The sequence below is a fragment of the Catharus ustulatus genome, chromosome 16 (assembly GCF_009819885.2).
Source record: "Catharus ustulatus isolate bCatUst1 chromosome 16, bCatUst1.pri.v2, whole genome shotgun sequence".
In the NCBI taxonomy this organism is placed as follows: Eukaryota; Metazoa; Chordata; class Aves; order Passeriformes; family Turdidae; genus Catharus; species Catharus ustulatus.
The window spans coordinates 15,017,801-15,153,052 of record NC_046236.1 but is presented as its reverse complement, the minus strand read 5'-3'; the positions used below and the strand labels follow the sequence as shown (position 1 = coordinate 15,153,052).

Genomic DNA, 135,252 nt, shown 5'->3' with positions numbered 1-135,252 from the left:
TTCTTTCTAGAAAGATCAAAGTTAGTGCTTGCTTTAATTTCCAGCAACATGAAATTGGTATAAATATTTGGTGTTTTCTCCTTGTGTAGCTGTACCTCTGTCCTGTACTTAACAAAGTCCAGTTCAATCTCAAAGGAGAATTTATTTAATAAATAGAAATAAAGCAATAATGTTCTTTGCTACTAAACAGAGCAAATTTCATTCTTGGAGTAAAACCTACAAGAACTTTTTGTACTTCTAGAAAAAACCATAACAGATTCAAGTTGCTTTTTCACATGAATGAACATTTGACAGTGCTGATCCATGGGATGTGTTCTGTTCCAGTGGCTACAAATTATTGCTCAGTGAAAATCACTCTGTGGTCAAAACCTCCTCGTGCTACGACACAGACACCAGGCTGCTGTCCCTGCTGCACCTGCCTGTCAAGGACCCTCAGGATTATTATTCCTTGGGGGACATCGTGGCAAATGGACAGAGCCTGCACGGGAGAGTCCTCAACGTGCTGGCAGCTGTGATGGCAGTGAGTAACTTCTGTGCAAATGTGTTTAAATCTGTGTAAATGTGTGTAAATGTGGATTTGTGGTTGTGATGGCAGTGAGTAACTTCTGTGCAAATGTGTGTACAAGTGTGTAAATGTGTGTACATATGTGTAAATGTGTGTAAATGTGTGTACATATGTGTAAATGTGTGTAAATGTGGATTTGGGGCTGTGATGGCAGTGAGTAACTTCTGTGCAAATGTGTGTACAAGTGTGTAAATGTGTGTACATATGTGTAAATGTGTGTAAATGTGGATTTAGGGCTTTGATGGCAGTGAGTAACTTCTGTGCAAATGTGTGTCCATGTGTGTAAATGTGGATTTGGGGCTGTGATGGCAGTGAGTGAGGAGATTTCTCTGTTCTACCACGAGTAACTTCAGTGTAAATGTGTGTAAAAGTGGATTTTGGAGCTGTGATGGCAGTGAGTAACTTCTGTGTAAATGTGTTTAAATCTGTGTAAATGTGGATTTAGGGCTTTGATGGCAGTGAGTAACTTCTGTGCAAATGTGTGTCCATGTGTGTAAATGTGGATTTGGGGCAGTGATGGCAGTGAGTAACTTCTGTGCAAATGTGTGTCCATGTGTGTAAATGTGGATTTTGGGCTGTGATGGCAGTGAGTGAGAAGATTTCTCTGTTCTACCATGAGTAACTTCATTGTAAATGTGTGTCAATATGGATTTGGGGCTGTGATGTCATTAAGTGAGGAGATTTCTCCTTTCTACCACGAGTAACTTCATTGTAAATGTGTGTAAACATGGATTTGGGGCTGTGATGTCATAAAGTGAGGAGATTTCTCCTTTCTACCACGAGTAACTTCATTGTAAATCTGTGCCAATGTGGATTTGGGGCTGTGATGGCAGTGAGTAACTTCTGTGTAAATGTGTGTACATGTGTGTAAATCTGTGTCAATGTGGATTTTGGGGCTGTGATGACAGTGAGTGAGGAGATTTCTCCTTTCTACCACGAGTAACTTCATTGTAAATCTGTGCCAATGTGGATTTTGGGCCTCACTGAGGCCAGCACTCTGTTTGTTCAGCCTGGCAGCAGAGTGGCAATAACCACCTTTTTGATGAGATTTTTATCAACAAAATGAAGGGAAAAATTAAGTGATCCCATTTTTATTAGTCTACAGTCTTTCTTCCTTTTTTAACCCTTTTATTTTCAGGTTATGACTTTTATTCTCTAAACCCTGAATAGAGGACAGGTGACTTCTCTTTCTTCTCACAGGTTGGGGAGCCAAAGTATTTTATGACTTCAGACAAAAGGAAAGGCCAGAGGTGTGAAGTGAAGCTGTATGATGAGACAGAGAGGTCTTTCCCAATAGTATGGTAAATGTCCTTTAATTCACTAAAAATACAAATTAATGCAAACACGGGTAGAACAATTAGCTGTAACACATACTAATTAACTGTGAGCCTGTCTTTTAATTTAAATATGTTGTTATTTAGCAGGCAGCTGAGATGAGGCAGCAATGTACACTGAAAAGAGACTTAAAAAAAGAGATTCATTAGAGTGGCCTTATATATCTTGTGTAGTTTTATGGCTTGCTGACAGCCTGCTGGCTCATGGATGGCAAAATGAAGCTCAGACCCAAATAATTCCTTTTTTTAATGTGACATTTGAGCTAATTCAGGAAATGGCATTTAAAACCAGCTGCAAAGGCTGTTGTGTCTCTTCCACAAACAGGAGGGCAGGAAAATGAGGAGCATGATCCAATTTTGAAGCCAAGCAGAATTGCAAGGGGAGTGGAAATAGGTTGAAATCGTTGGGAAATAGTTTTTAATGATTTAAAATAAAGCAGAAACATTTTGCTGTGACTTTGGCTGTATTTTCAAGCTCTGTCCTGTGACAAACACGACTCCACCCAGCCATCCCTGCTGTGTTCCCAGAGCAACCTTTGCATTTTGCCCAGAGTTTGTTCAATAAACTTGTGGCTTTTCCACCTGCAGGGCCGTGTGGGGGTGTGGCCATTCCCTTCCCCTGGGATTGTTGTTGGGTGGTTAAAAAATGACTTCAGTGCCCTTTGTTCCCTCAGGGGATGTGGGCTGAGCTGTGCTGTCACCAGGGGTGTTTATCAGGGGATGTTTAACACAATTCACACCAAAATCAGCATCCCTGGGGTTCCCTTCCAGCCCAGGGCTCACCTGGAGCAGGGCTGGGCATTGTCAGGACATTTCAGAGCAACAGCAGATGAAAAGGAAATACCCTCAACCCCTTCCCAAGGATTAAGGCAAAAACCCACCAGAACAAATCTGTGCTTTGGCCACAAGAACAAATCTGTGCTTTGGCTGTGCTCCTGCCAGCCCAATTTAGGAGGAGCTGGATGAGATTTTATCAGGAGACCATGGAATTACCATTTTTGAGGGATATTTCTGACCTCACTCCAGTCCCATCATCCCCAGCCACAAGGACCCCAGTGTTGTGAGTGAACATCTGTGCTGGGATCTGAGCAATCACAGCCCAGCACAAACTGCTCCTCTCTGGCATTTCCTTTAGAAAGAAAAGCTGAAAAACAGCATTTCCCCAGGTACATTCTGCATTTAAACCACCTTTATTTTATCCTGGTTGGGATCAGACAGGCACATGGAATTTCAGGGTGTCACAAAGGAGTTGTGTCCCCTTTGTAATTTCATCACAGCTCCATTATTTAATAGTTTAGTATAAACAGAGTGCTGTTTCAAAAATGTTTTGATACATCCACTTTTGTTTCATTTAGCTGGGATAATGAATCCATCCAGCTGGCCCAGAGTTGGATCCCCCAAGAAACAGGTAAAACAGTCTGGTGTGTGGTTTTACTGCAGTTCCTCATGTGACATTTATTCTCATTTATCCATTTACGTGTTTTTCTGCACAGTTATATTTGCATCAGATGTCAGAATCAATTTTGACAAATTTAGGAACTGCATGACTGCAACTGTGATATCCAAAACCATCATTACAACCAACCCAGGTAAAAGCTGCTCAAGTATTTCTTTTTTTTTAGTAATTATTCTAGGGTAGAATGCATTAATTAATCTATTGGAACTGTGATTTCTTCTGCCTGCTTCTCACAAAGCTCCCTGATTTTTGTCAATGTGATCACTGCTATGTGATGAGCAGTGCCTTTGGCTTCTACATTTTATTTTATTTTATTTTATTTTATTTTATTTTATTTTATTTTATTTTATTTTATTTTATTTTATCTACCTTATCATCTTCCTTCATATGTTTATTCCATGCAGGACTAACAGTTAAAATAAAAAAAGAGAAAAGCAAATCTTGGCTAATTCCAACGTGTTTGTCCTACCAGAATAAAAACCTGTAAAATATAAAACTGCTGTGATTTTTACATGCAATACATACTGATAACTTTTAAAAATACATCTTCAGAAACAGCAGAAGCAAATGTTCTCTTCAGCTTCATCAAGGAGAGTGCCCAGGCAGGAGCTCTGCCCGGCCCAGAGAAGGAGCTGGCAAATGAAACCATTAACTGTGAGCATTTGATTTTCTTTACCTGCCCAGTGTCATTTCACAGTGCACAGAAATTCCTGCTCTGTGTGCTCAGAGGAGCCAAACTCAGCTCCAGCCTAGCTGAATATGGAAAGCTTGGATGGTTTCTTGGGGTTGCTCCTTATTTTACCTTTTTGTATCTTCAGTGCCTGTCCAGTGTGTTCTGTGTGTAGGGAAGCAGTGTGGGAAAGCTTTTGTCAAAATCTCCTTTAGGAGGATACAAAGATTAAATATTAGATATATCCCTGATCTCAGTTCCCTTTTGTTTTACTTTTTGGGGGAGTGGGGCTTTCCTGCTGCTTTAAATCTCATTTTTATTGCCTTAAGATCCATTTTTGCTGTTGCTCTTTGAATAATTTCTGGCTCAGACACACTTAACTTGTCTTTTAAACTTGTAGTGGAGGCTGTAGTGAATGTCTACACAGTGGAACAGCTGAAAGAAAAAGCTCTGCAGAGTGATGGGAAGCTGGAGCCCCTCCATGGAATTATTTATGGCTACATTTCCACCCTGGACATCGACGAGAACGTGTCCAGAGTCCTGCGCAACAGATGGTGAGCAACTGGGGATGATACAATTCCTCCAAAGCCACAAGCAGCTGCTGCTTGGAATGGCTGCTACAACTGCCTGTCCCTCCTCCCAGAGCCAGAGGGGATGAGCAAGATTTCAGTCCCATCCCAGGGAAGAAATAAAACTCCTCTGGAGGATGCCACGTGGGGTTTTGTTGTGGGCTCTCTTTGTGAAGCTAGAGTGAAAAATAGAGGTCACTTTGTTTCAGAAAGAGCTTAGGAGATGAATTTTTTTTAAAAGACAAAGTCTCTTGGGAAATCTCAGTCTAGAAAAACGTTTCAGGAAGCAGAAATTGCACATCTGCACGAATCCTCTCCTTGTGTTTCAGCTCAGTCTGCAGGTTCATCGTGAGTGAAGAGTCCAACACCTGCACCTTCTGCACTGATGTCTCCCCAGAGGCCAAGTCCACCTTTGCCAGCTTTGACATCCTGGTGGATGTGACAGATCACACAGGCACCCTGCACTCCTGCTACCTGTCTGACTGTGTTGCTGAGGAAACCCTGGGCTGCACAGTGAGGAGGGAATTGGGCTGTTCTTACTGAGCTCAGCTCTGGAGCCTGATGAGAATCACAAATATCTGTAAATGTTCTGTGTGTGCGTGTGCAAGAGTGACAAAAATGGCATGGAAGGATGGATGATGGATGGATGATGGATGGATGGATGGATGGATGGATGATGGATGGATGGATGGATGGATGATGGATGGATGGATGGATGGATGATGGATGGATGGATGATGGATGATGGATGGATGGATGGATGATGGATGGATGGATGGATGGATGGATGGATGATGGATGGATGGATGGATGATGGATGGATGGATGGATGATGGATGGATGATGGATGGATGGATGGATGATGGATGGATGGATGGATGATGGATGGATGATGGATGGATGGATGATGGATGGATGATGGATGATGGATGGATGGATGGATGATGGATGGATGGATGGATGGATGATGGATGGATGGATGATGGATGATGGATGGATGGATGGATGATGGATGGATGATGGATGGATGGATGGATGATGGATGGATGATGGATGGATGGATGGATGATGGATGGATGGATGGATGATGGATGGATGGATGGATGATGGATGGATGATGGATGGATGGATGATGGATGGATGATGGATGGATGATGGATGGATGATGGATGGATGGATGGATGATGGATGGATGATGGATGGATGATGGATGGATGGATGATGGATGGATGATGGATGGATGATGGATGGATGATGGATGGATGATGGATGGATGGATGATGGATGGATGGATGATGGATGGATGATGGATGGATGATGGATGGATGATGGATGATGGATGGATGGATGATGGATGGATGATGGATGGATGATGGATGGATGGATGATGGATGGATGATGGATGGATGGATGATGGATGGATGGATGATGGATGGATGGATGATGGATGGATGGATGATGGATGGATGGACACACAGAGCTCTTTAACAAAACAGAAGTTGGAAGTCAGCAGATGCCAGCAGGAATTGTGTTCAGTGTAGGAGTGACCCCAATTCAGAACATTGCTTTCCTGAGAACATGGCTGGAAATCCCTAACTCTGATTTTCAAACACCCTGCAATTCATCTGGTTCGTGTGACTTGGTACACATACCACACCAAGCTCTATGTTAAAATAGAAAAATACAGCTTAGAAATGTACAAACATATGTAAGGTGTTCTTGTCAGCATCATTCTGTTGTGGAGATGTTTTAATTACGTGCTGAAGTGTTCTGTGTGTCCTGATAACAGGTGCAGGAATTCCTCATGCTGGAAGAAGAGCAGAAGACGGCACTGAAATGGCAACTCCTCTTGGAACGAAGCAAGATTTACTTCAAAGTTAGTATTTCATGTTTAATTGAAAACACTTCACTTTTAAACTTGTCCTTTTGGACAAAACTCTTCCTAATCTCCCATCTCCCCTTTCTCTGTCCCTGTTTCCAGGACAAAATGGAAATGTTTGACTCCAGCAGTGACACAAATGTGTACTCACCCAGGAAATAATGCAAATAAATCTGTCAAACATGCTGGGTGACATCTGATAATATTCTCTGCCAAGATGCTGTGATAACAAAAATCCTTAATTATTTTTCCAGCTCACTTCATCACCCAACTGGAGAACTGGATTAAAAGTGAATCTTCTTTCCTGCAAACTGGCAGATCCTGTAGAGGCGAGTCAGAGCTTGCTGGGAAGAGACTGGAATTATTAATAAATGCTGGGAAAGGCTTCCTTCACTCTGCTGTTGGAGATGGAATTCTGCTGGTTTGGATTTTGCCAGGTCTGCTCTGATGGTAAAGAAGGGAGTGCTCATTAATTTTTAAGTGGGATTCTGAGTTCATATTTGGGGGGATTGTACTTTAAAAATGTACTTGAGCCTCAGCTTGAAAGTTAATTCTACCAATTCTTTCAAGTTAATTCTTTCAAGGGGGCTGGAAGGTTTCCTCACTCAGAAGAAATAACAAATAGGTCACAAGAGATCTGTTGAACTGCTGTGGTTTTAAGTGCTTTGCTGCTTTTGTGTTAAAGAAATAAAAACTCCCCTTGAAACACTGCCTGGGTTTGTGGCCAAACATGGAGCTGTGGGCAGCAGCAGGGCTGGTTCTCTTTGGGCACACTGAGTCTAATTAGAGCAGAGTAATCAATTAGCAGTGACTTCTGACCAGCAAAAATCAAGCTGAGGCAGTAAGCAGGACTCTGCTCACCAAAACTGGAATTACAGAACTCAGGTGTGTATATTGTGCCTTTCTCCATGTGTTTTTATTCATATTTTTAATAGATTCCTGTCCACAGCTTCCCCTCCTGCTGGGGTATTTGTCACATTCTCACTTTCTGAGCACTCTGGGACTGTTCAAACAGAGGGAGATCCCCCAGTAATAATAATAATAATAATAATAATAATAATAATAATAATAATAATAATAATAATAACAACTTAATCCCAACTCTGCCAATACCCAGGGCTGGGGAGCAAACTGCAAATGCTGCCCTGCTGCTGTTGCCAGAGAGTGTTTGACAGGCAGGAGGAAATGCAAACAGCACAGACACTTCAGTTCCATCCTTCCTCTTGCAGAACTGTTCACCCTAATGTATTTTAATTCTGAAGAAATTCTAAAGAAATCCTTTCATTTCTTCCCCCAGTGTGGTGTTCAGCACCCTGGACCATGCTGCTCTCACAGAGCTGCTTCTCTTAGGGAGGATTTTTCTGTTTTTAAAACCAAAGCTTTTCCCAGCAGTTACTAAAAACTGGCTCTGATAAATGGAAGTGTTTAACTTTGGTGCTTTGCATTTATGTAATAAATAAATAAATAAATAAATCCATCTGGTTTTGTTAGCAATGAGTCAGTTCTGTGCAACCTCTGAAAATCCAAGTTTTGATGTTTGCATGGGGAGGATTTTTTAAATTATATTTTACAGCTTGCTCTGTTGGAAGAGAACTCACTGTCATGCAAACTGGATCAGCTGGAGTTGGGAACTGGGGAAAGTTACCCAGCATGGCTTTTAGCAGCTGGAAATACTTAAAACTCCAACTGCTGCAGTGACAGTTTTACTAAAAATACACTGAAATCACTCAAAAGACAACTTTGGTGGTGATCTTTATACATATGCTTCTTTATTCTTGATCTTTTTGTATTATTTCACTTTTTGAACACATCTAAAGCTCAGTTTAGGAAAAAACCAATCTGCCAAACATCTGGCACACTTCCTACTGCCTTCATCACCTGGAGTGGGAGGAAAAGCCACCTTCCTTTGTGTTTGAAAAAATCAGAGAGGAATCACAAAACTGGTCAAAAAATCCAACATCTTTCTCTTGTGAACTCGTTGTGAAGCTGCAGTTCTTGATTTAGGGTTGCACATCTACACATACACCTTGGATTTCCCACAGCATGGCTGAGCCTCAGCTCCTACATCATCCTTTGGATTGCTCTGCTCAGAAATTTTTATTTTAAGGCAACACATGGGTAAAACTCAAAGCATCAACAGAAGAGAAGCACATACAGGACAGCCAGCCCCATTCCCCTTCCCAACATTCTCCAGGGATGGTTTTGGAATTAAATCTTGGAATCTGCATCTTCTGCTGGGCTGGGCTGGACTCTGGGTTTGCTGAAGCCTTTATGGAGATGGAGGAAATCGAAATCAAACCCTCTTAGGGCTCTTGGGCTCTGCACCCTGTGCCACCTTGAACTTCATGGTCACCACATCCCTGATCCCTGCCTCGATCTCATCGTTGGCCTCCACGGACCCGACTCCTTCGGGTGACCCCGTGAGGATCAAGTCCCCTTCCTCCAAGGTGAAAATGTGGCTGATGTAGCTGATCAGGTACGGGATGGAGAAGATCATGTTGGACGTGTCCCCCTCCTGCCTCAGCTTCCCGTTCACCTTCAACCAGATCCGCAGCTTGTGCGGGTCCGGGATCTTCTCCTTGGGCACGAACTCACTGACGGGGCAGGACGAGCCGAACCCTTTGGCCAAAGTCCAGGGCAGCCCTTTGTCCTTGCAGTGTTTCTGCGTGTCGCGGGCCGTCATGTCCAGGCACAGGGCATAGCCCGCCACGTGCTCCATGGCTGTGTCCTGCGGCACGGCGCGGGCCCTGCGGCCGATCAGCACGCCCAGCTCCACCTCGTGGTGCAGCTCCCGGCAGTAGTAGGGCCGCTCGATGGGCGAGCCCTCCCGCACGTAGGCCGAGGAAGGCTTGAGGAAGAAGAGCGGCTCGGCGGGCAGCGCGCTGCCCATCTCCTTAGCGTGCTCCGCGTAGTTGCGCCCCACGCACACGATATTCCTGCCCCACTCCCAAAATCGCGACAGCGGCTTGGAGCTGGCCATGACCGCCCTTGCCGTGTCCTTGCTGCCGCCTTGCAGCTCCTCCCCCGCGGGCTGAGGGCCGGGCCCGGGCGGGCTCAGCGCCGCCCCCGCGCACGCCGGGCCGGGCCGGGCCGGGCCGGGCCCCTCCCGGGGCGGGCAGCCAAGGTAACCGAACCGGGCCGGGCGATGCTCCGCGGGGGCTGGCGGGGGCTCGGCACCGCCCTGGCAGCCGGGGCTGTCCTCGGGGCCGTTCTCCGAGCCGGTACGTGCGGCGGGTGCGCCCCGGCAGGGCCTGGGGCCCGTGCGGAGCCGCGCTGGGGCTCGGCGCTGTGCCCGGCTTTGGGCTCACGGCCCCGGCGGGGCAGGACGGGCCCGGAGCGGAGCTGAGCCCGGAGCGGAGCTGAGCCCAGCGCGGAGCCCCGGTCAGTGCTCAGGGAGGAGGATGCGGGGCCGGGCTGGGTTGGGCGGTGACAGCTGCTCCTGTCCGCCCCAGCTCGGCGTTTGCGTTTCGGGCCTAAATCCTCCGAGCCTGTCCCGGCTCTCTCCAGCCTGGTTTTGCACCACTCGGGTTTTAAGACGCGGCCGCAATGAGGGAGAATCGCCGGGGCTGTGTGGCAGAGCCGGGCACGCTGCTGGGCTGCGGGGTGGCGATGTCAGAGCGAGCTCCGGGAGCGCTCGGTGGGAGCTGCCCTGGTTCCCAGCGCATTTCTGGGATCATGAACCCGCTCGGTGGGAGCTGCCCCGGCTCCCAGAGCCTTCCTGGGGCTGTGAACCCGCTCGGTGGGAGCTGCCCCGGCTCCCAGAGCCTTCCTGGGGCTGTGAACCCGCTCGGTGGGAGCTGCCCCGGCTCCCAGCGCCTTCCTGGGATCATGAACCCGCTCGGTGGGAGCTGCCCTGGCTCCCAGCGCCTCTCTGGGATCATGAACCCGCTCGGTGGGAGCTGCCCCGGCTCCCAGCGCCTCTCTGGGATCATGAACCCGCTCGGTGGGAGCTGCCCCGGCTCCCAGCGCATTTCTGGGATCATGAACCTGCTCGGTGGGAGCTGCCCCGGCTCCCAGCGCCTTCCTGGGGCCGTGAACCCGCTGGGTATCCAAAAAATCCCTTCGTGAGAGTGTAGCGTGAGCGCGGTGCTTGTCACTTATTTCAGAGTGACAGCCCTGCTCGAAACGGGAATTTTCCACTATTTTATGTAATAAAAGAGTAACCGCAGAGGTTGTGGAGGAGATGCAGGAGCTGCAGGTTCTGCTGTCATGCTGTGCTGCCATTGCCCCTTCCAGCTGCAGAACCTTTCCCTTGCCCGCTCCAGCTGTGCTCTGAACCATTCCAGAACCCAAATGAGCGATTCACAACCTGCTGGTTCTGCTCTCCCACCCCTCTGCTCCACTCAGCGTGGCTCAAAACTGAGCGAGAATGAATTACTGGGCATTAATTCAGTGTGTGGCAGCGATCTGGGCTGGGGCTGAGCATCCAGGGAGCTCCTTTGGGGCTGAGCAGGGCGTGAGGAGCTCCCTGAGCTGCAGCTGAGCTGCAGATGGCAGCTCCCAGCACGTGAGTTTCGTTCTTGGTGGATGTTGTCTCATTCCTTTGTTGAAATTACATGTTTGAAAACATTTCCTTATGTGGTGCGGCTTGTTTGTTTGTTTGGTGAGAATTGTGAATTACACACGCAGAGAGACTGTGGGACCTGGGCCAGGGTTAGAGATGGTTCATAGGAAAGAAGCGTTTGAAGCACGTGGATAATTCCTTTAAGTTGAAGTTAAGGTTGGGTTGTATTTTTTTTTCAACACCTGGTACAGATAACTCTTGTGACTGACAAGTTCTCCCTGTCGGTGAGCAGTTGTTTTTTGGGCATTTTTTTCCCCATCAAAGAATAGTAAGGGCTTTTTTTGTGTTCTTTTTTTTTTTTGAAAGGAGTCTTCTCCAGAGGAACACTCTGCAGGTAGGGATGCTTCTCCCAATTCTGTAAATACCCAGTGCATGCCTGTTCTGTTGTGCCTTGGGGTTTTTTGTTTGGTTGGTTTTTTTTTATTACTGTATTTAATTTCACTGGTTTCCCTTCCCTTGTAGCAGGGATGGTGGAGGTAGAAGGAGAAGAAGCTCTGGGCAGGATGGTTGTGCCAGAGGGCTCTGCCAACTCAGCAGGAGCAGATGTGCTGGATGTGGGGACTGCTCTTATCAGAGCTGGCCAGGCTGGTGTGGCTGGGGACAGTGGCTCAGGGTGATCACCAGCACAAGAGGCAGGGAAGTGGCTGAGCAGGAAAGTCAGGAGCCTTTGGGAGAGTCAGTGGTGCAGAATAAAATGGGTCTGAGCCAGCACAGGCACCTCTGGGGTGTGCACACTTCAATTCCTGACCTGCAGGGACTGGCACCTCTGTCCCTGCCAGTGTCTGAGCTCAGCAGGGCAGGAGCTCTCCCTCTGTCCTTCCCTTCCTTTAGTTTGTGTGCTAAAACCTCTTAGGGTTGGTTATTGAAGAGCACCGAGCAGTGGAGCCCAGGTTGTTTGCATGTGGAATTTGCTTCTTGGATCTGATTAAACATTGAACCAAAAGCAAACGTGGCAGGGCTGGTGTTGCATCAGGGCAGGCACGAGCAAGAGCCCTGTGTGTGCCTCTCACCTGGCCAGGCAGGGACCTTCCTGCCTTGGAGAGCCTGGCTTCTCTCCCTGTGCAGTGCAGGATGACATTTCCCCAGTAATGAACTGGGTATTTCTGTCAGAGCAGTATTTCTGTATTTCTCCTTTTTTTTTTTTTTGCCTTTCTTCCCTTTTTTGGTTTTTTTTGCCCTATCATGCCCTTTGTGCCTTTTTTGCAAAGTCACTGTCCCAGGCTGAACTTTGGCCAGCTCCATTTTGCTTTCCTGCCCCTTGAAATCTTTCTGAGTTTTCCCTGCATGGAAAGCAGAGCATCCTGTCCTTGGGGCTGCTGTGGAGCACCTTGAAGGACACAAGGTTTTGTCCTGTGGTGGCCTCACTCCTCCTGTGTGAAGCAGCCAGGTTGGGCTGTCCTGTGAGCTGGGGGACACCTGCCATGCCCTGTCCCACCTGTCCCCTCCCAGAGCTGAGCTTTGGCTGTTTTTGGGTGCCCAGGTCCAGCACAGCTGCGAGCTAAATTCCTGCACACAGAGCACGAGCTGAGAGAGCCCAGGACAGTGAGCCAGGCCGACATGAAGGTGGAAATCCTGCCAGCCCTCACTGACAACTACATGTACCTCCTCATCGACCAGGACACCAGGGAGGCTGCCATCGTTGACCCTGTGCAGCCCCAGAAGGTAACACTCCCCCAGAAGGTAACACTCCCCCAGAAGGTAACACTCCCCCTGGCTCTGGGATGTGCTTCCAGCTCGCTGTGTCCAGGAGGGAAGGAGCTGCCTCGGGTGTGTCCCTCACCCCAGGGGTTGCTGTGTCCCTCCCTCACCCCAGGCATTGCTGACCTGCTTTGGCATTTTGCCCTTAATTTGATATAGGGCAGCAAGGGGGAAATGGGATTTGGGGCTTGGATCTGGCTGGATCAGAGGAAAGGCAGGAAATGCTGGCTGTGCATAGGGACAGCCAGGGCTCACTGCAGGGACTGCTCTGTCCCTTATTCCAGACACTGCTGTGTCCCTCTCCCACCCCAGACATTGCTGTGTCCCTCCTTCACCCCAGACATTGCTGTGTCCCTCCTTCACCCCAGACATTGCTGTGTCCCTCCTTCCAGAGATTGTTGTGTCCCTTATTCCAGGGATTGCTGTGTCCCTCATTCCCCCCAGACATTGCTGTGTCCCTCTCCCACCCCAGACATTGCTGTGTCCCTTATTCCAGACACTGCTGTGTCCCTCTCCCACCCCAGGGATTGCTGTGTCCCTTCTTCCAGACATTGCTGTGTCTCTTATTCCAGAGATTGTTGTGTCCCTTATTCCAGGCATTGCTGTGTCCCTCTCCCACCCCAGGGATTGCTGACCTGCTTTGGCATTTTGCCCTTAATTTGATATAGGGCAGCAAGGAGGAAATGAGATTTGGGGCTTGGCCTGGTGTGCTGCTCTCTATCCCAGCCTGGATGGGATCAGCTCCCTGCAGAGCTGTGGCTCTCACTCCTCATGCCCAGGTGACACCAGGGGTGCTGGCAGCTCCATCCATGGCAGGTTTAACTCTGCTCCTGTGTCCCTGCAGGTTTTGGATGCGGTTAAAAAGCACGGCGTGAAGCTGACCACGGTCCTGACCACCCACCACCACTGGTAACCACCCTGCCCTGCATCCCTGGCACAAACACAGCCAGCAGCTGCTGCTCTCCTGCATCCAGGGCATCTCTGAGCAGCAGCTGAGGCTGAGGAGAAGGATCAGACCTCATTCCTTTGCCCTTGAGCAGAGCATGAGCTGTGTCAGTGCCTTTCCCCTCTAAAATCCTGATTTTTCCAGGTACCAGTGCAGTAACTGGGTGTGGAGGCAGCTCTGGGGTGTGGGAGGGAGGTGTCAGGACAGGCCCATGAGGCATCCTGCAGTCAGCATTGTGGGAGGATCACCCCAGGTGCAGATCAGTTCTGCCAGGGGTATAAAATGAATGTTTTGCTGCAGTAACCTGTCCGTGGGTCAGAGTGGAGCCACCTCTGTGGCTGGAGAGTGAAACAATCAGCCCTGAACTGGACAAACCAGCAGCACAGGGATGCTGGATTGCACATTTTCCACTCACCCCATTCCCTCCCTGTCCCAGTTACTGGAGAGCTTACTGGGAGCCCCTAAGGCTGCTGTTTGCTAACTGGGGATGGACTTGTCAGGGATTGATTCCTCCCCTCACTGCCCTAATTACTGGAGAGATGATCTCCACTCCTGTTGTCATGGCCTGTCCATGGATATGGGGAATGATAGACCCTGGGAGAGGGGTGGATCAGAAATTATCACCACTGCACTACCAGTGACCATCAACCATTCATTCCTCCCCAAATCCTTTTTTTTGTCCCCCCTTTCAGGGACCATGCTGGAGGCAATGAGAAGCTGGTGAAGATGGAGCCAGGGCTGCACGTGTACGGGGGGGACAGCAGGGTGGGGGCCCTGACACAGAGAGTGTCCCACCTGACAGCTCTCAAGGTAAAGGGGGGCACCTGCAGCACTCTGGGCACCCCCTCTTGGTGTCACAGCTGTGTTCCCACCTGAGCTGGCAGCTCTGGGCACCCCTGGCATGTGGTGAAATGCAGCTTTGCCAGCCCTGGGAACTGTGACCCCTGTGCCTTGTGTGAGGGCAGCACTGAGGCATGTGGGACATGCTGGGTGTCCCTGTGCAGCTGGGGGGACAGGACAGGGGCTGTGTGACAGTGCAGGGATTGTGACAGGGGCTGTGTGACAGGGCAGGAATTGTGACAGGGGCTGTGTGACAGGCCAGGGGCTGTGTGACAGGGCAGGGATTGTGTGACAGGGGCTGTGTGACAGGGCAGGGATTGTGACAGGGGCTGTGTGACAGGACAAGGACTGTGTGACAGGGCAGGGATTATGACAGGGGCTGTGTGACAGGCCAGGGGCTGTGTGACAGGGCAGGGGAAGGACTGTGTGACAGGGCACAAATTGTGTGACAGGACAGGAATTGTGACAGGACAAGGACTATGTGACAGAACAGGGACTGTGACAGGACAAGGACTGTGTGACAGGACAGGGGCTGTGCTCTGCCAGGAGCATGCTGAGCACTGAACACATCCAGGTGCTCCTGTGGAAATGCCAGTTGCAATATGGGGTGAGCAGGGCAGTGCCAGCTGGGATTTGGGGTGAGCAGAGCAGTGCCAGCTGGAATTTGGGGTGAGCAGGGCAGTTCCAGCTGGAATTTGGGGTGAGCAGGGCAGTTCCAGCTGGAATTTGGGGTGAGCAGGGCAGTTCCAGCTGGGATTTGGGGTGAGCAGGGCAGTGCCAGCTGGGATTTGGGGTGAGCAGGGCAGTGCCAGCTGGGATTTGGGGTGAGCAGGGCAGTTCCAGCTGGAATTTGGGGTGAGCAGAGCAGTGCCAGCTGGGATTTGTGGTGAGCAGGGCAGTTCCAGCTGGAATTTGGGGTGAGCAGGACAGTGCCAGCTGCAGTATGGGGTGAGCAGGACAGTGCCAGCTGGAATTTGGGGTGAGCAGAGCAGTTCCAGCTGGGATTTGGGATGAGCAGGGCAGTGCCAGCTGGGATACAGAGCAGTTCCAGCTGGGATTTGGGGTGAGCAGGGCAGTTCTAGCTGGGATTTGGGATGAACAGGGCAGTTCCAGCTGGGATTTGGGGTGAGCAGAGCAGTGCCAGCTGGAATTTGGGGTGAGCAGGGCAGTTCCAGCTGGGATTTGGGGTGAACAGAGCAGTTCCAGCTGGGATTTGGGGTGAGCAGGGCAGTTCCAGCTGCCTGCATGGCTCTGTGCTGCCTGCATGGCTCTGTGCTGCCTGCATGGCTCTGTGCTGCTGGAGCTGCAGGGCTGGCTGGAGCAGCCCTGTTTGTTTGGAGCAGGGCTGGCAGGTGACACAAAGTGCTGGAAAAGCAGGCAGGTGTGACAGCACTGCTGGCCTGGGAGGGACAGTGGGAAGGAGGAAGGGGGGCAGATCAGGCTGTGTTTACTCCTTGCCTTTTCCTCAGTGCCATCCACTTCTCCCCATTTTTGTTTGGAGCTTTTTTTCACGCTCCATTAGCTTTGTTTGGGATTCTCTGTTGCTCTGGATCTGGTGGCTCTTGCTGCCAGCCAGGCTTTGAGTCCTTGTGCCTGGAAATGAAAGGAGCTGGCAGTTCCCTTTGTCAGGACACCTGCTTGGAGGAAACAGCTCCTGCCACTGCCCTCCCTGCCTGGGCTCTCCCAGGAGCTCAGCTGGTATTTCCTGCCCAGACTGGGGCAAGTTTAGAAAAATCAGAGCACAAAGAGCAGCAATTTCTAACCATGCCATTGCCAGCAAGCAGCAGCTTCAGCTTTAGTGTTCTGCCTTCTTCCCAGGTGGGATCTCTAAGTGTGAAATGCCTGAGTACGCCGTGCCACACCTCGGGCCACATCTGTTATTATGTGACTAAGCCAAATAGCCCCGAGGCACCTGCAGTTTTTACAGGTGAGGAGTTGGGAGGTTCCCTTGCAGCAACAGCAACTCCCCCTCTGCCTGGCTGCCTCTGGATGTGCATCCATCCCTTCCTGCCAGGGCAGCTGCTTAAATGCAAGCAGGAATTGGAGGTGGAACTGGGGGAACCCCTGTGGGTTTGTGAACCAGGGCTGCACACCCTGCAGGCCACAGGATGAGTCCTACATCCAGAATTTTTTTTTTCCTGGAAATAAGAGCTGTTGGTTTTCTGTCTGATCCCAAACCCTTTTGTTTTTCCACATCTGACAGCAGAGAGAGGAGAGAACAGGGGAGTCAGAGAGGGCTGGTGCTCCACTGCTGATGGCCAGGGCCTGGATCCTGGTTTGGGGAGAAGAATTCCCCTTCCCTGGGGCTGTGCTTCATCCCTGTGTTCTCCAGAGCTCACAGAAGCTCCTGCATGCAAAGGAAAGAGAGGAAATCTTACACAAGATTTTAGGGAGCACTGAGGAGAAAACAGAGGCAGCTCATGTTTGTTCAATTTCAAAGAACAAATGTTCCTTGTGCCCTGCAGGAGGGACAGCAGGGAGCAGGAGGTGCTGGCAGGGTGAGGCCCTGCAGTTTGCTGTGTTTGTGTGGCACAGGCAGCAGAGGCAGGGCTGAGGCTCAGGCTGGCTGTGGCTCCTGCTGTGCCCTGATGCAGTGTCACCCCTGCAGGTGACACCCTGTTCGTGGCTGGCTGTGGCAAGTTCTTCGAGGGCACCCCCGAGGAGATGTACAAGGCACTGATCGAGATCCTGGGCAGCCTGGACCCCAAAACGGTACAGAGCTCTGATTTTGTGTGAGTGAGGATCCCAAAGCAGCACACAGACCCCAGAATGGTACAGAGCTCTGATTTTGTGTGAGTGAGGATCCCAAAGCAGCACACAGACCCCAAAATGATACAAAACTCTATTTCTGTGTGTGTGAGGATCCCAAAGCACCACACAGACCCCAAAATGGTACAGAACTCTGATTTTGTGTGTGTGAGGATCCCAAAGCACCACACAGACCCCAGAATGGTACAGAGCTCTGATTTTGTGTGTGTGAGGATCCCAAAGCAGTGCACAGACCCCAAAATGGTACAGAGCTCTGATTTTGTGTGAGTGAGGATCCCAAAGCAGCACACAGACCCCAAAATGATACAAAACTCTGTTTCTGTGTGAATGAGGATCCCAAAGCCCCACACAGACCCCAAAATGGTACAGAACTCTGATTTTGTGAGAATCCCAAAGCCCCACACAGACTAGAGGAACTCCCTGGGAGTGCTGCCCTTCAGAGAGACTCTGCTGTGTGCAGGGAAGGAGTGTTTCCCCAAATTCTGTGATAGCTGCAGGGCTCTGGACAGGATTTGCCTGCCCCAGAGGTGTTTGTGCTCTGTGGGAAGGATCAGGGTGTTAAAGGCTGCTGAGCTGGGACAGGGGGCTCTCTCTGTTAAACTGGCAGCTTGTCCTGCTGCTGAGTGCTGCCACTTGTGCCTGTCTGCAGTGGGGGGTGTTGGGCTGAGTGTGCTGTCCCTGCTGTGCCCTGTGGTGCCTTTGGTGTCCCCTCAGTGTCACTGTCCCTTCCTCTTCCCAGAGAGTTTACTGTGGCCACGAGTACACCATCAACAATCTGAAGTTTGCTCGGCACGTGGAGCCCAACAACCCCAGCATCCAGGAGAAGCTGGCCTGGGCCAAGGTGAGCTGCTCCTCCTTCCCTGGGCACACAGGGGCAGTTAAGAGCTGCAGGATGTTCAGTGAGCACATTTGCTGTCTGGGGAGGGGACTTTCCCTGCCTGGAAGCTCTGTGCTCCCCAGAGCTCAGCCCTGTGCCCCTCCCTGCAGGCCCAGTACGACAGTGGAGAGCCCACCATCCCCTCCACCATCGCTGAGGAGTTCACCTACAACCCCTTCATGAGAGTGAGGTAGGGAGGGCCCTGCTGGGAGGGGCTCTGGGGAGGGAATTCCCAGTGGGAATTGCTCTTCTGCCTCCCTCATTCCTGTTTGGATGCCTGCAAGACTCACTGGCACAAAGTTCCAGGATTTGAGGATTGTTCTCAGCAGACAGAACAAGCTTTGCTGTGTCCTGTTCCTTCATCCAGCAGAAGATGCTGAGGCACAAAAGTGCAATTTCCTTCTGCTCCCCTGAGCCTTCAAACCAGGCCTGAGGAGCTGTGCCAAAGCCCAGACTGGTGCTGGAGTGCAGCCTTGGAACCTGATCCTGCTGCTCCACAGCTGGGGTTCCATCCTGGAGCCTGGGATTGCATCCTGACCCTGGAATTCCATCTTGGGATTCCATCCTGGGATTGCATCCTGACCAGGGGGTTCCATCGTGGGGTTCCATCCTGACCCTGGGATTGCATCCTGACCTTGGAATTCCATCCTGAGGTTGCATCCTGGGATTGCATCCTGGGCCCTGGGATTCCATCCTAGGGTTCCTTCTTGACCCTGGGGTTCCATCCTGGGGTTCCATCCTGAGACTGCATCCTGACTATGGGATTCCATCCTGGGATTGCATCCTGGGCCCTGAGATTCCATCCTGGGATTGCATTTTGACCCTGGAATTGCATCCTGGGCCTTGGGGTTCCATCCTGGTGTTCCATCTTAACCCTGGGGTTCCATTCTGACCCTGGGGTTCCATCCTGACCCTGGAATTCCATCCTGGGGTTCCATCCTGGAGCCTGGGGTTCCATCCTGACTCTGGGGTTCCATCCTGGGATTGCATCCTGGACCCTGGGGTTCCATCCTTGGGGTTCCATCCTGACCAGGGGTTTCCATCTGAGGTTCCATCCTGGAGCCTGGGATTGCATCCTGGGCCCTGGGGTTCCATCCTGGGGTTCCATCCTGACCATGGAATTCCATCCTGGAGCCTGGGGTTCCATCTTGACCCTGGGGTTCCACCCTGACCCTGAGATTCCATCCTGGGGTTCCACCCTGACCCTGGGATTCCACCCTGACCCTGGGGTTCCACCCTGACCCTGGAATTAAATCCTGACCCTGGGGTTCCACCCTGACCCTGGGGTTCCACCCTGACCCTGCTCTTCCTCCTGGCAGGGAGAAGTCAGTGCAGGAGCACGCTGGGGAGACGGACCCCGTGCGGACCATGGGGGCCCTGAGGAAGGAGAAGGACAACTTCAGAGTGCCCAGGGACTGAGCACTGCCTGCACCACTCACTGCCACTTCAGTGTCACCTAGACCATTCAGATGTTTTAGGAGTAAAATCTTCTGTTGTGGTTGAGACAGGTTTTATTTAGGTTTTTATTTTGTCTTAATTAAGAGAACAAAAAAGCACTTTGCCCTTGTTGAGATGTTCTACAGCATATTTATATGATGATGAAGAATATTTATCCTCCTCTTGCTGCCTCTCAAGCTGATCATTGTGCAAGTGTTGGTGTGGGCTGGGTCAAACCTGGAGGTGTAGAAGAAGCTCCTGTCCTTGCTGTGGATGCAGGAGTGGGACTGAAATGTCTTTGTTTAAAGCAGAGACCAAATGCAGGAGCTGAAAATCTCGGTGTTTATTCCGTGCTGCTACTTCACCGTTCTGAGTGTCGCTTGTGGCTCCACTGAGCAGTTCAGGGCCAGCTCAGGGTGACATTTGGGCTGCTCTGGCTCTGGCTGTGGCTCTGGGGCCACCCAGCTTCTCTCCTGTCCCTGCCATGGGCGTTGCTGTGCTTGCACCTCTGCGTCCTGCTGCATGCAGCTGCTCTTCCCTGTCCCTGTGTGTGACCTGTGCCAGCCCCAGCCCAGCCAGGGATCTGTGTGGTGCCTCAGAGCCACTCCTGGTGAGTGACTGTCCCCTGAGCAGGGGTGGCACCCCTGGGGGTGACAGCTGGGCAGTTGTTACCTGTCCCCAGGTGAGCAGGGACGTGGGGTTTTGCTTTCAAATGCGGAATTTTCTGGAGTTCAGAAATTAAAAAGTGGTACCTAAAGCTGTGCTGCCACAGCAGGGATTGTACTGAGGGCTGGGCAGAGGGGAAATAAAGAATGGCTGGAAACAGGTTCTGTAACCCAGATTGATTAATTTATTGGTGAATTCAGTTTAATTATTTTATTGGTTTTGGACTGGAGATTGAAGTCAACCAACTGGAAGTGTCTTTCTGCCTAATCTTGGGGTGAGTGGGTGGCATTTTGGGGTTTGGGTGGCAGCTGCATTTTTGTGAAAGAGGAACAGAGAAGGTTCAGGCCTGGTTCTGCTGCCTGTGAGTGCCATTCCCTCCTCACAGGAGGGGCTGGGGGTGGCCAGGGAAAGGGCTGGGGAATTCCTGAGGGAGCTGGGAAGGGGCTGGAGAATTCCTGAGGGAGATGGGAAGGGGATGGAGAATTCCTGAGAAGCTGGGGAGGGGCTCAGCTTGGAGAAAAGGGGGATCAGGGGGGATTTGTGGCTCTGCACAACTCCCTGAGAGGAGGGGACACGGGGGAGATTTGGGATCTGCTCCAGGAGCAGGGACAGGAGCAGAGGGAACGGCTGAGGCTGGCCCAGGATTGATTTTGGGGAATTTCCTCCTGGAAATGCTGCCAGGACAGGGCTGGAGTCCCCAGCCTGGGGGGATTTCACAGCCCTGTGGATGTGGCACTTGGGGACAGTCAGTGGTGGCTCTGGCTTTGGGGAATGGTTGGATTTTATCCCAGAGGACTTTCCCACCCTCAGCAGTTCCATGTGGGGCCCTGGCTCCAGCTCAGCCCTGCTCCTGCCCCGGTGCCTTTGGGTCCTGTCCTGGAGCTCAGACCCTGCCAGAGCCCCCCAGTCCATCCTGACGGAATTCCCAGCAGCAATTCCAGCGTCCAGCACCTGTGTCCCTGCTCCAGCAGTGCCAGCAGGGCCAGCAGTGCCAGCAGGGCCAGCAGTGACAGCAGTGACAGCAGAGCCAGCAGTGCCACCAGTGACAGCAGAGCCAGCAGTGCCACCAGTGACAGCAGTGCCAGCACCCCCTCATCCCTCCCCACGTACCCCGCTGGCACTGGGGACAGGGGCTGGTTTGGGGTGTCAGGGTGACACAGGAACTGTCCCCTGGAGCCACAGTGTCCGGGGCAGGGTGACACAGGGCGGCACAGGGACTGTCCCCGGTTCCTGTCCCCGCAGTGTCTGGGTCAGGGGCTGGCTGTGGGGTGTCAGGGTGACACAGGGTGACACAGGGACTGTCCTCTGTCCCTGTCCCCGCAATGTCCGGGTCAGGGTGACACATGGTGACACAGAAACTCTCCCCTGTCTCCGCCGTGTCCGGGTCAGGGGCTGATTTTGGGTGTCAGGGTGACACAGGGTGACACAGGGCAGCAGAGGGTGACACAGGGACTGTCCCCTGTCCCTATCCCCGCAATGTCCGGGTCAGGGTGACACAGGGTGACACAGGACGGCACAGGGTGACACAGAATCCCCCCTGTCCCCGTCCCCGCCCTGCCCGGATCAGGGGCTGGCTGTAGGGTGTCACGGTGGCACAGGGTGGCACAGTGTGACACAGGGTGACACAGGGTGACACAGGAACCCCCCCTGTCCCCGTCCCCGCCGTGTCCGGGTCAGGGTGACACAAGGTGACACAGGCCGACACAGGGTGGCACAGGAACTGTCCCCGGTCCCTGTCCCCGCCGTGTCCGGGTCAGGGGCTGGTTGTGGGGTGTCAGAGTGACACAAGGTGACACAGGGCGGCACAGGGACTCTCCCCTGTCCCTATTCCGCAGTGTCCGGGTCAGGGTGGCACAGGGTGTCACAAGGACTTGTCCCTTGTCACCCTCCCCGCCGTGTCCGGGTCAGGGGCTGGCTGTAGGGTGTCAGGGTGACACAGTGTGACACAGGAACTGTCCCCTGTCCCCGTCCCCCCCGTGCCGGCCGTGCGGGCTCTCCCCGCCCCCCGTGCGTGTCCCGCCCCGCACCCGGGACCGCCCCGGCCCCGCCCGGGGGTGGCGCTGGGGACACACCGGGGACACGCCGGGGACACGCCGGGGTCCCGCACGCCCTGTCCCCGCCGGGGCCATGAAGGTGAAGGTGATCTCCGTGCTGGAGGACAATTACATGTACCTGGTGATCGAGGAGAGCACCCGCGACGCCGTGGCCGTGGACGCCGCTGTCCCCAAAAGGGTGAGCGGGTCCCCAGGGGGGGTGGCGCTGGGATCCGAGCTCGGTGGGGCATCCCCGGGCAGGACAGAGCCCTGCATGCCATGGGGTGCGGGATTCTGAGCCCTCCGTGCCGTGGGGTGCGGGATTCTGAACCCTCCGTGCCATGGGGTGCGGGATTCATCCCCTCCATCCCCATGATCCGGGATTCATCCTGTCCATCCCCATGGATCCAGGATTCATCCCCTCCATCCCATGAGATCCGAGATCCAGCCCCTCCATCCCCAGGGATCCAGGATTCATCCCCTCCATCCCCAGGGATCCAGGATTCATCCCCTCCATCCCCAGGATCCGGGATTCATCCCCTCCATCCCATGGGATCCGGGATTCATCCCCTCCATCCCCAGGGATCCGGGATTCATCCCCTCCATCCCCAGGGAACCGGGATTCAGCCCCTCCATCCCCAGGGATCCGGGATTCATCCCCTCCATCCCCAGGATCCGGGATTCATCCCCTCCATCCCAGGGATTCATCCCCTCCATCCCCAGGGATCCGGGATTCATCCCCTCTGTCCCCAGGGATCCGGGATTCATCCCCTCCATCCCCAGGGAACCGGGATTCAGCCCCTCCATCCCCAGGGATCCGGGATTCATCCCCTCCATCCCCAGGATCCGGGATTCATCCCCTCCATCCCAGGGATTCATCCCCTCCATCCCATGGGATCCAGGATTCATCCCCTCCATCCCCAGGGATCCGGGATTCATCCCCTCCATCCCCATGGATTCAGCCCCTCCATCCCCATGGATTCATCCCCTCCATCCCAGGATCCGGGATTCAGCCCCTCCATCCCCATGGATTCATCCCCTCCATCCCAGGGGTGCGGGATTCATCCCCTCCATCCCAGGGATGCGGGGTGCAGACTGTCCCCCCTGTCCATCCCCCCGCACCCAGCGGGGCTGACCCCGCACAGTCCCGGGATGTCCCCGTGTCCCCGTGCCCGCTGTCCCCGGTGCCACCCCCTGGGCGCTGTCGCGGGTTTTGGTCGCTCGGTGCCGCCTCGAGCATTTCCTTCCTCTGGGAGCAGCGCAGGGTTTGTTCCTGAATGTTGAATTGGCATCCGGAGCGTCCTGGCAGCCGTGCCAGCCTTGGCAGGGCCGTGTGGCCCTCGCTGTGGCCAGGCTGGGTGGCACAAGGGACGCCGTGTCCCTGCTGTGGCGGTGGCGCCGTGCTGTCCTCTGTGCCTTCCCTGGGAAAGCAGCGGCCAAAAATGTCACCACCCCCATGGCATCGGTGTGGTGTCCACCCCTGTGCCACCACCAGGGTGCCATCCCCCTGCTCCACTTGGGTCACACCTCTGTGTCACCCCCATCCCCATGGTGCCATCCCCTGCTCTATTTGGTGTCACACCTCTGTGCCACCACCAGGGTGACATCCCCTGCTGCATTTGGTGTCACACCTCTGTGCCACCACCATGGTGACATCCCCTGCTCCATTTGGGGTCACACCTTTGTGTCACCACCATGGTGCCATCCCCCTGCTCTATTTGGGGTCACACCTCTGTGCCACCACCATGGTGACATCCCCCTGCTGCATTTGGGGTCACACCTCTGTGCCACCACCATGGTGACATCCCCTGCTCCATTTGGGGTCACACCTCTGTGTCACACTCATCCCCACGGTGCCATCCCCCTGCTCCATTTGGGGTCACACCTTTGTGCCACCACCATGGTGACATCCCCTGCTCCATTTGGGGTCACACCTTTGTGTCACCTCCATCCCCCTGCTCCACTTGGGTCACACCTTTGTGCCACCACCATGGTGACATCCCCTGCTCCATTTGGGGTCACACCTCTGTGCCACCCCCATCCCCATGGTGACATCCCCCTGCTCTATTTGGGGTCACACCTCTGTGCCACCACCATGGTGACATCCCCTGCTCAACTCGGGTCACACCTCTGTGCCACCCTCACCCTGTGGCTCCTCAGCCCCCGGTTTTGGGGTTTTGTCCCCTGCCCGGTGCCACAGGGGACAGTCACTGTGTGTGTGTCACCCCCTGTGTCACCTCCCCGTGCTCTGGTCCCTTCCAGCTGCTGGAGATCGTCAGGAAGGAGGACGTGGTGCTCAGGGCCATCCTCACCACCCACCACCACTGGTGAGTGTGGCCAGCTGGGGAGGGGGTGGTGGCCGTGTCCCCTCGGGGTCAGGGCTGTCCCCAACCCCTGCTGTGCCCCCAGGGACCACGCCAGGGGCAATGAGGAGCTGGCCCAGCTCCTGCCAGGCCTGCAGGTGTTCGGGGCTGACGAGCGCATCGGGGCCCTGACACACAGGGTGACACACGGCCAGGAGCTCTCGGTGCGTGGGGGACACTGGGGACACTGGGGGGACACTGGGGACACTGGGGGGCACTGGGGGGACACTGGGGATACTGGGGATGGACACTGGGGGACACTGGGGGGACACTGGGGGACACTGGGGGGACACTGGGGGGGCACTGGGGGGCACTGGGGGACACTGGGGGGGCACTGGGGGGCACTGGGAAACACTGGGGGACAGACCCTGCCTGCTGTGGTGGGTGGTGCTGGGGAGCCCAGTGGGGTGGCCATGGGGAGCAGGGTGGGGTGGTCACACTGTCCCTGGTGACCCCAGTAGGGGTGGTCACATTGTCCCCACTTGTCCCCAGTGGAGTGGCCAGTGAGGAGCAGAATAGGGTGGTCACACTGTCCCCAGTTGTCTCCAGTAGGGGTGGCCACACTGTCCCCAGTGGGGTGGCCAGTGGGGTTGTCACACTGTCCCCAGTTGTCCCCAGTAGGGGTGGTCAGACTGTCCCCAGTTGTCCTGAGTAGGGGTGGTCACTGTCCCCAGTGTAGTGGTCAGTGGGGAGCAGAGTGGGGTGGTCACACTGTCCCCAGTGGGGTGGCCAGTGGGGTGGTCACACTGTCCCCAGTTGTTCCCAGTGGTCTCCAGTACGGGTTGTCACACTGTCCCCAGTTGTCCTGAGTAGGGGTGGTCACTGTCCCCAGTGTAGTGGTCAGAGGGAAGCAGAATGGGGTGGTCACACTGTCCCCAGTTATCCCCAGTTGTCCCCAGTGGTCCCCAGCAGGGTTGCTGCTGCTGGCCCTGCTCAGCTCTCTCTGTCCTGGGTGGTTCAGATGTGACCCCCCAGACTCAGGGCTGGGGTGGAGGAGAGGCCTCGTCCCTGTCCCCATCCCCATCCATGTCCTGTTTGGGGTCCCCAATGCCCTGGGAGCAGACACAGCCCCACCAGACCTGGGACTGCTGGGCCCCAGGCAGGGCATGGGCAGCTCTGGGGGGTCTGTTTGTCCCCTCAGTGACCCCTGACCCTGTGCTGTGTCCCCAGTTCGGGGCCATCAGGGTGAGGTGTCTCTTCACCCCGTGCCACACCTCGGGCCACATGTGCTACTTCATGTGGGAGGACGATTCCCCGGACGCTCCCGCTCTTTTCTCAGGTATCCCACCCTGCCCCCGTGGCTTTTGGGGACACAGTCCCCGTGTGCTGCCTGTCCCCACTGTGGCTGAGCCCAGCACCCCCTGTCCCACAGGTGACACTCTGTTTGTGGGGGGCTGTGGGCAGTTCTTCGAGGGCACAGCAGAGCAGATGCACTCCAACCTCACCCAAATCCTGGGCACTCTGCCCAAGGACACGGTGAGTGTCCCTCAGCCCCAGCCTGGGGAGGCTCCTGGAGCCAGGAGGGGGCTCAGGGCAGGTGCCAGGGTGGGCTCTGGCACTGGGAGCAGGTTTAACACCGGGTGCCTCCCGCAGAAAATTTTCTGTGGCCACGAATGCACCGTGAGAAACCTCAAATTCGCCTTGAAGGTGGAGCCAGACAATGAGATGGTGAAGGAGAAGCTGGCGTGGGCCAAGGTAAGGGGCTGTGCCCCCTGTGCCAGGGTGGGCTCAGGCTGGGGGTGCCAGCAGGGTTTGGACACCTCTGCTCCCTCGGCAGCAGCGCGACGATGAGGATCTGCCCACGGTGCCGTCCACGCTGCAGGAGGAGTTCCTGTACAACCCCTTCCTGCGGCTCACGTGAGCTCTGCTGCCCCCAAACCCGCCCCTTTCCTTTCCTTTCCTTTCCTTTCCTTTCCTTTCCTTTCCTTTCCTTTCCTTTCCTTTCCTTTCCTTTCCTTTCCTTTCCTTTCCTTTCCTTTCCTTTCCTTTCCTTTCCTTTCCTTTCCTTTCCTTTCCTTTCCTTTCCTTTCCTTTCCCCTTTTCCTTTCCCCTTTTCCTTTCCCCTTTTCCTTTCCCCTTTTCCTTTCCCCTTTTCCTTTCCCCTTTTCCTTTCCCCTTTTCCTTTCCCCTTTTCCTTTCCCCTTTTCCTTTCCCCTTTTCCTTTCCCCTTTTCCTTTCCCCTTTTCCTTTCCCCTTTTCCTTTCCCCTTTCCCTTATCCAGGGGAGCCTCCTGGTCACCCAGCAGGGTCTGGGTGTCCCCTCCTGTCCCCAAGGTCACAGCAGGGCTGTCCCTTGCAGTGTCCCCTCCTGTCCCCAGGGTCACAGCAGGGCTGTCCCTTGCAGGGAGGAGCCTGTGCAGAGGTTCACAGGCAGGACAGAGCCCGTGGAGGTGCTCAGGGCGCTGCGCTCCGAGAGGGACAACTTCAAGAAGCCCAAGGAGAGACCCAACCCCCAGGCCATGCTGGCCTTCGACTGGGGGCTCTTCACGCCCTTCCTGGAGAAGAAGTGACCAAGTGACATCCCCAGGGCTCCCTCCTGGATTTGCTCCCAGCTGGATTTTGTCTTGAAGCTGCTTGTGTGAGGCTGCTGTGCTCTGCTCCCCCTGTGGCTGCTGGGCTTCCCTGGGAGCAGCAGCTGGGTCCCTCTGGGTGCTGGGGGCTGGCAGGGGGTCAGGATGTGACTTGGGACAGTTCTGGGCTCAGTGCAGGAGCTGCCAGCTGCCCATGGATGTCCCTGGGGCTGTGGAAGGGGGACAGGGAGGAGTGGGAGCACTCAGGGATGTGGTGCTGTGCCCCTGGAGCTCCCAGAGCCAGGGCTGGTGTGACAGTGGCACTGGGAGCCCTCCTGGCCCTGCCTGTCCTGCTCCAGCCCCTCTCAGGCTGGGGATGGACACCTGGATCCCCACAGCAAACTGGGGAGTCACTGGTGGCTCCCAGCTCCAGCCCTGTGCTGACAAACCCCTGATCACAGTAGGGCTTGGGTGGGGATTTCCCCATTTTTCCATTTTTTTCCAGCAGGTCCCACAGGGATTTGTGTAAGGATTTGTGTAAGGATTTGTGACCCAGTCACTGCCCTTGGACCATTTGGGGTGTCCAGGGTCTGCCCCAGCAGGGATTTCCCAAGGTGGGACAGATTTCCCAAGGTGCTGCCAGGCATCCCTTGCTTTTTTTTTTTTGCTTTTTCCAAGATAAAAACTGGCAAATCTTGGTGCCAATTCCACAGATATTGCCTTGTCCTCGAGAGCCAGGGAGCAGCTGGGGCTCCCAGGCCTCCCCAGCCTTCACTTTGTGCAAAATCAGGGCTGTGTTTTATTTATTCTTAAATCTGAGAAAGGAGCAGAGTTTTATTTGCAGGTGTGGGGAAGCACTTTACACCACTGAAGTCATTCCTTTTTGTTTGTTTGATTTTTTGGTTTTTCTGTGTGGAGAAAACGAGGATTTGATGTCAGCTCCCAGCACTGGGACAGAGTTGATTTCAGGGATTTTTCCTTTTTTTGTGGACTGTGAACTTCTTTGTTGCCACTGGAGTCTGGTTTGGGGCTTTTTCTTGTGCTACAAACAGGACCAAGATTTTCTTTTTACCTTTTATTAAGTTATAGTTTGGATTTCCTTCCTTGCATGAAGGAGAAGAATTTCTCCAGCTGCAAAATCTCCCTTGGTGCCATGGCCTGAATTCCTGAATTTCCATGAAATGCTGGAGTTGTGTCTGTCCCCTCTGTGTGTCCCTTTGGAATTTTATTTATCCTGGGAGCAGGGTTGGGTTTGAACCTGCTCCACACCTCCAAGCTGGGACAAATTCCAGCTGGGACAAATTGCTGGTGCCACAGCAGGGATCCCAGGGTGGCTTCAGTGACCTCTGTGTCTGGGAACTGGGGCAGGGACCAAGTGCAGAGCCCTGCTCATTTATTTCCAGCTCATTTAGCTTCATTGATTGTGCATTTCTGGGCTGATGTGCCACTGACTCTGCTCTGCACTGGCTGGAGATCTCCCTGGTTTAGCCAAATCCCTGCATGCAGAAGGAATTCACTGGAAGCACCAGTTTGCTCCTCAGGAAGGTGGGGAGGGGGCAGCAGGGGGAGGTCGATGCCTTAGAACACTGTGAGGTCATTAATGATCAGCAGCAGCTGAAAAATGGAAAGCTTTTCATTAAAACCATGAAAATCCCATTTTGCTCTGTGGATTCATTAGGATAAAGTGCAGAGGAGGCTTTGGTTGCTGCCAGCCCCGAGGGCAGGAATTATTTTGTGGTAATTTTGGGGTGTTAGCCATCAGTAAGTGCCTGTTTTGTCTGGATTTAGGGACATTATCCCTCAGGAAGTGGCTGCTGCGAGTGGCTGAGTGTGACAATTCTGTGACTCCCTGCTGTGTGTTTAGGAAGAAAAGAGAGAGAAGGCACCACCCTGGGTATAAATAATTATAATTGAAGGGAAAGGAATCACAAGGGTTTGTCCAGCATCCAGTGCAGCCCCAGGGATGATGCCAGCTTTGGATCCCCCTCTCCAGGGCAGGAGCTGTGAGGACTCCAGGCCCTGTGAGAGCATTCCTGATGAAATGAGGCTGCTCCAGCAGAGGCAGGGACAGCACTGAGTGCTGTGACCATCCAGCAGGGCCTGGGGGAGCAGTCTGGGCTGGGGCACAAAGCTCTGAATCCTTGTTTGCCTCAGCTCTGGCAGGGCTGGGGCTGCTGCAGCAGGGCAGGCTCTGTCCCACCAGCCTGGGATGCATTTCTGCCTCTCTTGCTCTGTGTCCTGCCACACTCTGGGGCTCACTGCCATCACCTCATCCTCCAGCTGAAGGGAGAGCAGTGCCAGGGATGCTCCCAGGAATGGCACAGAGGATCAGAGCTCTGAGTTCAGCTGCAGGGATGAGCAGTGCCAGGGGTGTTCCAGGGATGGCACAGAGGAGGATCAGAGTTCAGCTGAAGGGATGAGCAGTGCCAGGGATGTTCCCACAAGCAGGGATGGCACAGAGTCCTTGGAGGATCAGAGTTCAGCTGAAGGAATGAGCAGTGCCAGGGATGTTCCCAGGGATGGCACAGAGGAGGATCAGAGCTCTGAGTTCAGCTGAAGGGATGAGCAGTGTCAGGCCCATTCCCAGAGGCAGGGATGGCACAGAGGAGGATCAGAGTCCTGCTGAAGGAAAAGCAGTGCCAGGGATGTTCCCAGGAATGGCACATAGTCCTTGGAGGATCAGAACTCTAAGTTCAGCTGAAGGGATGAGCAGTGCTAGGCCTATTCCCAGGGGCAGGAATGGCACAGAGTCCTGGAGGATCAGAGCTCTGAGTCCAGCTGAAGGGATGAGCAGTGCCAGGGATGTTCCCAGGAATGGCACAGAATCCTGGAGGATCAGAGCTCTGAGTCCACCTGAAGGGATGGACAGTGCCAGGGATGTTCCCAGGGGCAGGAAGGACACAATCCTGGAGGATCAGAGCTCTGAGCTCAGAAGGCACTGAGGATCTCCTGGGCTGGCCAGCCCTCACCATTTGATGTTGAGGGCAGAGTTTGCTCTCTCCACAGCGTGGTACTGTGTGTGCAGCACCTGCAGGGCTCTGTCTGAGCCCCAGCCCCCCAGCCAGTGCTGGTAGAGCTCCCTCACTGCCTGGTTCTCCTCTGGAACCTCAGCCCTCAGGGATTCATACAACCTCTCCACCTTCTGCAGTTCCTCCTTGCTGGATTCCCCCTCCAGTTTGATCTGCCCTCCTCCATTCAAACAGCCTGGGGGGGATAAAAAAAAGGGGTGAACTTCAGTGGGGAAAACATCCTAAAAAAATGTCACTTCATGTGTTCTGCTCCTGCCAGCAGCTGCAGCAATGAAAACACCTCAGCTGCACTCCCAGTTATCTGCCAGCAGCAGGGAGGAGCTGGGGACCTGCCAGCTCTTATCTGCTGCCCCCAGCACAGAGCCAGAGCCCAAATCCAGCCTGGGGGGAGGGAGAAGTGCCTGGGATGTGTTCTGGGAGCTGGGCTGAACACTGGGAGGCTCCCAGAGCTGGGGGATCCTTGGGAAGGAGCAGGAGTGGAGTTCAGGCTGGCCCTGCTCCAGGGGAGCCAGCAGGCAGGAGGAGGAAAATGGAATCAAATGTTCAGGATGTGACTTTCTGCACCAGTCACAGCAGCATTTTTGTGCTTCTAATTGTCAGGTTTGGGCAGTTTCAGGGGGAAAATCCTCCTTAAAAGCAATTTTTGTGATGGAATTCAGCTACAATTCCTTAAATGCTGAGGAATTGCTGGCTCAGAGGCAGGGAAATCCCCCCAAAGGTGTGAGAAATTCCCCATTTTTCCTGTCTGGAGCTGCTGCCAGGCTGGATCTGCCTCACCTGAGGGACAGGCCATGACCTCCACGTAGTGATAGGGGCACTTCCCTCGTTTCAGCTTCTGCACCAGGTTCTGGATGTTCCTGAATCCATAGGCCAGAGCAAAGTGGAGCAGCACCTCCCCATCCCTCTCCAGGGTCACCTCCTGGAAGTCCTTGTTCCTGAGGGAGCACAGCAAAGAAATGGGTTCTCCAAATGAGTTTCTATTTTCAACTTCAAAAACCCAAATTCTTTGGGAGTCTCATTGAAGAGCTGCCCTAATTCTGTCTGTGCCAGCCAAAGAAAATTCCTTCCAGAACCTTCCAGGACTGAGCAGTTTGTTAAAGGACATCAGTGCCTGAAAAGCTCATCCTGAGCTCCTTCAGGAATATTAATGGAGCTCCTGAGGGGATTTTTAACTTTTACTGGATTATAAAACATGGCAACAAACCCTGATTGAGAATTCCACATTTCTAAGGTTAGTGGTTCTGATAAAAAAAAAAGTAATTTGATTTTTATCAAGTTTTTGAGACTGTTTTTTCTGCTTCCTAAACCAGGGAACCCTAAACATAAATTAATTCCAAAGAATACATTAAATTAGAACTGGGAGGCCAGAAGGAATCTCTGGATGAGCCTCAATGCCCAAATTTAGGTGATTTATTTTTTATTTCACTGGAGTTAAATAAAGCCCCAAATCCCTCCCACAAGCTGGGATCAATAATTAATGACAAACCTTGATTGGCCTGATCCAAAGTGAGGAATCCCAGCTCTGCCTTCTCAATTACTCTACAATTTTCTAAAAATTATCAGTGGGCAAATCCATCAGGCCAAACTCCAGGCTGTGGGTGAGGAAGGGGCTGGAATTCTCCTTGGGAAATTTTCCCTGGAATTCTCCCTGGCTGCATGGAATTGGATTTATTGCTCAGCAGGGAGGGAGCAGCAAAAAAACAAAAAAAAACCAAACAAATCTTCCTCAGCCAGGAAAGAATTCCTGAAAGATGTGAGGGATTTTTGTGGGAATTTCAGTGGGAGTTCAGTGGGAGTTCAGTGGGATTTCAGTGGGAGTTCACTGGGATTTCAGTGGGGTTTCAATGGGAGTTCAGTGGGAGTTCAGTGGGAGGTCAGTGGGATTTCAGTGGGAGTTCAGTGGGAATATCAGTGGGGTTTCAGTGGGAATTTCAACGGGATTTCAATGAGATTTTAGTGGGAGTTCAGTGGGATTTCAATGGGATTTCACTGGGAATTTCAGTGGGATTTCAGTGGGAGTTCAATGGGAGTTCAGTGGGAGTTCAGTGGGAATTTCAGTGGGATTTCAGTGGGAATTTCAGTGGGAATATCAGTGGGGTTTCAGTGGGAATTTCAACGGGAGTTCACTGGGATTTCAGTGGGGTTTCAGTGGGAGTTCACTGGGATTTCAGTGGGGTTTCAGTGGGAGTTCAATGGGATTTCAATGAGATTTTAGTGGGAGTTCAGTGGGATTTCAGTGGGATTTCAGTGGGAATTTCAGTGGGATTTCAGTGGGAGTTCAGTGGGATTTCAGTGGGATTTCAATGGGAGTTTAGTGGGATTTCAGTGGGATTTCAGTGGATGTTCAGTGGAATTTCAGTGGGATTTCAATGGGAGTTCAGTGGGATTTCAGTGAGTTCAATGGGATTTCAGTGGGATTTCAATGGGAGTTCAATGGGAGTTCAGTGGGGTTTCAGTGAGTTCAGTGGGGTTTCAATGGGATTTCAGTGGGATTTCAGAGGGATTTCAGTGGGGTTTCAGTGGGGTTTCAATGGGATTTCAGTGGGATTTCAGAGGGATTTCAGTGGGGTTTCAGCTCCTTACTTGAGAGGTCTGTAGTGGATGGAGTCCACGTGGATCCCGAAGAGCTGCAGTGCTGAGTGGGTGAAGATGTGCTCCAGGTACCCCCCGGAGCCACCCCCGGCGTGACCGCGCAGCTCCCCCGAGGGGACACCGAGCCTGGGAGGGACAGACAGGGCTGGGGACAGGGACAGGGACAGCCTGGGAGGGACAGACAGGGCTGGGGACAGGGACAGGGACAGCCTGGGAGGGACAGACAGGGCTGGGGACAGGGACAGGGACAGCCTGGGGGACACCGAGCCTGGGAGGGACAGACAGGGCTGGGGACAGGGACAGCCTGGGGGACACCGAGCCTGGGAGGGACAGACAGGGCTGGGGACAGGGACAGCCTGGGGGACACCGAGCCTGGGAGGGACAGACAGGGCTGGGGACAGTGACAGCTCAGGGATTGTCACCTGGGAGTGACAGGGACAGCCTGGGGGACACCGAGCCTGGGAGGGACAGACAGGGCTGGGGACAGGGACAGCCTGGGGATTGTCACCTGGGAGTGACAGGGACAGGGACAGCCTGGGAGAGACAGACAGGGCTGGGGACAGGGACAGCCTGGGGGACACTGAGCCTGGGAGAGACAGACAGGGCTAGGGCTAGGGACAGGGACAGCCTGGGGACTGTCACCTGGGAGTGACAGGGACAGCCTGGGGACTGTCACCTGGGAGTGACAGGGACAGTGACAGCTCAGGGATTGTCACCTGGGTGTGACAGGGACAGTGACAGCCCAGGGATTGTCACCTGGGTGTGACAGGGACAGTGACAGCCCGGGGATTGTCACCTGGGTGTCACAGGGACAGCACAGCCCAGGGATTGTCACATGGGTGTCACAGGGACAGCCTGGGGATTGTCACCTGGGAGTGACAGGGACAGTGACAGCCTGGGGATTGTCACCTGGGTGTCACAGGGACAGCACAGCCCAGGGATTGTCACCTGGGTGTCATAGGGTGTGCCTGTGACAGTGACAGCAACAGGGGATTGTCACCTGGCACAGGTGTGGCTGTCCCTGTGACAGTGACAGCAACAGGGGATTGTCACCTGGCACAGGTGTGCCTGTCCCTGTGACAGTGACAGCTCAGGGAATTGTCACCTGGCACAGGTGTGCCTGTCCCTGTGACAGCTCAGGGAATTGTCACCTGGCACAGCTGTGCCTGTCCCTGTGACAGTGACAGCTCAGGGAATTGTCACCTGGCTCAGGTGTGCCTCTCCCTGTGACAGTGACAGCTCAGGGAATTGTCACCTGGCTCAGGTGTGACTGTCCCTGTGACAGTGACAGCTCAGGGAATTGTCACCTGGCACAGGTGTGCCTGTCCCTGTGACAGTGACAGCCTGGGAATTGTCACCTGGCAATCCCTGATCCCTGGGAGTGTCCCAGGCCAGGCTGGATGGGTTTGGAGCACCCTGGGATGGTGGAAGCCTTTGGGGTTGGATGATTTTCAAGTCATTGCCACCCACACCATTGTAGGACTCTGTGATTCTCTAATTAATCTCTAATTAATCTCTCATTAATCAGCCTGTACAGTGCAGGGAGGTGCTGCTGAAGCTTTCCCTGTGCTCTGGGGATGTTCCCCCTGCCCTGAAGCAAAGGCAGCTCTGGGTGCTCAGTGCAGAACCAGCCCTGCTGTCACCTCTGACCCCAAAATGTGACCCCACCCCACCCCAATGAGGTTCAGAAGTTCCTCAGTTCAACAACCCCAGCCCCATCTGACACAACTTCAATGTCATTTTTCACCAAGTCTTCTGCAGATTAACTGAGTGACCTAAATATTTGTTATTTCTGCTTGAATTCTGGGATGTTCTGATAAGGAGGAGCAAGAGCTCCTAAGGGAATTCTTATCACTGGGACAGATTCTTGTCCTTCCCCAAGCCTGCAGCAGCTTTTTGTGGGATGAAAGGAGCTGGAGTGATTGCCCAGTGGAAATTCTGCACTATGTTCTGCACATTAAATATTTTAACTCCCAATTGTTCTGCTCCAAGTGACACAAAAACCAACCCAAGGGCAAACACACTTGTGTAAAACAGCAGGAAAAGGGGAATTCTGGACTCTGGATCCTGGAACAAAGGGAACAGGGAAAGGGAATTCTGAACTTTGGATCCTGGAGGAAAGGGAACAGGAAAGGGAATTCTGAACTCTCTGAATCCTGGGGGAAACAGAACAGGGAAATTCTGAATTCTAAATCCTGGGGGAAAGAGAACAGGGAAAGGGAATTCTGAAATCTGGATCCTGGGGGAAAGAGAACAGGGAAAGGGAATTCTGGACTTTGGATCCTGGAGGAAAGGAACAGGGAAAGGGAATTCTGGACTTTGGATCCTGGAGGAAAGGAACAGGGAAAGGGAATTCTGAACTCTCTGAATCCTGGGGGAAAGGGAACATGACAGAAATGGGATTTTGTTCTTACAAGGTGTCCAGGGGAGCAGGATCTACATCTGCCAGGGACACTCCTTCTTGCTCCAGCAGCTTTAGCACTTCTCCTAGAGCAGAACCAGGCACAAAGAGTTCTTATTTTTGGGATACAGGAAAACAAACCCCACATAGCAGTCCCCAAACTGCACCTGCATTTTACCAGGGCATGATTTGCACTATTAAATGTGAATATAGATAATATCCAAGCTCTGGCAGAGACAAAGGGTTATTACAGCCAGGGTAAGGTTCCAGGATTGGCTGGAATTGGGGATCCCCTGTGGCTCTGCTCACCTGTGGTGATGACACAATCCACATCCCTGGTCTGGTACTCCTGGTTGAAAAAGTCTGGCCTGGAGGCCTCCAGCTTTCTGTCATAGCAGGGCATGACTGTGACATGGTAGATCCTGTCAGGGGACAGGTGCTGCAAGAGAGACAAGGCTGGGGCAGCCAAAATCCTCCTGAGCTCAGGGAGAGCATCCCAGGAGCAAAGAGAGTGGGGAAAACAATGCCACAGTGCCCCTGGAACAATCCCCACCACTGCTGAGTATTTGCATGGTTATACATTGATGGATAAATTAAAGGTTTCTCTCCTAGAAGCCAATCCCAGCTGCAGTCAGGGGCAGCAGTTATGGTCCAGAAGAGAATAAAGAATCCTTTTCCAGGATTTTTCACAGCAATGCTGGAATGGTTTGGGGTGGGAGGGACCTTAAGGCTTCCAACCCCAACAGCTCCCACTGTCCCAGGCTGCTCCAGCCTGGCCTTGGACACTTCCAGGGATGGAGCAGCCACAAATCCTCTGGGAATTCCATCCCAGCCAGGAATTCCTTCCCATTATCCCATCTACATTCTCCCATCACATTCCCTCTGTCCTTTGGGAATAATCCCTTTCCATCTTTCCTGAGGCTCCTGCAAGTTTCCCTCCCTCTGGGGCAATGATCCAAGGCCAGGCAGAGAAGCCAATCCCTAATTAAGGCATGAGGGAATAAACTTCCTCCCTCTCCCAAAGCTCAGGACATGATCTGGATTCCCACAAAAACCTGGGGATCACCCAAGCAGTAACAAACAGGTCACTGACCCCAGGCCACTGTTTCAGTCTCCTGTGCTAAATATTCCCAAAAGTTGCCAAATTTTGCCCCAAATCTGCAGTTGCCTCATGCAAGTGTCACTCACTGCTCCTCAGTGGCCACTAAACCCCACAGTGAATCCCACTGGGAGCTGCAGCCCCTTCTGGCCCAATCCAGGCCTGGGGACATCCAGCTCCAGCTGGGAACATTGCAGAGCTCACAGCAGCAGAAGATGCAGAGGGGAATGAGGGGTCACTTTTAGAGAAGCCACAATCTGCACGTGAGCACTGACTGCAGCCTTGCCTGGGGTCACTTATTTGGAATTCTTCACCAACTTTAAACAACTGGAACACAAAGACACTGCAAAGAAAGTTCCTCAACTTTCCCAACTAATCCAGAGGCTTTAATTTAATTGCCCATGCTTAGTTCTACCCTAATTCCTACTCACCAGCTAAGACAGAAGTGAGGAAGATCTGCTGCCTTCTGCAAGGCAATATTGACCCTCAAATGTGTTTAAAACAGGAAAATTTTTACAAATCAACCTAAAGGGTTGAATTGGAGGAGTTCTGCAGGAAGAAGAGCATTTTTAGAGCTTTACCTGCTGCTCTGCAAAGTAGCCCTTGACCAAGGAGCCCATGACCTGCTGGGGGGATTTGGTGGTGCTGATGTGGGGAATGATGAAGCTGCCGTGGGTTTTCTCTGCGTAGCAGATCCAGCCTGCAAGGAACATAATGAACAAATTAAATTAAAAATTCAGCAGACTTCACTCTGCCCATTCTCCCCAGACCCCAGCAGTGGGGTTTAGTTAATTTAGTGCTCATTAATAACCATTTTCAGCCTCAATTCAGCACAGGAAGCAAAGCAAGTGGAAGATCAGATTGATTTTGATGTCTCACTGCTGCTTTAACACCAAGATGTGTGCAGTGAGAATAATCCTGCAGGTAAAACACCCATCTCTGAGCAGCTGCTGCATTTCTGATTGCAGCTGGGACTGAAGCCATACCTGGGCAGGCAGAGGCCAGCATGGGCAGAGCCTTTTTGTCATCTGCCCGTCTCTGGAAGCGTCTCACAAACTCCTGCTGGCTCTCCAGGAGGCTGAAATTCCTGGAGAAGGTTGTGTCAAACACGTAGTGCACACCTGGGCAGGACAGCAAAACCCCTCAGGACACAGCAAAAACAACCAAAACCCTTCCACTCCCACCTGAGCAAACTGCAGTGCTGAGCTCTGCTGTTCAACAGGGAATATTTTTCAGCAGGTGACAATTTCAAATGTAAAGTTTTTGTCAGTGGTTCTTTGCAGGTTTGGGTTGGGAAGGACCTCAAAGCTCAGCCAGCTCCATGGCAGGGACATCCCCCACTGTCCCAGGGTGCTCCAACCTGGCCTTGGACACTTCCAGGCACTTCTGATTTTGGGAATCTTTGCCAGGAATTGCTCCCCAGTTTCAATCCCTTCCCTTCTACAAATCCCTCACCCTCCTTGCCCAAGCTGCCCTTCCCTCACTCCCAGATCATCATGCCACTGAATTTTGGGCACTTTGGGATCCCTGTGGGGTTCAATCCCCTCAGCTGACCCCCAGAGGACAGAGCACAGCCCCACACTTGCCTAGGCTCTTGAGGAACATGGTGAGCTTCTGAGCTGTCTCCAGCAGCCCCAGCTTGCACCTGGCAGCCAGGGAGGCTCTGGACTGGGGGGACACAGACACCACCACCAACTTCTGCTCATGGGCAGCAGCAGCCTGGAAAAAAACCCAACAATCCCAAACTGTGACACAGGCAGCACCACAGAGCTCCTCACACTCATCCCAAGGCAGGGATTGATATCAAACCTTCCAAACTGTTGAAAAAATGAGAATAAAAAAAAAAAACACAGGCAGAGCTGGCAGCACCACAGAGCTCCTTACATTTATTGTAAGCAGGGATTGATATCAAACCTTTCCATTGAAAAAATGAGAATAAAAACCAGAGGCAGTGCTGGCAGCACCACAGAGCTCCTCACACTCATTGTAAGGCAGGAATTGATATCAAACCCTTCCATTGAAAAAATGAGAATAAAAAGCACAGGCAGAGCTGGCAGCACCACAGAGCTCCTCAACTCTCTCCAAGGCAGGGATTGATATCAAACCTTCCAAATTCTTGAAAAAATGAGAATGAAAAAAAACCACAGGGAGTGCTGGCAGCACCACAGAGTTCCTCACATTTATTGTAAGGCAGGGATTGACACCAAATCTTCCAAACTCTTGAAAAAATGAGAATATAAAAACACAGGGAGTGCTGGCAGCACCACAGAGCTCCTCACACTCATCCCAAGGCAAGGATTGATATCAAACCTTCCACACTCTTGAAAAAATGAGAATGAAAAAAAAACACAGGCAGTGCTGGCAGCACCACAGAGCTCCTGACACTCATTGTAAGGCAGGAATTGATATCAAACCCTTCCACTGAAAGAATGAGAATAAAAAGCACAGGCAGTGCTGGCAGCACCACAGAGCTCCTCACACTCATCCCAAGGCAGGGATTGACACCAAACCTTCCACACTCTTGAAAAAAATGAGAATAAAATAAACACAGGCAGTGCTGGCAGCACCACAGAGCTCCTGACACTCATTGTAAGGCAGGAATTGACACCAAACCCTTCCATTGAAAGAATGAGAATAAAAAGCACAGGCAGTGCTGGCAGCACCACAGAGCTCCTGACACTCACTCCAAGGCAGGAATTGATATCAAACCTTCCAAACTCTTGAAAAAATGAGAACAAACCAACCCCAGCAGTGCTGAGCTCTGCAGTTCCCCCTTCCCTGTGGATTTTCCCCTCCCTGCAGGCAGCAGTGGCACCCACCTTGTTGAGGGCCAGCAGCTTGCAGAGCTCCTCGTGGCTCTGCTGGCTCACCAGGACACTCTCAGCTGAGGTGATGCAGCCACTGCAGGCCAGGCAATCGTTCAGGGAGATTTTGGCCTTTTCCAGCTTTTGTGCTTCCCCATCCTACAAAAAAATAATAAAAAAAACCCCACAGCAGGCTCAGTTGTCATCTCTGAATTTAAGGAGCAGCTCCTCACTTTGTTACAAATAATAATGGTGTTGCTTTTTTGATGTTCTTGGTTTATAATTAAAAAAATATTTATTTTATTTATTTTAAATAAGTCACCTGGAGTTGGTTGCTTTGAATTTGGGAAGGGGAATTTGCTGAGGGGTTTCATCTCCTGGAAGGGAATATTTCCCCTTCTATGTGCCCTGAATAATTTGATTTTCCCAAAAGATTCTCAAATCATCCCCTCTCAATAAAGGCAGGAATAGATCAGGAAATGAGGCACTATTAAAATTTTAAAATAAGGAACATTGCTCCTTTGGAAGTGCTGTATTCTCCTTTTTTTAAAATCAAAATCTGCCTAAAGTTCCAAGCTCCATCCTAGAGGAATTCCCAGCTTGGTTAACTGAGCAATGCCAACTTTGTTTTGGTGAAAACACAAAAAACTCAGCCTGAAATGTAAAGAAATAATTTGAAATGTTATTTTAAAGAAAATGCAGCAGGATTTATTAAAAACATCTTGATTAAATCTCTGAGGGAGCACAAGGACATTGTCACAACCAACCTGGAATTGCCAATTTTTAAATATTGATAAAATAAATAAACTTTTCATTTTATCTGCTCTCTTATGAAAATCATCACCAGTTAGTGGCAGTGTTTCAGAGCATAAAAAACTGGAATAAATTGGAATTACTGATTAGAAAGTGACTGCTCAGAAATGAATTTATAAATTAAAATGCTGATAAATTAAAGTTTAACACAATCTCAGTTTATCTGCTCTTATATTATAATCTGTAATTAATGTGTTCCAGAGCATAAAAGTGGCACAAAACTGGAATTATTGATGCTAAATTTAAAAGAAAAAATATACAAAAATGCTGGCAGCATCTCTTTGAGGCTTTAAATGGATGTAGATAATTAAAACAATTAAAATACACTCATTTTTTTGGGTTTTTTTGGCCCACATACCTGATTGACCTGGAAATAGCTCCCATCAGCTTCGATTCTGATCTTGGCTGCTGCTTTCCCAGGCTTCTTGTCCACTTGGACAGGCTTGATGCATTCCTGAAAGAGCAGCAGAGCCTGGAACTGAGCAGCTGAGCAAGGAGGAGGGGATGAAATAAAAAATAAATACAGGGGGTTAAATAAAAAATAAATATAGGGGGTTAAATAAAAAAAATAAATAGAGGGGGTTAAATAAAAAATAAATCTAGGGAGTTAAATAAAAAAGAAATACAAGGAGAATAAATAAAAAATAAGTAGAGGGGATGAAATAAAAAATGAGTAGAAGGGATTACATATAAAATAAAGAGAGGGGTTTAGATAACAAAATAAATTGAGGGGGTTAATTAAAAAATGAATAGAGGGGGTTTAAATAAAAAAATAGAGAATTAAATAAAAAATAAAGAGGGGAGGAAATAAAAAAATAATAGAAGGGATTAATAGAAAATAAATAGAGGGGATTAAATAAAAAATAAATAGAGAGGGTTAAATAGAAAATAAATAGAGGGGGTTAAATAAAAAATAAATAGGGGGTTAAATAAAAAAGAGGATTAAATAAAAATACACAGGGGATGAAATTAAAAAATTATTAGAAGGGGTGAAATATAAAATAAATAAGAGGGGGTTAAATAAAAAATGAATATAGGGGGCTAAATGAAAAATAAATATAGGTGGTTAAAGAAAAAATAAATACAGGAAGATTAAATAAAAAATAAATAGAGGGGGTTAGATAAAAAAATAAATAGAGGGGGTTAGATAAAAAATGAATAGAAGGGATTACATAGAAAATAAATAGGGGAGTTAAATATAAAATAAATAATGTTTAAATCAAAACTAAAACACTGCAGTGACTCTGGACCCCCTCTCACAGCAGGCTGGGATCTCTCTGAGTTTCTCCCAGCCCTGAGTGAGGTGGCCCAGCAGAGGCTGCTCACCCCTGCTGAGCACCAGGAGCATTTCTCCAGCATCATCCCAGCCCTGCAGAGAATCTGAGGAGCTCAGAACTTCTGGGGCTGGGAGCTGGGGCAGGAGCAGAGCCTGGCCAGCCCTTCTCCTCCTCCTCCTCCTGCACAGGAGCAGAGCCTGGCCAGACCTTCCTCCTCCTCCTCCTCCTGCACAGGAGCAGAGCCTGGCCAGCCCTTCCTCCTCCTCCTCCTCCTATCCCGGCTGTTCCCCGCAGCTCCCAGCCCAGCCGGGATTTTGGGCCAGCTCTGAGCTCTGAGCTCAGCTCTGCTGTCCCAGCACAGCCCCCAGGGTTTGCCTGACTTTTATTCCCTTTTTTTCTTGTTCAAGCACGCCGTGACTCCTCGTCCTACTTGTCTTTTGAGGTAAGTCCCGTCAGTGTCCTCTCAGTGTCCCCCACAATGACCCCTCAGTGTCCCCCATAGTGTCCCCTCAGTGTCCCCCACAATGACCCCACAGTGTCCCCCTCAGTGTCCCCATAGTATCCCCACAGTGAGCCCTCAGTGTCCCCACAGTGTCCCGTCAGTATCCCCTCAGTGTCCCCCATAGTGTCCCCTCAGTGTCCCCATAGTGTCCCCTCAGTGACCCCTCAGTGTCCCCTCAGTGTCCCCATAGTGTGCCCATAGTGTCCCCGATAGTGACCCCTCAGTGTCCCCCATAGTGACCCCTCAGTGTCCCCTCAGTGTCCCCCATAGTGTCCCCATAGTGTCCCCTCAGTTTCCCCCACAGTGTCCCCTCAGTGTCCCCCATAGTGTCCCCTCAGTGTCCCCATAGTGTCCCCTCAGTGACCCCTCAGTGTCCCCTCAGTGTCCCCATAGTGTGCCCATAGTGTCCCCGATAGTGACCCCTCAGTGTCCCCCATAGTGACCCCTCAGTGTCCCCTCAGTGTCCCCCATAGTGTCCCCATAGTGTCCCCTCAGTTTCCCCCACAGTGTCCCCTCAGTGTCCCCCATAGTGTCCCCTCAGTGTCCCCATAGTGACCCCTCAGTGACCCCAGTGTCCCCTCAGTGTCCCCATAGTGTCCCCACAGTGTGCCCATAGTGTTCCCGATAGTGACCCCTCAATGTCCCCCACAATGACCCCACAGTGTCCCTATAGTGTCCCCTCAGTTTCCCTTCAGTTTCCTCTCAGTTTCCCCCACAGTGTCCCGTCAGTGTCCACTCAGTGTCCCCTCAGTTTCCCCCACAGTGTCCCCATAGCGACCCCTCAGTGTCCTCACACTGTCCTCTCAGTGTCCCCATAGTGTCCCCACAATGACCTCAGTGTCCCCTCACTGTCCCCTCAGTGTCCCCACAGTGACCCCACACTATCCCAGAGCCTCGCCCCGCTCAAGGTGGAAGGGACAGCGCCCAACCTTCACGTTTCTCCCTTTTTGCATCCCCGAGAGCAGCGGGAGGAGCTCTGAGGGCGGTGACAGCCGCAGGGCAGAGGGTGACGGTGGCACCCCCGCCTCCCCTCAGCGCCGTGTCCGCGCCCTCCCCGCGGCTCCCGGGGCACGGGCAGGGCCTGGCGGCCTCGTGAGCCGCTGTCCCGGGAGTCCCCAGCGCTGTCACCCCCGGCGTGGCCCCACCTGCGAGGGAGCGATGAAATCGTCGAGATCCGTGAGCTGCAGCACGCCGCTGAACCGCGCCGCCATGGCCGCCGCCAAGCGCCGGGACGGCCACACTGCCGCAAAGCGAATGGCAACATGTCGTGAAACGGAACTGCCACACTGCCGCAAAGCGAGCGGCGACATGTCGTGAAACGGAACTGCCACACTGCCGCAAAGCGAGCGGCAACATGTCGTGAAACGGAACTGCCACACTGCCGCAAAGCGAGCGGCAACACTGCCGTGAAACGGAACTGCCACACTGCCGCAAAGAGAACGGCAACACTGTCGTGAAACGGAACTGCCACACTGCCGCAAAGAGAATGGCAACACTGCCGTGAAACGGAACTGCCACACCGCCGCAAAGCGAGCGGCCACACTGCCGTGAAACGGAACTGCCACACTGCCGCAAAGTGAACGGCTACACTGCCGTGAAACGGAACTGCCACACTGCCGCAAAGCGAGCGGCAGCACTGTTGTAAAAGTGCCCACCACACCGCTGCCATTCTAATATCACATTTTAATTTTTTTTGGAATAAACTATATAAAGCCTTTTGGTATTCTAAGAAAATATAAAGATGTCAGAATGAGGAAAATTAGGAAAAAAAAATCTTAAAAATAAGAATCACTTTGCATAATAATCTATTTTTATTGTAGCAAAAGCAGTTCACACCTATAAAAACAAGAAGTCTATCCCATAAAAATCCATAAAAAATAAATATATAAAGTGTCCCCACAGTGTTCCCCATAGTGTCCTCCATAGTGACCCCACAATGTCCCCTCACTGTTTATTGTAGAAAAAGCAGTTCACACCTATAAAAACAAGAAGTCTATCCCATAAAAATACATAAAAAATAAATATATAAACTACCTAAAAAAGAAAAAAGTTTAATAAACATGTACACTAACCATTTACAACACAACAAACTAAGCCCCAATAGGTTGTTAACCAATTAAACTCAACCTGGGGACTTCAAATATTCCCATAAATAAAAGCTCTGTAAATACCTGCGTCACCAAACCATGGCACAGAGGGACAGCAGACGTCAGAAAAATCCCTTTTCCTTTCCCACCTTTCCTTTTTTAGCTTGTTTGGATTGCAGGGCTTGGAGGATGACCTGGACGTGGCTCTTGTGCAATGCAAACATTGCAGAGGGGACAGGGAGGGAGGGGAGGAAAATGAGGAAAATCTCTTGTGTAAACCTGCAGGGAGGTACAGTGGGATGGCCGGGGGTTTGACGGGATATCTGATGATATTTGATGATATCTGATGATATTTGATGATATTTGAGGTGTCCCCAGTGTCCCTGTGACACAGGAGGGGCTGTGTGCCCAGGGCAGGGTTTGATCTCAGCTCCCAGAGCAGGAGATAAATCAGAACTGGGTTTTGAGGGGTTGGAATGTTTGTGGTTTTATTCTGTAATTCCCACACCAGGAGATGAATCAGGATTTGGTTTTGAGGGTTTGGAGACTTTGTGGTTTTGTTCTGCAGCTCCCAGAGCAGGGGATGAACCAGAACTGGGTTTGGAGGGGTTGGAATGTTTGTGGTTTTGGTCTTCAGTTCCCACACCAGGACATAAACCACGATTAGCTTTAGAGGGGTTGGAGAGTTTGTGGTTTTGCTCTGCAGTTCCCACACCAGGAGATGAACCAGTATTGGGTTTAGGAAGGTTGGAGAATTTGTGGTTTTGGTCTTCAGTTCTCAGAGCAGGGATTAACCAGAACTGGGTTTAGAGGGGTTGCAGTGTCGGTTTTGCTCTGCAATTCCAAGAGCAGGAGGTCAGTCAGGACTGGGTTTAGAGGATTTGGAGACTTTGTGGTTTTGCTCTGTAATTCCCACACCAGGAGATAAACCAGAACTGGGTTTAGAGGGGTTGGAGTTTGTTCTGCAGGTCCCACACCAGGAGATGAACCAGGATTTGGTTTAGAGGGTTGGAGAGTTTGTGCATTTCCCATGCCAGGAGATAAACCAGGACTGGGTTCAGAGGGGTTGGGGTGTTGGTTTTGCTCTGCAGTTCCCACACCAAGAGATGAACCAGGACTGGGTTTAGAGGGGTTGGAGAGTTTGTGGTTTTACTCAGCAGGTCCCAGAGCAGGAGATAAACCAGGACTGGGTTTAGAGGGGTTGGAGACTTTGTGTATTTGCTCTGCAGCTCCCAGAGCAGGGGATAAATCAGGCCTGGGTTTAGAGGAGCTGGAGACTTTGTGTTTTTGCTCTGCAGCTCCCAGAGCAGGGGATAAACCAGGCCTGGGTTTAGAGGGGTTGGTAGGAAAAGATCTCTGCCTTCCCTTCTCCTCCTTTGCAGTTAAACCCCGCTCAGGTCGCCTCTCCTGGCACAGGCAGCTGAGGATGGGATCACACAACCACTGAGGATTAAAAAAACCTTTAAACCCCCATCCATCCCCCCAGCACTACCAAGGCCAGCACTAAACCCTGTCCCAAACCCAGCTCTGCAATCCCTCCAGGGCTGTGACACCACCCAGGCTGGGGCTGGACACCCTCTGGCTGAGGAAATCGTGATTAATCCCCAAATTAAACTTGCCCTGGTGCCTGGAGGGCATTTCCTGCTGTGCTGTCCCTCATTCCCTGTCGTGCATGAGCTGGAAAACACAAAACCCTCAGTGCCAGCCTCTGCTCACCCCTCTGGCATTTTTGGGTGTGGGCTCAGCAGCGCCTTGGAGCCAAAATTGTTTCTTTTCCCATGTTGGAGGCTTGAGCAAACAGAGTGACACAAGCTCCTTGGAGAAGCAAATATTGTCCTGTTTATCCAAATGTCCCTGCTGTGACATTTAGAGAGTGGCTGTGTCACCCCCGAGGTCACAGAGGGCTGTGCCAGGAGCAGAATTCCTGATTTGGGAACATCCCAGTGCTCCAAGGGGGCTCAGGAGGAAAATCCAGGATGAGTTTTCCCAAAAATGCCTCTGGTGCCCAAAGGCAGCAGCTCCAGGGGAGGGGTCGTGAGCCTGACCCACCCTGGGGGGAGCAAAGCTCACTTTTGGACATTTTTTAAAGTTTAATAAATGATAAAGGGACAATATCCAGTGCTGGGGTGTTGGGAAAGGCACACCAGTGAGCTATAACGACTATATTTATCTTTATATTTATACTTATTTATATTTATATTTATATTTATATTTTATTTTTACATTTACATTTATATTTATATTTATTTGCATTTGTATTTGCATTTGTAATTTTATTTTTATTTTTATTTTTAATTTATTTTTATTTTTACATTTATAATTACATTTATATTGATATTTACATTTACATTTACATGTGAATATATATAATAGATAATAGATATAAAAATAATGTATAACTATATATAATATAGAATAGAATAGAATAGAATAGAATAGAATAGAATAGAATAGAATAGGAGTAGAGTAGAATAGAATGATATAATATAATAGAATAGAATAGAATATAATATATTCTATATAATTATATTTACAATACAGTCTATATTCTATATATATTATATAATTAGATATAATTATACATAGTAATAAGAATGATAATGATAATGATAATGATAATGATAATGATAATGATAATGATAATAATGTTCATGAATATGCATTTAAACAGTGCAATTAAAAAGTGGAAAATGAAACTGTTCCAGCTCACTGCTGTGCTTTTGGCACACCATTGCTGAATGTCCCTTTTCTCCCAAATTAAACTTGTACAAAATTTAAAAACTGAGCCTTGAGTCTCACCCGGGGCTGCTGAGCCCGGCTCAGACCCGGCCTTGGTGACACAAAGTGCCTTTGTCCCAGCTCTGGGCGTGTCCTGCTGCTGCAGGTGGGGCAGGGAGCGTTTATTGGGATTTATTGTCCCTGTCACACCCGGCTGAGCCCGGACAGTCCCACCCCAGCCTGGGCTGGCATTTTTGGGAGAGGGGAGGGAGGCACAGCCGGGTGTGGCACGGAGCTCAAGGGGATGGCTCATTCAGGTGAGCTCCCAAATTCCATTTCTGCAATTCTGCAGGGCGGGGAGCCTGGTGCAGGATGGGGATTTGGGGAAAAGGGAGGGGTTGGATCCCACAAATCCCACAAACCCCACAAACCCCACAAATCCCACAAATCCCACAAATCCCACAAATCCCACAAATCCCACAAATCCCATAAACCCCACAAACCCCACAAATCCCACAAATCCCATAAATCCCACAAATCCCACAAACCCCACAAATCCCACAAACCTGGGATTTTAGGCTGGCACTGACCCCCTGGAGAACACTGCTTTTGACCTGAGGCCTTAGAGAAAACTCCCAAATTTGAGTGGAGTTAAAATTGGTGTGTAGTTAAATACAAGAGTGTGATTTCACATGGAGAAGGGTTTGGAATTTGAGGATTTATAATATAGTAATAGGTGTGGGACAGGATGGAGGATTTTTGTGTTGTGTCTTCCTTCCTCTTCACAATTCCAGGCAGTTTTTGGTTGGACAGTGCTGCACTGAGGGTCACAGGAGTTTGGTTATTGGGTCAAAAGTATCAATAATCGAGGTGTTAATTCTCTATTGGACTGTTTAGCTTTAAAAAACCTTGAAACCAGCTGGATCTTTCTCTGTTCTCCATTTTTGCTCACTTTTAGCTGGTAGCTGGAGGTGCTGCAGAACTCTCGGTGCTTTAGATAAAATTTAATAAACAACCAAGCCTGAACAAGAGAAAATTCGTGTCCTGTGTTGTTGGGGAATGGTTGATGGAACAAGACCATGGTTCTTTGGATGCCTTAAGGCTGGGAAGAGGTGCTGAGCATCACGTATGTTGTGAGGTCAGTTTGTCCTTGGGGCAGCTGCAAGTAAGAAATAGGATGTGGAAGAGAAACTTGTGGTTGAGGGAATACAGCTGCAGAAATTTGTGGTTGAGGGAATGTGTCCCAATCATGTCCAAAGAGGAACCCCCTCTTGCTTGCCTTGCCTTAACCAGTCATGTGCCTGCTGAATACACAATGAGACAAAGAAATGATGGCAAATATGCTTTTAGCAAGGGTATAATAATGAATGACAAGAGCAATAAAGTGAACTGTGCTTTACCAATCATGCTGATTGATCACATTGATTGCTGAAGTCCTCCACACCATGTTTTTAATCCTGACTCGGAGTGAAAACAGAATTTTCACTCCAGGTGTGGCATGGTGCTCAAGGGGATGGCTCATTCCAGCTGAGCTCCCAAATTCCATTTCTGCAATTCCCCTTGCAGGGCTGTGGCCCTGGTGCAGGATGGGGATGGGATTTTTTTGGATAAAAGAATGCAGTGTTGTAACGTAGCCATGCTCAATGTGAGCAAGAAAAGATGCTTTGGGTAAATAATTAGTAGATAAATTATAGTAAAGGTATGGAATGCAAGGTAGTTAATAAAGGACACGGTGATGAAAGTTTCTTTTTGGTTGTACTGAGAGGGTTTTGGGAATTTTCTTTTTAGTTGTACCAAGAAGTAGAGGAGGAGGAGGAGAAGAAGGAGAAGAAGAAGATGATGAAGAAGATGACAAAAAAGAAGAAGAAGAAGAAGATGATGATGAAGATGAAGATGAGGATGAGGATGAGGATGAAGATGATGAAGATGAAGATGATGATGAAGGAGAAGAAGGACAAGAAGGAGTAGAAGAAGAAGGAGAAGAAGAAAAAGAAGAAGAAAAAGAAGAAAAAGAAGAAGTAGAAGAAGAAGTAGAAGAAGTAGAAGAAGAAGAAGAAGAAGAAGAAAAAGAAGAAGTAGAAGAAGAAGAAGACAAACAAGAAGAAACAGCTGCAGGTTTCTTCTTGCTTATCTTCTTCTATTTCTTCTTTTTCTTCTTCTGGTATCACCAGTCTGTGCCTCTCAGCCAGTGGGGAGAGAGGGAAACGTGGCAGGGAAATCCGGATAAAAAGGAGGATGAGTCCTCCAAAAACTGGAGAGACCCAGGGGAACGCTCCCTTTATTCAAACAAAATAAAATAATCCCTTTTTTGTACATAAACCTCCGGTGTTTGTGGATCCATTTTCCTGACACCGGGAGCACAAATTGAGGGAGGGAGGGGACAGAGCTCGGCAGTGCCAGGCATTGCCCAAGAGCTGGGATATTTGTGTGCAGCCCCTTTGTGTTCCCGAGAGCCGCGGCTGTGCCCGGGGCTCCGGATCCATCCCGGGGATGCGGCTGCGGGAGCCGGGGCTGCAGGAGCCGGGGCTGCAGGAGGCAGGGCTGCAGGAGCCGGGGCTGCAGGAAGCAGGGATGCAGGAGGCAGGGATGCAGGAGCCGGGGCTGCAGGAGGCAGGGCTGCAGGAGCCGGGGCTGCAGGAGGCAGGGATGCAGGAGGCAGGGATGCAGGAGCCGGGGATGCAGGAGGCAGGGATGCAGGAGGCAGGGATGCAGGAGGCAGGGATGCAGGAGCCGGGGCTGCAGGAGGCAGGGATGCAGGAGGCAGGGATGCAGGAGCCGGGGATGCAGGAGCCGGGGCTGCAGGAGGCAGGGATGCAGGAGCCGGGGCTGCAGGAGGCAGGGATGCAGGAGGCAGCGCCACGCCCCGGCTGAGCGCTGAAAAGGAGCCCGCGATGCCCCGAGCCTGCCCAGCACACCCGAGCCACAGGTGAGTGCCACGGGTCCCCTCCTGTCCCTCTGCCGCCAGAGCCGCCCCAGCGGGGGGACAGCAAATCATTCAATCCGAATTTTCCTCCTGCTTTTCTGGAACTCCAGGGGTTTTTTGGTTTTTTTTGTTATTCTTTGGAGGTTTTTTTTTGTTTTTTGGGGTTTTTTTGGGGGTTATTTTTGTGTGGTTTTTTGTTGTTTTTTATTTTTTGGGGAGGTTTTTTTTTGTTTTTTCCCTGTGCTTTTGGGTCCATTTTGGAGTTTGTGAAAGGTGTTGGCATGTCCAGATTCTCACATAACTTTTAACTTCCCCCCTCTGGGTTTTTTTTTTTGGTTGTTTTGTTTTGTTTTTTGGGTTTTTTGGGTTATTTTTGGGTGGTTTTTTGTTGTTTTTTATTTTTTGGGGGGTTGTTTTTGGGGTTTTTTTTTCTGTGCTTTTGGGTCCATTTTGTGGTTTGTGAAAGGTGTCACCGTGTCCAGATTCTCACACAACTTTTAACCCCCCCCTCTGGGTTTGGGGCTGGCGTTAATTTATCCCCATCTGGTTTTTCCTGGCTGACCTGAGGTGGTTCCTGTGCCTTTCCAGAAATGCCTGCTCTGCTGCCAGGGCTGGGATTCCTCCTCCTGCTGGGTGAGTGCTGTGCAGGGCTCTGGGTCTGTCCCAGGAGGGATTTCCAAACTGAGCTGCCACCACTGGGTGTCACTTTGGGGGCTGCTCTGAATCCCCAGGCTCTCCTTGTCCTGTTTTTGTTGGGTCTGGCAGGGAAATATTTCAGTTTTGGTGACAAAACTGGGTTGATTCTCCTCCTGTCTGCTCCCTGTTCCCCTTGCTGGACTGTGCTGGTGTCTCTGGGAAATAATTAATAATTAATTAAGGAATAATCATTGATCTGATTCACTCTTTATTCATTGAGTAATAAATCCCAGAATGATTTAGGATCTTAAAGGGATCTTAAATCTCATTTCTGCCCTGGGCAGGGACATTTTCCACTGTCCCAGGGTGCTCCAGCCTGGCCTGGGACACTTCCAGGGATGGGGAATCCTCTGGGAAATCCATTCTGGGCCTCCTCACCTCACAGGGAATAATTCCTCCCCAATATCCCAATACCCTGTGGCAGTTTGAATCCATTCCTCCTCCTCCTCCTGCTCCTCCATCCCTCAAAACCCCTCTCCTGCACCCTGTTAATTAGTGACTGTTCTCTATTAATTAAATTATTAAAAATGAAGAAAGGTGTTGTGTAATGAAGTTCTCACCCAAGCTGCTTTAGAACTCCCTTCCTAAATCAGATTTTTGGGATTTTTGGGGTCTCCACCTTTCCCTTTTTTCTTTCTCCCTCCCTTTACCTGGGATCTGCAGGGATCTGCCAGCAGGATCCCTCTGGAAATTGGGAAATCAGGGATGGATGGGTGTGCAGGAAGGAGCAATTTGATTTTTTTTCCTCCCAGAAATCCCTGCCAGGCTCTGGGGCAGGGCTGGGCTCAGGGGTTCCCACCCCAGCACAGGGGTTTGGATCAATGTGAGACTTTACAAGAGAAATAAGGAAAATTTAAGGAAAATTCATCCCAGCTCAGGCTCCAGCTCCCACATGGGGACAGTGGAAGGAATGAGCAGCTAAAAATCACATGGGAGGATAAGTGTGGTGATGAGTGCCTGTGGAGCAGGGAAATCCCAGAGAGGAGCAGCCCCAGGGTGGCTCCTGCCCTTCCCTGCTGTCCCTTCCTGGGGACAGAACCAGGACATGACCTGGGCACAGCCAGGCTGAGCTGGGGTGGCATTGTGACCCTCGGGGACACGGCCCAAACGAGCCCTGAAAGCCCCAAACGAGCCCTGAAAGCCCCAAATGAGCCCTGAAAGCCCCAAATGAACTCTGAAAGCCTCAAATGAGCCCTTAAAAAACCAAAATGAGCCCTGAAATCTCCAAAATGAGCCCTGAAAGCCCCAAAATGAGCCCTGAAAAGCCCCAAGTGAGCCCTTAAAACACCAAAACGAGCCCTGAAAGCCCCAAAATAAGCTCTGAAAAGCCCCAAATGGGCTCTGAAAGCCCCAAACGAGCCCTGAAAGCCCCAAAACGAGCCCTGAAAACCCCAAATGAACCCTGAAAGCCCCAAAACGAGCCCTGAAAGCCCCAAAATAATCTCTGAAAAGCCCCAAATGAGCTCTGAAAGCCCCAAATGAGCCCTTAAAACACCAAAATGAGCCCTAAAATCCCCAAACGAGCCCTGAAAGCTGCAGGGAGCTGAGGCAGGGATGGAGCTCTGGGCTGGGCTTGCCCTGCAGCCTTGCACCTTGTCTTGCAGGGTGGCAGGGAGCTGCTGCTGGGACACAGCTGGTAAGGCTCCTTTTTTTCCCCTTTTTTTTTTTAATAAAAAATGAAATTTGTGTGTTTAAAACCTTCCAGGGTGGTGTGGGTTGGAGGGAGCTCAAAGCTCAGCCAGTTCCAGCCCCTTTTTCTCTGGAATCTCACTGAAGGCAGGCTCAGATCCCCAGAACATTCCCTGCTGGTGCCTGAGGGATGGGATGAGCTGGTACAGAGCCAGTGACGGGTCCTGCAGCTCTGGGTTTGGGGTTTGGGGTGTTCAGCTCCCACCTGAGTGTCTGAGGGATCCCAAATAAACCAGAACTGATTTTCACACCTCTCCTTTCTCTCCCCACTTCTGCAGTGCTCCAGCTCCCCTGCCAATGGTGAGTTCCTTTCCAAATACCAGCAAAGCCCAGACAGGGCTCTGCCTGCCAATTCCCCTCACAATTCCTGATCTTTGTCCCTTTTTTTATTTCGTTTTGGGGTCAGACTCTGCTGTGTGTGCCTCAGTGCAGAGGTAGGTGAGCCACCCCCAGTGACCCCCAGCATTTTTGGGGGAGGAATTCTGGTTTCTTGGGGTAACAGGATCCCTCTGAACCCAGATTTTGTCCCTTTTTTCCCTGGAAAACCCCCGGGGTGTGGGCAGGGAGGGCTCTGGTTGCACTTGTTCAAACAGAGAAGGGAAAGTGCCCTGCTGGGGTTCTGTGTCTGTGCAGGACAAAGAAAGGCAGGGCCAGGTCCTGGGGAGGCAGCCAAGAGCCCTGGCACTGTGCTGAGCTTTTCTTGGCTCTGAGAGGGGCTCAAACCGCCCAGCCCAGACCTGCCCTCCCCTGATCTGTGCCTGAGGCAGAGCAGGGCAGCCCTGCCCTGTCCCTGCTGCCACCCCTGTCCCCTGGGCTGTGCCCTGCTGGCCTGGACCCTCCCCTGGGGACAGGCAGGGCCAAAAGTTGCTCAGGGGTGCTCAGGTGCCTTTGGGGTGTTTGTCCAGATGTGCTCCAAACTGGGTGTGCAGCTGAGGGGGGCCAGGTCACAGCTGGATCTGTGTCCCCAGTCCTGTCCCAGTGCCCCCTGTCCTGTCCCAGTCCTGTCCCAGTGCTCCCTGTCCTGTCCCAGTGCCCCCAGTTCTGTCCCAGTCCTGTCCCAGTGCCCCCCAGTGCCCCCAGTCCTGTCCCAGTGCCCTCCAATTCTGTCCCAGTGCCTCCCAGTCCTGCCCCAGTTCTGCCCCAGTGCCCTCCAGTCCTGTCCCAGTGCCTCCCAGTCCTGTCCCAGTGTCCCCAGTCCTGTCCCAGTGCCCCCCAGTCCTGCCCCAGTGTCCCCAGTCCTGTCCCAGTGCCCCCCAGTCCTGTCCCAGTGCCTCCCAATCCTGTCCCAGTGCCTCCCAGTCCTGTCCCAGTGCTTCCCAGTCCTGTCCCAGTGCCCCCCAGTTCTGTCCCAGTCCTGTCCCCACGCAGTTGTTCCTCATCCAGTTCTGTCCCAGTTCCCAGCCCATCCTGTCCCAGTTCCCAGCCCAGTTTCCCCATTCCCAGCCCACCCTGCCCCAGCTGCTGCCCCTTTCCCAGCCCTGTCCCTGCTGTCCCAGCACTGTCCCTGTCATCCTCGTGCTGTCCCAGCTCTCCCAGCACTGTCCCCATTGTCCCCAGCCCTCCCAGCCCTGTCCCAGCTCTCCCAGCCCTGTCCCAGCCCTGTCCCTGTTGTCCCCAGCCCTGTCCCTGTTATCCCCAGCCCTGTCCCAGCCCTGTTCCTGCTGTCCCAGCACTGTCCCCGTTGTCCCCAGCCCTGTCCCTGTTGTCCCCAGCACTGTCCCCGTTGTCCCCAGCACTGTGGCGTCCTCCCTGCTGAGGAATGTGGAGGATTTGTCCCCAGCAGAGCTGGCAGCTTTGGGCCAGGCTGCCCTGGGGCTCTCAGTGTCCCAAATCCAGAGCAGCATCCCTGAGGAGAGCCTGGCAGCCGCTCTGCCTGCCCTGGCCAGCGTCCGTGGCTGGAGCCCTGAGCAGTCCAGAGCCATTGTCAACAAACTGCTGAGCTCTGGCTACCAGGTACAGAGCTCCAGACAGCCAGGGAGCTCCTCTGGGAGGGGTTGGGGTGCCCATCCCTGGAGGTATCCCAGGGATTTCATCTGGGAGGGGTTGGGGTGCCCATCCCTGGACCTGTCCCAGGGATTTCCTCTGGGAAGGGTTTTGGGGATTGGAAGTGCCCAGGGAGGTTTTGGGTACCCATCCCTGGAGGTGTCCCAGGGATTTCCTCTGGGAAAGGTTCCAGGCATTTGAGGTTTGGGGTGCCCATCCCTGGAGGTGACTCAAGAATTTCATCTGGGAAGGATTTTGGGGTGCCCATCCTTTCAGGTGTCCCAGGAATTTAATCTGGGAAGGATTTTGGGGTGCCCATCCTTTCAGGTGTCCCAGTGATTTAATCTGGGAAGGGTTTTGGGGTGCCCATCCTTTCAGGTGTCCCAAGAATTTAATCTGGGAAGGGTTTGGGGTGCCCATCCTTTCAGGTGTCCCAAGAATTTAATCTGGGAAGGGTTTGGGGTGCCCATCCTTTCAGATGTCCCAAGAATTTAATCTGGGAAGGGTTTTGGGGATGCCCATCCTTTCAGGTGTCCCAGTGATTTAATCTGAGAAGGGTTTTGGGGTGCCCAACTCTGGAGCTGCCCCAGGAATTCCTGGAGGTGACACTCACAGCTCTGAGATGGGGATCTCAAAGCTTTTTCCAACTTGGTTTTTTTTAATTTCCTTGCAGCTCGTGGATGGGCAGAGCCTGGCAGAGCTGGGCACTTTGGTGGCTGGCCTGAACTGCAGCACACTGCGCAGGGTGGCCCCTGAGGCTGTCCTGGAGGCCATCCAGCTGCCAGCCTTTGCCCAGCACATTGACCCTCTGCCCCCTGCTCTGAAAACCATCCTGGTGGAAAAGGTGAATTTTGTTTTACCTCCTCAAAGGAGCAGGAATGGGAGAACTGGGCCAGCTGTGCCACAGCTGCACACCCAGCCAGCATTCCCTGCTGGATTTATCCCAGCCAGAATTCCCTGCTGGATTTATCCCAGCCAGAATTCCCTGCTGGATTTACCCCAGCCAGCATTCCCTGCTGGATTTATCCCAGCCAGAATTCCCTGCTGGATTTATCCCAGCCAGTTGGATTTATCCCAGCCAGCATTCCCTGCTGGATTTACCCCAGCCAGAATTCCCTGCAGGATTTACCCCAGCCAGAATTCCCTGCTGGATTTACCCCAGCCACAATTCCCTGCTGGATTTACCCCAGCCAGCATTCCCTGCAGGATTTATCCCAGCCAGCTGGAGTTATCCCAGCCACAATTCCCTGCTGGATTTACCCCAGCCAGCATTCCCTGCTGGATTTATCCCAGCCAGCATTCCCTGCTGGATTTATCCCAACCAGCATTCCCTGCTGGATTTATCCAGCCAGCTGAATTTACCCCAGCCAGCATTCCCTGCTGGATTTATCCCAGCCAGCATTCCCTGCTGGAGTTATCCCAGCCAGCTGAATTTACCCCAGCCAGCATTCCCTGCTGGATTTACCCCAGCCAGCTGGATTTATCTCAGTCAGAATTCCCTGCTGGATTTATCCCAGGCAGGGTGAAATCCTGTCCCTGGGCTGTGTCCATGCTCAGCCTCTTGGGGACAAGGGCAGGAGGGATTTGTTTCATGGGGTGGCCCCAGAAATTTCCCAAGTTGTTGTTCCCAGGGAAAGAATATTAATGGAGCAGAATTAATCCAAGGTTGGGCTTGATCCTGGGGGTCTCTTCCAACCTAAACAATTCTCTGATTTTGCCACGGTTTGGATTAAAATGGGAGAGGTGTCCATGGTTTGTTCTGTTGGGTTTTTCCAAGGTTTCCTCCAGGGTTGGCCGCCCCTCTGAGCTGGTCAGACTCATCCCCAGCGCTCTGGCCAGCCACATCCCCAAAGCCCTGCTTGTTTTTGGGGAAGAGAAGCCAAACCTGCAGGATCTCAACAGCAAACCGTGGAGCAGAGAGCAGGTGAGGGGGGTGGGCTCCTCCCTGCCCTCTGTGGGGCCATGAATTCCCAAACCCCCTGGACATGGAGCAGTTTTCCCTGGAAATCTCTGCCCTTGCTTTCCAGGCTGCAATGTTCTTTGCTGATGTGGTGAAGGCAGAGCCTGACTTCAGCAGGTAAAGTTTTCTTCCTCTCCTCCCATTTGCTGTTTGTTTTCCTGGCAATTCCCACAGTTTTCCTGGCAATCCCCACATTTCCATCCAGGAGCAGCTGGGAAATGGGGTGTGAACCCAAACACAGGATTGGAACAGTGAGAATTCAGCAGGGCTCAGCTGTGGAATAAACCCAGAGATCACATTTTCTGTCTGAAATGCTGCTGCTGGCTCAGGCTGCACCTGGAATCTTGCTCCAGATTTCCTCTGGAAGGCATTTCCAAGCTGGGAATGCATTTCCAATCAGGGAATTAATTTCCAGTCAGGGAATCCATTTCCAATCAGGAAATCCATTTCTAATCAGGGAATAAATTTCCAATCAGGAAATCCATTTCTAATCAGGGAATCCATTTCTAATCAAGGAATTAATTTCCAAACAGGAAATCCATTTCCAAGCAGGGAATTAATTTTCAAACAGGAGTTCATTTCCAACAGGGAATCCATTTCCAATCAAGGGCTGCATTTCCAAGCAGGGAAGAAATTTTGAAGCAGGGAATGCATTTCCAATCAGGGAATTAATTTCCAAGCAGGAATCCATTTCCAATCAGGGAATCCATTTCCAAGCAGGGAATAAATTTCCAAGCAGGAATGCATTTCCAAGCAGGGAATGCATTTCCAATCAGGAAATCCATTTCCAGTCAGGGAATTAATTTCCAAGCAGGAATCCATTTCCAATCAGGGAATCCATTTCCAAGCAGGGAATAAATTTCCAAGCAGGAATGCATTTCCAAGCAGGGAATGCATTTCCAATCAGGAAATCCATTTCCAGTCAGGGAATTAATTTCCAAGCAGGAATCCATTTCCAATCAGGAAATCCATTTCCAGTCAGGAAATCCATTTCCAAGCAGGGAATTAATTTCCAATCAGGGAATTAATTTCCAAGCAGAAAATCCATTTCCAAGCAGGGAATCCATTTCCAACCAGGAGTGCATTTCCAATCAGGGAATCCATTTCCAATCAAGGAATTAATTTCCAGTCAGGAAATCCATTTCCAAGCAGGGATGCATTTCCAAACAGGGAATTCATTTCCAAGCCTTCCAAAGGACAACTCAGGGATGAATTTAGAGGGCTGATGCATTTTTTGAAATATCTGAGATGCAAATGATGAAAACTGAGATTTCTATCTGGGAAAAGCAGTGTGCTGCTCTGAGTGCCCCTTCCTGAAGGTTTTTCCTGCTGGGAATTCCCAGGCTGTCCCAGTCTGTCCTGCAGGGTTTCACCTGTGCAGCTGCCAGCGCTGTGGGAGCTGAGAGGTTCCAGGAGCTGGCCAAGGAGATGAGGAAAAAGAACGTCAGGCTGGGCCAGGAGCAGGTAACACCCCACACTGCCGGGGTTTGGGGCTGTCCTGAAAATACCAGATGGGGTTTTCAGCCAGAGGAACCCTTGGAGTCCAGGGAATGGATGTCAGGGGGTTAGGATGGGTTTAGGGTGAGGTTTATTAAAAGCAAGCATTATTAAAAAGTTTGAGATCAATTTGATCTCAGAAAGTTTCACTGAAAGCAGAAAATTTGGGAAATTCTTTTCGAAGCTCTCTTAACTTTTTATGTAGAACTTTAAAGTCATTTCTCCTTAACAAAGATTTTAAATAATCACAGATACATTTCTGCTCTTTAGATATATTACAGATTTACCTCAATACTTCGTTTACTTTAAACAGGTTATGATAAGTGCTGGATCCTTTCCCATGCTCTTCTTTCTGCTCTTTAAATTTTTTTTCTCCATCTCTCAGTTACCTGAACACTTAACTTATATTAAATAAGTCATTATATTAAATAAGTGATTGAATTAAATAAGTGATTATATTAAATATGCCATTATATTAAATAAGTCATTAAATTAAATAAGTGATTGTATTAAATATGCCATTATATTAAATAAGTCATTAAATTAAATAAGTCATTATATTAAATATGCCATTATAAGTTCTGAATCAGCCCCAGAGGGTGACCCAGGCACAGGGGGAAGTTTTGGACACAAATATCCTGAGTGTCCCTCCCAGATCTCAGAATTCCCCTGAAGAGAGGAAAAACCCAAACCCTCTGATTTCGATATTTTTTCCCTCTTTATTTTTTAATTTTTTTTCCCAAAAACCTTGACATTTTTTATCTTTTCCTTGTGTTTGGTGGTGTTTTCTCTCTCTGGTGCAATCCCAAAGCTGAGCTGCCTGCTGAGGATGGTGACACTGCACGGGATCCCCCAGGATTGGGATGATTATCCCCAGGAGCTGCTGCTGTTCCTGAGGTGATTCTGCTGGGGTTTCCATGGGATTAACTGGGAAAAATGAAAATTCATTTATAACCAGGTTCATTTCTGTTTCAGAATTGTTTAGGTCTCTTTTTGGGGAATAAAAAATGGGATTGCAGAAGGCTGAAGGAAATTTTGAATTTAAATTTTAAGTTTAAGGGATTGCTAACCAATTTAATGGGATAGAAGAAAATAAATTTAAGGGATTTCTAAATAATTTTAATGGGATAGAAGAAAATAAATTTAAGTGATTTCTAAGCATTTTAATGGGATAGAAGAAAGTAAATGTAAGGGATTTCTAAACAATTTAATGGGATAGAAGAAAATAAATTTAACTGATTTCTAAGCATTTTAATGGGATAGAAGAAAGTAGATGTAAGGGATTTCTAAACAATTCAGTGGTATAGAAGAAAATAAATTTAGGGGGTTTCTAACCAATTCAGTGGGATAGAAGAGAATAATATTAGGGACTTCTAGCCAATTTAATGGGATAGAAGAAAATAAATTTAAGGGATTTCTAAAAATTTTCATGGGATAGAAGAAAATAAATTTAGGGGATTTCTAAGCATTTTACTGGCACAGAAGCAAAGTGAGGGAGAGCAGCTCCTCAGAGCTAAGTGCAGGTGTGGGAGATGTTTTACCCCACATGGGCTGTGCTGAGCTTGGCCTCAGCCCCTGAAAATTCCCTGAAAATTCCCTGAAAATTCCCTGACAATTCCCTGAGAATTCCCTGAGAATTCCCGGCTCTCCCTCGCAGCCCCTCGCAGTACCCAGGGAGCTGCAGGCAGTTCTTCACCCGGCTGGGGAAGGCAGAGCCGGAGCTGCTGCCCAGAGCGGCCCCGCGCAGGCACAGGCTGCTGCTGGAGGCACTGCAGTGTCTGGTACTGGGGAAACTGGGAACTGTGGGGTGGGGTCCTGGGGGGACTGGGAACTGTGGGGTGGGGTCCTGCAGGGACTGGGAACTGTGGGGTGGGGTCCTGCGGGGACTGGGAACCACTGGGGTTGGGGTCCTGCAGGGACTGGGGTCCTGCAGGGACTGGGAACCTGTGGGATTGGGTCCTGGAGGGATTAGGGTCCTGCAGGGTTTTGGGATACTGGAGGGTTTGGGGATGCTGGAAGGTTTGGGATTCTGGAGGATTTTTGGGGCCCTGGAGGGATTTGGGTCCTGCAGGGTTTGGGATTCTTGAGGGTTTGGGATTCTGGAGGGATTGGGGTCCTGCAGGGTTTGGGATTCTTGAGGGTTTTTGGGGTCCTGGAGGGATTGGGATCCTGAAGGGTTTGGGATCCTGGGAGGGGTTGGGTCCTGGAGGGACTGAGAATCCTCAGGGGTTGAGATCCTGCAGGGCTTGGGATGCTGGAGAGTTGGAATTCTGGAGGGTTTTTGGGGTCCTGGAGGGGTTGGGATCCTGAAGGATTTGGGATCCCAGAGGGTTTGGGGATGCTGGAGGGTTTGGGGTCCTGCAGGGTTTGGGGTCCTGCAGGCTTTGGGATACTGGAGGGCTTTTGGGAATCCTGCAGGGTTTTTGGGATGCTGCAGGGTTTTTGGGGTGCTGGAGGGCTTGGGATCCTGCAGGGGTTTTGGGAGGCTGGAGGGTTTGGGATTCTGGAGGGTTTTTGGGGTCCTGAAGGGATTGGGGTCCTGCAGGGTTTTGGGACGCTGGAAGGGTTTGGGGGTGCTGGAGGGTTTTGGGAATCCTGCAGGATTTTTGGGATCCTGCATGGTTTTTGAGATGCTGGAGGGTTTTGGGGTCCTGCAGGGTTTTTGGGATGCTGGAGGATTTGGGATTCTGGAGGGTTTTTGGGGTCCTGAAGGGATTGGGGTCCTGGAGGGGTTTTGGGGTCCTGCAGGAGTTTGGGGTCCTGAAGGGATTGGGATGCTGCAGGGGTTTTGGGATGCTGCAGAGCTGGAGGATCCTGGAGGGTTTTTTGGGATGCTTCAGGGTTTTTGGGATGCTGCAGGGTTTTTGGCATCCAGAGCTGCTCCATCCCAGTTACTGCCTCTCCCTTTGTTCCAGAAAGTTCCTGGCACACAGATTAAGGAGGAGGACGCCGAGGTTCTGGGCTGGCTGGTGTGTGAGCTGGGGGGGCAGCACATCAGGAGCTCTGGGGGCAGCCTGCTGAGGGCTCTGAGCCGCTGTGGATCCTTCCTGCCCGAGCAAGGAGAGGCCATCAGGGACATCCTGAGCAGTGGCAACACCACCTTTGGGTACGGGGTTTGTTCCTGGGCTGCTCCCTCCATCAAACTCCTGCTCCTCCTAAACCCTGAGTGAGCTCCAACCAAGCAGCTTGATCAAAAACTCCCAAAAAAATTATCACTTTTGAGCTTTGCATTGAGTAAACATTACATTTTATGTTGTAAATTGAAATTATTTCAGCTGAAAGACCTGAAATTCTCCTGAAAAATAAGTGCTCACTTCTGGGTCTCTTGCTCCTTATAAAAGCTTTTCCTCTGCTCTGTTTTTCATTCATCAAATTTCTCTGCCTGGCCTGGTGATCACAGGTGAGTTCAACATTTCCAGGAAATATTCTGCCTCTACCTGTCCAGTCAGAGATGTTTGGTAAATCCCCAATTCTATCAGGGGGAAGCAAAATATTTTCCTTCCTGTATCAGTTTCCCTGAGATGTTGGCACTGAATTGGGCCACAGTGAACAATAGAAATTCTATTTTTCCCAGCCAGGTGCTCTGATTCATTCCCTGACAGCTTCTCCTGTTCTGCTCCAATGGAATTTTGTGCATCAGGAAGTGATGGAGGAGTTTCAGGGTTTAAAATCTTTGTTTTCTTAATGTCACATGTTACAAGGATGTAATCATGGGGGATTTAAAGATTTTTTTTTTCAGTTTTGTTCTTCCTTGAGAGCTGATTTTTCCTCATTCTTGTTGTAGCTTTGTGTTAGAGATAGAAATTAATCAGACTCTTGCTTTTTTGTGTAGAATAACTGAATTTTTATTTTATGCAGCTCATTTTTAAGTGATATTAGAAGGTATTGTGGCTGAATTTATTGGGTTAATAAATTATTGAGACTCAGTTGATTGTTGTATATATGTTTAGTATATATGTTATATCATGTTATTATATAATGGTTAGTGTATATGTTTATTTAACTTTTTTCTTTCTAGACAGTTTCTATTTTTTCTTTATGGATTTTTAAGGGATAAACTTAACTTTGTAGGCACAAACTTTTCTTGCAAGAACAGATTTGCTCTGTAAATTGATTTTTACTTTTATAATTCTTACGGGAATTAGTGGGTTAGTAAGGTTGAAATTATGTTTTATAAGGCCTTTTTTAATGAGATTTTATTTATATTTCTCTTCAGGCCTCCTGCAGCGTGGTCAGCCTTCACCCTGAGCGAGCTCAGTGGGCTGATCCCTGTGCTGGATCACAGCATCCTGCAGCACATCCCCAAGGTGAGCTGTCCTGCTTTGGGGGACAGGTGTCTGCTGAGAAAGGCAGGAACCTCTCTTTAAAATGGAGAATTTAAATCCCCTCCCTCCAAATTATTATAATTTTGAAATAAAGGGGCTCTCAGGCAAAGATATGGGAATAGGAATGACAGTTTTTTTCTAGGGAAATTAAAATAGAAATACAGCACTACAAAGAACAAACCCCAAACCCTGACACAGTCAGAGTACAGCCTGACACCCGTCAGGCAGGGTGTTGGCAGCAGTCCCATCCCATGGTGGCTGCATCCTCCTGCAGTGACAGATGTGGCTCAGCTGGAGCAGTGCTCCTGTACAAGGTGCAGTTTCCCTCCGGAGCTCCAGTGGTGATGTGGAGAAATCCGGTTTTCCTCTGGAGTCCAGTGGAGAAAGGGGCTCCCTTAGTGTCCCAAACCCTCTGTTTTTATCTTGGTAAGAAATGTTGGGCTCTTCCCCCTGGCTGGAGCAACTCCCAATGGGATGCAGTAATTTTATCAGTCCCACAGTGGGACTCAATGGCCATGAGCAGAAAATGACTGGCTGGAGGAAGGGTGGGCTGTGAAAAGATAAAGAACAATGCCCTGCCTGGTTTATAAAATATGGCCATTAACAGGAGATATCCCATGTAGATAAAGAACACTGCCCTGCCTGGTTTTTAACAGCTGTCCCATTAACAGGAGATATCCCACAGAGATCAGCATCACTGCCCCTCCCAGTCTCAACAGATGATAAATAGATTCTTTCAGCCACATCCTATATTGCAACCCAAGACATGAGCTCTTCCCTCAGGGCTGGGAACTTTGGGAATGGGGCTGGAACCTCTGGGGGTTGTGGATCCAGCCTGATCCCAGCAGTTCCTACTCTGGAAAACAGCCTGGAGCCACAGGGGTGGTGGTTTGTGAGAAGTGAGGGTTTGGGGAGATGTGAGAGGCTGACCTGGGACAGAGCTAAAGGAATAAAGCAGGGATTTATGGACAGACCTTCAAAGTCTAAATTTATTAAATTTATTTAAAAGGCTTTGGGCAGTATAACAGCCTGGTCAGGGCCCAAGATGGGCTCTGAGTCACAAGTTTCACACTTTTATCAGTTTGGGTCCATTTCCATCCTGGGTTCATTGTCCAATTCCAGCTCCAGGTTCTGCAGTCCCACCCTCCCAGATTCTCTCCTCAATGTTTGCAATTTTTGTTTTGTGTGACTGAGCTGTGAGGAGAACTTGTAACACTTTGTATGGAGTTCAGAGTCACACACCAATGCAGAATTTGGAAAATATGAAAGCTGGAATTTAAGACATGAGAGGTGACAGGCTGGAACAGCAAATCCAGGTCACTGCCAGACCCATCCTGTCCTTGTGGGGACAGCAGGAAAAACTCTGCCAGTGCTTTGTGAGGAGCTCCAGGCACGGATGGGCTGGGAAAAAGGGAGAATTCAAACATTTAAGGAATTTCTTTTGGTCCAACATCTGTGTGAGGAGCAGGGGCTCTGCTGGAGAGGCACATCCAGAATTCCCAAATATCCCTGATGATCCTGTTCCCTTTTTGATCTTTTTTTTCCTTGATTTTTTTTTTCCCTTGCAGAAAGCTTTAACCACCTGGCTGAGGAACTTTTCCAGGGATTCCCCTGTGTCCAGGGAGGAGCTGGGCACCATCATCAGGGAGCTGCTGCCCCGCAGGCACAAACGGGAGAATGGTGGGGATCTGTCCTGATCCAGAGAAATTCCCTGCTGGGATGGACAGGGTGTGACAGGAAGGTCTCACAGATGTTTAACAGAAAGATCTTGGAGTGTAGAATCTGAAGAAGGAAATAATAGAACTAGAAGTAGAACTAGAAATAATAGAACTAGAAATAATAGAAATAATAGAAAAGAAATAATAGAAAAAATAGAAATAGAAATAATAGAAAAAATAGAAATAGAAATAATAGAAAAAATAGAAATAGAAATAATAGAAAAAATAGAAATAGAAATAGAAATAATAGAAATAGAAATAGAAATAGAAATAATAACAAGTGTTGAGATAGAAGAGAATTGCTGAACCAGTTGTACTGGATAATTAAAAAGCCAAAAATAAAATGAGTTGGAAGAGTTTTTATGGCTCAGAACAAAGGATAAATCCAACTCAAACAAAAGATGTTTTTACCAAGCAAAAATATTTTCACAGACAAACAAGAATGCTGATGTGGCAAGTAGAAAAAAGGGCTCAGAATTTTATACTTCAAGAAAATTGAAAAACAACTTTTAGCTTGAACTGTAACACACTGACTTTTAGTGATTGGAAAATTGTAACATGAATATTATAATGTTAGTGTGGGTAATAGTAAAATATTGATTGGTTGTCAGGTATTAAAAAAAAAGTAAAGAATGCACTGGAACCAGAACTAGAGTGACTTCAGACAAATCCACAGCTGGGCTGGGCTCGTCACCCACAACACATAAATTGCTGCATGATCTGGATACAACCAACAGAATTTAAATAATAAATTGCTGTATCCTCTGGATATAACAAACAGCATTTAAAATAATAAATAAATTGCTGTATAATCTGGACACAACAAACAGCATTTAAATATTAAATAAATTGCTGTATGATCTGGATACAACAAACAGAATTTAAATAATAAATAAATTGCTGTCTGGTCTGGACACAACACACAGCATTTAAATAATAAATAAATTGCTGTATGATCTGGACACAACACACAGAATTTAAAGAGCCATCTGGAGTCCTGCCCCCCTGGTTCTGGCTCCTGCATTCCCACTGGGAATTCCAGCCCAGCCTGCAGCTCCCAGGGCTCAGTTTGGGTTCCCAGGGCTCAGTTTGGGCTCCCAGGGCTCAGTTTGGGTTCCCAGGGCTCAGTTTGGGTTCCCAGGGCTCAGTTTGAGCTCCCAGGGCTCAGTTTTGGCTCCCAGGGCTCGGTTTGGGCTCCCAGGGCTCGGTTTGGGCTCCCAGGGCTCAGTTTGGGCTCCCAGGGCTCGGTCTGGGCTCCCAGGGCTCAGTTTGGGCTCCCAGGGCTCAGTTTGGGCTCTCAGGGCTCAGTTTGGGCTCCCAGGGCTCGGTCTGGGCTCCCAGGGCTTGGTTTGAGCTCCCAGGGCTTGGTTTGAGCTCCCAGGGCTCAGTTTTGGCTCCCAGGGCTCAGTTTGGGCTCCCAGGGCTCGGTTTGGGCTCCCAGGGCTCAGTTTGGGCTCCCAGGGCTCAGTTTGGGCTCCCAGGGCTCAGTTTGGGCTCCCAGGGCTCAGTTTGGGCTCCCAGGGCTGAGTTTGGGCTCCCAGGGCTCAGTTTGGGCTCCCAGGGCTCGGTTTGGGTTCCCAGGAAGGTTTGGGGTGAGCTCAACGCTGGGGATTTTCCAACCAAACCCAAAACAACCCCAGGACTCTGAGCCCAGAGCGAGGGATGGATTTAACCCTGAGTTTGCCGTGGCTGCAGCAGGCTGCCCAGCGGATAAGGAGATCACAGAGAAAGTTCTGGACGATGACCTGATGCCCACGTTCTACACCCCCGAGGAGCTGCGCGCCTGCCTGCGCAACGCCTCCCTGGAGAGCCACTTCTCCAAGATCTTCAGCTACCCCTTCAGCATCCCCCAGCTGCAAGTGCTCAAGGACTACCTGGACCAGGTAATTCCAGCCCCAGTTGGCCAAATTCCACTTGTGAGATTGCTCAGGGGGTTGTGCTGGGGAATTCGGGATCTCCAAAAATGTTAAATTTCCACTGATGGAATCACTCAGGGCATTGTGCTGGGGAATTAAGAATATCCAAATATCTGAAATTTCCACTGATGGAATTTTTCAAGACCTTGTGCTGGGGAATTCAGGATATCCAAAAATGTCAAATTTCCACTGATGGAATCACTCAGGGCCTTCTGCTAGTAAATAGATTTAGGATCTCCAAAAATGTCAAATTTCCACTCGTGGGATTGCTCAGGATCTTGTGCTGTGGAATTCAGAATCTCCAAAAATGTGAAATTTCCACTGATGGAATTGTCCAGGGTCTTGTGCTGGGGAATTCAGGATATCCAAAAATGTCAAATTTCCACTGATAGAATCACTCAGGGCCTTCTGCTGGTAAATAGATTTAGGATCTCCAAGGATGTCCAATTTCCACTCGTGGGATTGCTCAGGGCATTGTGCTGGGGAATTCAGGATATCCAAAAATGTCAAATTTCCACTAATGGAATCACTCAGGGCCTTGTCCTGGGGAATTTAGGATGGGATTGTTCAGGGTCTTGTGCTGGTAAATAGATTTAGGATCTCCAAAAATGTCAAATTTCATTGATGAGATCACTCAGGGCCTTGTCCTGGGGAATTCAGTATATCCAAAAATGTCAATTTTCCATTGATGGGATTGTCCAGAGTCTTGTGCTGGGGAATTCAGGATATCCAAAATTGTCAAATTTCCACTGATGGAATCACTCAGGGTCTTCTGCTGGTCAATAGATTTAGGATCTCCAAGGATGTCCAATTTCCACTCGTGGGGTCACTCAGGGCATTGTGCTGGGGAATTCAGAATCTCCAAAAATGTGAAATTTCCACTGATGGGATCACTCAGGGCCTTGTCCTGGGGAATTTAGGATGGGATTGTCCAGGGTCTTCTGCTGGTAAATAGATTTAGGATCTCCAAAAATGTCAAATTTCCACTCGTGGGATTGCTCAGGATCTTGTGCTGGGGAATTCAGAATCTCCAAGGATCTGACTCAAATTTCCACTGATGGGATCACTCAGGGCATTGTGCTGGGAAATTCAGGATATCCAAATATGTGAAATTTCCACTGATAGAATCACTCAGGGCCTTCTGCTGGTAAATAGATTTAGGATCTCCAAAAATGTCAAATTTTCATTCGTGGGATTGCTCAGGGCTTTGTGCTGGGGAATTTAGGATATCCAAAAATGTGAAATTTCCACTGATAGAATTTTTCAAAATCTTGTGCTGGTGAATTTAGAATCTCCAAGGATCTGACTCAAATTTCCACTCATTTCCCAGGACCTTGTCCTGGGGAATTCAGGATCTCCAGAAATGTCAGCTCTAAAATCCTCATTTCCTCCTTTGCCCAGCTCTGAAATCTTCCTTCCCCAGCTCCAAATTCCCCCTTCCCTCTCCCCATCCCCTCTGTCCCCTCTGTCCCTATAACCACGATGTCTCCCCAGACGTACCCCGAGGGTTATCCCGAAATTCTGCTGCCCAACCTGGGGGATCTCCTTGACCTGGTCACCCCAGAGAACATTTCCAGCTGGAGGCTGAACTCAGCCGACGCCTTGGCCGCCTTCCTGAGCAATGAAAAACTCTCCAACGCCCAGGTGGGGCCTTGGCTTTGGTTTTGGGGTGGGTTTGGGATTTTCTGAGCGGGTCCTCAGGTGGCTGAAGCATTTTTGGTGCTGTAATTTTGGGTGGCTCAATCTCACTAAAACTTTAGAAAAGAAAGACCTCATAAAATCAGACCTTGCAGTTCTGACTAAGCCAATCTGTTAAATTGCCATATAAAAACTCCATAAGAATAAAAATCAGTGCAACAATCTATTCTTGTAAAAAACCATTCACACCCATAAAAATGAGAAGTGTGTCCCATAAAAATCCGTTAAAAAGTATAAATGTATCTTCAAAAAAAGTTAATTAAACATGTAAATAACCCTTACCAACCAGTGAACTGTTTCACTAGATTACTAGCCAATTAAATTATTGTAAAAAGTCATTCACACCTATAAAAATGAGAAGACTATCCCATAAGAATCCATTAAAAAATAAATATATTTTCAAAAAAAGTGAATTAAACATGTAAATAACCCTTACCAACCAGTGAATTGTTTCACTAGATTACTAACCAGTTACATGATTGTAAAAAATCGTTCACACCTATAAAAACAAGAAGTCTATCCCATAAAAATCCATTTAAAAGTATAAATATATCTTTAAAAAAAGTTAAACATGTAAATAACCCTTACCAACCAATGAATTGTTTCATTAGATTACTAGCTAATTAAATTCTTGCAAAAAACCGTTCACACCCATAAAAACAAGAAGCCTATCCCATAAAAATCTATAAAAAATAAATAGATCTTCAAAAAAAGTGAATTAAACATGTAAATGACCCTTACCAAATAATGAATTGTTTCACTAAATTACTAACCAATTAAATTCTTGTAAAAAATCGTTCACAACTACAAAAACAAGAAGTCTGTCCCATCAAAATCCATTAAAAAGTATAAATATATCTTTAAAAAAAGTTAAACATGTAAATGACCCTTACCAACCAGTGAACTGTTTCACTAGATTACTAGCCAATTAAATTCTTGTAAAAAACCGTTCACACCTATAAAAACAAGAAGTCTGTCCCATCAAAATCCGTTAAAAAATAAATAGATCTTCAAAAAAAGTTAATTAAACATGTCAATAACCCTTACCAACCAATGAACTAAGTTTCATAGATTACTAACCAATTAAATTCAAACACAATACCTTCTAATACCACATAAAAATGAACTGTGTCCAATAAAAAAATCAACTATTCTCCACAAAAACCCCAAATATCTCATTTCTATCTCTAACACAAAACTCATAGCGACACAAACAGCTTTAACCTGGCTCCATTTTATTTTTTTTTTTTGCAATTTTGGGGATGAAACCACGCCTTGTGATGCAATTAAATTCCTAATTAATTGTGTTTGCAGGCCTTAGCAGCAATTAAACGTTACCTGGAGCTGGGCAATGCCCTGAATGCCACGGCCCTGAACGCCCTGGGCACCAGGTTCTTGTGCCAGCTCAACGCCACCGACCTGCAAACCATCGACCCCCAAAGCCTCAGGTGAGGCACACATTTAAATCACTTTTTAAATCTTCTTTATCTTTGCCAGAGTCAGGATTGGATGGAAATGGAATTTGTTGTTGGGACTCGGATGTTTGTTATTTTTTGTCTGTGGTGCAGGGAGTTGTGCAGCGCTTCTAGATAAAAATGGAAATGGGTCTCTCTCTCCCCAAGGTTTTTTAAATGGTCCAATTAAGCACTAACACCTAAATTATTTTTATTTTTAGCCCAATAACCAATCACCTGTAGCCTGCTATGCAGAATTTTGTACCCAATTACAAAATACCACCCAAACCCACAGAGAAGAAGGTGAAGAAAAAAGAAACTCCACCCCAAACCTCCATTTTGTTCTCTATATATTGCTGTATTCCAAAACCTTAAATTCTAAATTAGATCCCACCCATGATCTTAATTCTATCTCTTAATTTTGAAACCATCTCCAAGGCCTCAGTGTTTCCTTGGGGGTCAGTGCCTGACAGCACAGAAAGCTCCAAAATCCCAATTTGCTTCTTCCAAAAACCCTTTCCCATCTTTTTCCTTTTTTCTGCTCTCAGGGAAAGGGAATTTAGGAATCTCCATAGAGCCTGCTCTGTTCTGGGGTTTTAAACCTGGATTTCCAATCCAACTCTCTTTATCTGCAGGAGAGTTAATTAAATTAAATTTCATAGAATTAGGGAGTTGTTAAGGTTGGAAAGGTCTCTGAGATCATCACCAAACCACGTCCCCAGGTGCCACATCCTCGTGGTTTTTAAGCATTTCCAGCTTGAATTCCTCTGAAAGACTCCTAAATGAAATGAATTAATTAATTACTGCCTGGCAAACAGAAAAATTGATTGGGCACCATCAGAGCCATCATCACTTGAAGGACAAATTCTCCTCTCAGCCTCTCTGGAGTTGGGAATTACCTGAGCTGTGCAGAGAATCCCAGAAAAATGCTCAGAATGTGGGAAAATTGAACAAATAAAAACTTTTTTCACCCTAAATCTTTCTTTTTCTGCAGGCTGGTGTCACTGAATCCTTCAGCCTGCTCACAGGAGACGAAGAACATCTTGTACCCAAAAGCCAAAAAAGCTTTTTCTGACCAGCAGCATTCACCTGCTTACTATGAGCTGATTTTACCTTACCTGGGTATGTAAAAACCAGAATGCTGTGGGGAAAGAGAGCTCTCAGCCACACACAAAATGAGTATCACAATCCATCTAAGATGTGGGAATTTTCAAAGTCAAGTCGTTAAAAATTTGTCTTTCCAACATCAAATAGCATCAAACATTATTGAAGGATCCTGTGCCCAAATCTGTTCCCAAACCATCACAGGGAAAATCAAACTCAGGATTTATCTCACAGCCCTTTTCCATGTCACAAAATTGAATTTTTTTCCCTTTTAAGCCAAGAATTTTTCCAAATTCTTCTCACCTTTCTTTCAAATTTCAACATCACCCCAGATTTTTAATGCCCAACAAAATAACTCCCAATAAAAAAAAGGAGGAGCACCCACGCTGTGTTATCAGCCCCAGCCCAATGGATTTTGGAGAAATCCTCATTTTGTGCAGAGACCCAGCTCAGCTCCTTTGGGCACTCCCACCCTCTGACATTCTCCTTGTTTTGGTGCCAGAGGGGGCTCCTGGTGCAGATCTCAAGGCTCTCAGCAGGGACAACGTGAACATGAACGTGAGCACGTTTGTGACTTTGAGGAGAGACGCTCTGATGGTGAGCTGCACCTTGGAATTCTGGAATTCCTTGGATTTTGGTGTGTTTTGCTATGTTTTATTATGTTTTATTGTGTTTTGTGTTTTGTTGTGTTTTGTTGTGGTTTTTTTGTGGGTTTTTTTGTGGCTTTTTGTGTTTTGTTGTGTTTAGTTGGGGTGTGTGTTTTGTTGTGTTTTGTGTTTTGTTGTGTTTTGTTGTGTTTAGTTTTGTTTTGTTGTGTTTTGCTGTGTTTCCTGTGTTGTGTTTTGTTGTGTTTTGCTGTGTTTTGTAGTGTTTTGTTGTATTTTGTTTAGTTGTGTTTTGCTGTGTTTTCTTGGGTTTTGCTGTGTTTAGTTGTGTTTAGTTGTGTTTTGTTGTGTTTTGTTGTTTTTTGTTGGGTTTTGTTGGGTTTTGTTATGTTGTGTTTTGTTTTGCTGTGTTTTGCTGTGTTTTCTTGTGTTTTCTTGTGTTTTCTTGTGTTTTGTTATGTTTTGTTGTATTTTGCTGTGTTTTGTTGTGTTTTGTTGTGTTTTGTTGTGCTTGGCTTTGGTTGTGTTATCCACTGATGAAAACCAGGAGCGATTCCATCAAACCCAACAAAAATCTGGGATTTTTTTCCTGTGCTGTGCACAGAATCCCAGTGACACACCCAGAATATGGCAAAATCCAGCAGGTTGAAGACAATCAAAGCTTTTTTAATTTTTCTGTGATTTTATTTTTTTATCCCCAGCTCCTGACACCCCGTGAGGTCCAGGGGCTGCTGGGGCTGAACCTCCCTGAGCTGGCCCAGTGGCAATTCAGGGCTCCAGTGCAGGACTGGATCCGGCTGCAGAAGCAATCAGAGCTGGACAAACTCGAAATTGGGCTCACAGGGGGCACACAGGAGGGCTACATCAACCTCGTCACCCCCAAATTCCCAGGTAGTTCTGGGCTCCTGATGGTTGGGTTTGAATGGTTTATTTTGGGGTTGCAGAAAGGGTTAAAGGTCTTTAAAGAGTGCAGGGCAGTCCTGGAATCCCACTGGGAGCATCCCTGCTGAACATCCCTGCTGGGTGAGCACTTCCTCCTCGAGGATTTGGGTTTAGGGGTAAAATCTGAGTGGTTTGGGGTGAAGGAAGCTTGAGGATCCTCCAGTTGAACCCCCCAAACTCAGCTTGGTGTTTCTTGTCTTGGTTTGGAGGACAGGTGTCTGCTAAGAAAGGCAGGAGCCTCTCTGGAAATGGAAAATGTAAACTGTCTTTCTCCAAATTATTATAATTTTGAAATTAAGGGGCTCTCAGGCAAAGATGTAGGAAGAGGAATAGCAGTTCTTTACTAGGAAAATTAAAAATAAAATTTAAAAAAACCCAAACAAAACAGTTCTGCCAGAGTCAGAATCCAAGCTGACACCCACCAGTCACTCAGGGTGTTGGCAGCAGTCCCATCCCATGGTGGCTGCATCCTCCTGCAGTGACAGATGTGGCTCAGCTGGAGCAGTGCTCCTGTACAAGGTGCAGTTTCCTCCCAAGCTCCAGGGATGATGTGGAAGGGTCTGGTTTTCCTCTGGGATCCAGTGGGAAAGGCTGCTCTGATGTTCCAAATCTCAGATTTTATCTGGGTAGGAAATGTTTGGCTCCTCCCCTGGGTGGAGCATCTCCCAGTGGGATGATGGAATTTTATCAGCCATGCCCTGGGATCCATGGCCATGAACAGGAGAGATCTCCTGGAGGGAGGATGGGTCCTGGCAGATAAGGGTCACTGCCCCACCTGGTTTTTAACAGCTGGCCCATTAACAGGAGATATCTCTGACAGAGATAAAGATCCCTGCCCCAGCTGGTTTAACAGAATACACAGCCCTGGTCACATCCTGCATTCCAACCCATGGATGGAGAATCCCTGGAGGGGCACAGAGGGATTTTCCCCATGGAGAAAACATCCAAATCCTCAAGATTTTTGCTTTCCAATGTGTCTCTCAAAGTGCTGTAACGTAACCTGAGCTCCAGCGAGGTTCACTCACTGATTTCTTTGTTCCAATCCCCTCTGTGTCCTCCAGCACCATCCTCAGCCCCTGTGGGGACCGTGGCCATGGCCCTGCACCTCCTGCCTGCCCTGCTGCTCAGTGTCCTCATGCTGTCCAGCTTGTCTTGAGCCACCAGAACCAAGGGGGACCAGGCTGGGACCTGCTCTGAGTCCTGGCTTGAGGAGTGCCCAGAGCTCCAGGCAGCTGGGATCAGCCCAGGAATCACTTTTGGGTACTTTTGGCTTTCAAATCACTTGGGAAAAAAAGAAAAAATCCGCAGTTGTGTGTGAAAAGAAGATTCCAGTCTCTCTGGAGCAGGATCTTTGCCTTTGGGACAGCCCAAGCCCAGCTCAGCCCCAAACCACTGCTAAACCCCATCTTACTGCTGGGTTTAAGGATGAGTTCTGTGGGTTAAAAATGACATTTCTCAGAGCCTGACCTCGTGACACTGCCAAGACCTCAGGGTGGGAGTGAAGTTTTCCAGCTGCTTGTAAATAAATCCTGGAAGTGAGTAAAAAATGCCAGAAGCAAACTGATGAGTGTCTGCTCTTCCTTGAGGCTGCCCTCACCTTTCTGTATACAAGAATTCCCCAAATTCATTGCTCAGAACCCCAGGATCTGCCCATTCCTGTTCCTTGGGTTTGGCTGCTCAACATTCAGGAGCTGAGAACTGGGAGAAATCCAGTGTAAAGGAACTTTGCACAAGGTTTTCCATTTTTTTTTCCCCACTCACTGGAAATATCTGTCAGAAAAAAAACCCTCAGTGAAACCTGTATCCAGCTCCTGGCACCCCCCTTTCCTCCAGGAGGAGTCTGGCAGGGAAAAGGGATTTATGTATTTTATATCTCATAAATCTTCATTGTCTGAGCTTTGTAGAGAGCAGGTCTGTCCTTCACTGCAGATTTTGGATTTATGCTGGAAAAGCTTCCCCACAAAGCATTAAAAACCTCAAAGAACACTTTGGGTTAGGAAAAACCAGCTGATTGATGTTTTATTGCACAGCACTGAACAGTAATCAAGATAAATTATCTCCAGCTAATCATCCTGTGAGTCTGTGTGTGTGGTTTGGACAAACCTTGATCAAAAAGTGAAGAAAAGTGAAATAGGATTTTTGAGGATGTGTGACTCAAATCCCTGAGTTTTCCCAGATGGGAGGGAAAGGAATCCCTGGAAGAGTTTGGCAGAGCACTCAGCATCACTGCTGCTGGTACTACAGGGAGTAAATCACGAGTAGGGCGCTTCTGGGCTCCAAAAATCTCCCCTCCATCCCTGCCCAGCCTCGGAAAGAACCAAATCCTGTGCTGGCATCACACGCGGAGGAATTCCCCTCCCTGCCCTGGTCTGGGGTGGAGGGAGGGCAGTGCAGGGGCTGGGATGGCTCAGAGCAGCAGAACCTTCACGGTGGTGGCTGCCAGCAGGGACACGAGGCAGGAGCAGAGCCTGGATCCTGACCCTGCAGGGACAGCACAGGTGATTCTCCAGCTGAAATATCTCAATTTATGTAATTCCAATACACAGAACTGCACTGCCAGGCCAGGACAAGCAGCATCTTCCTCTGTTTTCCAAGCATTCTCAGGATTTTGGGTTTGTCTCACAGAGTATTGTGATATAACCTGAGCTCAAATGAGGCAAACCCAATTCCTGACAGTTAGCTCTCTAAATAATAATATTTCAGAAATAAAAAATTACACTTACAGGGTTTAACATTCTACAATTTGAGGGAATATTTCTTGTATTGACACAAACCTGGGGCTTTGCATGTCAGCCCACGAGTTAGGGGGCAATGCTTCCTTTTACAGCAAATAAAGATGCATAAAGCACCACACTGCCAAAGCTTTCCCCACATTCCCAAGGGATTCCCTATATTCCCAAAGCTTTCCCCAAAAATCCCAAAGATTTCCCCACATTCCCAAGGCTTTCTCAACATTCCTGAGACTTTGGCCACACTCCCAAGGCTTTCCTCACATTCCAAATTCTTCCCTCACACTCCTAATTCTTTCCCCGCGTTCCCAACACATTCCCAATACTTTCCCCAACATTCCCAAAGCTTCCCCCACATTCCCAAGGCTTTCCCCAACAATTCCAAAGCTTTCCCCACACTCTCAATTCTTCCCCCACATTCCCAATTATTTCCCCACAATCCCCAGGCTTCCCCCACATTCCCAGTTCTTTCCCAACATTCCCAAGGCTTTCCCCACACTCCCAAAATTTCCCCCACATTCCCAAAGCTTTCCTCACCCTCCCAATCCTTCCCCCATATTCCCAATTATTTCCCCACACTCCCAATTCTTTCTCCACATTCCCAATTCTTCTCCCACACTCCCAAGGCTTTCCTCACATTCCCAAAGCTTACCCCACATTCCCAATTCTTCCCCCATATTCCAAATTATCTCCCCACATTCCAAATCCTTCCCCACACTCTCAATTCTTCCCCCACCCTCCCAGTCCTTCCCCCGCATTCCCAATCCTTTCCCCACATTCCAATCCCCCCCCTCCCGTCCCTCCCCTGTCTCCGCTCACCGGGCGGGGGCTGCAGGTCCATGTGCCCGTTGGATGTTGGCCGAGGTGGCTTTGGGACATTGCCGGGGGTCGGGTTGGGGCTGGGGGACCCTGCAGGGGAGCTGGGCTGGCACGGCACGGCCGGGGAGGGGCTGGGAACGGGGGGGGCTGGGGGGACAGAGGGGACAGAGGGGACAGAGGGGGACTCAGGGACAGGGGGGACAGTGGCAGAAGAAGTGGGATTGGGGACAGGAGTGGCAGAGGAAAGGTTGGGGACAGGGGTGGCAGTGGGGGCAGAGCTGGGTTTGGGGACAGGGGTGGCAGTAGGAGAAGAAGTGGGATTGGGGACAGAGGTGACAATGGGAGAAGAGGAGGGGTTGGGGACACTGGTGACAGTGCTGTGGGTGGCAGTGGCAGCAGAAGAGGAGTGAGGGACAGGTGTGACAGTGGGAGAAGAGCTGGGATTGGGGACAGGAGTGTCAGAGGAAGGGTTGGGGACAGATGTGACAGTGGGGGCCGAGCTGGGTTTGGGGATAGAGGTGACAGTGGGAGAAGAAGTGGGATTGGGGACAGAGGTGACAGTGGGGGCTGAGGAGGGTTTAGGGACAGGAGTGGCAGCGGGAGAACAGCCAGGCTTGGGGACAGGGGTGACAGTGCTGTGGGTGGCAGTGGGGGCAGAGGAGGGGTTGGGGACACTGGTGACAGTGGGAGCAGAGCTGGGATTGGGGACAGAGGTGACACTGGGAGTAGAGGAGGGGTTGGGGACACTGGTGACAGTGCTGTGGGTGGCAGTGGTAGCAGAAGATGAGTGAGGGACAGGCGTGACAGTGGGAGAAGAGCTGGGATTGGGGACACTGGTGACAGTGGGGGCTGAGGAGGGTTTAGGGACAGGAGTGGCAGCAGGAGAACAGCCAGGCTTGGGGACAGGGGTGACAGTGCTGTGGGTGGCAGTGGGGGCAGAGGAGGGGTTGGGGACAGGAGTGACTGTGGAGGACGAAGTGGGATTGGGGACAGAGGTGACAATGGGAGAAGAGGAGGGGTTGGGGACACTGGTGACAGTGCTGTGGGTGGCAGTGGCAGCAGAGGAGGAGTGAGGGACAGGTGTGACAGTGGGAGAAGAGCTGGGATTGGGGACAGGAGTGTCAGAGGAGGGTCTGGGGACAGGGGTGACAGTGCTGTGGATGGCAGTGGGGGCAGAGGAAGGGTTGGGGACACTGGTGACAGTGCTGTGGGTGGCAGTGGCAGCAGAGGAAGGCTTAGGGACACTGGTGACAGTGCTGTGGGTGGCACCAGCCAGGTCAGTGCCAGCACCAGCACCGGTGGTGGCCCCGGAGGTGACAGCAGGGCCTGGGGTGGCACTGGGGCTGCTGGTGGCCAGGAGGGTGCTGGGGAGGGGGACAGCGGGGGAGGTGGCCCTGTCTGTCTGCTGGGGGGGACAGGGGGGTGTGCTGGTCACAGAGGGACGGGCAGGGGGGGTGGCAGTGCCCAGGGAGGTGACAGTGGCCGGGGCAGTGCCCGGGGAGGTGACAGTGGCTGGGGCAGGGCTGGTGGCACTCCCCAGGGAGGTGACAGTGGCCGGGGCAGGGCTGGTGGCAGTGCTCAGGGAGGTGACAGTGGCCGGGGCAGGGGTGGTGGCACTTCCCAGGGAGGTGACAGTGGCCGAGGCAGGGCTGGTGGCACTCCCCAGGGAGGTGACAGTGGCCGGGGCAGGGCTGGTGGCACTCCCCAGGGAGGTGACAGTGGCCGGGGCAGCGCTGGTGGCAGTGCCCAGGGAGGTGACAGTGGCCGGGGCAGTGCCCAGGGAGGTGACAGTGGCCGGGGCAGGGCTGGTGGCACTCCCCACGGAGGTGACAGTGGCCGGGGCAGTGCTCAGGGAGGTGACAATGGCCGGGGCAGTGCTCAGGGAGGTGACAGTGGCTGGGACAGGGCTGGTGGCACTCGCCAGGGAGGTGACAGTGGCCGGGGCAGTGCTCAGGGAGGTGACAGTGGCCGGGGCAGGGCTGGTGGCACTCCCCAGGGAGGTGACAGTGGCCGGGGTGGCACTGGTGGCACTCCCCAGGGAGGTGACAGTGGCCGGGGTGGCGCTGGCTGTCCCCGCAGGCTCCGGCCGCCCTCCCTGCAGCCCGATGCCCAGCTCGCAGTCCAGCTCCTGCTGGAATTGTTTGTGCAGCCAGCTCTGCACCGAGGGCTCGTGCTCCGCTCCCTTCAGCTCGGGGAGGTTTTCCCCCAGCAGATGTTTCACATCCAGGACGCTGAGTTTCTGCAGGAAAACACAGCCCAGCCCCTTCCTTCAGCACAGAGCCATTAAAACTTCTCCAATAAAATTTATAAAGCTGACAAAGTGCAGAATTGATGATTTGGTTGGGCTGGGACCTCACAGCCTTCCCTGGGGAGAGGCACAGCAGCATCCCGGGGCTGTACCTGAATTCCTGGGGATTTGGGGTCAGGAAGGAGGGACAGCAGCATCCCAGGGCTGTACCTGCAGTTCCTGGGGGTTCAGGGCCAGGAATGTGCCCAGATCCATGTTTATGGCCACACCAGCATCAGCCAAATCCTTCAGATCCTCTGCTGGAGCTCCACCTCAAAGAGAGCACAGGGAGATGTGTGAGCCCTTCCAGCTCTCCTGGGAATGTTCTGGAAGGTTCTGGGGGCTGGGAAGGGAGGCTGGAGGGGCAGCACCTACCCAGGTAGGGCCGGATCCTGCAGAAATAGGAGCTGGGGGAGCTGCCCAGGCTGGCAAAAGCCTCCCGAGCCTTCCCATAGAGCTGCTCCTTCTTGCTTTGGGAGCACGAGGAGATGTCCAGCTGCCCAGCAGTGCTGGGAGTGGGGGACAGGTCAGCAGCACCCCAAATTCCCCAAATTCCCCAAATTCCCCAAATCCCCCAAATCCCCCAAATCCCCCAAATTCCCCAAATTCCCCAAATTCCCCAAATTCCCCAAATTATTCTGCAGGGATGAGCAGGATGTCCCTGCTCAGCTGGGATCTGGGATTGGGACACAGCAATCCCTCTGTCCCCATTGGGAATGGGGACATCCACACCTGGGGGTCTTCCCTCCCCTCACCCAGCTCCCCACAGCCCTGGAGCCCCTCAGGGCTGAGCAGAATTCCCCAAATTCCCTCACCCGAGGGCTGCAGGGGGGATGTGCTGGATCTGCTCCTCCCGCAGCTGGCACAGGACGGTGCCTCCCATTTCCTGCAGCAGGGCCCCGCTCCAGGAGCCCCCCAGGGCCAGGAACCTGCTGAGCAGCTGCTGCACCTGAGGGACACGGGGGGGACACAGTCGGGGGAGGGGGATGCTCCTGGTAAGGATGGCAGTGCTGCCAACACACCAAAAAATAACCAAATGCCTCCAGGGGGATGTTCTGGTAAGGATGGCAGTGTGCAACCCCTAAAAAAAACCCACAACACCTCCAGGGAATGCTCCTGGTAAGGATGGTAGTGCTGCCAACCCCAAAAAACAACCACAATGCCTCCAGGGGGATGATCTGGTAAGGATGGCAGTGTGCAACCCCAAAAAAATCCACAATGCCTCCAGGGAATGTTCCTGGTAAGGATGGCAGTGCTGCCAACACGCCAAAAAATAACCACAAAACGCCTCCATGGAGATGTTCTGGTAAGAACAGTGCTGCCAACCCCAAAAAAAACCCCACAACACCTCCAGGGAGATGCCCTGTAAGGATAGCAGTGCTGCCAACCCCCCAAAAAAACCCCTCAGTGCCTCCAGGGAATGCTCCTGGTAAGGATGGCAGTGCTGCCAACACCCCAAAAAATAACCACGAAACTCCTCCAGGAGATGCCCTATAAGGATGGCAGTGCTGCAAACCCCCAAAAAAACCCACAACACCTCCAGGGAGATGTTCCTGTAAGGATGGCAGTGCTGCAACCCCAAAAAAAACCCTCAATGCCTCCAGGGGGATGCTCCTGATAAGGATGTCAGTGCTGCCAAACTCCCAAAAAATAACCACAATGCCTCCAGGGAGATGCTCTGGTAAGGATGGCAGTGCTGCCAATCCAAAAAAAACCCCAAAAAATAACCACAATGCCTCCAGGGACATGCCCCTGCTAAGGATGGCAGTGCTACCAACCCCCAAAAAAATAAAACCCACAACACCTCCAGGGAGATGCTCTGGTAAGGATGGCAGTGCTGCCAACCCAAAAGAAATCCCCACCCCGCTCTGGGCTGTTCGGGCTCCTCCTCTGCCATCCCCTCCTGCTGCCTGGGTTTACCTGGCCATCGTCCCACTGTCCCCCCGAGGGGCTGAGCAGGGAGGACAGGGTGGCCCTGGATGTCACCGGCCACCGGCTGATCTCCTGCTCCGAGAACCGCCGGGACAGCGAGCCCAGGCGCGGCAGCTGCTCCTCCGGGATCCCCGAGGGGAAAAACTGCGGCAAAGGGGGTGTGAAAAAAAAAACCACCATTTAATGGTTTGGTAAAATTTAAAGGGTTTAATTAAAAGGTAATAGGAGATATATGTATAAAGTAAAGCACACGGTTGTTTTGGGAACGCTTTTTAAAATACACTTTACAATATATTAACTTGTTGCATATTTATAGATTTTTATGTATAGTAAAAAAAATTTGGGGATTGTTTAGTGTGGTTATTTTTTGGGGTTTGTTTTTTTAGAGTATGTGGTTTGTGGTTTTAATTTTTTAAAATTATTTTTTAATTTGGGCGGTGGTTTTGGGTTTTTGTAGTTGGTGAGTGTTGATAATTGTGTTATTTGTAGGGTTTCATTACACATTCACAGGCTGTTATTTTAACTAGGTGGGTAGTTTTAGCACACTATTTTAAAAAACTTATGGGTAGTTTTAGCACACTATTTTAAAAAAACTCATGTTTAACTTTTGCTATTAGAAGAAAAGAAAAAAACCTATATTTACACAGAAAAGCTATTTTAACATTATACATATAACATTTACTCTAATATAAAAAGCCAATAACACGTTCTGTACTCACACCAAGGGTGAGGGAAGGGAAATGAGGGCAGGACTGGGTGCACAGAGCCACTCAGGCTCCCAGAGCGTGTCCTGCCCATCCCGGGCTGCTGGGGGGATCCTGCCCCTCTTACCTCATCCACCTTTTTTTTCAGGATCTGTAACATCCCTGTGGTGAGGGGCAGGTCCAGCACATCCTCCAGTTTTTCCACGAGCACAGCGCTGCTCAGGCACAGCTCCAGCTGCTCCGGGCTCAGGGTCAGGATGTCCTCGATGGTGCTGGCGGTGATGGGCTGGGTCTGGCAGCCTGAGGGAAGGAATTGTGCCAGGCAGAGGGGATGTGTCCCCTGTGTCCCCTCCCCTCCCCACCCTGCTCCTATCACAGCCCCTGGGAGAGTGAAGGGCAGGGAGTGTGGATGATACAATCCCTCCAAAGCCATCTTCCCCTGTATAACAGATAAGGGATCCTGGATACCGAGGTTGAGCCAAATTCCTCAAGAATTTGGTCACTCTCTACACTTTGGAAGATGATTGGTTAGAAATTAGTCTGTGTAATTGATTTAGAACTTCTCACTTGGATTGGATGCTGTTCTTTGTATAAACTTTTATTGGTTGTAGTTTGAATCCCCCCTGAACCTATAAATGTGATTCTGAGAGAATCCTGCTTGACCACCCTTCCCATGAAATAAAGATTCTTGTGGAACTCGTCAAGTAAGGGCTCAGGTTTTTCTCTGCTGATTAAATGTGAGATTTCTGAGAGATGGCTAAATGATATTATCACTCTCTGGTCCTGGCAAATACCACCAGGGACCGAAAAAGGAAGCTCACAGGGAATCACAAAATCACAAAATCACAAAATCACACCATGGATGCTGCTCCCATCCCCAGCCCCCAGTCCTGGAGGTGCCTCCTTTGCTGTCATTCCCCAAAGTCATTCCTGAAGAACCTGGTGATGCTTTGCAGCTCATCTGAGCTGTGTCCTGCTCTGGGCAGCTCGGACTGCTCCGTGTCCCCTACACGACATCCTGTGTCCCTGCAGTGGCCTGGGGACTGTCCCCGTGTCCCCTACACGACATCCTGTGTCCCTGCAGTGTCCTGAGGACTGTCCCCGTGTCCCCTACACGACATCCTGTGTCCCTGCAGTGTCCTGGGGACTGTCCCCGTGTCCCTACACGACATTCTGTGCCCTGCCTGGGGACTGTCCCCGTGTCCCAGCTCCTCCCTGAGCGCTGCCACCACATCCCAGGGAAGAGCAAACACCCCCCTGTGCTTCAAGGACATTTCCCCGGGTTATGGGACCCCAGATTTTGCTCCATCCAGGAGCCAGCCCAGCCCCGGGACATTTTCCCCCGGCAGAGCTCGGGAGCGGCCGCAGGGAGGGGAGAACTCACGGTCCGAGCTCCGCTCCAGCCGGGGATGGGAGGCAGCGGCTGTGCCGGGCACGGGCAGGGATTTGTCCCGCTGGGAACGGCCCTGGGTGGTGGAGGAGGCTGCGATGCTCCGGTAACCCTCCCGTGCTGCCTGCGGGACACAGGGGGCTGGCACCGGGGGGACGGGGACGGGGACAGCGACAGGGACAGGGACAGGAATAGGGACAGCGACAGGGACAGGGACAGGGACAGGGACAGGGTGTGCTGGGACTGAGAGGGGACACAGGGACAGGGACAAGGGACAGGGACAGGGACAGGGACAGCGACAGCGACAGCGACAGGGACAGCGACACGGACGGGGACAGCGACAGGGACAGCGACAGGAATAGGGACAGGGACAGGGGCAGGGGCAGGACAGGGACAGGGACAGGGACAGAGGGTGCTGGCACCAGGAGGACAGGGACAGAGGGTTCTGAGACTGGGAAGGACACGGGACAGGGACAGGGACAGGGACAGGGACAGGGACAGGGACAGGGACAGGGACAGGGACAGGGACAGATCTTGCTGGGACTGTGAAGGATACAGTGACAGGGACAGAGGGTGGTGGCACCGGACGGCACAGGCACAGGGACAGAGGGCGGTGGCACCGGACAGCACAGGATCCTGGATCGCCCCAGGCTCGGAACTGACGGTCCCTTCCCCGCCAGGGGGGACCTTACCTCGGCCACCAAACTCAGCGTGGTCTGGTTCAACGCCAGCACGAGCGGCCCCAAATCCTGCAGGGTCTGCAAATCCCAGCTCGGAGGATCCCTGCGGCAGCAGCAGAGGGAGCAGCTCAGCATCCCCGCGATCCCAAACCCTGCAGGAGCAGCTCAGCATCCCCGCGATCCCAAACCCTGCAGGAGCAGCTCAGCATCCCCGCGATCCCAAACCCTGCAGGAGCAGCTCAGCATCCCCGCGATCCCAAAAACTGCAGGAGCAGCTCAGCATCCCCGCGATCCCAAAAACAGCAGGAGCAGTTCAGCATCCCCGCGATCCCAAACCCTGCAGGAGCAGCTCAGCATCCCCGCGATCCCAAACCCCGCAGGAGCAGCTCAGCATCCCCGCGATCCCAAACCCCGCAGGAGCAGCTCAGCATCCCCGCGATCCCAAACCGAGCAGCTCAGCATCCCCGCGATCCCAAAAACTGCAGAATCAGCTCAGCATCCCCGCGATCCCAAACCGAGCAGCTCAGCATCCCCGCGATCCCAAACCCTGCAGGATCAGCAGCTCCTCACCCGTGCTCGGTGTGCCCCGAGAGCAGCAGGGCATTGAGGGCATCCTGCTGAGCCCCCGTCAGCGCCGGGCACAGCTTCAGCTTGTCCAGGATGTTGGGATCCGATCTGATGGTGCCCGGCTCTATGTCACACAGCAGCCTGTACATGTGGGGGACATGAAAATGTCCCCTAAAATCAGTCCAGGTCGCACACATGTGGGATGTCATGAAAATGTCCCCTAAAATCAGTCCAGGTCACACATATGTGGGGTGTCATGAAAATGTCTCCTAAAATGAGTCCAGGTCACACACTGAGCCTGTACATGCCGGGTGGGTGCCCCCATATCCCGGGATTTGGGAGCAGGAGGAAAGAGCAGAGCCTGGATTTCAGCCGGGGCGAGGCTCCCTCTGCAGCCGCGGGGAGGAAGGAGAATTCCCGGAGTGTTTGTGTTTCTGCAGGAGCCCAGCCCAGCACGGAACCGGCTGCACAGGGCTGTAAATCGTCCTCACCCCCATGACCCGGCAGAGCAGCAGATGTGGGATAAACAGAAATTCAGCCCCCGGGACCCCCAGAGCCCCGGTACTCACTGGGGATGCTCAGCCTTGGACAGGGCGGCTCCGATAATCAGCACAGCCTGGGGAGAGGAGGGGGATGCTCAGCCCCAGTAAGGATTTGAGAGGCTGGGAATGGGATCTGACCTGGGAATGGGATCTGACCTGGTTGGGAATGGGATCTGAGCTGGGAATGGGATCTGACCTGGCTGGGAATGGGATCAGAGCCGGGAATGGGATCTGAGCTGGGAATGGGATCTGACCCAGCTGGGAATGGGATCTGACCTGGGAATGGGATCTGACCCAGGAATGGGATCTGACCCGAGATTGGGATCTGACCCAGGAATGGGATTTGAACTGGTTGGGAATGGGATCTGAGCCAGGAGTGGGAGCAGGGACAGCCAGGAGCTGCAGCAGCCCCTGGGTTACTCGTGGGGACAAAAACCATCACAGGAGTGGGGACACTTGGGTGGCTCTGTCCCTGCTTGCCTGGAGCTGGGTTTGGATGTGAGGGGTGGGACAAGGACAGGGGGACAGCAGGGAGCAGCTGGTGCTGAGCACTGGGCGGATTTTGGGGGAGCACTGGGGGGATTTTGGGGGAGCACTGGGGGAATTTTGGGGGAGCCCTGGGGGGATTTTTGGGGACCCCTGGCAGAAGCAGCAGGGACTCACCACTGTGGCTTTCACCAGCTCTGTGGAGACACCTGCAAGGAAGCAGGAGCGGGTTAGGAAACATCCACGGACTGTGAACAGCTTGTTCCAAGCTTTAGTTCCAGGTTTAACAGCCAGGAAGAGCCTTTCCTTTGCTAATTCAACATTTAGGAAACGCTGTGGACCTCTGTGAGGAGAGCAGCCCCCACCCTGAGCACCCCCAGCTCCCTCCAGGAGAGGGGGGGAGACAAAAAGGGACAAATCCATGCCTGGAAATTGGGAAAATCCATCCCTGAGGATGCTGAGGGGAGCGGGATTGGGATGAGGAGCAGCACAGTGGAACATCCCTGCTGCCAGGGGGTCCCGGGGCGGTGTTTGGGGACAGGGTGTGACTCACGCAGGCAGAGGGTGGCGGCTGCCAGGGCTGGCACTGCCCACACCATGCTGGGGATGGTCCTTGGAGCGGCTCTGCGGAGCTGTGTCTCACACTTGGAGCTGCTGGAAGGTTCTGGAGGTCCTGGGGCTGCTTCTGTCACTCTGGGGATGGAGCTGTGCCACACTCGGGGTCAGTGCCTGGGGACACCATTGGTGACAGCACTGGGGGTCCTGGGGCTGATTCTGTCACTCTGGGGATGGAGCTGTGCCACACTCGGGGTCAGTGCCTGGGGACAGCACTGGGGGTCCTGGGGCTGGTTCTGTCACTCTGGGACAGGGGTCTCACTGTGCCCACCCCATCTCTGACCCCATCCCGTGACCACGGGAGAGATTTTAAACCCTACACAACAGAAAACAGCATTTCCCCCACCCGTTATTAAAAGGAATCCCACAATTTTCCTGCAGGGGCTGGGTCCCCCTCCATCCCCCAGCTCCTCCCAGCACAGACTGGGATAAATCCAGTGTAAAGCAAAGGGGGAGCCCAGCAGGTGGGCTAAAAAAATCCATCCCTGCTCCTGAAACTCCCCAATAAATCTCATTTTTTTTTCCCCCAGATCCTACCGTGTCCAGCCGTTCTCCTCCTCCTCCAGGGGGATTTGGCTCCCGGGGCTGGGCCGGGAAGGATCCCGGGGCTGGGGCAGGGGCTGGGCTGCCCAGGAGCGCTCGGCACTTTATCTGTGCGGGGTGGGGATGCTGCTCCGCACGCCGGGTGTGACCCGGCGGTTTCCCAACTCTGTTTTCTCAGGCTCCTTTCCTCATCCCTGCTTTTGCTTTGGGGTTGTTTCCTTCTCCTCGGTAAAGGGTCGCTCTGAGCTCCGGGTTCAGCTGAACCCTAAGGAGTTCAAGGCTGTGCTTTGGGAGTTTCTGAGCTTCTGATGGGATCAAAGTGGGAGGGGAGAACCTGTAGAGCTGCTCAGGGGTTGTTTTATAGGGTTCAGTGATGGCTTCAGCACCCTCTCCTTTTTCCCTTTTTCCTTTTTTCCCTTTTTACCTTTTTCCCTTTTTCCCTTTTTCCCTCTTTCCCTTTTTCCCTTTTTCCCTTTTTCCCTTTTTTCCTTTTTCAGCCAATCCCATTCCCTTTTTCCCACACTCCAAAACCTCCAGCACGTGCCACGGAGGAACCCAAAACCAAAGGAATGAAATCCTCCCTGAGGTGCCAGCACAGACATCATCCCGGGATGAGGGAAGGCTGGCTGGGCTGGAGCAGGGCTGTACCCCCCTCTCAGCCAGCTCTGGGGTCCCTGGAGCTGCTGGCACAGTGCCAAGTGTCACCCCTGTGTCCTGTCCTGTCCCCAGCCCTGTCCCCCAACCGGTCCTGCAGCCCCAGGGCTGGGTAAACGCCCGTGGGTGTTGCTGGTTTCTATTTTGGAAGGATTTACTGTGAAAATAGCTCCTGTTGGGGCAGGAAAATGCCAGAAATTGTTTGCTATGAAGCTCCTGCAGGGACAGCCCCTGCCCCGGGCTGCAGGGACAGAGGTGGCAGCAGCAGCAGCAGGGCAGGGACACTGCAGGGCCACTCTGGGGGTCACCGTGTCCCTGTGGGGATCAGAGCCGGCCCCCAAACCCCCCAGGAGCTGCAGCAGGATCCCCCCTGAACCTGAACATGTGGAGGAACATCTGCCCCAGGCTGTGCTGGGGACACTGCCAGGGCTGGGAACGCTCCTGTGCCTCACCCAGGGCTCCCTGCCCGTGTCTGCTTCAGCTCAGAAGAAATCTCCCGGTCCTAAAGGCTGCAAAAGTTCCTCGGGTCTTCAGTCAGTTTTTCTCTGCTCACAGAACAATCACGGGGGTCACACAACAATCCTGGGGATCACAAATTAATTCTGGAGCTCACACAACAATCCTGAGGATCACACATTAATTCTGGAGCACACACAACAATCCTGAAGATCTCTCAGCAATCCTGGGGCTCTCACACCAATCCTGGGGCTCAAACAACAATCTTGAGGATCACACATTAATTCTGGGGCTCTCACAGCAATCCTGGGGCTCACACAACAATCCTGGGGATTACAAATTAATTCTGGAGCTCACACACCAATCCTGGGGTTGTCACAGCAATCCTGGGGATCACACAGCAGTCGTGGGGCTCACACAACTATTCTGGGGATCACAAATTAATTCTGGAGCTCTCACAACAATCCTGAGGATCACACATTAATTCTGGAGCTCACTCAGCAATCCTGGGGATCACACAGCAATCCTGGGGTTGTCACAACAATCCTGGGGATCACACAGCAGTCCTGGGGCTCAAACAACAATCCTGAGGATCACACATTAATTTTAGAGCTCTCACAACAATCCTGCCTCTCACACAGCAATTCTGGGGCTCACACAGCAATCCTGGAACTCTCACAACAATCCTGGGGCTCAAAGAATAATCCTGAGGTTCACACATTAATTCTGGAGCTCACACAGCAATCCTGGGGCTCTCAGAACGATCCTGGGGCTCTCACACCAATCCCACCTCTCTCACAACAATCCTGGGGCTCTCACAGCAATTCTGGAGCTCACACACCAATTCTGGGGCTCTCACACCACTCCTGCCTCTCCCACCCAGCTTGGCCGGGTGGAGCCCCGGGGTTTTTCCCCCGGGCCGGTCCAGCCTCATCCCTGGAAGCCCCCGGGAGATGGATCCAAAAAACACAGAGAGTGAAGGGCAGAGACACATTTAATACAGCAAATACACCAAAACTGGGACTGCAGAGTGCACAGGACATCACAAACCCCGGGGCACGAGAAGAGAGACACGGGGACAGCACGGGAATCTCAAACCAGGAAAATTCCTTTTTTACCTGCGGGGCTGGGAAAAGCAGCACGGAGGGGTGTGGGGGCTCCTCACCTGGGGGTGCCAGCCCCATCCATGTCCCCGTGTCCCCACCCCTCAATCTCTGCTCTGTGATGTGCCAATCTCTGCTGGTTCCCAGCCCAGCCATTCCCGGCCATGGGATGGGCAGGGATGGGCAGGGATGGGCAGGGATGGGCAGGATGGGCAGGGATGGGCAGGATGGGCAGGGATGGGCAGGGATGGGCAGGGATGGAGCCTGGCAGGAGGCACAGGGGGCTCCTGCTCCTCCAGCCCCTCCCCGTGCCCAGTGCCAGCCCCACAAGGAAGGGACACACGGGACAGCGATCAATCCCCCCCACCCCGGGGATTTTGGTGACTTGCAGGGGGTGTTTATCCACAAAGAAAGGGCTGTGATTTTTTATTCCCCCTCAGGGTGGGAGTATCAGCTGTGTGAGCCCATCGGGTGTGTTTTCAGTGGGATGGGGGCTGTGTGGCTCCAGCCCCTCTGTCCTTCCTCTGTTCTCATTTCCAAACCTCCCCCAGGGGCTGCAGAGGATGAGCAGGGAAGGGGAAAGCAAAGCAGGATGAGCAGCAAAGCAAGGGCACTTCCAAGGGAATTTTCTTGGCTCAAAGCTGAGCTCCTGCCTGCTCTCCCCATCAGTTCTCAGCTTTTCTTTCAGTTTTTTCTTTTCCCTGCTGCTCCAGAGCTTTCCCAAAGTGCCCAGCTGAAGGACCTGCCAGGCAGGAGCCACCCCATGGACCCACACAGGACACTGATCCCTCCCCCTGTGGGTGAGCACAAAGGGATTTGTGTCCCCTGACCTGTCCCAGCAGGGACAAAAGCAGTGCTAGTAGAAGGAATAATAAAATCCATTACAAAAGCTTTGGGCTGCTGGCTCTCTGACCACATTAGTACCAAAAATACCTCGTTCCTGAGACCACCCATATTGTACAAACCCTAAAAGACTAGATTCTCTCCCTAGAAAATTGAAAAAAGTTTAAAATCCATTGGTATCAACTCCTTCACCTCCACCAAACCTTTAAAAACCCCCCAGGTGGGCTGAGGGAGGGAGGGGACGAGGGGCAGGGACCTCTCCATGCCCATCCCAGAGACTGGGGGGTTATCAGTGTCCCCAGAATGTGCTCCAGCCCCCAATCTCCCTCCTCCCACAGGACACAGCAGCTGGAGTGAGGGGATGGCAGTGGGGACACCCAGCAGGCTCTCCCTGCCTTGTACTGGGCTGCAATTCCACATCCAAGCATGGAAATGTCCACGGCAAAGGCAGTGCCCAGCTGTGCACAGGAAGGGATGGAAAGCTCTGGAAGCTGGAATGTGACACTGACTCTGCTGCTGAGGGCCTGGAGTGGCAAAGGGCCATCCCCTGCCCAGGTGGATGCTGGACATGACAAACCAACCCCACCTGAACCGCTGCTAAAATCCACCTGACGCCAGCCCCAGCAGCCAGGGAAGCCACAGAGGGAGTGAGCAGTGAGGAGGCAGTGCTGGGATGGAGCTGGAATGCAGCTGGAACGCAGGGATGTGCTTTGTGCTCACTCCAGAGCCCACTCAGCCAACCACTGCTCACAGCACAGCCGCTGCTCCTCCGACTCCTCCAAGCTGCCTGCACCCCCTGCTCCCTCCTCCGGGCCAGCCTCCCTCCTCTCCTCCTCCTCCTCCTCCTCCTTGTGTGTCCCCTTGTCCTTGAGCTCCTGGATGACATCCTCCAGCCGCTGGGTGATGCTCTGGGGTAGCCAGTTGCCGTCCATGGAGGTGAGGAAGGGGTCGGGGGCGCACACCTCGATCAGCTCGGTGCCCGTGGGGATGCGCAGGTAGTAGGCGTGCAGCATCATCCTGTAGGGGCTGCTGTCCCGCCGCTGGCTGTACGTGAAGTCCCCCACGATGGGGTGGCCGATGGCGCTGCAGTGAACGCGGAGCTGGTGAGTCCTGCCTGGGGGGAGAGGGGAAATTCCTGAGTGCTTCCGACAGGGCTTGGTGACAGCACAGCGAGTGGCCTTTGTCCCCCTGAGCACGAGTGACATCTGTCCCCCTGAGCACGAGTGGTGTGTGTCCCCCTGAGCACGAGTGACATTTGTCCCCCAAGCACGAGTGGCATCTGTCCCCCTGAGCATGAATAGCATTTGTCCCCCTGAGAACGAGTGGCATTTGTCTCCCTGAGCACGAGTGGCCTTTGTCCCCCAGACCACGAGTGGCCTTTGTCCCCCTGAGCACAAATAGCATTTGTCCCCCTGAGCACTGCAGTTCTCAGCTTCCCCCATCCCTCTGCAGCCTCTGCTCCAGTCAGAGCTGTCCCTGTCCCCACCTGTCTGTTGGAGTCTTGTGAAATCCTTTAGGGGCAGATCTGAGTGCAGGGATTGAATTCAAGTCTTTGGATGGATTGAAGTCTATCAAGCTATTCACACAGGAAGTAGAAGTTTAGGTAGAAGACTAATGAAGTAGAAGTTTAGGTAGAAGACAAAGTTTAAGTTCAAGTTTAAATTTTAGGATAAGTCAGTAAGTTTTAGTATGAGCTGCAGTGCTTTTAGTGAGTGAAGGGGTTTGAATTCAAGTCTTTGGATGGATTGAAGTCTATTAAACTATTCATATAAAGTAGAAGTTTAAGTAGAAGACTAAGCTTAAGTTTTAGGATAAATACGTGAGTAAGTTTTAGTATGAGCTGCAGTGCTTTTAGTGAGTGAAAGGGATTGAATTCAAGTCCTGGGACGGATTGAAGTCTATCAAGCTATTCACACATGAAGTAGAAGTCTAAGTAGAAGACTAAGCTTGAGTTTAAATTTTAGGATAAGTGAGTCAGTAAGTAAGTTTTAGTATGAGCTGCAGTGCTTTCAGTGAGTGAAAGGTTTAAATGCCAGAGCAGAAGAACAAGTTCTAGTGAAGGCTGACAAACACTGATGTTTTCAGTAGAGGCTCCAGAAGCTCGTTGGGACACCATGCTTGGGCACAGAATATTGCTTACATTTTTCAGACAGAACAGGATATGTTGTATATGTAGTTTATATGTATTTTAACATGTTAAGAAATTAGAATTCTAATAAGTTGAGTAGTAGTGGTCTGAGTTTACGTGTTAGCTTGTTGGAAAAATCCTATATAAGATTATGTATTGGATAGAGTTGGTGCTTTGCCATTGCTGTTCTATTTTGCTTTGCTTTGCCTCTCAACACCCAAGGAGAAGACAGGAGCTCTGGCAGCAACAGCATCCCTCACTGGGACCTCTGGGAGCAGCTCCTGCTTCTGTTTGGGACTTTTTATACCAAAACTTAGCATGGACTTTAATGTCTGGGACTGTGCCTTTGAGGCTGATGTGCTTTTGCAACAAACAGCCTTTTAGAGACTATTAGCTTGGCTTTTTTGGAAGATAACCCAACACAAAGGGTGCATCCAGAGCACCCCCACACCTGTCAGTGGCTGCAGCAGCACTTTGGTGACGGGGTCTCCGCTGTAGGATCCGTGCTCCAGCACCACCAGCTCCGACTGGCACGGCTTGGGGTTCTCACAGCCTGCAAGGAGACCCACACACAGGGGGTTTGTGATGCCCCAGAGCATCCCTGGGGTGTGGCAGGGCAGGGGAAGGGGTGCTCACCCTCTGTGCCCTCGATGCACATCATGTGGGTCATGCCCTCCGTGGTGTTCTTGCCGATGGCGTAGCTGATGGTCATCCTGCTCTGGCTCACGTGGCCCCTCACCTGGGGCAGCAATGTGCAAACTGAGCCCCTGCTCCTCACCCACCCTCCAGGACAGGAATCATGGAATCACACAAAAGGTGAGATTGGAAGGACCTTAAAGCCCATCCCTTTCCCCTTGTCGGGGCAGGGACACCTTCCACCATCCCAGGTTGCTCCCAACCCCATCCAAGCTGGCCTTGGACACTTCCAATGGGGCAGCCACAGCTTCTCTGGGCACCCTGTGCCAGAATTCCTTCCTAATATCCAACCTAAGGCCACACTCTGGCAGTGGGAGCCATTCCCTGTGCCCTGTCCCTCCGTGCCCTTGTCCAAACCCCTCTCCAGCTCTCCTGGAACCCCTTCAGTCTCCAACTCTGAATCTTTCTCTTCTCCAGCTGACCACCCCCAACTCCCCCAGCCTTCCCTCAGGGCAGAGGTGCTCAGGAACAGCAGGAGGTGGCAGGGAGGGCTCACCAGGGCCAGGTAGGCTTTGGTCACCAGGCGCTCCTTGAAGCACTTGTAGGCACTCCCCGCTGCCGCTTTATTGAGCGCCACGCACAGAGCCCCGCTGGTGGAGAAATCCAGCTGGTGGCAGAACCTGGGGAGCACACAGGGGGTAAAGCAGCATGCTGGGCACCTCAGCAGTGTGCCCACCCCGGGCTGGGCGCCCAGGGGCTCACCTGAAGCCGTAGTAGGTGTCGGGGTCGGCCAGCTCGGGGAAGCGGTGCTTGAGCTGGCTCTGCAGGGTCAGAGTCTCGTACCACATCTTGCTGTCGATGCGCACGTCCCAGTGCTTGTTGACCACGATGAAGTCGGAGCTCTGGTACAGGATGGACAGGTTGTCAATGGTGCCTGGCTCCATGGCCAGTGCCCTGGAGGGAAGAGAGAGAGAAGGGGGTATCAGGATGAGTGGGGAAAGAGGAACTGCCCGGGAGGGGCACCCAGGGGTGGGCAGGGACAGGCAGGGAGCAGGGCATGGAGGTGGGATACCCAATTAGGGATGGGATACCCAATTAGGGATGGGATACCCCATTAGGGATGGGATACCCCAGCAGGGATGGGATACCCCAGCAGGGATGGGATACCCCAATAGAGGTGGGATATCCCAGTAAGGATAGGATACCCCATTAGAGATAGGATACCCCAATAGGGATGGGATACCCCAATAGGGATGGGATACCCCAGTAGGGATGGGATACCCCAATAGGGATGGGATACCCCAATAAGGACAGGATACCCCAGCAGGGAATGGAGATGTCCCGCTGCTGCAGAGGTACCTGCAACACCGCAGTCCCCCCTCCTGTCCCCAGCCTCACCGCTGCCACACGCGATGCAGGTGCCGCAGGCACGGCAGTCACAGCAGCGCTCCAGCCGCCGCCATGCCCGTGTCCCAGCGCACGGCTCCGCCGCTGTCCCGCCGCGGGGATGGCGCATCCCCGCCCCGCTGCCACGCGTGGAGGCCCCGCAGCAGGGGACCGAGGCAGGGCTAAGGGGACCCGGGCCAGGCTAAGGGGACTCGGCCGGGCTGGGAGGACCCGGGCCGGGCTGGGAGGACCCGGGCCGGGCTGGGGGGACCCGCGCAGCGCCCCCGCCGCGCCGGCCCCGCCCGCTCCCGCAGCGCCTCCCGGCAGCGCTCACACCGCGTCCAACCAGCGCCGCCCCCGCCGCGTCCGCCCGCGCGCCGCGTCCAATCAGCGCCCGTTCCGCCTCCTCCCGCGCGCGCCGCGCCCAATCAGCGCCGGTTCCGCCTCCGCCCGCGCTCGCCGCGTCCAATCAGTGCCCGTTCCGCCTCCGCCCGCGCTCGCCGCGCCCAATCAGCGCCGTCCCCGCGGCGCGCGCGGGCGGAAGCGCGGCGGAGCGCGGGGCCGGTGGCGGCGGCGCGGCGGGCGCGGCCCATGGCGGGCACCGAGGATGGGCCCGAGGATGGGCTCGGTGACGGCCCCGAGGATGGGCTCGATGATGGCCCCGAGGATAACTTCTACGAGCGCTTCGCCGACGAGCTGGAGGTGCTGGCCGAGCTGGAAGGTGGGCGCTGCTGCGGCACCGGCACGGGAGGGATGGAGCGGGCGGGACCGGTGCCCGCCGCACCGCGCATCCCCTCCGGTGACCGCACCGTGCTCCGACCCTTTTACAGATGAGCCGTTCCCACCCGCCGGCCCCAAACCCTCCCAGTTCCGCAGCAAGAGGCAGCGGCCGGAGGAGCCCGATCCCCCCGGCGACTCTCCCGGTGGCACCGGGGACCGGGACGGTGTCCCCGCCATGTCCCCGGTAGCAGCCGAGCCCCGCAGTAGGTGTGACCCGGTTCCCGGGCGCTGCTGGCCGCTCTGTCCCGGCCCGAGCGCATCCCTGGGTACCAGCGCTGGGTACCAGTGATGCTCTCCCCTCGCCGCAGCCCCGAGGCCGAAGCGGCAGCGCCTGGAAGCTGCCAAGAAGCTGAATTTCGGTGTGGATGATGATGATGTGTCCTGGGATGGTGGCCCCGAGGCACCTCTGGCTCCCCACGATAGCAGGTTGGCCACGCTGAGCCCCGTTTTTAACGGGACGGAGGGAATCCCTTCCCGTGCTGAAGGGATTTGGTGTTTTCCAGCTCCAGGATGGAGATGAGTGGGATGATCCCCCTGCAGCCCACCCCACCCTCGGAAAAGAGGAGGGTCCTGAGGAGACCCCCGGTGCTGGAGGATTACATCAACGTGACATCCAGCCAGGGCTGCAGGGTGTTCCTGGTGCTGAGGGACGATCCCTGCGGGACAGGGCTGCAGGTCAGGGGGGCTCTGGGGGGCTCTGGGGGTCGGGCTGGCTCTGCAATGCTGCAGGAGGCTGCAGGCTGTGCTGGATCCTTGCAGCTCCCCGATTCCCTGCGCTGGAACGCTCGCAGGCCGCTGCACTTGCTGGGAGTGCCCTTCTCCTACCTGAAGGAGCAGGTGGATGAGGAGGTAGGACATCTCCCACGCCTTCCCCTGTGTCCCTGCTGCCTCCCAAATTCCTGTCCCCCAGCTGTGGATTGGGGGGTGTCTCTGATCCCTCTCTGTGTTTGTGCTCCAGCGTCGCAGGCAGGTTCTGGAGGCCTCCCAGCAGCTGACAGAGATCATCAACAAGTGAGATTTTGGGATGGAATCCCTCCCCAATCCCTTTCATGATCAGATTTTGGGGGACCCACAAGCATCATCATGCCCTCATCGCCCCCAGCTTGGGGAGTCTGAAATTCCCACCCTGCCCTGACTGCTGTGGGGGTTTGGGATAAATGAATTCTGTCCTGCAGCTGCCTGGGGAGCGAGCCCAGTGCTGAGAGCCCAGATCCCAGCCCGGACACAGAGCCAGCAGCCGAGGAGGAATCTGCATCCCACTGCCTGTGGGTGGACAAGTTCACGCCCCGGCGCTACATGGAGCTGCTCAGTGATGATGTGAGGTGCTGGGGCAGGAGGGGGGCTTGGCATGGGAGGGGGCAGCAGCTCTGCAGCTCTTCCTCAGTGCCATGGGGTCAGGAATTGCCTTTGGAAGCGCTGTCTGTGCTGGGAGCAGTGCTGAGTCTCAGAGCTGGGGATGCAGGTTTGCATTGGATGTTCTGGCAGAACAAACTGGAATGTGGCCAAAACGAGACAAAAAAAGCCTGGGAGGATTTTAGCCAGGGGATGTTGGCTATTTTGAGTCTTTTAGGGAATATTAGAAGTTTTGAATGTGCTGGGAGGTGCTGAGTTGAGCCAAGACAGAGCAGGGCCAGCAGGGATGGGGCTGGTGTGACTTATCCAGGAGTTCCCTGAGGGATGGGGGCTGAGCTGGGCATCTCCCCCATCCCAGGGAGATGCCCTGAGCATCCTCTCATGAAGAAGACCCTTCCTCTGCCCTCAGCTGGATTTTTTCCATGGGTTTCCCTGCCTCCCTCCCCTGCAGTACACCAACCACTGCCTGCTCAAGTGGCTCAAGCTCTGGGACACCGTGGTGTTCGGCAAGGACAAGGCTGGCAAGAAGCCCAAGCCCAGCCCTGCAGCTCATCCCCACCTCAGCCATGCCAAGGAACAGCCCAACAAGTGGAAAACCAAGGTGCAGCTCACTGAGGAGATGCTGGAGGCTGAGCTGGACCAGCACAAGAGACCCAAATACAAGGTGAGCGGGAGGGGACGTGGCTGTGGGTCCCTGTGGTGTCACCAGCTGAGGAGCAGCGTTGTCCCCTCAGTGGAGGAAGCCCTCCAGGGTCACCTCTCCTCTCTGTGCCACAGGTGGCCTTGCTCTGTGGGCCCCCTGGCCTGGGCAAGACCACGCTGGCCCACGTCATCGCCAGGCACGCGGGGTACAACGCCGTGGAGATGAACGCCAGGTGAGCCCTGGGTGAGCCCTGGGTGAGCTCTGAGTGCCAGGTGAGCCCTGAGAGAGCTCTGAATGCCAGGTGAGCCCTGAGTGAGCCCTGGGTGAGCCCTGAGTGAGCCAGGTGAGCCCTGGGTGAGCTCTGAGTGCCAGGTGAGCCCTGAGTGAGCCCTGGGTGAGCCCTGAGTGAGCTTCTGAGTGCCAGGTGAGCCCTGAGTGTCCCTGAGTGAGCCAGGTGAGCCCTGGGTGAGCCCTGGGTGAGCCCTGGGTGAACTCTGAGTGCCAGGTGAGCCCTGGGTGAGCCCTGGGTGAGCTCTGAGTGCCAGGTGAGCCTATGCTCTGCCTACAAATGGGGCCAGGTGATGCTGTCTGGAGGTGATGCTGGAGATGATGCTGTTCTGAGGTGATGCTGTTGTGGAGGTGATGTTGGAGATGATGGTGCTCTGGAGGTGATGGTGTCCTGAGATGATGCTGTTCTGGAGGTGATGCTGTTCTGGAGGTGATGCTGTTCTGGATGGGATGCTGGACGTGTGGCAGAGGTGGTGCTGATGTTCTGGAGGTGATGTTGTTCTGAGGTGACACTGTCTCGGTGCTGATGCTGGCCCCATGCCTGAGCTCACCTGTCCCCGTGTCCCCATGCCCGAGCTCACCTGTCCCCGTCTCACCTGTCCCCATGTCCCCATGCCCGAGCTCACCTGTCCCTGTGTCCTCTCCCAGCGATGACCGCAGCCCTGAGGTGTTCAGGACCAGAATTGAAGCTGCCACCCAGATGAGGTCAGTGCTGGGCTCCCACGAGAGACCCAACTGCCTCATCATCGACGAGATCGACGGCGCGCCCGCGGTGAGCTGGGGCCTGGGCCCACCCTGCATCAACCCAGACATCACCCTGACATCTGCATCATCATCAACCCAGACATCCCCCTGACACCTGCATCACCATCAGCCCTTCAAACATCACCCTGACACCTGCATCACCATCATCACCCTGACATCTGCATCATCATCAACCCTTCAAACATCCCCCTGACACCTGCATCACCATCAGCCCTTCAAACATCACCCTGACATCTGCATCATCATCAACCCAGAGATCACCCTGACATCTGCATCACCATCAACCCCAACATCACCCTGACACCTGCATCATCATCACCCTGACACCTGCATCACCATCAACCTGATACCTGCATCACCATCAACCCAGACATCACCCTGACACCTGCATCACCATCAAACATCACCCTGACACCTGCATCACCCTCAAACATCACCCTGACACCTGCATCATCATCCCCCTGACATCTCCATCACCATCACCCTGACATCTGCATCATCATCAACCCAGACATCCCCCTGACACCTGCATCACCATCAACCCAGACATCACCCTGACACCTGTATCACCATCAAACATCACCCTGACATCTGCATCATCATCAACCCTTCAAACATCACCCTGACACCTGCATCATCATCAAACATCACCCTGACATCTGCATCATCATCACCCTGACACCTGCATCATCATCAACCCAAACATCACCCTGCCATCTGCATCACCCTACTGACATCCCCATCACCATCAACCCCTCAAACATCACCCTGACACCTGTATCATCATTAACCCAAACATCACCCTGCTAACATCTACATCACCCTCAAACATCACCCTGACACCTGCATCACCATCAAACATCACCCTGACATCTCTATCATCATCACCTTGACACCTGCATCACCATCACCCTGCTAACATCTGCATCACCATCAGCCCCAAACATCACCCTGCCATCCCCATCCCCCTGGTGCCATCTCCACTCCTCCACCAGCCAGACCCCATCTCTGCCATCCTGCTGTCCCCCCAGGCCTCCATCAACGTGCTGCTGTCCATCATCCAGAGGAAGGACCGGGAGGGCGAGGCGGGCGCGGGGCGGCGGCGGCGCGAGGGGGGGCTCCTGCTCCGGCCCATCATCTGCATCTGCAATGACCAGTGAGTGCCACCTGCCCTGGGGGACAGGGACACCTCGGGGACACCTCAGGGACACCACACACAAGGACACCACACCCTGCCCCCAGACTCTCTGTTGGAGTGCAGCTCCTCAAGTCCTGGGGTTGGTTTGGGCTCCTCACAAGAGAATTCCTGAGGGAGATGGGAAGGGGCTCAGCCTGGAGGAAAGGGGGAGCAGGGGGGATTTGTGGCTCTGCACAACTCCCTGACAGGAGGGGACAGCCCCAGGCTGGGCTCTACTCCAGGGGACAGGGACAGGAGGAGAGGGAACGGCCTCAGGGGAGCTCAGGGTGGGATTTTAGGGAAAATTCCTTCATGGAAAGGGCAGTCAAGTATTGATTGGTCCAGGCTGCTCAGGGCAGTGGTGGAGTCACCATCCCTGAGATGGGGATATCATTTCATGGTGACTTGGCAGTGCTGGGGAAACAGTTGGAATCAGTACTTTGGGAGGTCTTTCTCAACCTATATAGTTCCAGGATTAAGAAGGCAATTCCCTGCTGGACTCCCAGCCCCATTCCAGGATTTAAAGGGAATTCCCTGCTGGGTTCTCTCACCCCCATTCCAGGATTTCAAGGGAATTCCTTGCTGGGCTCTCTCAGACATTTTCCAGGATTAAAAGGGAATTCCCTGTTGGGCTCTCTCAGACATTTTCCAGTATTAAAAAGGAATTCCCTGCTGGGCTCTCAGCCCCATTCCAGGATGAAAAGGGAATTCCCTGCTGGGTTCTCAACCCCATTCCAGGATTTAAAGGGAATTCTCTGCTGAACTCTCAGCCCCATTCCAGTATTAAAAGTGAATTCCCTGCTGGGCTCTCACCCCCATTCCAGGATTAAAAGGGAATTCCCTGCTGGTCTCTCTCAGACTTTTTCAGGATTTGAAGTGCATGCCCTGCTGGGTTCTCTCACCCCCATTCCAGGATTTAAAGGGAATTCCCTGCTGGGCTTTCAGCCCCATTCCAGGATTTAAAGGGAATTCCCTACTGGGTTCTCTGACCCCCATTCCAGGATTTGAAGTGCATTCCCTGCCGGGCTCTGACCCCCATTCCAGGATTTAAAGGGAATTCCCTGCCGGGCTCTGACCCCCATTCCAGGATTTAAAGGGAATTCCCTGCTGGGTTCTCTGACCCCCATTCCAGGATTTGAAGTGCATTCCCTGCTGGGTTCTCTGACCCCCATTCCAGGATTTGAAGTGCATTCCCTGCTGGTCTCTCTCAGACATTTTTCAGGATTTGGAGTGCATTCCCTGCCGGGCTCTGACCCCTGTTCCCTCCCCAGGTTCGTGCCCGCTCTCCGCCCGCTCCGGCAGCAATCCTTCCTGCTCAGCTTCCCCCGCACCGCTCCCTCCCGGCTGGCCCAGCGCCTCAGCGAGGTATGGGGACACCCAGGGCCCCCCTGTCCCCTGGCTGTGTCCCCTGGCTGCCCCTGAGCCCTGTCCTGCCCCGGCAGATCGCTCTCCAGCAGGGAATGCGGGCGGACACGGGAGCGCTGCTGGCGCTCTGCGAGAAAACCGACAGCGACATCCGCTCCTGCATCAACACCCTGCAGGTGTGGGGACACTGCTGGGGCCTGGGGACATGGAAATGGCCCTGGGGACACTGCTGGGGCTCTGGGGACACTGCCAGGAGCCTGGGGATGGCCTTGGGAACACTGCTGGGAGCCTGGGGACATGGAAATGGCCCTGGGGACATGGAAATGGCCTTGGGAACATGGGGATGGCCCTGGGGACACAAGGATGGCTCTGGGGACACAGGGAGGGCTCTGGGGACACAGGGAGGGCTCTGGGGACACTGAGATGGCTCTGGGGACACTGGGATGACCATCAGGACACAGAGATGGCTCTGGGGACACAGGGATGGCTCTGGGGACACTGGGATGGCCATCAGGACACAGGGATGGCTCTGGGGACACAGGGATGGCCATCAGGACACAGGGATGGCTCTGGGGACACTGAGATGGCTCTGGGGACACTGGGATGACCATCAGGACACAGGGATGGCTCTGGGGACACTGGGATGGCCATGGGGACACAGGGATGGCCATCAGGACACAGGAATGGCTCTGGGGACAAGCTCCTGCTGCAGCTCCAGGCTCACACGGGGACAGAGGGGACAAAAGTCCCTTGCAGGCAGCTCCTGGAGCATCACCCTGGGCTGTTGATGCCCACACATGGAGTGGGGGGTGTCCAGCTGTGTCCATCTGTGTCCAGCTGTTCCAGGGCTGTGGGATCCCCTCCATCCCCTCCATCTCCATCCCCTGCAGTTCCTGCACGGCCGGGGGCAGAAGGAGCTCAGTGTGCAGCTGGTGCAGACCATGAGGATTGGCCTGAAGGACCAGAACAAGGGGCTCTTCTCCATCTGGCAGGAGATCTTCCAGCTGCCCAAGCCCCAGAGGTAGGAGGGGAGGGGGTTTTAGATCTGGGGGGGTGTTTGGGGGGGGTGTTCCCATTTCCCAGAGAAGCTGTGGCTGGCCCTGGATCCCTGGCAGTGTCCAAGGGTTGGGGTTTGGGGAGATGTTCTGGAGGGTCTTGAGGGGATTTGTGTCCATCATGGAATGGTTTGGGTTGGAAAGACCTCAGAGCCCATCCAGGGCCACCCCTGCCATGGCAGGGACACCTCCCACTGTCCCCATCCAGCCTGGCCTTGGGCACTGCCAGGGATGCAGGGGCAGCCACAGCAAATCTGGGAATTCTATTCCAGGTGCTCCCGCCCTCCCAGAAATTTTCCTTCCCAATATTCCCTGTAAACCTTTTCTCTCTCAGTCTGAAGCCATTCCAGGTGTTTTGTTACCACTCCACTTACTGCCAATAATTCAGTTCAGTTTCCAAGCATCCAAATATTCCCTGCTGGCCCCTCCAGCCCAGGGAAACGCTCAGCTCTTCCCTCTGTGCTCCTGCAGGCACAGGATAGGAATGGATCCCTCCCTGCCAGCCCAGCTCCTGCTGGGGGACGAGGAGCTGTCCCACCCTGGGGGCTCAGGGGGCTTCAGCTCCTCCTCCCAGCGCTTCCACCACATCCTGCAGCTCTCCATCTCCTCGGGGGAGCAGGACAAGCTGGCCCAGGTGAGAGCAGCCACGGGGCTGGAGCTGGGTGGGACAGTCAGCTGGGATCCCTCTGATCCCTTCCCACCCTTCCAGGGCCTGTTTGAGAACTTCCTGAAGATGAAGGTGCGAGATTCCAGCCTGGGCTCCGTGTGCCTGGCCCTGGAGTGGCTGAGCTTCTCAGACCTGCTGGGCAGGGCCGTGCTGCAGGGTCAGAGCTTCCAGCTGCTGCGCTACCTGCCCTTCCTGCCCGTGGCTTTCCACCTGCTCTTCGCCGCCTCCTCCATCCCCCGGCTCGCCTACCCCAGCAGCCAGCCCGAGGTGAGCCCAGCCCAGCAGGGACAGCTTTTTACCCCCTGTTCCTTACAGAATAATTATCAAACCCATATTGTTCTATTGGATACATTGATCTTATCCAACATGGATTATTGTGATTTCCATCAGTCCCCAAACATCCTTTCTCATGATTCTTGTTACGATTAGATCACTTCTCATGATTCTTGTTACGATTACATTGCTCCTCATGATTCTTGTTACAACTAAACAATCATATATTCAATTTACCAAACAATTACTGCATTTAACAATCACATTATCTATCACACAATCATTACACAGGTGCAGTTTCACATCATCTAATAAAGACAAAGCTCAACATTCATTCCCAGGCCCGGTTCCCTTTCCCTTTCTCTCCACCCCCTGAATCCATTCTACACAACTCCCATGATTTTAGAAACACTTTTAACCCTGTGCCAGCTGTGGCCCAGCTGTGGCTGTGCAGGGCCAGCTCCCTGAGGTGCCAGTGCTGTCCCCAGGCCGTGGCCAAGCTGAGCCAGATGCAGAACGTGCTGCTGTCGGTGGTGTCGGGGATGGCGCCGGGCGCGCGCGGCCGCGCGGGGCTGCAGGAGCTGGTGCTGGACGTGCTGAGCCTGCTGCTGGACATCATCGCGCCCAGACTGCGGCCTGTGAGTGTGCCCGGCCCCCAAACTGTCACCTGGGAGTGTCCCCAGCCACCTGGGAGTGTCCCCACCCCTCAAACTGTGACCTGTGAGTGTGCCCGGCCCCCAAACTGTGACCTGTGAGTGTCCCCAGCCCTCAAACTGTGACCTGGGAGTGTGCCCGGCCCCCAGTGCCACCTGGGAGTGTCCCCAACCCCCCCAGTGCCACCTGGGAGTGTCCCCAACCCTCAAACTGTGACCTGGGAGTGTGCCCGGCCCCCAGTGACACCTGGGAGTGTCCCCAACCCCCCCAGTGCCACCTGGGAGTGTCCCCAGCCTGTCCCCAGCCCTCAAACTGCCACCTGGGAGTGTCCCCAGCCACCTGTGACTGTCCCCAGCCTGTCCCCAGTCCTCAAACTGTGACCTGGGAGTGTCCCCAGCCCGCCAAGTGCCACCTGGGAGTGTCCCCAGCCCTCAAACTGCCACCTGGGAGTGTCCCCAGCCTGTCCCCAGCCTCCCAAGTGCCACCTGAGAGTGTCCCCAGCCCTCAAACTGTGACCTGGGAATGTCCCCAGCCACCTGTGACTGTCCCCAGAATGTCCCCAACCTGTCCCCAGCCCCCAGCTGTCACCTGGGAGTGTCCCCAGTCTTCAAACTGCCACCTGAGAGTGTCCCCAGCTCTGAAACTGCCACCTGGGAGTGTCCCCAGCCACCTGGGAGTGTCCCCAGCCCTCAAACTGTGACTTGTGAGCATCCTCACCCCTCAAACTGTGACCTGTGAGTGTCCCCAGCCTGTCCCCAGCCCTCAAACTGTGACCTGTGAGCATCCCCACCCCTCAAACCGTGACCTGTGAGTGTCCCCAGCACCCAAACTGCCACCTGTGAGTGTCCCCAGCCCTCAAACTGTGACCTGTGAGCATCCCCAGCACCCAAACTGCCACCTGTGAGTGTCCCCAGCCTGTCCCCAGCCCCTGGCCCTGCTGTAACCCCTCTGCCAACCCCTCCCTGCTGAGCTATCCTGGATTTCTGTCCCAAATCTAAAGCTGATCTGGGTCCTTGCTCACACCCACACGCTGTGCTTGGGCTGGTTGGGGTTTCCAAGCTGTGTGCTGTCCCCTGGCCAGGTGAACACGCAGCTCTACAGCCTGAAGGAGAAGCAGCAGCTGGCTGAGCTCATCAGCACCATGCTCACCTACAACCTGACCTACCTGCAGGAGCGCCTGCCCGAGGGCCAGTACGTCTTCAAGCTGGACCCGTGAGTGCTGGGGCTGGGGACGGGCTGTGGGACCCCAAATCCTTCCCTGGGGAGGGGCTGGGCTGAGTTCCCAGAGAGCTGTGGCTGCCCCTGGGTCCCTGGAAGTGTCCAAGGCCAGGCTGGATGGGAATTGGAGCAGGTGTGCTGGTTTGGAGGAGTGGTGTTTGCTGAGAAAGGCAGGAACCTCTCTTGGAATGGAAAATGTAAATCCCCTCCTTAAAAATTATTATAATTTTGGAATTAAGGGGCTTTGAGGCAAAGATATGGGAATAGGAATAACAGTTCTTTACTAGGAAAATTAAAATATAAATACAGTATTACCAAAAAAACCCCAAAACCCAAATCAATAAAGTCAGAATCCAAGCTGACACCGGTCACTCAGGGTGTTGGCAGCAGTCCCATTCCATGGTGGCTGCATCCTCCTGCAGTGACAGATGTGGCTCAGCTGGAGCAGTGCTCCTGTACAAGGTGCAGTTTCCTCCCAAGCTCCAGGGATGATGTGGAAGGGTCTGGTTTTCCTCTGGGATCCAGTGGGAAAGGCTGCTCTGATGTCCCAAATCTCAGATTTTATCTGGGTAGGAAATGTTTGGCTCCTCCCCTGGCTGGAGCATCTCCCCATGGGATGATGGAATTTTATCAGCCATGCCCTGGGATCCATGGCCATGAACAGGAGAGATCTCCTGGAGGGAGGATGGGCTGTGAAAGATAAAGAACACTGCCCCAGCTGGTTTATAACAGATAATCCATTAACAGGAGATATCCCACAGAGATCAGGATCGCTGCCCCACCTGGTTTTACACATGACCCATTAACAGCAGATGTCTCCTGGAAGAAAGTTGGGTTGTAAAAAGTTAAACAACACTGCCCCACCTGGTTTTTAACAGCTGGCCCATTAACAGGGATTATCTCTCATAGAGATCAGGATCACTGCCACAGCTGGTTTAACATTGGTGACAAAATCCAGACTTTTGGTCACATCCTGTATTGCAACCCAAGACACCAGGGCTGGAGCTGGAGGATTTTAGGATCCCTCCCAACCCCAACCCAAACCATTCCAGGATTTTGTGATGATTCTCAGGAAGAATTTAGGATTTTTGGCTTTGTTACAACTTTTATTTGACAGCTGAGTTCTGAGGGGCTGCAGAGCCACCTCTTGGGGCTTTGCTGCTTTTGTTTTAGGGGCAATAATTGTGGATAAATGGTGGATAAATAGTGAATAAATTGTGAATAAATAATGGGTTAATAGTGAATAAGTAGTTAATAAATAGTGGATAAACAGTGAATAAATTATGGATAAATAGTAAATAAATTGTGAATAAGTAATGGATAAATAGTGACTAAAAGTGGATAAATAATGGATAAATAGTGAATAAATGGTGGATAAATAATGGATAAATAGTGAATAAATGGTGAATAAATAATGGATAAATAGTGGATAGAAGCCCATCCTGATTCCCTGTTTTTCTGGGCTGCAGGCTGTGTGGATCTGGGTGTTTTTTTGGGATTAATTCTCTGTTTTTCTGTGCTGGAGCTGTGCAGATCTGGGTGGTTTTTGGGATTAATTCTCTGACTTTCTGTGCTGCAGGCTGTGCAGATCTGGGTGTTTTTTGGGATTATTTCCCTTTTTATCTTTTGCAGATCTGTGTGTTTTTTAGGATTAATTCCCTGATTTTCTGTGCTGGAACTGTGCAGATCTGGGTGCTTTTTAGAGGTTTAATTCCCTGTTTTGTGTGCTGCAGCAATGTAGAGGCTGTGTGGTTTTGGGATTAATTCCCTGTTTTGTGTGCTGCAGCCTGTACAGATCTGGGTGTTTTTGGGGTTTAATTCCCTGTTTTTTCCTATACAGATCTGTGTATTTTTTGGGTTTAATTCCCTGTTTTTGTGTGCTGCAGCCTGTGCAGATATGTGTGGTTTTGGGGGTTGATTCCCTGTTTTTTTCCTGTATAGATCTGTGTGGTTTTGGGGGTTAATTCCCTGTTTTTTTCCTGTACAAGTCTGTGGTTTTTAGGTTTAATTCCCTGTTTTGTGTGGTGCAGCAATGTGGAGGCTGGGTATTTTTGGGTTTAATTCCCTGTTTTCTTATTGTACATATCTGTGTGTTTTGGGGTTTAATTCCCTGGTTTTTTCCTGTACATATCTGTGTATTTTGTGTTTAATTCCCTGGTTTTGTGTGCTGCAGCAATGTGGAGGCTGTGTGTTTTTGAGATTAATTCCCTGTTTTTTGCTGTGCAGATCTGTGTGTTTTTGGGTTTAATTCCCTGTTTTTCTGTGTGCTGCAGCAATGTGGAGGCTGTGTGTTTTTTGGGATTGATTCCGTTTTCGCTGTGCAGATCTGGGTGGTTTTGTGGGTTAATTCCCTGTTTTTTTGCTGTACATATCTGTGTGTTTTTGGGTTTAATTCCCTGTTTTTTCCTGTACATATCTGTGTGTTTTTGGGTTTAATTCCCTGTTTTTTCCTGTACATATCTGTGTGTTTTTGTGTTTAATTCCCTGTTTTTGTGTGTGCTGCAGCAATGTGGAGGCTGTGTGTTTTTGGGGGTTGATTCCCTGTTTTTGGCTGTACAGATCTGTGGTTTTTAGGGGTTTAATCCATTCTTTTTGTGTGTGCTGCAGCAATGTGGAGGCTGTGTGGTTCTGGGTTTAATTCCCTGTTTTTTCCTGTACAGATCTGTGTGTTTTTGTGTTTAATTCCCTGTTTTGCAGCAATGTGGAGGCTGTGTGCCGTTTCCCAGCCCTGCCTGCCCGCAGACAGCTCAGCTACCAGGCCAAGCAGCTCATTGCCAGGGAGATTGAGCTGGAGAAGATGAGGAGGGCAGAGGCAAGAAACCTGGCCCAGGTGGGCAACCCCAAAATCCCAAATGGCTCCCAGGGCTGGGCATGTGCAGAAAACCCCTGGGGATGGATTTTTATTTTTTTTTCCCCAAAAGCAGCCAGTGGATTTGGCTGCAGGAGTGGAAATCCAGGATTAACCTCCCTGAGCTGCAGATGTCTCAGTGCACAGCTGGGCTGGGCTGGAGGGCTCAGATTTTTGCAGGAATTCTGGGGGGAGTTCAAGGTTTGAACAGTTCCAATCTCCAGGGAGGAGGTGGGAATTTGAAATGGGAATTTGAGGTGGGAATTTTTTGGGTTGCTGTTTGTGAGAGATGAACTCTTCCCCTGGCTGCTGCACTTCCAAAAATCCCAAATCCCCCAGAGTGGCTGTGCCCACTGTCCTGGAGGCAGGAAAAGATGGGAAGGGGTGGAAAAAGTGGAGAAAGATCCTGGGTGTAGCCAATGCCTGCCCTGCCCTGGTGCCAGCAGGGTAATTAATCCCTGGGAGCCCCTTGGAGCAGGAGAAAGGCTCCTGAGGGATGTGTGGGACAAAGAGAAGCTGCAAAAACATCTCTGAGGGCTCCTTGTTTACATGGTGTGGATGTGACACCCCAGGGAAAGGGGCTTCAGCTGGGGCTGGAAATGATGGAAAAATCTTTGGGGTTTTGCAGGGGGTGGCTGGGATGGGGGACAAGGGGGTGACAGATGCTCAGTGCACAAATCTGGAGCTCAGCCACCCCAAAAGGAGCCTGGTGCAGGTTTGTTGTCCCCACAGGACCCTGGGAATGGCCTTGGGGAGGAGCCAGCAGAGACCCCCAGCCACCAGCAGCGCCTGGAGCACCTCGTGAGGAGAGCAGCAGTGCAGGACAAGGTCAGGCCCCAAGTCCTGCTCCAATCACTGCCTCGATTCCTGTCCCAATTTCTGCCTCAATCCCTGCCCCAATCCCTGCCCCAATCCTGCCCCATCCCTGCCTCAATTCCTGCCTCAATCCCTGTCCCAATCCCTGTCCCAATCCCTGCCCCAATCACTGCCTCAATTCCTGCTCCAATTCCTGCCCCATCCTGCCCCAACCCTGCCTCAATCCCTGCCTCGATTCCTGTCCCAATTTCTGCCCTAAGCCCTGCTCCAACCCTGCCTCAATCCCTGTCCCAATCCCTGCTCCAACCCTGCCCCAATCCCTGTCCCAATCCTTGCCTCAATCCCTGTCCCCATCCTGCCTCAATTCCTGCTCCAATTCCTGCCCCAATCCCTGCCCAAATCCTGCCCCACTCCCTCCTCCAACCCCTGCCCCATTCCTGCCACAATCCCTGTCCCAATCCCTGTCCCAATCCCTGCTCCAATCCCTGCCTCAATCCCTGTCCCAATCCCTGTCCCAATCCCTGTCCCAATCCCTACCCCAATCCCTGTCCCAATCCCTGTCCCAATCCCTACCCCAATCCCTGTCCCAATCCCTGTCCCAATCCCTACCCCAATCCCTGTCCCAATTCCTGCCACAATCCCTGTCCCAATCCCTGTCCCAATCCCTGTCCCAATCCCTACCCCAATCCCTGTCCCAATCCCTGTCCCAATCCCTACCCCAATCCCTGTCCCAATCCCTACCCCAATCCCTGTCCCAATTCCTGCCCCAATCCCTGTCCAATCCTGCCCCAATCCCTGCCCCAGTTCCCCCTTCCTGTGCTGCCAGGCACTCCCTGGCTCCCCTGGGATTTGGTTTTCCAGTGCAGTTTCCTTTCCTAGCCCAGCTCAGCTCGGTGTGTGCCCTGAAGGCAGCGCTGGGCTGGGCTGGGCTGGGGCTGGGTGATGTTTTGGGTGTCCCAGGGAGGTTTCAGGGCTGGGGGAGGGAAGAGCTGGAATTGCTGGATTTGAGCTCTGGGGGAAAGCAGCTTGGAAAAGGGAATGATCCCAGCCTTGGGCTCCAGGAGGAGCTGGGATCATTCCCTGCCCCTCTCCAGCCCTTTGCTGAGTCTCACACTTTGCCTTTCCCCACATTTGGTGCAGTTTGCATGGCCAGGCCCTTCCTGCAGGATTTGCATTTGGGGGGATCCTGTGTCCCTCTGAGCAGCAGCTGCAGCTGCAGGGGCTCCAGAGCCAGCTCAGTTCCTGCTTTTCCCTTCCCACAGCCCGAGGTGGATTTCTTTGGGAGGCCTCTGCAGCGGAAAGAGGCGGCCACGGCCCCGGGTGGGTGACACAGGGATGGGGTGGGAGACACAGGGATGGGGTGGGTGACACAGGGATGGGGTGACACAGGGACAGGGTGACAGGGACAGGGTGACAGGGACAGGGTGGGTGACACAGGGACAGGGTGGGTGATACAGGGATGGGGTGGGTGACACAGGGACAGGGTGGGTGACACAGGGATGGGGTGACACAGGGATGGGGTGGGTGACACAGGGACGGGGTGGGTGACACAGGGACAGGGTGTCCCTGAGCTCTGGGTGGGTGTCACAGAGACAGGGTGGGTGACACAGGGATGGGGTGGGTGACACAGGGACAGGGTGGGTGACACAGGGATGGGGTGACACAGGGACAGGGTGGGTGACACAGGGATGGGGTGGGTGACACAGGGACAGGGTGGGTGACACAGGGATGGGGTGACACAGGGACAGGGTGACAGGGACAGGGTGACAGGGACAGGGTGGGTGACACAGGGACAGGGTGGGTGATACAGGGACAGGGTGACAGGGACAGAGTGGGTGACACAGGGACAGGGTGACACAGGGATGGGGTGGGTGACACAGAGACAGGGTGGGTGACAAAGGGACAGGGTGGGTGACACAGGGACAGGGTGGGTGACAAAGGGACAGGATGACACAGGAACAGGGTGACAAAGGGATGGGGTGACACAGGGACAGGGTGGGTGACACAGGGACAAAGTGTCCTTGAGCTCTGGGTGAGTGACACAGGGACAGGGTGGCCCTGAACTCTGGGTAAGTGGCAAAGGGACAAAGTGGCTCCAATCTCAGGTGTGTGGCACAGGGACAAAGTGGCCCTGATCCCTGAGTGGGTGGCACAGGGACAGAGTGGCCCCAGGTGCTCTCCCCATTCCCAGCACCAAAAAGGGGCTCCTGTCCCTCAACCCTGTCCCCAGGGGACAGCAGCAGGGACAAACAGAGCCCAGGGCAGCTGGCAGAGAGTTCCTGGGGGAAGCCCAGGGGTTCTGCCCATCCAGAGGGAATTTGGGGTGCTGGGACAACCCCAGGGGTTCTGCCCATCCAGAGGGAATTTGGGGTGCTGGGCTGGGACAATCCCAGGGGTTCTGTCCATCCAGAGGGAATTTGGGGTGCTGGGACAATCCCAGGGGTTCTGCCCCATCCAGAGGGAATTTGGGGTGCTGGGACAATCCCAGGGGTTCTGCCCCATCCAGAGGGAATTTGGGGTGCTGGGCTGGGACAATCCCAGGGGTTCTGCCCATCCAGAGGGAATTTGGGGTGCTGGGCTGGGACAATCCCAGGGGTTCTGCCCCATCCAGAGGGAATTTGGGGTGCTGGGCTGGGACAATCCCAAGGGTTCTGCCCATCCAGAGAGAATTTGGGGTGCTGGGACAATCCCAGGGGTTCTGCCCCATCCAGAGGGAATTTGGGGTGCTGGGACAATCCCAGGGGTTCTGCCCCATCCAGAGGGAATTTGGGGTGCTGGGCTGGGACAATCCCAGGGGTTCTGCCCATCCAGAGGGAATTTGGGGTGCTGGGACATTGCAGCAGCCACATCAGCTCTGCCCTCCCCACATCCCAGCCAGGCCTTCCCTCCCCTCTCCACCTCTCAGCTGAGCCCTTGCAGGTTTTTAGAAGTTGATTCTGCCCCTGCAGCCCCTCAGGAGGGCAGGGAGGAGTCCCTGGAGGTGCAGATGGGGAAGGCTGTGGGCAGGAGCGACGTCTGGTTCCGCTTCAACGAGGGATTCTCCAACGCTGTCAGGAGGAACCTTTACATCAGGGACCTGCTCTAGCAGCACTGCAGGGGCTGCAGCTCCAGGGGTTTGCTTCTCTGACCTTCTTGGTGCAGGGTTTTTTGTTCCCTGCTTGTTTTGTTTAAAAAAAAAGAAATAAATTTCTTAAAAAATTCAGTAGGGAAGTATTGCTGTGTTTATTTCAGTTATAAACCTTGGGGTGCCAGATCCTGCCTGGGGTGCTGAGTGAGATCCTACAGCGTACAAAAGTATCTAAAATCACTAAAAACAGGGGGTTTATAAAAAGCTTCTTTACAAGTTGCAAAATCTGCCTTTTTGGGGTGCAGAAGTGGGAGATGAAGCTGCAGCAAACCCTGGAGAGGAATTGCTGCTCCTCCCCCCCGTCCTGGGGGATTCCCCCATTCCTAAAACCCCTTCTACAGCTACAGGAGAGGAAATGAGGTGGGGGCAGGGATTTTGTTCAGGGATTTGGTTCAGTGCCCCACATCCATCCTCAGAGGATGATGCATTTGCCTTTCTCCACCCAGGGGTTGTTCTTCATCAGCTCCGGGTTCAGGAAGGGATCCTCAGGAATTCCATCCTCAATCCACTTCACAAACCTGCAGAGAGGGGAGGGAGGGTGGGCACAGCCCCAGGGGGGTCAGGGCAGCAGAATTTGGGGATTTGTGGGGCTCAGGCTCTGGGGTAAATCCTGCAGGATTTATTTCAGGGATCCCCTGATGCACACGAGGGTGTCCCCAGCTCTGGGACAAAGCAGGGAGGGAACAGAGCTGGCTGTAATTTCAATTATTTTGAGCTCTGGAAAGCTCTGGAAAGGGGGGATCTGCACCCTGGGGGGCTCCCAGGGGTCAGGAGGGTCCTGTGGTGCTGCCACATCCTGACACCCCCAGGGCTGGGGACACTGGGGGGTCTGGGGACATCGGGGGGGTTCTGCCCCTGGGGCTTGGAGATCCAGAAAGGGAAAAAAAAAATCTCATCTGGGAGCCTCCAAAGGGGCTGGGGGAGGATTTTGGGGGTGGGTTCTGCTCTTGGGGGGGAAAGGAAAAAGGAAAGGGAAAGGAAAGGGAAAGGAAAATAAAAAAGGAAAGGGAAAGGAAAGGGAAAGGAAATGGAAAAGAAAAAGGAGAATAAAAAAGGAAAAGCCCACTCACTCAGGGATGGTCTTGGATGACATCTCCCTCTTGTAGGCCAGCTGGTACTTGAGGCTTTCCACCTCTTTTTTCCATTGTGGGAGGTCCCACTCGTCCATGGCGCTCTCCGAGGGCTCCGTTGGGCTGCAATGGGGATTTTGGAGCTTTGTCCTGCCCTGATCCCACAGCTGCCCCCAAAGGGGAGCCCCAGGCTCGGGGGGAGGATCCCAAACCCACAGAGGAGCAGCCAAGGGCTCCGGGAGCTTTTGGGGCTGTTTTGGTTGAGGCTGCTCATGCAAAACGCAGGGGCTGGGGCAGATTTGACTGAAATTTGGGTGGGGAGCAGCGAACAGGAGCCGGAGGCTGCTGGGGATGGGGATGGGGAAGTTTGTCCTTGTCCTGCCTGGCCACAGCCCTGAAGGGACCAGGAGGGATTGGGGCTGGAAGCAGCTCAGGGGTGGCCAGCAGAGATTTGGGGAGCACAGAGGATGGGCTCCATGGGGAAACTGAGGCACGGCAGCTGCAGCTGGCCCCGGTGCCACCCCAAAAACTGGTGGGACAAAGGGGACATCCCCGGTGAGGAACCCCGGGAGAGAGGGCAGGGAAGGGCTGGAGGTGGTGGGAGGGTGAAACCCGGAATCCCAGCCCCGGAATCCCAGCCCGGAATCCCAGCCCCGACATCCCAAAACTGCACCAGGACCGGCCCCATCCCCATCCCAGCCCCGACATCCATCCCATCCTTCTCCATCCCAGCTCCTGCTCCATCCCATCCCTGCTCCATTCCAGCCTCGAATCCCAGCCCCTGCTCCATCCCTGCTCCATCCCAAACCCGACATTCCAACTCCTGCTCCATCGCAGCCCCTGCTCCATCCCAGCCCTGACATCTCAGACCCGACATCCCAGCCCTGCTCCATCCCAGCCCCATCCCAGTCCTTACTCCATCCCAAACCCGACATTCCAACTCCTGCTCCATCCCAGCCCTTCTCTATCCCATCCCCGAGATCCCAGCCCCGACATCCCAAAACTGCACCAGGACCGGTCCCATCCCCATCCCAGCCTCTGCTCCATCCCTGCTCCATCCCAACCCCGACATTCCAACTCCTGCTCCATCCCAGCCCCTGCTTCTCCATCCCAGCCCCTGCTTCTCCATCCCAGCCCCTGCTTCTCCATCCCAGCCCCTGCTTCTCCATCCCAGCCCCATCCCCATCCCAGCCCCGACATCTCAGACCCGACATCCCAGCCCCATCCCAGTCCTTACTCCATCCCAAACCCGACATTCCAACTCCTGCTCCAACCCATCCCCGACATCCCATCCCTGACATCCCAGCCCCGACATCCCAAAACTGCACCAGGACCGGCCCCAACCCCATCCCAGCCCCTGCTCCTCCATCCCAGCCCCGAATCCCAGCCCCGACATCCCAGCCCCGACATCCCAGCCCCATCCCATTCCCAGCCCCTGCTCCTCCATCCCAGCCCCGAATCCCAGCCCCGACATCCCAGCCCCGACATCCCAGCCCCATCCCATTCCCAGCCCCTGCTCCTGCTCCATCCCAGCCCCCGCTCCATCCCATCCCCGACATCCCAGAACTGCACCAGCCCCGGCCCCATCCCCATCCCCGCTCCCGTCCCGCAGCATTCCCGGCCCGTCCCGCTCGCACCTGGTTTGGGAATTCCGGCAGCAGAGAGAAACGGGGCCGCTCCCGCAGCCCTGGCAGTGCCCGCTCCCGCAGCCCTGGCCGTGCCCGCAGCCCTGGCAGTGCCCGCAGCCCTGGCAGTGCCCGTTCCCGCAGCCCTGGCCGTGCCCGCAGCCCTGGCAGTGCCCGTGCCCGCAGCCCTGGCAGTGCCCTGTCCCTGCTCCCGGCTGTCCCCAAGGCTCGGGATAATCCGCTGAAGCAGAGCCGGCAATGCGCGCCGGGATAACGGGAGCGGCCCCCCCCAATCCCGGGGGATCGCGCTGGGAGGGAGCGAGTCCGGGAACCCGGCTGGGAGTGGGGATGGGGCTAGCACGGGTCTGAATGGGGTTAGCACGGGTCTGAATGGGTTATCCCGGCTGGGAGTGGGGATGGGGTTAGCACGGGGCTGAATGGGTTATCCCGGGTCTGAATGGGTTATCCCGGCTGGGAGTGGGGTTAGCACGGGTCTGAATGGGTTATCCCGGGTCTGAATCGGTTATCCCGGCTGGGAGTGGGGTTAGCACGGGTCTGAATGGGGTTATTGGTGTTATCCCGGTTCTGCAATGGGGTTATTGGTATTTTCCCAGCTCTGGATGGGGTTATCCCGGTTCTGAATGGAATGGGGTTATCCTGACTCTGCAATGGGGTTATCCCACTTCTGGAATAGGGTTACTGGGGTTATCCCAGCTCTGCAATGGGGTTATTTGGGGTTATCCCAGCTCCAGGGCTCTGCAAAGCGTCTATCCCAGTTCTGAATGGGGTTATCCCAGCTCCAGGGCTCAGGAATGAGGGTCCATACTCTGACCCCACAGATTTGGGATCAATCCCATAATCCAGCACAAGGTGTGACCCCTGTGGATTTGGGATCTCACTCCCCAGGGATTTGGGATCACCCCCTGGGCTGTGCAGATCTGGAACTCCCCTCTCCCCTCATCCCATCCCATCCCATCCCATCCCATCCCATCCCTCTGCTCCCCCCCTGTCCCCCCCTTCCTCAGGGCCAAGGACAGCACGGTGACATTGGCACCACTGGCCAGGGGAAATATTTCCAAAATTTCCAGGTGAAATATCACCATTTCCAGGTGAATTTTTCAGCATTTAACAGGTGAAAATGTAACAATTTCCAGATGAAATATCACCAATAAACCCCAATATAAAAAAACCAAACACCCCAAGCCCAAAACAAAACCCAACCCCAAACAACCCCAAACCAAACCAAGCAAACCACCAAAAAGAAAAACTCACCCAAAATGCCACTGAACAGTGGAACTTGGACATTTTTTATTAACAAGGTGTCAGATTTCCATCCAGGTGCATTTTCTTTGTAGGAAATTTGGGATAACAAGAGTTGCAAAACCCCCAAACCCCTGGAAATGTGCAAAGTGCAGCTGATCATAGCTGCAAAAAAGATTAAAATAAAAAAGTTGATTTTGCTGCCTGCCCAAGCAGTGCAGAGAGGGATCCCAGTGGGGCAGAGCCCAAAGCAGCCTCCAAAAAAATTCTTTCACCTCCCTAGGTGGGAGAGAATTCCAAAATTCCCCTGGAATTAGGATTTGGGAGAGCCACCAGCATCAGTGTAAATCTTATTTTCAGCAGGAAATCAAAGCCCAGCTTGAAATGTGGATTATTCCTAAATAAACTCAGCTCCTCACTGCCTCACCCTGGGGCTGTTTGAGGAAAACCCAAAAATCAGAGCTGTGCAAACAGCACTTGATCCCAAACTGCTGCAGAGGGAATTTTTAACTCCTTTTTATTTTGCCTCCTGCAAGGTTTGTGTCCCAAAAGGAGGAAAATTCCTCTGGTGCTTCCTGCTCTGTTTTTCCCTGCTTTTCTCAGCTTCTGAAAACAACTCCAAGCTGCTGCCTCTCCCAACAACTCCTGAATTTGTGCAACTGCAAGAAACTCCCAACCAGGAAAAGTCATTTTTCCTCCTGGAGGGGACAAACAAAGCAAACCCAAGGAACTCTCCAGGAAGAGACTGCTCAGATGAGGAAATAAAAACCACTGGGAAAATATTCCTGAGGATTTGGTCCAAATTAGAGTTTCTCAAAAACACTGACAAACTTGGAAACTTCGAGGTAAACTGTGGTGCCAAAGGGGAGCTGCCTCAAGCCCTGGGAAGAGACAAAACAATGAATTCCCTTCAGGAATGTTTGGTTTTTTAAATACAAAAAGGTGTATTTCAATATTTAATTGATAAGGGTGTCATTGATTTGCTTTGTTGTTAAATCCTATAAATATTGGGATACTCACTGACTCCAGGAAAAAGGTGCAGAGCTGCTTTGCCCAGGGACACCTGAAACAGAGAAATTCCCACTCACTCCCTCCTGGCTCTGCAGGACTCACAATCCCACAGGAATCCCACAGCTCACAGGGCAAGGGGATCTCAGATTTACAGGAAAATGATTGGGGGGAGCCCCAGGATTTCAGGTGGCTCTGGGGTAATTCCCAGTAGGACAACCCCAGGATTTCAGGTGGCTCTGGGGCAGTCCAAAGATTTCAGATGCCCTGGGATAATCCCAGTGTGACAACCCCAGGATTTCAGGTGGCCTGGGGCAGATTTCAGGGGCACAATCCCAGGATTTTCCAGGTGCCCTGGGGGCACTCCTAGGATTCCAGATGGCCTGGAGCAGATTTCAGATGCCCTGGGATAATCCCAGCAGGACAATTCCAGGGTTCCAGGTGCCCTGGGACAATCCCAAGATTTTCCAGGTGCCCTGGGGCACTCCCAGGGGTACAATTCCAGGATTTCAGGTGCCCTGGGACAATCCCAGGATTTTTCAGGTGCCCTGGGACAATCCCAGGGATACAATCCCAGGATTCCAGGTGCCCTGGGACAATTCCAGGATTTCAGGTGCCCTGGGGCAGCCCCTCTCCCCACTCACACGTGCAGGTTCTCGATGATGACGTTGAGGCTGAGCAGCCCCACAGATTGCATCCTCTTGTGTCTGCAGCTCAGGAACAGGCACAGCAGCTCCCCCACGTGCTGGGGACCAAGGCTCTGCCACCTGAACAACAAAACCAGCACTGAGGCACTGGGATCAACTCTGACATCTGGGAGGAGACAATTCCCACATCCAGTGGAATCCTGGCCAAAGCCAAGCCAGGAGATTCTCCCAAGGGGGGGTTAAAGAAGTTCCCTCTCTTTTCCAGCAAATCTCTGACAGCTCCAGCTGTGCACTGCCCAGCTGTGCACCCCAAAGCTGAGCTCCAGGGGCTCACTCACACTCTCAGCATGGTGCCCTTGTCCCTTGCCAGGTCCCTCAGGAGCAGGTTGGCAGTGCCACACAGGATCTGCTCTGCACAGGCAAGCTGGTCCAGCAACAGCCTCAGAGCCCAGAAGTTTTTCTAAAAAAAGAAAAAAAAATTATCTGTGATTTCACCTCAGTGCTAATAATTCCTCAAAATACTACTACTACTAATAAAAATAAAGATCAAAACAAAGTCAAGTTAAACATGGCTAAAACCTCCAGGATGGTTTAATCATCAAAAACCTTCCCAACATTATTTGCTTTGATCCCTTAGAACAGGAATCAGTTTTTAGGACTCACCCCAAAAGCCAGGACTATCTCTAAGAAGGAAGTCAAGTGGGGAAGGTCACAACAAAGCATCTGCTGCACTGCCTGCACTGCCAGGATCAGACAAGCCTCGTGGTGCAGCTGCACAAGGAAAGAAATGAGTTTAACATTCCCAAGGAAAGAAATGAGTTTAACATTGCCTTCCCCTTCATTTATCCACTCAAACCAGCACTGAGCTGTTCCAGTCCAGCCACAGAGCCTGGAGGTCACACAACAAATCCATAAAAAGCTTATCAAGAGTTAAAAACAGGGATTTTATTTCTTGTGCTCTCAGAAATGTGAAATCCCACACAGGAGCAGGAATAGGGAATTGAAGGGGGAAAAAATCCAGCTCAGGAATCATTTATTTGGAGAATAAATGAAAATTTCCTGCACAAAAGTAAAAAAGAATAAGGCAGCTCCCAAATGACTGCATTGAACATGGAATGTTTTTCCTGCCACCTTCAAACAAGTCCCACATACTTGAAACCCTGAATTTAAAAGAAATTTGGAACTTCTGGGCAATTCTGAATTTTTGAGGCAGTGAGAAGCCCCTGTTTGAGCAAAACCCTGGGAGAAATTAAGACCCAATCAATTATTGCCAGCCCTCCTCCTTTATAAATGCAGCAATGTGGACAGGGATAAAGATTTCTGGGTTGAGGATGTGCAGATCTTAAACTGATCACACCCAAAAAAACCTTCCAGGCCCTTCTTAAAAGCTTTTCTGAATAACCCAACACTTGTCACTGCTGGGGATAAATCCCTTGGGTGCCACCACTCACCTGGCCAGAGAAAAGAGCAGATGGCAGAGAGACATTCACTCCAGACCTGAGATCCTCCAGGAAGTTGCCACTGGCTGCCAGCACATTCTGCAGGGACAGAGGAACCCAAAGAGAGGCAGGGATGGGGTGAAAGGGCTTTCCAGTGATTTCTCAGCATTTCTGCTGAGGGTGGTGCCTGCTCCACACCACACTCATGGGGAATTTGGGCTCTGCAGCACCAACCAAATCCTATCACAAAAACTTTTCATTTTTGTAGGGCTGAGATGGAAAAAAATAAATCACTTCTGCATGGGTATGGACACCTTCCACTGTCCCAGGGAGCTCCCAGCCCTGTCCAGGGACACTCCCAGGGATCCAGGGACACCTCCCACTGTCCCAGGGAGCTCCCAGCCCTGTCCAGGGACACTCCCAGAGATCCAGGGGCAGCCACAGCTTCTCTGGAATCTGTGCCAGCCCTGCCCACCCTGCCAGGCAGGAATTCCTTCCCTGGATCCTATTCCCAGCCCATCCCTTTCTGCTCTGCTCCATCTCACCATGGACAGATCCACAAACCAGTCCCAGCACTGAGCTGGGAGCACTGGGAACCCATTTCCAGTTCCCTGAGCATTCCTGAGCCACCAGGATGAGGCCCTGGAAGTGAACTCTGGCATTTGGGAGGAGCCAATCCCCACATGCAATGGGATCCTGGCCAAAGCCAAGGCAGGAGATTCCCCCAGCACTGCCTGGTACCTCTTGGAAGCCAAGTGGGGGCTCTGCCAGGGATAAGGGAAGCAGGTTCCCCCTCTTGTCCAGCAAATCACTGCTCCCCAAAATCATGATGAAGGAACTCCAACATTTGGCCTAAAAAACAACAGAACATTTGTCTTACAAAGTGGAATCTGTGCAGAGGGGGAAATTACTGAGAGAGGAAGGGGTCAGAGTGAATCCTTGCACTCTCAAGGAGTGGGAACAGGACAGGAGAGGGAATTCTGGCCTCACTCACACTTCTGTAGAGTGCCTGGCTGCTGTAGAGCAGTTTGAGTGCCTGCTTAATTAGCACAGTGTTCCTCAGGGGAGAGCCTGCAGGGATGGAAATGAAAAGCATCAAACCCAGACCCTGCACACCCCAAATAACAGCAGGATATTCACTGATAGTCACTCCAGAGCTGCTCCCTGCTGCTCTACACAGCCCTGGAGAGCTGCAGGGAACTGGACACAATCCAGGTTGAGCCAGGTGATCCCAGAGAAGTGTTTGTTGTGGGCATCACAGCACACTGAGGGATCTCACACTTCCAAGAGCTCTGCCAGCAGGGAACAAGTCCCAAATAAATCCTTCATGGCAGAAGCACCCTGAGAAGCAGCAGAGCCCAGGACAGGGGGTGATGACAATTGTCAGCTCATGGTTTCATGATGGAACATTTCCCATCAGGGGGTTTGTCCTCAAGGTCATGGCTGAGACCAAGCCAAGCCCCCACTGACAGTGGCAATGAAGGGCTTGGGGTTTTCTTTTAATAAATTCTCTTACTTTGCTTTCAGCAGAAGCTCACAGCTGACACAGTGAGTTCTGAGCAGAGTGAATGCTCCAGCACAAAGCCCTCCCTCCTGCCTGCTGTTGGAAAGAACCTCAAAGCCCACCCAGCTCCAACCAAACACCTCCCACCACCCCAGGCTGCTCCAAACCCTCCCCTGGGACACTTCAGGGGTCCAGGGGCCTCCCCCCATCACCCAATTCCCAGCTGGGCTCAGATATCCCTCACTGGAATGCCAAGGAAGGGCTGGAATGAGATTCCCAGTGGAAGAAAGGAAGAAATGACACTTGCCAGCTTTAACCCAGGGCCCCATGTCCAGCACAGCATTCCCAGAGGGAACACAGCCTGTCCTGAAGATCTTGAGGTAAACCTTGAACTGGCAGGGAGTGATCCTGCAGGCAGAGCAGCAGGCCAGGCTGTTGACAGGGACCAGCAGGGAATGGGCAGCATCCAGGGAATTGCCAGTTTTGCACAGGTAGAAGGGGATCAGATCCCGCAGGTCTCGGAGCCTGCAGGGAGAAAGGAAGGTTTGGGAATTGTCAGGAGGGAATGGAGGTTTGGGAATTGTCAGGAGGGAATGGAGGTTTGGGATCTGTCAGGAGGGAAATGAAGGTTTGGGATTTGTCAGTTTGGGATCTGTCAGGAGGGAAATGAAGGTTTGGGAATTGTCAGGAGGGAATGGAGGTTTGGGATTTGTCAGGAGGGAATGGAGGTTTGGGATTTGTCAGGAGGAAAGGAAGGTTTGGGATTTGTCAGGAGGGCTTTGATAGGGTTTGTGGGGTTGGGCTTGAGCACTAGAGAGGGGAGGAAAGGTGAAAGGAAAGGGAGGAAAAAGAGGGGAAAAGAAAAAGGGAGGAAAAAAGGCAAAGGGGGAAAAGAGGAAAAAGGAAAGGGAGTAAAGAGAGGAAAGAGGGAAGGGAGCAAAGAGGAAAAAGGGAAGGGAGGAAAAGAGAAGGAAAGGGAAAAACAGAAGGAAAAGGAAAGGGAGTAAAGAGAGGGGAAAAGAAAAGGGAAAAGGGAAAAAGGGAAGGGAGCAAAGAGAGGAAAAAGGGAAGTGAAAAAGAAAAGGAAAGGGAAAAATAGAAGGAAAAGCAAAAAGAGAAGGAAAAGGAAAGGAAGCAAAGAGAGGGGAAAAGGAAAGAGGGAAAAAAGAACAAAAAGAAAAGGCAAATGCAGTCACCTTTGGTTTTCATTGCATTTCACAGCTCTCAGGTACCGAACAACTTCCCTGTACCTGGGGAGAAGCAGAGGGTGAGGAGGAGGGGAAGGAAGAGCAGAACTGCACAGGGCAAACATCTCCCTCAATGAAAGGGGCACAGCAGAGTGTGAGGTTATTCCCAGTTTATCTCAACCCTGGCAGGATAAAAGCAGAGGTTGTCCTGCAGCTGAACTCTTTGTGGACTGGATTATTTGGAATATTGGATTTTCTGGAGCCCTCAGAAGACCCAGAACAGACTTTTCTGGCTCCCTGCACTTGTCAGCTTTTGATGAAAATGAAAATCAACATGCAAAACCTGTAGGGTTCTGAAATGAGCCACTCCAAAAATTTTTTTTTTTGGCACTCAAAGGGCTTTGAGAAACTCCAAAAAGCTCCTGGCCTTGTTGTGAAGACAAAAAAAAAAAAAATCCAGCTCAGGAGTCACATATTTGGAGAATAAATGAAAAATTCCTCCACAAAAGTAAAAAAGAATAAGGCAGCTCCCAAATGACTGCATTGAACATGGAATGTTTTTCCTGCCACCTTACTTGAAACCCTGAATTTAAAAGAAATTTGGAACTTCTGGGCAATTCTGAGCTTTGAGGCAGGCAGTGAGAAGCCCCTGTTTGAGCAAAACAGGGAGAAATCAAGACAAAATTATTGCCAGCCCTCCTCCTTTATAAATGCAGCAATGTGGACAGGGATAAAGATTTCTGCATTGAGGATGTGCAGAGCAGCACCCCCAGCTCTCTCTCCACCTCCAGTTCTGCTCCACAGTTTAGATTGTGCTGATCTCAAAAATAAATTTTTGTTTTGTGTTTCCCAATTCCACCACAGCACAGAGGTTTGGGGCAGTGAAAATGTGAGAATTGAAATGAAAAAGCCAAACCAATCTCACTTCTTTTTTTCCAGCAGCTTCTCCACTCGAGCCTCCACCACAGGGAAGGATTCCCACAGGAACATTTTCTTCCCTTTCTGCTTCCTCTGCCCTGTGATGTTCTGGCCTTTTAAAACTGTGGTCAGTAACACATGGTCCCAGGGCAAGACATTCAAGCTGGAGGGATAAAAAGAAAAGAGATTTTTAACTGTGTTTTGTTGTACATCACTGATTGGCTCCTGGAAGGATTGTGAGGTTTGATTAATAAAGTGTTTTGGGGTTTAGAGCTCAGTTCTGGGGGAAAGGAAATAAAACTTTAGGGAGAACAGCTCAGTCATGGCATCAAACAACAGAGGGAGCAGCAAATGCTGAAATATTCCTCTAAAATGCCTCCTAATATTCCTCTAAAATGCCTCCAAATATTCCTCTAAAATGCCTCCAAATATTCCTCTAAAATGCCTCCAAATATTCCTCTAAAATGCCTCCAAGTATTCCTCTAAATCCCACTTTTATTGCAGGGAAAGAACTTTTCACTGGATCCAAAGCTACTCAGAACTCACCAGTTTGAGAAGGCAAAGCAGTGACAGGGGAGGGAGATGGACTGAAAAAACTCAACAAACTTCTCATACAGAATTTTTGGGAAGTCACACAACACCAGCATCCTCTGAAGTCGAGTTGTGATCCTGGGATTTGAAAAGAAAAACAATTCCAAAAGAGAATTTTAGAGTTGTTATTTTTAATCATATGGGAAGCCACACAAGTTTGTTTTTTTTAAAATTAGGATCTGTAATTAAATTTCTGCTTTAAGTTTTGTAGTGAATAATGAAATTATTATTGTGCTGTGGTTTTGTGGGGTTTAAGCTTTAAAACAAAGATCTCCAAGGAGCTGAGCTCCTGCACCTTTCCCTGCTCCTGGAACCATTTCTGAATTAACTGACAAATGGAGATTAAGAAGAGTTTAATCTTTACAATTTAGGCAAGGAGGTAAAGACAAACTCCTCCCTTTTTTGTAACAAATAAGAAATTAAAACAGCAATTTAAAATGCAAACTGCTGAAGGATTTAGGTTGAAGCTGTCATTAGTTCCAGAAAAGCTGAGAATGTAGAACTGGGTTGGAAAGAATTGAATTCCTCACTCATCAACCTTGTGTGGCAGGTGAGTCTGGGGGGAAAGGTGAAGGATGGAGCTAAAATGGGAACTGAATTCAGCCAGGGGAGCTGGGTGTCCTCATTCTCCAGCTCTGGGGGACTTCTCCTGCTCCTTCCCAGGGGATTCCTGCTGCCACCTCTCCCAGGCACAATTTACTCCTGGGTGTAACAACCACAGGCTGCTCTGTTCCCCACGTGCCTCTGAGCAGAGATTTGTCCCCCAGAAGACATTTCCAGCAAGGAAAGCAGTGCTACCTTTGGAACAGAAATGGGACAGCAATCCTCAGGGAAGCAGTGAGGCCAAGGCTCTGACAGTTCTTCAGCCTGGAAAAAACCAGCACTAATTAATAATTAATGCCTGCCTCCCCTTCCTGCCCTTTTCCCCTTCTCTCAACTGGTGAGGAAAACTTTGTAAGGAAAAGTCTTGGAAGCTGGTATGTTGATAAAAATTCCTGCAAAGACTGAAGTGCATAATCCCCAGCTGCCAAATGCAAACCTGGCACATTCCTCAGCTTCAAACCAATCCACACAACATTTCCTTCTCTTTTACCAAAATCCCCGAATTTAAATCCCAAAACGTTCATGTTTCACCAAGCAAAGCTCTGTGATGCTGAGAAGTGTTTTGCTGAGTTGCTAAGTGTAACTTGGAAGTTTTAAATCAGGTTAAATGCTGTTAAGTGTAATTCCCCTGAAATTATTAAATTCTAAGCTTGGGTGTAAGTGCTGTTTCTTTGGTGAATGTTTAAGCTGCAGGTATCATTCACTGCTCAGTGGGAGTGCTGTTAAGCTTTTAAGGCCGAGTTCCTTTTGTCCCCACTCCCCTGGGTGGTTCTCAGCCCATTTCCTTCTCTGAATGCCTGCATAAGCTTTGCTTTTGTTGTTGCTCGTTTTACTTTTTTTGTCCCCAAGATTTGCAAGTAGTGGAGCAACTCTTGCCCACCAGCTTTGTTGTTTAGCATTAAATCTGGCTTTTCCCTGGCAGGGATTTTTGGAGTCATCTCAAACTCTCATTCCTTAACTTTTCCCTCCTTTTCCCCCAAAATCCCACTTTTCCTTCATCTTCCTCTTGCTGTGCTGCAGCCTGGGCTGGGATTTTTACACTTTCCTCACCCCTAACAAACAAAACCCCAGGATTCTCTCCCTCATTGCCCTCTCCTGGAGGGAAGAAGGAAGATTCAGGCCAGGTACTTACAGAGCAGGGTCTTTGTGCAGGGCAATCTGTTTAGCTGCTCCCAGCAGCATCACAGCAGCAGCTTTGGGGCTTTCTTGTTCTGCCTGATTTAAAAATCTTGTTACCAGCTCGAAAACATCAGAATACCTGAGAAAGTCAAGTGGTCTGTGAGATCAGGGGTCAGAAACAACAGATTTCCTAAAAAGCTGCTCACTGTGGCCATCCCACAGAGCCCAGCCCTGCCCTCAAAGGAGCTCCACAATCAATATTTGGGGATTTTGAAGAGGTGAAATCCATTCTGAGCAAGAAATTAGAAAAAAATTCAGAATCTCAGAATGGTTTGGGTTGGAAGGAACCTGAAATTCCAACCCCAACATCCAGGGACAGCCACAGCTGCTCTGGGAATCTGTGCCAGGGAAGGATTTGTCCCAATATCCCACCCAAAGCCACCCCAAAATCCAAGCCTTAGGTTCCTACTGCCCCAAGTTATAAAAATCAGAGATCATCAGGTGTCCTGCACAGCACACAAGATTTAAACACATTTAAGAGGGATTTTAAACTACAACCAAGTGCAGTTTACCTTGCTGACCTCTCTCAACTCTATTTTTGCTCTCTCAGGTGCCACAATTCTCATCACAACTCATTAAATGAATCAAAGTTGTCCTGCCAAGCCCAGATCTGCTGTCACTTACTTGTACACCACCTCCATGCTCTGGGAGCTGCACACATTGCACTGCCCCAGGGGCAATTTTGGCTGGCAGCAGCATTCCTGATCTGGGGGACACAACCTTTCCCCTGTCAGGTATTTGTTATAAGCTACAGAAAGATCCCTGATGAATTTTTCTAGGAGATCTCCTAAGAGACAAGACAAAAAAAAAAAAAAGGCACAAAAAGTTTTGCATGTTTTTTTCAAAAATTAAAGTCCCAGTTTTTTTGGGAACAGAGCATTCAGGACAGGGCATGAGCAGTTCCAGGTTTTTGGGAACAGAGAATCCCTGAACAACCCCAGGATTTTGGGAACAGAGAATCCCTGAACAGCCCCAGGATTTTGGGAACAGAGCACCCAGGACAGGGTTGAACAACCCCAGGATTTTTGGGAACAGAGAATCCCTGAACAGCCCCAGGATTTTGGGAACAGAGCACCCAGGGCAGGACTGAACAACCCCAGGATTTTTGGGAACAGAGAATCCCTGAACAGCCCCAGCTTTTTTGGGAACAGAGAACCCAGGACAGGGTTGAACAGTCCCAGATTTTTTGGGAACACAGCACCCAGGACAGGGCTGAAAAACCCCAGGATTTTTGGGAACAGAGCACCCAGGACAGGGTTGAACAGCCCCAGGATTTTGGGAACAGAGAACCCAGGAGAGGGCCTGAGGAGCCCCAGGATTTTGGGAACAGAGGATCCCTGAACAGCCCCAGGATTCTGGGAACAGAGAATCCCTGAACAGCCCCAGGATTCTGGGAACAGAGAATCCCTGAACAGCCCCAGGATTTTTGGGAACACAGCACCCACCCCCATGCCTCAGCTCTGTGTCCAGCTCCAGCAGCTCCAGGTTGAAGGTGGCCAGGACTCCAGCCAGGGCAAAGTTCCTCTGGGCCTTCCAGAAGTTGCTTTTGTTGTGGGCATTGCAGTGGCACAGAGCAGGGGATGTCCAGAGTGAGCACTGTGTTAGAAAACACAAAAAAAGGAAAAAGTTGTTGGATTTTGATGTTTTCCCCTCAGCACCTATAAATATTTTGGCAGGCAACAACTTGATATCATGGCAATCATTACAAAAAAACCCATTTATTGATTAGGTCTCACTGCTGAGCCCTTCACAGAGACCCTCAGGGCTGGAAGCTGGGAGCAGAGCCCTGTCCCTGCATGTTCACCCCAACTCTGCTCACAGTTCAAAGTCTTCTGGAATTCACAACAGGTCCAAGCAAAACAACTCCCTGCACCCCTAACTCCTGTGAGCACAGCCTAAAAAAGCTGACATTTCTCTAATTCATTAAAAAAAGTCTGATTTTATAAAATGCACTGTATACCCAAAGCAAACAGGGTATCAATCAATAATATAAATAAATGCATGTTTACTCCAAGTGGACTAGAAATAAACCCACACTTAGCAGTTATGAGGAAATAGCAATCAAATTTCCTGTATTATTCTGTTAGAGCCCTGAACTCTTTCCTGAAGGGCAGAATTACTGACTCCTATCCTATTTCTTTAATTCAGATTTAATTCAGGCACCTTTGCTATTGGGCTTTATGCAGCCTGCAGGAGTTTTGTTTTATCCTGTGTAACAAAATCCCCTTCTCAGTTCCCTCCTGCCTATTCAATAACTAATTTCATATTAACCTGACCTTAAGAACTCATGAGCCAGAGTGATTTAGGCACAGCCACCTAAAATAAATCTGAGCCTAAGGCAGGGCTTGCCTAAAGCTCTCATTTAATCCCCAGCTTTGCCTCAGGCTGTGGCCTGCCCTTACCTCAGCAGCCAGTTTGTCACAGATGTAGCAATAGCACTGCTCACAAATATCTGCATTTTTCCCAAGGGGGGAGCAAGTGTCACTCTCTGTCCTCCTGCAAGGTTCCAAAAGCAGAAAGTTATTGAGGAAAATCCCAAATCACACCCTGAGGCAGCTCTGGGGCTGCTCCCAGCTGTCACAAAGCTGGAAATGGGAGCCCAGATGGGAGTGGCCAGCCTGCACATACTCAAAGGGGTGAGTGGTGCAGTCGTGTCTGGCATGAGGCATCACATTTGCCTGTTTGCAGTAGGTAACCACCAAATCCCCTTCCTCATCCACCAGCTCCTCTGATTTCTTCTCTTCCAGGGAAGATTTCTCTGCAGGGAAGACAGCAGGAGTGTAAATCAGTGTAAAGGTACTAACTCATTTCCAGCTTCCTTAGAAATTACTGATATTTATTTTTTGAACACTTTAAAGCACTTTTTTTGGGGGATCTGACAGAACAGCACACAAAACTTCCATGAACTATCAAACCAGAGGATTTGAAATCAAAAATGACCCAGCTGACACTGAAAAGGCCCAGTCTGAGCACAATCTAAAAAATCAAAGAAAACCCTACAAACTGGGGAGCTCCTCCTGGTTTTATTCACTTGTGCAGCACAAGATCTGAAGCACAACACAGAATTAATTCAGTTTATTCCCCAAAGTTTTCAGGGAACTGCAGCAGCAGCAGCAAGGGAGCAGCTCTTACCCTGTGGCTCCACAAACAGGACAGAACTCTCTTGGGTGCTCTCCCCTCCACCATCATCACCTGGGCATTGCACTTCATCATCATCATCATCACTGATCAGGATGATGCTCTCCTCCTCCTGCTCCTTTTCTGATGGCCACATGGCCATCAACTTCCAAATTGGAACTACCTGGCAGCCACCAGGGTAACACTGACTGTCCATTCGTGCTTTTAAGGGGTTTTCCTCAGCAAGGGAAGAAAAAGACTCCAAATTCTTCTTCTCTCTTGGGTAAATGACACTAGAGATGGAGATGTTTCATCCTCAGTGCACTCAGCAGCTTAAAACCCACTGGAGCTTCCATCCAGAGCTCAGGAATCCTGAAAAGAATGAGAGGAAAAAAGAGGAAAGAACTTTAAAACATGAGGTGAGCTGTTCTTCTGGTGGGTTTGGTGGGACTGGCTGTGGGATGAGGACCCTTTAATGTCCCTTTCTTTCCACGTCCCAATCCTTCGGTGTCCCAATCTTTTAACTTCCCATCCTTCCATGCCCCATTTCTTCAATGTTCCATTCCTTCAGGATCCCAATCCTTTAATGTCCCAACCCTATAGTGTCCCATTCCTTCTGTGTCCTGATGTTTTAACTTCCCATTCCTTCCATGCCCCGTTTCTTCAATGTCCCATTCTTTCCATGTCCCAATCCTTTAGTGTCCTTTCCTTCAATGCCCCAATCCTTTAATATCCCATTCCTTCCATGTCCCAACCCTTCAGTGTCCCTCCCTTTAAGGCTTCGTTCCTTCAGTGTCCCATTCCTGCAGTGCTCATTCCTTTAACTCCCCATTCCTTCCATGTCCCAATCCTTTAATGTCCCATTCCTTCAATGTCCCAATCCTTTAATGTCCCTTTCTTTCCATGTCCCAATCCTTCAATGTCCCAATGTTTTAACTTCCCATCCTTCCACGCCTCGTTTCGTCAATATCCCATTCCTTCCATGCCCCAATCCTTCAATATCCCATTCTTTCAATGTCCCTTTCCTTCAATATCCCATTCCTTCAATATCCCATTCCTTCCATGTCCCTTTCCTTCAATGTCCTTTTCCTTCAATGTCCTATTTCTTCCGTGTCCCAACCCTTTAATGTCCCATTTCTTCAATGTCCCAACCCTTTAACGCCCCATTCCTTCCATGTCCCATTCCTTCAGTGTCCCTCCCTTTAATGCTTCACTCCTTCAGTGTCCCATTCCTTTAATTCCCCACTCCTTCAGTGTCCCAATCCTTTAATTCCCCATTCCTTCAGTGTCCCAATCCTTTAACTCCCCACTCCTTCAGTGTCCCAATCCTTTAATTCCCCATTCCTTCAGCGTCCCTCCCTTTCACTTCCCACCCCTCCATGCCCCGTCCCCTCCCTCCCGCAGCCCCAACCGCCTCCTCCCCAGGGCCGCATCCCGCCCTCCCTGAGGGACCTGCCCATACCCACTGTGCCCTTCCAGCCGTGCCGTGTCCCCGCTGTATCCCCGCTGTTTTCCCGCTGTTTTCCCGGTGTTTCCCCGCTGTTTTCCCGGTGTTTTTCCCCGGTGCCGTTTTCCCGCTCCCGCCGCCCGCCACTCTTTGAAGGCCCCGAGCGCTTCCAGGTCGGTGACCCCGGGCGGGCCCGGCGCGCGCTTCCGCCCTCACGGCGCCGCCATCTTGGCTGAGGGCACGGCTGTCACTGCGGCAATAAAAACTCTTTAAAATAACCATTTTGGCTGAGGGCACTGCTGTCACTGCTAAAATCAAAACTTTTAAAATAACCATCTTTAGTGAGGGCACTGCTGTCACTGCTAAAATCAAAACATTTTAAAATAACCATCTTTGGTGAGGGCAACGCTGTCACTGCTAAAATCAAAACTCTTTAAAATAACCATCTTTGGTGAGGGCATGGCTGTCGCTGCTGCAATAAAAACGTTAAATAACCATCTTTGTTGAGGGCACGGCTATCACTGCTTCAATAAAAACTCTTTAAAATGTCACTGCTTCAAGAACAACTCTTTAAAATAACCATCTTTGGTGAGGGCAGGGCTATCAGTTTAAACCAAAACTCTTTAAATAACCATCTTGGGTGAGGGCACGGCTGTCACTGCTTCAATAAAAACTCTTTAAATAACCGTGTTTGATGAGGGCACAGGTGTCAGTTTAAACCAAAACCCTTTAAATAAAACCCTTCAATAAACGCTCAGTTCTCCGCTCAATCCCGTGTCCGGCCCCGCCGCTGGGACAGGCCGGAGAGACGGAAAAAATCCTGCAAAAATCAACTTTATTTGTGTGAAAACCAAGAAAATTTAAAAGGTTTCATAAAAAGACAACAGGAGACACACATAAAGTAAAGGGTTAAAACCACTGGGTGCTTGGCAAGCTGCTAAGAGCACACCCTTTTAAATACATTTTACAATACATCATCTTTTTGCATATTCATAGTTTTCCACTATAGTCAAACTTTGAGAACTGTTTAGTATGGTTACTTTTTGGGGTTGCTTTTTTAGAGCATGCATGTTTTTTGGCTCGTGTTTTTGATTTTATTTTAATTATTTTTTAATTTGGGTGGTGGTGAGTGTTGATAATTGTTGTGTTAGTTGTGCGGTTTTCATTTCATATTTACAGGTTGTTATTTTAATTAAGGGGTAGTTTAAGCATCCTATTTTTTAAAAACTTATGTTTAACTTTTGTTATTAGAAGAAAAAAGCTTATATTTATACAGAAAAGCTATTTTAACATTATACCTACAGCATTTATTCCAATATTTGCACAATATTCGCCACAGCTCTGGGGGTCTCTCTGGTGTTTTTGGGAGACAAAACCTCCTTTTATCCTCATTTCCCGACCACTTTTCCCTCTTTTCCCCCTTGGCACAGTCCCAAACACTAAATATTCCCCTTTACCGTGTATCCCCCACTGTATAATCATTAATCTCGATTTAAACTGACCCTGGATTAAGCTCAAACTCACAAATCCTGCACGTTTTTCCCTGAAGCTCCAACAACTCAGAGTGGAATCTGCCCAGTCTGAGATTCTCAAACCCCCCAAACATTCCTCCAGAACTTCATTGGTTCTTTTAAATTGTTTGTGAAAACATTAACACCCATTTCTGTAATTACTCAGACCCCCCCCCACACATTTTCAACCACTAATTCTAATTAATTCTTCATTTTTAGACACATTAAGAGTGCAAATCTAATTATTGAAACCATTTTCCTGATGGTAATAGAAAATTAGTTACAGATTTAATTAACCCCCCACAGAACACTCTGCACTGGGGTTGGTCTCACCTTGAATATTTTAAACTATTTTGGACACCAAAAATACAAGATGTTTATATATATGATGAATTTTTGGATGCTCTCCCATAGCATGTAAGAATATGAGAATATGAGAATACAAGAAGAATATAAGAATGTCAGGATGTAAGAATATAGGAATATAGGAGTATAGGAATATAAGAATTAAGAATATAAGAATATAAGAATATAAGAATATAAGAATATAGGAACATAAGAATATAACAATATAACAATATAACAATATAACAATATAAGAAGCAAGGCCTTTACAAGAAAGCAGCTTGCAAAACTATATTTTAAAATATACTTGCAAAATATATATATCCAAGAGAGCAAAAGCAGAAAACAAAAAAACACTTAAGGAAAATACCAAAGTTAAAGTGGCACCAAAAAATCAGAAAACCACCCAAAATCGCTGAGGTCTGCAGCTACAAAATTGTGCAAACTCTGCAAAAATCTGAAACAAAATTGTAGCTAAGGAGCCCAGAATAAATCTGCAAAATTATTCCATGAAATAACCTGATTGCGAATTTTATTTTATTTTTATTTTTATTTTTATTTTTATTTTTATTTTTATTTTTATTTTTATTTTTATTTTTATTTTTATTTTTATTTTATTGAGTATAAAAATCTGCTGGCTGAAGCAATAAGTGCACATTGACCTAACCAAGCCTCTACCCCTTCTTCCCATCCATGAAACTCTTCCACTTTTAAAGATTTAATTAATTCGGTTTCTCACCCCGGCAGCGCAGGAGGAGGCTCTGTCGCTGCTCCCCGCCCCTATCGCCGCCTTCTGTCGCGACATGAGCGACACGCAGCAGCTGAGGCTTCCCACCCAACACTAGAGGGTACCAGAGCTCCACACAGGAGTCAGAAAAATCGGAATTCTCAAGCAGGGAAAGGCGGAGAGGGGAAGACGTGCTGCTGGCACAGAAAATCGAGGTTTTGAAGGGAATAAAATAAAGATATTTTCTATCTTCGGGGTAACAAGTGCAATGTGTTTGTGGTTAAAATTATTCCATCAAAATTGCTGATGTTCCAGCACCTGGGGGGGAAGTTTGAGGAGATTCTGAGGGAGTTTATCACTAATAATAATACTTTCACTAATAATAATAGTTTCACTAATAATAATAGTTTCACTAATTAATAATAATTAGTTTCACTAATAATAATAGTTAAAATCTAGGAGGGTTTTAACTTAAGCAGGGGGTTGCAAGTGGATGTTTAATGTCCTTTCCAACCCAAACCATTCTGGGATTCTGTTCCATGGTCACATCTTTAATTCCTGATATCCTTTATATTAATAATTATTTAACAAGCACTCAGAATTTGATCACCTTTTCCTTCAAGCAACTGCACAACCAGCCTGAAATATTCATGCAGAAAAGAAAAAAAAAACCCTCTTCCTGCAAATGAATATTTATTCCATGAATAATCTTTAATGTCTTCATGGCTTTCAACACATTTGGGCAAAATGTTTCAAGTTTCTGTGCTTACAAGGACAAAATCCAAAGCTGACAGCTCCATAGGTGGCCTGATTTCAGCTGTGTGGGGCATTTTCTGGGGACAGAATTCCCTCCTGTTGCTGCCTCCTGAGCACCACAGGTTTTTACAAACTTTTACAAAGTTTGGGGGATGGAATGAAGGATGGAGATAGCAGGGAGAAATAAAACTGCAGAACTGGCGCTGGGCCTGAAGGTTTTTCTCTAAAACCTCTCCCTCATGCAGGAATTCCTGATTCTCTGCCCATTCTGGAACTGGATGAGTTTGAAGGTCCCTTCCAACCCAAACCTTCCTGTGATTCCACGATTTTCTCAAGTCCTGGGAGATGATCTGATGGCTAAATATGGTCAGGACTGTGCCTGCTCCCAGACCCGGTGACATCTCTGCTTCCTCCTTCCAGATGAAGAGCTGGCTCATTTTCAGTGGTGTGGGTGTGAAATATTGAATTTCACATCACCTCAGCTCTGTCTGCTCTGCTCTGCCCTGCTGGGGTTTGTGCCCAGATCCAGCCCAGCTCGAGCTCTGGGACTGACATCATGGAATCACAGAGTCCTGGGATGCTTTGGGGTGAAAGGGACCTTAAAACTCATCCAAAATCAACCCCAAAATCTTCCTCTATCCCAGCCCCGTCCAGCTGGCCTTGGACACTCCAGCTGCTCTGGGAACCTGCCAGGGCTGCAGGGTGACAAGGACACCTCAGAATTTGGGGAGCCAACCCCCAGTGGATTCCTTGGATGGATTCTCAGCCTCAGGATCAGCTCAGCAGGGACACCAAGACCCAGCCCTGGCAGCTCTGGGGATCCCAAAGGAGGGATTTGGGCAGTTGCTGTTTGTTTGTCACCACAGCACCTCCTGGGGCTGGCAGCTGTTGATTCCTCTCTTGTGCTCCCCAGCTTTTTGAGCTGGTCCCAGTTAAGAGCTCTCAAAAGAAGCAGAGGAAATAAAACCTATTTAATCAGAGACTGCTGGAGTGGTTTGGGGTGGAAGGGAATTTTAAAATCCATCCAGTTCCAACCCCAACACCTTCCACTGTCCCAGGCTGCTCCCAGCCCTGCCCAGCCTGGCCTTGGACACTCCAGGGGCAGCCCCAGCTTCTCTGGGAATCTGTGCCAGGGTCTCCTCACTCTCCCAGGCAGGAATTCCTCCCCAAAATCCCACCTAAACCTCCCCAAGGTTGCTCCAAGGCACATCCAACCTGTCTCTGGACTCCTCAGCCCATCTTGGAGCTGCCCAAAGCCACAAAGTTCCTCTCATCCCTGCTCATTTCCAATCCTCTGCACTTTATTTTTAATTAAAGCAGATCACCAGACTGTTTCCAATAGATTTAATGGTCAAAAAGGGGCTTCCATTATAAAGACAATAATGTTCAATTACTGAAGGGCCTGCATGTACATCATGAATCAGTTTAATACCAAAGTCACTGCCAATTATTCAACTGATTCAAATTGAGACTCCATCAGAAAATGTTAAATCACGGGATAAATCTGTCCTGGGCAAGGCTTTAGTAATCAAAATTCTCTCAAAGCAGAAAAAGCTTTTCTAAAAGCAGAGGGGAAAAAAAGGTTACAGCTCAAACCAGACCTTAAATTGTAATGCCAGATGTTAAAGAGTTGACTGAAATTATTGGCAGCTATCAAATGCAAGACACTACTGGGTGCAGAGCTCTGCCACCAAGTTTGTAATCTGGGCAATGGCTTTAAATGTTCCTCTCATTTTCTGCCTATGGATAAGAGGCAATTTGCATTATAGAATAATAACCTCCTAATTGTCAACAGATGAGCATCAGCCTCCTGCAACATCAAAAACCAAGCCTGAGTTTAATGTGGAACCTTCAGTGAGAGATGGTTTTAAATTCTCTAATTCTGTTGGATCTGTGGAATTGCACTACTGGGACCCCTGTGCCTGCAGACAGCAGAGGAGAATTCCTAAAATGCAGAACAAAACACCCAAAAGAGGGTGCACAGATTTTTATGTCAATCTTTTCTAGCCCAAAATTTGCTTTATTTCAGTTTTTCCATGATTTCTGTGCTGGGGGAAAAAATGGGGTCTGGGTGTTCCCCATTCCCAGGGATCACTGAGGGATCTGGGATTTCCTATTCCCAGGGATCACTCAGAACTCTGGGAGTGCCCAAAGCCCAGGGATCACTGAGGGATTTGAGTGTTCCCCATTCCCAGGGATCACTGAGGGATTTGAGTGTTCCCCATTCCCAGGGATCACTCAGGGATCTGGGATTTCCTATTCCCAGGGATCACTCACAGATCTGGGATTTCCCATCCCCAGGGATCACTCAGGGATCTGGGATTTCCCATGCCCAGGGATCACTCAGGGATCTGGGTGTTCCCATCCCCAGGGATCACTCAGGGATCTGGGATTTCTCATTCCCAGGGATCACTCACAGATCTGGGAGTGCCCCATGCCCAGGAATCACTCAGGGATCTGGGATTTCCCATGCCCAGGGATCACTCAGAACTCTGGGAGTGCCTCATTCCCAGGGATCACTAAGGGATTTGAGTGTTCCCCATGCCCAGGGATCACTCAGGGATCTGGGATTTCCCCATTCCCAGGGATCACTCAGGGATCTGGGATTTCCCCATTCCCAGGGATCACTCACAGATCTGGGATTTCCCATTCCCAGGGATCACTGAGGGATCTGGGATTTCCCATGCCCAGGGATCACTCAGGGATCTGGGAGTTCCCCATGCCCAGGGATCACTCAGGGATCTGGGAGTGCCCCATTCCCATGAGGAATCTGTGATTTTCCCTGCAGGGACTGAGCACCTCCAGCCCTGCAGGGTGGGATCTGCTCACTTTGGGGATGTCAGAAGTGACTTCTGTGGTGACAGGACAAGGGGGAAACTCACAGAGAGTTTAGGTGGGATATGGGGGAGGAATTTCTCCCTGGAGGGAGGTGAGGCCCTGGCACAGATTCCCAGAGAAGCTGTGGCTGTCCCTGGATCCCTGGCAGTGCCCAAGGCCGGGCTGGATGAGGCTTGGAGCACCCTGAGATGGTGGAAGGTGTTGGGGGTGCAATGGGATGGTTTTTCCAACCCAAACCCTTCAGTGATTCCATATTTTTATGACTGGAGCTCTCCAAAAGCACAAGAACAGTCCCAGCCTGCCCCACTCACTGCACCCTGCAAAAAACCATCCTCCAAACCTGAGCTGGGGCCGAAATAACAAAACTCAGCTGCTCAGATGAGCCCAACCCCACATTTGCTGTAATTTTGAATATTTTTCTCCCTCTTTTCCTCCCTCCTCACTCCCTCAGAGCATGGACAGCATGGCTGGGGCTGTTCCTGCCTCAGCACCAGCTCCAGGGCTGGAGGATGGGCAAGGAAAGGCTCAGGACACATCCCCTAAATGCAAACTGAAGAAAAATGTTGGCAGAGCAAAGCTTGCCACAGGAAGCCAAGGCTGTCCTGGCTGTTCATGTTCCTGCACATGGGGTGAGTAAAACTGTCTGTCAGAGCTGCCTGATGCACAGAGGGGAATAAAAACTCATTAAAGGGCCAAAAGGAAACCCTATTAAAATATCAAATACAAACCAGAGGAGACTTGATCACCCAAGTGCTGCAGGAGTGTCAGGGCTTGAATGAATATATATTTTTTTTCCCCTGAAAGCAGAGGAAATGCTTTTTGTGGGGAGCCAGGTGGGATGAGGGGCAGGTAGGGTGTCAAAGAGCACTGATAATATTTCAGAGCTGGCTGGAGCCGGGGATACGGAGGGGATTTATCCACTTTTCGGCAGGGAGGAGAGTGCTGGCAGATTTTTGAAGGAATTCCAACGAGGTTCAGACTCATCTGGTTCTTAAATCGAGAGCTCTTGGCTGCCTGTGTGCCGGGGCAGGAGCATCTCCACTGCTCATTGCCGGGATTCTGCTGCCCTGGCCTGGCTGCTGTCCTGCTGAAAAGCCAAAAAAAACCATAAAAAATAACATTTCATGTGTTCTGAACTACCCAGAGGAGCATCCTTCTCACAGCATCTCATTTCTGCTTTATGTGCTCTTGGGAGAGGAAAGAAATTACAGGGGGAGAGAGCTGAAGGAAATATTTTCTGAAATGTGTGTTAGGCTGTCGGGCATGGAGCCTGGTTTGCAATGGGTTTGTGCCTCAGGACTCTGAAACCAAACTGAGCTGGGGCTCTGTCAGGCTTTCACCCCTTCCTACACACCAGGAAAACCATGTGGGGAAAAAAAAATGGGATTTATACCTCACCCAGAGCAGTGTTACCTGCTCAGCCACCCAGAATCCTCTTTTGGGAGTTTTCTCCTGTGTGGACCCACAGAGGTGTGAAGGATTTTCCATGCTTTGGGAATGTTTGTCCCATTTCTTGCTGGACTGGAAGTTTTTAGGTTGGGATTAAACTCAGAGAAGGCACAAATGAAGGGTTTATCTCTCTGACACATCTGTTAAATGTGTTACAAACAGGAATGGCCCAAAGCCTCTTTTGGGATCTGGGTGTCCCTGCTGAGCTGATCCTGGGATGAGAATCCATCCAAGGAATCCACTGGGGTGGGCTCCCCAAATTCTGAGGTGTCCTTGTCACACTGCAGCCCTGGCAGGTTCCCAGAGCAGCTGTGGCTGCCCCTGGAGTGTCCAAGGCCAGGCTGGACAGGGCTGGGAGCAGCCTGGGACAGTGGAAGATGTTGGATTTTAAAATTCCCTTCCACCCCAAACCACTCCAGCATTCTCTGATTAAATAGATTTTTTTAATTTCTGCTTCTTTTGAGAGCTCTTAACTGGGATCAGCTCAAAAAGCTGGGGAGCACAAGAGAGGAATCAACAGCTGCCAGCCCCAGGAGGTGCTGTGGTGACAAACAAACAGCAACTGCCCAAATCCCTCCTTTGGGATCCCCAGAGCTGCCAGGGCTGGGTCTTGGTGTCCCTGCTGAGCTGATCCTGAGGGTGAGAATCCATCCAAGGAATCCACTGGGGTTGGCTCCCCAAATTCTGAGGTGTCCTTGTCACCCTGCAGCCCTGGCAGGGCTCTGATCTAACAGGTTTTGCATAGCTGCTAGACATCTTCCTAATAGCAGCCCCTGGGAATTCTAAATTTCACTCACAGCCTCTAAATTTTCATTAAGAGCAGTCACACACGGAGAATGATGGATTAGATTTTATTGTTGGAAAATCTCCAGATAAAATTAAAGTGCTTCTTTCTTTTCTGAAACCTTTACCTTTCCCCTGTGGTGCCCTATAAATAAGGTATCAAATAATGTTTATCCTTTTGAATTCTGCCATCTTACATGTTTCATGCTTAGTCCTGACCACTTTGCTGCCTCTGAAGAGATGTCACTCCTCAGTTAAATCCCAGGAACAGACAGCTACCTCATGGATTTCACTGTGGGACTGTGGCCCAGAGCCTTAAACCCACTATTTATAAATACACCCTTGTCTCCTTCCCTTTCCTGGAAGCCTTTCTTTCATTTCCTTCCTCTTCCCATCAAATTCCCTCTGTCCTTTCTTTTATCCCAGCCTCTCTGTGTCCATCTGATCCTGCAGGCAGATGAGGCACAGCTCTGGGATGTGCTGGGATCACGGGGCTGAGGCACTTCCACCTCCACCAGCCAAGCCCTGAGCAGTGGGATCTGCTCCTGCTGCCCCTGGCCAGCAGATTTTTATAGCAGATGTTGTTTTTTTCCTCAGTCAAATTTTAAAAAAAACCCAAAAAACATTATTTTAAGACTTTGAGATGTTTTTAGCCTTCCCTAGGAAGAGCAAGGCAGTTGGTGGAAGTGTCCAAGAGCTGGGAATGCTGCTG

General features: G+C 51.4%; 11 protein-coding genes across 19 annotated transcripts in view; 5 read left to right on the top strand and 6 right to left on the bottom strand.

The window, feature by feature from the left end:
* Window positions 1–7,182, top strand: part of MEIOB (meiosis specific with OB-fold) — a 12,234-nt gene extending 5,052 nt beyond the window's left edge. Inside the window, exons 5-13 of the mRNA XM_033074138.1 lie at window positions 325–520; window positions 1,766–1,866; window positions 3,255–3,307; window positions 3,393–3,488; window positions 3,908–4,009; window positions 4,426–4,579; window positions 4,924–5,107; window positions 6,384–6,470; window positions 6,728–7,182. Of these exons, the coding sequence (XP_032930029.1) occupies window positions 325–520; window positions 1,766–1,866; window positions 3,255–3,307; window positions 3,393–3,488; window positions 3,908–4,009; window positions 4,426–4,579; window positions 4,924–5,107; window positions 6,384–6,470; window positions 6,728–6,841 (1,087 nt within the window). The 3' untranslated portion in view covers window positions 6,842–7,182. The remainder of the gene's footprint in view (window positions 1–324; window positions 521–1,765; window positions 1,867–3,254; window positions 3,308–3,392; window positions 3,489–3,907; window positions 4,010–4,425; window positions 4,580–4,923; window positions 5,108–6,383; window positions 6,471–6,727) is intronic.
* A 1,035-nt stretch (window positions 7,183–8,217) lies between these two features.
* On the bottom strand, window positions 8,218–9,546 carry FAHD1 (fumarylacetoacetate hydrolase domain containing 1). The gene has a single exon (XM_033074153.2). It carries the CDS (start codon window positions 9,451–9,453, stop codon window positions 8,767–8,769), a length of 687 nt encoding a protein of 228 aa, XP_032930044.1. The 5' UTR covers window positions 9,454–9,546; the 3' UTR covers window positions 8,218–8,766.
* Window positions 9,547–9,548: 2 nt separating this feature from the next.
* On the top strand, window positions 9,549–20,431 carry LOC117003828 (hydroxyacylglutathione hydrolase, mitochondrial). 4 transcript variants are annotated; one of them, XM_033074145.2, is made up of 10 exons: window positions 9,549–9,597; window positions 11,344–11,371; window positions 12,518–12,699; window positions 13,580–13,644; window positions 14,374–14,491; window positions 16,340–16,448; window positions 17,130–17,233; window positions 18,030–18,131; window positions 18,278–18,357; window positions 19,487–20,431. In XM_033074145.2, the coding sequence occupies exons 3-10, from the start codon at window positions 12,595–12,597 to the stop codon at window positions 19,584–19,586; spliced, it is 783 nt and encodes a 260-aa protein (XP_032930036.1). In that variant the 5' UTR covers window positions 9,549–9,597; window positions 11,344–11,371; window positions 12,518–12,594; the 3' UTR covers window positions 19,587–20,431. The 4 variants fall into 4 exon arrangements, with proteins under 4 accessions (XP_032930036.1, XP_032930038.1, XP_032930035.1 ...); XM_033074146.2 differs by lacking the exon at window positions 9,549–9,597 and adding an exon at window positions 9,638–9,694; XM_033074147.2 differs by lacking the exon at window positions 11,344–11,371.
* A 1,893-nt stretch (window positions 20,432–22,324) lies between these two features.
* On the top strand, window positions 22,325–27,322 carry LOC117003832 (hydroxyacylglutathione hydrolase-like protein). 2 transcript variants are annotated; one of them, XM_033074151.1, is made up of 8 exons: window positions 22,325–22,502; window positions 24,566–24,630; window positions 24,713–24,830; window positions 25,837–25,945; window positions 26,039–26,142; window positions 26,260–26,361; window positions 26,447–26,523; window positions 27,010–27,322. In XM_033074151.1, exons 1-8 carry the CDS (start codon window positions 22,398–22,400, stop codon window positions 27,173–27,175), a joined length of 846 nt encoding a protein of 281 aa, XP_032930042.1. In that variant the 5' UTR covers window positions 22,325–22,397; the 3' UTR covers window positions 27,176–27,322. The 2 variants fall into 2 exon arrangements, with proteins under 2 accessions (XP_032930042.1, XP_032930041.1); XM_033074150.1 differs by having other exon boundaries at window positions 26,444–26,523.
* Window positions 27,323–28,707: 1,385 nt separating this feature from the next.
* On the bottom strand, window positions 28,708–42,968 carry CIAO3 (cytosolic iron-sulfur assembly component 3). The gene is made up of 11 exons (XM_033074137.2): window positions 42,838–42,968; window positions 40,272–40,367; window positions 39,116–39,259; window positions 37,883–38,015; window positions 37,283–37,417; window positions 36,878–36,996; window positions 35,507–35,636; window positions 35,211–35,283; window positions 32,788–32,922; window positions 30,982–31,139; window positions 28,708–30,379 (listed from the first exon to the last, which is right to left on the bottom strand). Exons 1-11 carry the CDS (start codon window positions 42,901–42,903, stop codon window positions 30,141–30,143), a joined length of 1,428 nt encoding a protein of 475 aa, XP_032930028.1. The 5' UTR covers window positions 42,904–42,968; the 3' UTR covers window positions 28,708–30,140.
* A 6,321-nt stretch (window positions 42,969–49,289) lies between these two features.
* Window positions 49,290–73,417, top strand: LOC117003822 (mesothelin-like). Its single transcript, XM_033074136.1, has 22 exons — window positions 49,290–49,423; window positions 49,988–50,053; window positions 51,721–51,752; window positions 52,084–52,105; window positions 52,212–52,239; window positions 53,539–53,758; window positions 54,462–54,632; window positions 55,566–55,712; window positions 55,816–55,865; window positions 57,092–57,212; window positions 58,057–58,142; window positions 58,903–59,026; window positions 60,161–60,351; window positions 61,462–61,552; window positions 63,139–63,250; window positions 64,987–65,171; window positions 66,699–66,848; window positions 68,217–68,350; window positions 69,351–69,478; window positions 69,963–70,057; window positions 70,767–70,956; window positions 72,069–73,417. Exons 2-22 carry the CDS (start codon window positions 50,011–50,013, stop codon window positions 72,161–72,163), a joined length of 2,415 nt encoding a protein of 804 aa, XP_032930027.1. The 5' UTR covers window positions 49,290–49,423; window positions 49,988–50,010; the 3' UTR covers window positions 72,164–73,417.
* A 3,140-nt stretch (window positions 73,418–76,557) lies between these two features.
* On the bottom strand, window positions 76,558–83,742 carry LOC117003948 (mesothelin-like protein; the record flags this gene model as incomplete). The annotated part of the gene is made up of 12 exons (XM_033074334.1): window positions 83,697–83,742; window positions 83,321–83,352; window positions 82,685–82,731; window positions 82,119–82,256; window positions 81,561–81,651; window positions 80,863–80,992; window positions 79,606–79,778; window positions 78,763–78,918; window positions 77,658–77,791; window positions 77,218–77,351; window positions 77,014–77,114; window positions 76,558–76,794 (listed from the first exon to the last, which is right to left on the bottom strand). Coding segments are annotated over exons 1-12 (1,419 nt in total), but the record flags the coding sequence as incomplete, so codon positions are not given.
* A 3,035-nt stretch (window positions 83,743–86,777) lies between these two features.
* Window positions 86,778–91,722, bottom strand: RPUSD1 (RNA pseudouridine synthase domain containing 1). 2 transcript variants are annotated; one of them, XM_033074558.1, is made up of 6 exons: window positions 91,481–91,722; window positions 90,884–91,075; window positions 90,678–90,801; window positions 90,122–90,224; window positions 89,937–90,038; window positions 86,778–88,471 (listed from the first exon to the last, which is right to left on the bottom strand). In XM_033074558.1, exons 2-6 carry the CDS (start codon window positions 91,063–91,065, stop codon window positions 88,074–88,076), a joined length of 909 nt encoding a protein of 302 aa, XP_032930449.1. In that variant the 5' UTR covers window positions 91,066–91,075; window positions 91,481–91,722; the 3' UTR covers window positions 86,778–88,073. The 2 variants fall into 2 exon arrangements, with proteins under 2 accessions (XP_032930449.1, XP_032930448.1); XM_033074557.1 differs by having other exon boundaries at window positions 91,520–91,722.
* Window positions 91,723–92,074: 352 nt separating this feature from the next.
* Window positions 92,075–108,611, top strand: CHTF18 (chromosome transmission fidelity factor 18). 4 transcript variants are annotated; one of them, XM_033074475.2, is made up of 22 exons: window positions 92,075–92,228; window positions 92,338–92,490; window positions 92,596–92,713; window positions 92,791–92,962; window positions 93,047–93,136; window positions 93,246–93,298; window positions 93,463–93,604; window positions 94,092–94,304; window positions 94,418–94,515; window positions 95,220–95,343; window positions 96,368–96,492; window positions 97,785–97,878; window positions 97,956–98,054; window positions 98,769–98,899; window positions 99,405–99,567; window positions 99,643–99,867; window positions 100,362–100,511; window positions 101,609–101,739; window positions 104,443–104,575; window positions 105,326–105,421; window positions 106,672–106,729; window positions 108,358–108,611. In XM_033074475.2, the coding sequence occupies exons 1-22, from the start codon at window positions 92,099–92,101 to the stop codon at window positions 108,492–108,494; spliced, it is 2,835 nt and encodes a 944-aa protein (XP_032930366.1). In that variant the 5' UTR covers window positions 92,075–92,098; the 3' UTR covers window positions 108,495–108,611. The 4 variants fall into 4 exon arrangements, with proteins under 4 accessions (XP_032930366.1, XP_032930365.1, XP_032930367.1 ...); XM_033074474.1 differs by lacking the exon at window positions 106,672–106,729; XM_033074476.1 differs by lacking the exons at window positions 106,672–106,729; window positions 108,358–108,611 and adding an exon at window positions 103,919–103,931 and having other exon boundaries at window positions 105,326–105,413.
* Window positions 108,612–108,903: 292 nt separating this feature from the next.
* On the bottom strand, window positions 108,904–111,315 carry GNG13 (G protein subunit gamma 13). The gene is made up of 3 exons (XM_033074478.1): window positions 111,244–111,315; window positions 109,607–109,729; window positions 108,904–109,054 (listed from the first exon to the last, which is right to left on the bottom strand). Exons 2-3 carry the CDS (start codon window positions 109,702–109,704, stop codon window positions 108,949–108,951), a joined length of 204 nt encoding a protein of 67 aa, XP_032930369.1. The 5' UTR covers window positions 109,705–109,729; window positions 111,244–111,315; the 3' UTR covers window positions 108,904–108,948.
* Window positions 111,316–112,492: 1,177 nt separating this feature from the next.
* On the bottom strand, window positions 112,493–124,941 carry LOC117003874. The gene is made up of 19 exons (XM_033074225.1): window positions 124,700–124,941; window positions 124,196–124,325; window positions 123,970–124,063; window positions 123,013–123,163; window positions 122,192–122,354; window positions 121,521–121,646; window positions 120,584–120,652; window positions 119,741–119,863; window positions 119,202–119,357; window positions 118,286–118,339; window positions 117,397–117,614; window positions 116,580–116,656; window positions 116,327–116,437; window positions 115,598–115,684; window positions 114,810–114,917; window positions 114,485–114,606; window positions 114,144–114,266; window positions 113,512–113,554; window positions 112,493–113,372 (listed from the first exon to the last, which is right to left on the bottom strand). The coding sequence occupies exons 1-19, from the start codon at window positions 124,899–124,901 to the stop codon at window positions 113,295–113,297; spliced, it is 2,235 nt and encodes a 744-aa protein (XP_032930116.1). The 5' UTR covers window positions 124,902–124,941; the 3' UTR covers window positions 112,493–113,294.
* Window positions 124,942–135,252: the final 10,311 nt, after the last annotated feature.

Bases quoted from the DNA above. Each gene is read 5' to 3' on its own strand.
- FAHD1 (XM_033074153.2), bottom strand. From the start codon at position 9,453: ATGGCCAGCTCCAAGCCGCTGTCGCGATTTTGGGAGTGGGGCAGGAAT.
- LOC117003828 (XM_033074144.2), top strand. From the start codon at position 9,619: ATGCTCCGCGGGGGCTGGCGGGGGCTCGGCACCGCCCTGGCAGCCGGG. The intron at 16,449-17,129 runs GTGAGGAGTTGG...TCACCCCTGCAG, and splicing joins GGCACCTGCAGTTTTTACAG to GTGACACCCTGTTCGTGGCT. The intron at 18,132-18,277 runs GTGAGCTGCTCC...CCCTCCCTGCAG, and splicing joins AGAAGCTGGCCTGGGCCAAG to GCCCAGTACGACAGTGGAGA.
- LOC117003832 (XM_033074150.1), top strand. From the start codon at position 22,398: ATGAAGGTGAAGGTGATCTCCGTGCTGGAGGACAATTACATGTACCTG. The intron at 25,946-26,038 runs GTATCCCACCCT...CCTGTCCCACAG, and splicing joins CGCTCCCGCTCTTTTCTCAG to GTGACACTCTGTTTGTGGGG. The intron at 26,143-26,259 runs GTGAGTGTCCCT...TGCCTCCCGCAG, and splicing joins GCACTCTGCCCAAGGACACG to AAAATTTTCTGTGGCCACGA.
- CIAO3 (XM_033074137.2), bottom strand. From the start codon at position 42,903: ATGGCGGCGCGGTTCAGCGGCGTGCTGCAGCTCACGGATCTCGACGAT. The intron at 40,368-42,837 runs GTGGGGCCACGC...CTGCTCTTTCAG, and splicing joins ATTTCATCGCTCCCTCGCAG to GAATGCATCAAGCCTGTCCA. The intron at 30,380-30,981 runs GTGAGGCAGATC...TATCCCCCCCAG, and splicing joins GGTCATGGCCTGTCCCTCAG to GCTGTTTGAATGGAGGAGGG.
- LOC117003822 (XM_033074136.1), top strand. From the start codon at position 50,011: ATGCCTGCTCTGCTGCCAGGGCTGGGATTCCTCCTCCTGCTGG. The intron at 61,553-63,138 runs GTGAGCTGTCCT...TTTCCCTTGCAG, and splicing joins TCCTGCAGCACATCCCCAAG to AAAGCTTTAACCACCTGGCT. The intron at 63,251-64,986 runs GTGGGGATCTGT...TGGCTGCAGCAG, and splicing joins CAGGCACAAACGGGAGAATG to GCTGCCCAGCGGATAAGGAG.
- RPUSD1 (XM_033074558.1), bottom strand. From the start codon at position 91,065: ATGGAGCCAGGCACCATTGACAACCTGTCCATCCTGTACCAGAGCTCC. The intron at 90,802-90,883 runs GTGAGCCCCTGG...TGTGCTCCCCAG, and splicing joins GACACCTACTACGGCTTCAG to GTTCTGCCACCAGCTGGATT. The intron at 90,225-90,677 runs GTGAGCCCTCCC...TTGCTGCCCCAG, and splicing joins CCAAAGCCTACCTGGCCCTG to GTGAGGGGCCACGTGAGCCA.
- CHTF18 (XM_033074474.1), top strand. From the start codon at position 92,099: ATGGCGGGCACCGAGGATGGGCCCGAGGATGGGCTCGGTGACGGCCCC. The intron at 93,605-94,091 runs GTGAGGTGCTGG...CCTCCCCTGCAG, and splicing joins TGGAGCTGCTCAGTGATGAT to TACACCAACCACTGCCTGCT. The intron at 100,512-101,608 runs GTGAGTGTGCCC...TCCCCTGGCCAG, and splicing joins TCGCGCCCAGACTGCGGCCT to GTGAACACGCAGCTCTACAG.
- GNG13 (XM_033074478.1), bottom strand. From the start codon at position 109,704: ATGGACGAGTGGGACCTCCCACAATGGAAAAAAGAGGTGGAAAGCCTC. The intron at 109,055-109,606 runs GTGAGTGGGCTT...CCCTCTCTGCAG, and splicing joins TCATCCAAGACCATCCCTGA to GTTTGTGAAGTGGATTGAGG.
- LOC117003874 (XM_033074225.1), bottom strand. From the start codon at position 124,901: ATGGACAGTCAGTGTTACCCTGGTGGCTGCCAGGTAGTTCCAATTTGG. The intron at 119,864-120,583 runs GTAGCACTGCTT...TTCAAATCCCAG, and splicing joins GTCCCATTTCTGTTCCAAAG to GATCACAACTCGACTTCAGA. The intron at 116,657-117,396 runs GCAAGTGTCATT...CCATCCCTGCAG, and splicing joins GGGGCCCTGGGTTAAAGCTG to GCTCTCCCCTGAGGAACACT.